Consider the following 107,233-nt stretch of genomic DNA (forward strand, 5'->3'; position numbering starts at 1 on the left):
GATTTTAATTACATGTAAATACATGAAAAATATTTAGATGGCTGGTTAATAAAAAGGAATCTCATACACACACACATAGTATACAACAATTTCCTTTAGTTTAAACCATAAAAGCAGAGTTTTGTTTTGCATAGTCTGAGGGTTTTTAACCAGCAGTTGGCTTGTAGGGCCTTGGTCTTTCGAGTATGTGTCCACTATTCAGAGCCCCAGGTATCTTTCTCATGTATCTCTTTGTTTACAATCTTCATTTTTACTTTCTTATAAGCAGAGTGAGAACTGATAGATATCTAGAGATTTGAATACTTTAACCCCAATCTTTTACAATCATCATACCCACAATTAATTTGACGGAGACTCTTCAGTGTTTCACCTTCATTCATTCACAGCATTTAACTTAGTTTTCATTGTAGCAATTTTCGTTTTGCCTTAAATACTCTTTTTATTAATTTAATGTTCAGTTGATTAGTATTTAAATTCCATAAGGACAGTTGTAATATGTATAATCAGGTTTGGGAACAAATATGATGGATTCTCTTGGGGTCCATGACTCACCTGGTGGGAGCAGAAGTGTGCAGGTGTTGTGAGCATTCGTTGTGCTGTGGCATCCTTTTGCTTGCTGTGCACCTCACCAGGAATGACAGGTATCTGTTACCGCATGAGTCAGCTAAATGGAGGTTGGTTAAGAAACTTTCCACTGTAACGTCACAGTGTATTTGGAGGGGGTCAATTATCCGATAAATGACAAGATTTCCTTACTTTGAACATCTGGAAACCCCTAGGAAAGTACAGTGTCTGGAAAGAGCATGGAGAAACCAAGATCTAGCCCCAACCTGCCTATAAGTATTCCATAGTACTATTTAAAAGCCAGATAGAACACCAGCTTTTACTCTATTCTCAATATGATCTTACTCTTTACATCTATCTAAGACACAGATCTCACATACAGGGTCATGAAAACACATACATACACTTATGGATCTGAAATTTTATCAGAGTCAGCCTGATAAATACACATTAATAAAAATATTAGCAGAAGGGAGTGTTTCATTTATTTAATTTTGTAAATATGAAAAACAACAAACAATATCCTCAGAGAAAGAGAAAATTCTTTGTATGTACATAGTAAGGTATTTAATAAATACATGATGAATCATGTACAGGCTGAAATATTTCTGCCAGTTCATATTAAATCTGTTCATTCTACAGACTTGTGGTTGCTAAGGGGGAAGGGAAGGGCATGGGATAGACTTGGGATCTGGGGTTAATAGATGCAAACTTACTGCCTTTGGAATGGATAAGCAATGTGATCTTGCTGTATAGCACTGGGGACTATATCTAGTCACTTATGATGGAGGATAATGTGAGAAAAAGAATGTATATATGTATGTATGACTGGGTCTCTTTGCTGTAGTGTAGAAAACTGAGAGAACACTGTAAACCAGCTATAATGGAAAAAATAAAAATCATTTAAAAATAAATCTGTTCATTCTAATATCAGTGGTTTTTATGTACAATGAGGAAACGCACCAATATTAAACTGGATCCTCCAAATGAATGTGATGTAGGAACTGAACTGTGACTTAGGCAATTGCCAGAAGCACTATGTGGAAGCAGTGATCTGTAAAGCACAGGCATAAAGGTTACCAAAGCTATCATGGCATAGATGAAATCACTGCAACATTTGTATCTGAGAGAGGATAGAAATGAGGAGCTTGGAAATTTTAGTGTACAAGCAACTTTTGAAGAGACCCAAGTCTCCTTTATGTAGTTAAAGTAATCAAATTAAGGTAATTCAACATTACTGCCTTTATGCAGTAATATAAAGCAGGATCCAACAGCACCAAAAACAGAGCTAGAATATTAACCAATGCTTAAAATGCAAAAACTACAGTAGTAATCTCATGGGTTAAATTCTGTTCAAAGAAGACTTTGTATTAACATATGGCAGTGGAAAAACACCTTTTTCAGTCAAGCATGTCCTTTGATTATTTTTCTCTCAAAAAAAATCAGTCCCTCAGTGTATAGATAGATGCATAATGACAAGGCGAATATTTACATGAACGATTAAGGGGAAAATGACACAAAGCACCAAAAACTAGGCACAAGACCAGCATTTAAGTTTTATCCATGGTGGTGTGATGCCTGGAGGAGGTCAGAGAACTGTGGCAAGTTGATAGTGTTTTATTTGTTACTCCTCTCACTTGGTCCAGTTTTCAACACTGTACGAATAAAGAGGCAAAGTAAAATGTTTTGCAGAAATCCAATTCCACTTTGCTACTCTGGCGGAACTTCAAAACTGGAGCAATTTTTAAAGGCTGAAGGCGTCTACTTAACTCTCTCATTTACAGGTATCTTGTATGTGTGCAAATTTCAAGGTTTTCTGATCTAAACAGGAAAGAGAAAAGTCGATCCTTTCCAATGTAGCATTTGGTGGGTGTGGCAATCCGGGAAGACCTGGGAAATAACTACTGTTTGCTTTGGATGATATATTTGGCTACTATTAAAAGTGTATAATTATAGGCTAAATGTAGACTTTAAATTTTAACAGATTTATCTAAAGTTTCAAAATTTGTACCATTGGATGTAACTATCTCAAACTATCTTATGGCAGTCATTGTAGCAGTATTCAAAACACTGAGCTAATATGAAATCTGAACCCATTTAAAAAAATCCCTCGAATATCACCATCCTCCTCAGTTAACACTTACACCCAGGAAGGGGGCTCTTACTTTATCTATTTCCAAGAAGTCAAAGCAATGATTTTGTAGACAGTTTAGACTTCTGCCTAAATACATAAATACAGACAAGACAGCGCTCTCCTTTCGGTTCCTGAAGAACGTCCCTCTCTTTCCCCGCCTCCCTTAATTCCACCTTCACAAAATAAATCTAGGGACTCGGGTCCCCGGGTTGTGGCACTTTTCCCATCATAGACAAACCTGCTGGAGGAAAAAACGCGACGCAGAAGCCCGAAGCTCGAAAATCATTAACATGTAAATGGTGCCTTTTCCATTCCAAAGCACCTTATCTCCAGACGCCCCGGGGGACTGGAAGGGTTCGGAACGCCAAGTTAGGCAGCTCCGGCACTGCAGGGGTGGGGGCGGAGGGAACCCGGACGGTGGCCAGACCCTGCCGGGAAGAGAGACGTGCAGCTAGAGGCATAGGATTCGGGGAGGGCCAGAACCTGGCGGAGGACAATTATCGAGCACTTCCTGGTTCCTTCCCCAAACGTGTTTTAAGTGGTCCAATGTATATGTATCGCTGCCTTTCCCAAAGACAGTCGAGGAAAATCAAGATCTATAGAGATTCCCCTTGCTCCCTCTCGCCGCTCTCTGCCTCTCTCTAGCCCCGGGCAGGGGTAGGGCATAAGAAGGGTTTACTAAATCGGTGATTTCAGGTTATGAACAAGCTATTCCAGGAAACTTTTGTTTTATTCTTAGCACGAGTTGGGGGGAGGGAGGCAAAACATGAGGAAAGCTTAAAAAAAAAAAAAAGATTTTTCTGGTCCGCGGCACCACGTCTACTGAACGTTGGCTTTCTTTCACTTTGCAGTGGCCGACTGCCCTGGGTGCCACCTGCGCGAAGGGGGGCGGGGGTGGGGTTGGTACGCGCCGGAGTTCTCCAACTCCCACTGTAACGGACAGTGCGAATGACAGATTGCAAAGCCTCCTGCATGCTTCCCCTGCAACGCACCACACAACGAAGTTCGAACTGCAACATTCGATGGGCGAGCACGGGCCGAGACTGCTGCAGAGAGGAAACGGCGTTCCGCCGCCGAGGCTCCTCCTCTCTCCGGTGCAGCCCGGGACTACCTGGAGGCGCAGCGGGTGAGGCGCGCAAACCACAGCGCGCCCCCGACGCAGCCACCTCCAAGCCCACCTCGCTAGCCCGCGCGCGGAGCGCACAGTCAGCGCCCTCCACCTGCACCCCGTCGTCCCACCCGCCGCGCCAAACCCCGCGCGCCCGCCTGTGGGTGCAGGCCAGGCGCCCGAAGGGCCGTGCTCACGCAGTTGGCGCAGGCTGCCCTACGCTGGAGGCGCAGCGCCAACCGGTCCGCCCGCCCCCTGCACTCTCCCCGCCCCCTCCCTCCCTCGCAGGGGCCGAGCGAATGTAGCCCGCGAGAGAAAATGGCGGCGGCGGCGGGGAATCGCGCCTCGTCCTCGGGATTCCCGGGCGCCGGGGCGGCGAGCCCCGAAGCGGGCGGCGGCGGAGGGGCCCTCAAGGCCGGCAGCGCGCCCGCGGCAGCCGCGGGGCTGCTGCGGGAGGCGGGCAGCGGGGGCCGCGAGCGGGCAGACTGGAGGCGGCGGCAACTGCGCAAAGTGCGGAGTGTGGAGCTGGACCAGCTGCCGGAGCCGCCGCTTTTCCTCGCCGCCTCTCCGCCGTCCTCCTCCACTTCCCCGTCGCCAGAGCCGGCGGACGCTCCTGCGAGTGGGAGTAGTTTCCAGCCTGTGGCGGTACCACCGCCCCACGGAGCCGGGAGCCGAGGCGGCGCCCATCCTGCAGAGCCGGCGGCCGCCCCAGACAGCGGCGCCCCGAGCACCGCGGGGGCCGAGCCCGGGGAGAAGCGGATGCCCGCCGCAGAGCCACCTTCTACTGCGGCCCCTGTCGGGTGAGCTGCGGGGCCGGGAGCGTGGCGGGGACTAGGGAGGCGGTCGGTCGAGGGCAATGAATGAACCCTGGGCACCGCGAACGGCGCCGCGGGGCTCCGAGCAGCTCGGCTGCGCGCCGCTCGCCGGGACCCGAGCCCTCGGGCACCCACTTTGACCCCTACAGCATCGGGTGGCGTCTCAGACCTGGCCTGGGGGACCGGTTGGGGGCCCGGGGCGGGGACCTGCCGGAGAGTTTGTTATTGTTTGCAGACATGTGACAGTCGTGCGAGCCCTGCTGCGGGGACCGCTTGAGATAAGGTGCGGGGGGCCCAGGATGGCTTTGTGGGGCTCCCGGAATAGGGACTCTCAGAGGAGCCCCGGCGCGGGACCCTGGCGCTGTCCTCCCGGCGGGCAGCAGTACGGCGGCGGCGACCCGGGACCGGAGTCCACGGGGCGGGGGGAGCGCTGCGGGTGAGGCCCGAGCCCAAGGGCGGGTGGTGGTCAAAAAAGGGGCGGCGTAGATGGGGAGCCTTGCCTGAGGCCGGGAAGGGGGGGCAGAGGGCGGCGGAGAAAGCGGCGGGCGTCACCGCAGCCGTGACAGGCGGAGCCCCTGCTCAGGTACCGGGACCGGGCGGGGACGAAGGCGGCGCGCCCGGAGCGCGGCCGCAGAGACTCCGTGGTGGACGGCTCTGTAACGCCTGTCAAAGCGGTGCAGACCTACCGGCTGCAAACTCGCGGGGGCTTGCGGTCTTTTAGGACGTGAAGTTTTCAAATTTAGTCCCCCAAGGGGCTCCTTAGTGTCTTTGGGAATGCGGACTGCACTGCTAAGACTTAAGTGACTTCTGTTTGGAGTTTGAATTCGGCCTTTGAAGTTTGCATTTGGCGGAGGGGTGTAAGAGCCAGAACCGGATGTGTCAGCCATTCAGTTTCAAAGCGGTGGTGACTGCTCCCCGCAGCCTCTCCGGCGTGGTTGGAGACCACGGCGCGGGTGCGGTGCTTCCTGCTCCGTGCAGCTGCGCAGGTCGCCCGCCGGCTGCCGGATTCCAGTGGACGCAGTGCGGTGGGCTCCTGCTCTGATAGTCCTGTACCTGTGCCGTTTATGGATTATGGTATGTGTAAGGTAATTCAGACCAAGGGCTCCTGGCCTGACCCTTTTGTGGCAACTGGGAATTTTTATATTTAAAGAAATTCTTTTAAGTGTGACAGCCATAATCCTTGGTTCTTGTTGTTGTTGTTATTTTAAATCTGCATAGTTTATGCAGAGCACAGGCTTATGGGGTATTTTGAGATGCTGGAAATGTTTTCATGATAGTCACTCGTTGCCTTACAGAGTTTCCTGACCTTTATTCCGAGTATTTTAAAGACTGCCTTATGTTTGTTTCGCTTGTGAAACGAATTTGACAGTAGAAATCGTTGGTTTGGGTTAATTGTCTAATGTGATTGACAGTTTTGGGGGCAAGTTGATTATTTGTTTAAAACCACAGTTCGTTGATTACTTGGAAGTTGCCCCTTTCCCTCTCCTCTACCCCTCTCCGCTCGCGCGCACCACACACACACACACCCCCCACCCCCACCCCCCCACACCCTTAAAATGTGGTCAGCACTGTGCCAGGGCAGTATTGAGAGGAAAGGAGATTTGTGACTGTAATAGTTTTCTCTGGGCACTTGTACATGTAACTTAGTGTTAGAAGAATTAGATTCCTCCACAGTTTATGAGCTCCTATACATTGGATTAAAACTTGACTAGAGCAATTCTTTGTTGGCGATTGTTACTACAAATTGGTTCCAGAAAAAATTATTAAGACTCAAAGTTGAGAAATTAATTTTGTCTATTCTCATGAGGCCAGTTTTTTTGGAGGTGGTAAATAATTTAGCAAGTGTTAGCATTCTAGTCATCTTAATGAGCTTTGAATATAGGAAAAGAGGAACCACTGTAAAATTAATGTATACATGTTGTATAGTGGAGGCAGATAGAATTATAAGACTGAGTAATCCATGCTTGATTTTTGCATTTTTATAGCCTAGGTTTTCACCCCCTTTTTAAGGGTGGATTATAATTGAATACTATATGAAATAATGGGCTAATCAGGAAAGCCAGTTTTTTTTTAAATGTATTTCATTAGCCAGAATGCTGTTCCTTCATCCCAAATATAATATCTAAACATTTCATTTATTGGAAGATGTCGATTCCCTCTCTTTTTCAAATAATGATTTTTTTTCCAATTTCTTTGTCAATGGAATTGAAATTCATTTGAATCTATTGGTATACACACTTTGGTTATAAGCAGCTGAATGTCACACTTTACTTTTTTGACAATAGTTACATTCATACTTTCGGGAGAAAAATCTAATACTGAGTTTTTTTGAAATATTTTTATGTTTCAGTGGTATGGATCTGGAGACCCCTTCTGTTTAAAGATCTGTTGCATTTTTAAAAGAAAATTCTGTTTTAAAATTTTATAATTTCCTTCAGTTTTGGTCTTTGAATGTAGACATTGAAATTGTAGAAAATGCATTTTTGTAGTATAAGGCATATAAATATTACCCATTAAAAATAGAAGATCTTAGGGCCATCCCTCTTTCTTTAGAGTAATAACTGAAATCAGTGAAAGTTTTTTGCCTGTAAGTGGCGCCCAAGGGTTTTGGGATTTTTCCTTATATTACAGAATTAGGGGCTTTTTCTTCCTATATGCTGCCTTTGAAGAGAAATTACAGCGTTACTCTCCATTGAACAGGCTGTTGTGAGTTTGGTAGATATAATTACTCTATCCTATTTTTGTAACTTAAGAAAACCTAACTATCAATTTGCTGGCCCATGAAAGAACAAGATATGCTGTACTTGTTAATGTTAGTTTTTGTTTAAACTAAAGCTATTTCACTAGCTGCTTTTATATCCTCATACAGTCCTTAGCTTTTACCTCCTTTTAGAAGCTGCTAGACTAAAAATATAATTTAGTGACTTTTTACTAAAGGAGGTATAGGAATGTTATACCCAAAATAAGTTTTTGAGTTGGTAAGTTTATAAAATAGTAGAGATAGTTGCATAAGTTAGTCTTATATAAATTTGTAAGTTTTGTAGTTCTGAATTGTCTTCAAGTTCTATTTTAAATCAGGTAGGAAAATTAATGCATTCTTCAAAGATTAACCTTATTAAATATAATTCTGAAAGAGAAATATCAGAGCTAGAATTGTTGCCAACTTTTGTTTTCTTTTCATATCTGATTTTGGCAAGAGTGACTGGTTAACCAACATTCCTTAATGTATTATTTCCAATACACTATAATAACTCCATTTTGTTAGATACAAAAAAACAGGAAGTAGCTCTGTTCATTGATATTCTTTCACATCTCCTATAGCTCCTCAAGCATATGTTGCATGTTTTAGAAATGGTCACTGAGTTATTGCCATGAAGATTTCAAAATATAGAATGAAAGGAGTGTTCTTTGCTTTCAGCAAGAATAAAAGAACCAGCTACAGCTTGCCTAGGCTGTCTGCTGATCAGCCCTTGACAGTTGCTGTGAGCATTCCAGAAGAAATGATGGGGTGGCAAGGCAGTTAATGGGGAATGGATTCCCCTGAGGAAAAATATAGGGCATTCAGAAGTGCTCTGAGTTAGAAGGCACAACTTTTGCATTTTGTACCACATTTTCTTGGCTTGAGGGCCGTTTCTCTGTGAAAAAGGCAATAGAAGAACGTGGCATGGAAAAGTAATAGTCTCCAGAGACTGCTTAAACGCTGCAGTGTATTGCATTTCTAACCTTGAAATGCCTTGATAGATCAGATATATCAAGTATATTCCTTAGACTTGGTTGTTTTCCTCAGTCTTGGCCTTTTTTAATAGTCTAAGTCAAAAATTAGAGCTACTTTTAAATGTGAATGGGTAAAAGACTAAAGTTAGGAAATGTGCAGTATTAGGAATCAACCCAAGTTGTTATTAAGAAATGATCTAAGAACATTTTTAAACATGGAAGAAATAATCAGGAACAGAATGAAAGTAAATAGTTCATTGCAAAGCAATGAGATGAGCCAGATGTTCTTATTGCAAGAATACAAGCTGTGGCTAAAACATGTTCATTAAGCGTATAGATAGGTTTAGATACCTTTTATATAGTCACCTTTCTTGCCTTCTGTGTATCAGGCAAGTTATTTATATAATCTCATTCATTCATCATCACTGCAGCCTTCCAGTGCATTGTAGTATCTGTTTTCAAGAGGTGGAAACTCATGTGCAATTCTAAAGCCCCATGATCACACAACTAGAAGACAGGCTAGGATTCGAACCCAAGTTAGGTCACTCCATAGTCCATTTCTTTCCACTACTCTCTACTGCCTTCATTTTCTTTTTCAAATTAATAATAAGATTAATAATTTGGGAGGAAGTTGTTCTGCAAGAGTCAGTAAGATTGATAAGTCTCTATCCGGTGCCATTCCCAATACATTTGTCTCCGGGTGTGTGTATAATGTATAGCTTTCTGTAACCTGGCCTTTACATGTTATACAAGTATCTGTGCTTAGATCACCTGGTCATGTTAGGCAAGGAAAATAAATGATTTATAGTTAGATCATCTCATTATGTTAGGCAAGGAGAATAAATGATTAGTGTTGAATGTTTCTTAGGTTTCTTGATTTGTGCTGTTTTCATCATAAGTGGAAGGAAATAAGTTGAAGTAATATCACACATTCATCTTAATCTCACACATGGAAAAAAAAAAAAAAAAAAACCTGTTCCAGTATAGCTGGACCTATCCCTTTGTTACTGTTTTAGATTTCATTCATCCAACATTTATGAACCTCTGCAAGGTGAAGGTCTGGGTGGTGGAGAAAAATGTCATTGTACAGCCTCTGTTTCTCTTGACAGATTATAGTATGAACATGTTTCACAATACCATATTAAGTGTCATAAGAGAGATGGGAACGGAGAAGGGCACCCAGATTAAAAATTAGTGCTCTGAACCTCACCCACAGTATTTCACACTGTGCTCCTGCAGTGAAATCAGTAATACATCCCTAACTTTCTGAGGAATTAATTGACCTTCCAGGTTAGTAGTTAAGGGTGGTGGCTTTGTCCTGCTTTCTGCTTGTACATTTGCTCCGCTAGTTTTTGCTCTTTCCCTTTGGGCGCTTTCCCTTTTCTTAGGACATATATTGCTATAGCTTTTCCATTTCCACAGGAATGGAAAAAGGAATTTAGATATAGATTAGTTTCAGACTGTTTCTGCCTGTGCTCTTAAGAGGAATATATATGGAGCTACAAGTTCAAATGTGCGTGTTTTGTTTTGTTTTGTTTTTTCTTTCTTAAAAGAGGAAAGTAGGGAGTTCTCTGGTGACTCTGTGGGTAAAGGATCTGGCGTTGTCACTGCTTTGGCTTGGGTCTCAGCTCTGGCGTGGATTGGATCCCTGGCCTGGGAACTTCCACATGCCATGGACGTGGCAAAAAAAAAAGGAAGGAAGGAAAGAAAAAGGAAAGAAGGAAAGAAAGAAAATTAAAATGGCGTATGGAAGCAGGAAACTCAGTATCTGTCAATGCTGGCTTTAAAATTAAGTTTTTATTGTTAGTAACAGCAATGGTGCTAGTTAAGAAACCAACATTGGGAAATGTAAAATATGCTGTAGGGTATAAGATAAGATTTCTTTGTCTTCGTTTACTCTGTGGCATATCGTGGTTGGTTTAGGTATGTTTGGTGTGGGAAAGAGTTCTGCACTGTTAGTGATTGAGTCCTTTGAAATACTAGTCTGGTTAGTTAGATTTAATAGATTGAGATATTGTAGAGTGCCAAAAACTATTAAGTTCTTAAGAACCATCAAGCGTGTATTTCTGAAAGAACAGTCTGTCACCTGGGAATTAATAATGAGGCCATCAGACCTCTTGAAGACTGGAGGAAGTGCCTGGAGCTTACACAGTGCTGTAGTTAGTATGTTAACTAAGTTTATCACATGTAAGCATGATAATGAGGCGTGTGTATGGAGTGAGGAAAGGGTAGATTCTGGGCAGTGGGTCAAGGTTGTACTCTCGACAGAAGACATGATCATTACCTTTCTTTATTGCCTAAATAATCATTTAACTGATAGAGCATCAAACAATCTCCGAACTGATCTTAGAGCGTTCTGAATATGAATTAGCAATTGCTGACAGACAAGCAACTCTGTTTTAAGTCTTTATGTCGTTGCTCAGCACCTGGACTATTTTCTGGCACCATGAATTTTCTGGTGCACAGGAGTGTTAGGATGAATTGATTTTCCCAAAGTGATTATTTTAAAATAACTGTAACACTAACTCATGACTTACTGTGATGTGATTTTAATCATGATCTAGCTTAAGGCAAGTTTTGAAGGCAGGAACTATTTTTTATGAGCTTTTGTGCATTGCTTGGCATTTTATAGCAGTAGTTGGTATTTAGCAAGCAGTAGTTAATAATATCAACCAATTTTAGGTTACAAGAACGTAGCAATAATTAGTTTGCTAACTAACTCTATTACAAAGCCGTGTATAAATTGTCAAATATTGAGAAAATTGAGTTTCTGGTATTTGAGTGTCTAGTTATTTGGGCTGATGGGTATGCCCTCCTGATTTTCTTCTTAACCCCAACCACCCTTCCTTGAGGCTCTTTAATATCCTCTTGACCATTAGTATTAGAACATCCTCAGGTCTAGGCCTTCTGCCATTCCCTCTTATCCACCTCCACCTGAGTCTCATTAATACATTTAGATCAATTATTGGCCCTTCACAAGTGGTTGCAGAGTTTACTTTCCTAGCCATGACCTCTCCTATACATCCGTACTCGGATATCTAAAACCAAATTTAGGATTTTCCCTACACCTTGTCCTATAAATACCCTCCCTGCTCATGAAATAGCAGAACCAGAACCCAGGAGTTATCTTTGACAACTCCTAGACTTCCGTTCATCATCAGATGCTGGTGATTTGATCTGGTATCATATCCCTGACCCATGCTTCAGTGATCTTGTTTGGACTAACATAGTAGCCTCCTGACTCACTCCCTTTCTCCCTTCCAGTCTATTCTTCATGTTATGTGGCGAGAGCGATCATTTTAAAATGTAAATCTGATAATTAAAATTTTCATTCAGAAAAGTAAATTGAATTTTTAAACTTTCAAATGATTTCCATTTGGATAAAAACTTCAGAATCTGCAACATGCCCCACGAGTTCATGCCTGGTTTGCCCCTGCCTGCCTCCCCAGGCCCATCTCATCACACTCATTCTTGTTCTCTGCAGGATTCCCTCAGCCTCAGCACACCATCTCTTGTCATAGGGCCTTTGCATGCACTCTATGCTTCCTCTGTTGGAAGTGCTTTCCCCAGTCCTGTGCCAACTCCTCAGTGTTCGGATCTTAGCTCACTGATGCTTCCTCAGGGGAGCCTTCCTTCCTTGATCTCCCAGACTGGCTTTGTAGCAGGGTGATCCTACTGCCAGTGTTGTCATTCCACATGTGTTCTCTCATCTGGTGAATGGCTGTCTTCCCTATAAGACTGTAAGACCTAAGTGGGCAGAGCCTTGGCTGGGAGGGACCCAACATCTAGCAAAATGCCTGGCATAGAGTAGACACTTGGTAAATATTTGTTGAATGAATGGATGAGGGTAATAGTGACAAGGCAAGTTCAACTTAATGGATCATCTCTTCTTCCCCTTTGGTCAGATGTAGAAGCTAGCTGAGAAGGGGTTAAAATGGCAAAGCCTAGATGATTGGTGTTTCCAAATTGTCAGCTTGTGATAGATTCATTGAGAAGCATCTGGACCATTAGACACATCAAGTACTTCAGGTGAAGTAGGGTAGGATAGCTTGATGTGGTACAAGGGAAATAGCTATACTGCATGATAACACATTGTTGGAAAAAGTGTTTTCTATGTGTGTGTAGTTCTTACTAGGGAGTTGAGGGGGTGTGTGTGTATATGTATGAATAAACCTACACATGGTGTTGTGCATTAATATAATCATTCCTTTTTCCAAGTTCTCATAATGTTATCTAAACTTAGGATATGATTTTTAGGATCTTTGTCCCAGTAACCCTACTTCATTCAAAATGTATTAATTCGTTATTGATAATCATTCAGTTTGGGATAAATAGTTCACATTTGCATTAAAGAAGAGGTTTGCTAGACAAGTACTCCATGAGTTTTCAGGAGCCAAGAACCCACGTAACAGAAAACGTTTTAAAGTTTACTGACGGTAATTAACCCTGGCCGCCTCTCTTATCTAGAACATGGTTTAGCACTAAGAAGTAAGGGGAAAATGCTCTGAGCTGCCAGAGGACCTGTAACAAAATCTGCACTTTGAAGTTCTTTGATTTTACACTTAGAATAGTTCCAAGGGCATTTGCTCGGGATTTGCTGACATTTATGTAAATTATTATTCCTGCAGTCTTGTCCATTTGGTGCCCTTAACATGCAGCAATTAAAAGCAGCCAATTAGAAGAGCCAGCACTGTCAGCAAGAGTCAGGTTCCCTGAAGGCAGTGTATGGGCGGAGACCTGGCAGAGGAGGAGAGATAAGGGAGGAGAAAGGGAGAGAGGAGACATTGGAACATTGCAGTTGGGGGCCACCTGGTGTTGGAACGTTAAGTTCCACATATGTGGGTAGGCCCTGAGATTATAAATTTATTAAATCACAGCACTTTCAAACATTCCTTTTTGGGCATCGGTTTCCTTATTTGTAAAATGAGAATGATCAAGATGATATGATTGTTTTTGTTTTTATCATGATGACAACTGTGTCTTGTTATTATAAGGGGTCTCCTTATTACAAGGTTGTCTTGTTTCCATCTATTCAAGGAACTAAGTTAGAAAGGTTGTAGTAAGAGTTCCCATTGTGGCTCAGTGGTTAACGAATCCGACTAGGGACCATGAGTTTTCAGGTTCGATCACTGGCCTTGCTCAGTGGGTTAAGGATCCGGCATTGCCGTGAGCTATGGTGTGGGTCACAGACTCGGCTCAGATCCCCCGTGGCTGTGGCCATGGCGAAGGCTGGCAGGTACGGCTCTGATTACACCCCTAGCCTGGGAACCTCCATATGCCGAGAGAGCGGCCCTAGAAAAGGCAGAAACACACACACACACACACACACACCAAAGAAATCTTGTGATACATTAAGGAAGATTTCCATCTATAATAGTCATAGAAAGTATTTTGATACTCAAAGCGGTAAACATCTAAATTATCTGGAAGAGGTGGTCCTGTAGCCTTGATCATGCTGAATAAATGAAGTGTTCTTCAGAATTACATAAAATTGGATGCTGCTCATTACAGATGTCTTGTGGTTGACTGTGTGGGAAAACCTTTTTGCTTTATTTGTTGGCCTGAGTCATTTTATACCCTGTAATTTAAAAAAAAATGCTTAAGAGTTAAACACTACCAACAATGTATATGTACTGCCCTTTCTCCTAGCTAGACTGTGAGGAGTCAGGCAGTAGGTGCCAGCCTTGCAACACTGCCCAAGTTATTTAATTATTGCAAGGTTTTTCGTTTAATAAGATGGCTACTTGCAAAAAGATTCTTGATGTTTACTTGCTCTAAGATGTGAAGTGTTTTGAGACAGACATTTCACTTTTCTTTTTTCTCTTTGAACATAATTGTCTGCACCTGTTATTTATTGCCTTGATTTCTATTGGTATTCTTAAATTCTTCCTGGGTAATAAACTATTTTTATTGAGCCTTGGATTTTAAAAAAGACGTGACCTATTAATGTAGATATTAATATTCATGGAAAAGTTTTAGTGCCTTAACCTAAAGTTATTTTATCATTTAACAAAAAGGACGCTACTGTGTAGACTGCTATACTGTTTGCTTTTGTCCTGAATAGTATTTTGTTATCTTAATGATGAATGTAGGGCCAATGTTTTTTTAATCGTAAAAAGTAATTTTTAATCACTTCTACAAACAACGAGATCATTTGATCTTGCAACAAAACTAAGTCAGCAGGCCAGCCACAAATTCAGCAGTGTTTATGTATTTCAAAAAAAAAAAAAAAAAAAAACAAAGACTGCACGCCCTCAGAACATGGGTAAGAAAATGAAAACAGCTGAGCTTCTTTCAGTTGTAGAAATAATAGGTAGACCCCCTTCCTTCAGCAAACTATATTCTTTAAAAAAAAAAAAAAAACAACAACAATATGATAAGGGTTCTCCAGTTAAATAGCTCTTTCTAATCTACACTTTTATTCTTAAAATATTCTGCAGGCAATTTTGTTTTCTTCTTTATTTGTATTCCCTGCTTATAGCATTGCTGGTTCATAGTTTTCATCACAATATTTTATCATTGAATTCCCATTTAATACAAAGCCACATGACTGCTGAAAAGGTCTACAATAATTTAAGTGTCCCTAAGCACACCATTTCTCTGACTACATGCATTTTTTTATTCCCTAACTTTTTTTTTTAATTGTTATTTCCCCAATACAGTTGTTTTTTTCTACTGTACAGCATGGTGACCCAGTTACACATACATGTACACATTCTATTTTCTCACATTATCATGCTCCATCATAAGTGACTAGACATAGTTCCCAGTGTAGAGCCATCATTTTCATGACTGCATACTATTCCATCATTTGGCTATATCGACCAGTTTCCTATTTTTAGACATTTATATTGTTTCATATTTGCTGTTATTAAGCTGCAGTGGCTATCACTGTATGCATTTGATTTTGTAAAGTAAATATTTAGAAATGAAATTACTGAGTCAGAGTGTGCATACATATAGCCAAATCGTGTAAAACGCTGTGCCTGTTTACGCTTATCTCACAGTATGTAAGAGTGCCCATTGCCCCACATTCTTACTGACAGATATTTTTGCTAATGTAGTGGATGATAGTTTCTTACTTTAATTTGCATTTCTTTGCTTTTTAACATTATAGTAAACTTGTATTTATTAACAATGTCCTGCTTCCTTTTGTGTATTTCCTTTCACATATGAGACAGTTGTTTATTTTTTCTTATTGATTTTTAAGCATCCATTGTATATTAGGATATTCTATTTATTGGAATTGTTTTCCTCTACTTCAAGTGTGTTATAGCTTTTGAATTTTGATTATAGAATTTTTCCATAAAGAAACGTTAAACATTCCTCAAAATTTCAGTTCTTTCATTATTTCATGTTTAGATCTTACAGAACGGCCTTCTAGAGAGGCAGTGCTGTGTAATGGTTAGGAGTTGAGATGCCTGAGTTCTAGCCAGAGTTTCACCACTATCAAGTAGTGTACCTGGGAAGTTGTGTTACTTCTTTGTGCTTCAGTTTCCTCTACTGTAAAATGAAGATACTGCTTCAGAGTTGTTATGAGGACAAAGTAGTTGTATAGTTCTTAATACAGTGCTTGGTGCGTGGTGCATGGTGAACACTATAATTGATGTTATTATTACCTATTTTGCAAGCTTACCTATTTTTTTCTAATACGGTTTTTATAGGTTTTTTTAAAAAATTTTAATTTCTGATCTATCTGAAGTTGAAGACATAGGGCCCTTAGTTTATTACAAATAATTGGCTAGGTGTCCCAGCACTGTTTACTGATTAAAAGTATCCCCTTATCACATCCTAAATTTTCAATTATTTTGAGGTTTCCAAATACATTTATTTTCTTTATTTCAGATTTTATTCTTGCACCAAGGGCCTATACTCCTAAATAACCACATTTCAAGCTTTGTACAAAGATCCTGAAAGAATGTCATTGACAAGAGAGAAAAGGATATATCAGAAGACTGTTAGCTGTATCTTTGCTGAATCGTTCTTATTGTATTTTGGTGCCTAAAATGTCTTGGCTTCAATGTGGAACCCTACCTCCAACTACCTCTGGGAGCATTTCTCCAGGCGGTACAGCTCTGCCAGGCACTGCAGCTGGCATGTGTTCATATTGAACCCCTGACCTCCCCAACCTCTCCATCCTCCCCTTCAGATCTCCTGGTCCTTCAGGGTGCCATTGGTAAGCCGACCAGCATTTCCCTCATTGCTGTGCTCTTACTCCTCTGGCTTTCTCACTCTGCCTTGAAATCCACTCCTACGGCTGCTAACCCAGGGTAGGGCCTCTGTCACCTCGTCACAATTCTTGGAAAGCTTCTTCCTAACCAGCCTCTGGCTTTTGGATGTGTCCCGCTCAGTCTTTTCTCCATTTCCAGTTAGAGTGAGGTTTCTACAGTGTGAGTCAATCTTGACACTTCTATCCATGAAACCTTTTCTTCATTCTCAGAATAAATCTAGACTCCTTAATGTAGTTCAGAAGCTCCTGGTATAATTGGCTCTGCTCCCCTCTCAGCTCCCCATTTGTTCCATAACACCCTGCTCCAGTCATTCAGTGCCATGGTCACATTTTTTTGTTTTTCCATCTTGCCCTCCTTTTCTCTCAGTGTGCTAAATGTTGTTTCTTCTCTCTGAAATACTCATTTTGTCTCTGCTGTGAGATTCTTTTAATGTTTTTATTTCCTTTGCAATAAAGAATTATTGGTATTTTACTAAATATAAGTGTGACTATTTGCAGAAGTCAGTACTATATTGCGAATTCTGCTGAACTCTTCTTTTTGGTTTTTTCCTCTGTCATTGCGTATGCAGTATGTCTTAGTGAACAAGTGTTTATGAAAACTTCTTTTTAAATTATACATTAATGTAAAGTGAATCATATTTTCCTATTACTTTGTGTTAAAATTTCAGAGTTACATTCTCAGGAAAATATTTTCATGCCTAAGCAGTGTACAGTTGGCCCTCATACCTGCTGTTGCAGAACTTGTGGTACTGAGAGCCAACTGTTACCCAGTTTTATAGTGTAAGGGCTGGAGCATCTGCAGATTTGGTGTCCGCAGGGGTCTCTGAAACCAGTGTCTCGTGACTACCCAAGGATGACTCTATTGCTGCCATGCAGAATAATCCAAGACTGTCTCAAGTCAGAGAATAAACATGCTCAAACGTTTTAAGCACAGATCTTGATTGTGGCCTGGGTACATCCATCACAGGGTTTACATCAGCTGCCTGACCTCTACCAGCAAGGTGCTGGGGAGCTGATGGGTTGTAGGAAAATAAGCAATGTTTTCAGAGGTGGTCATTCCACATTTTTTTGTCTGGTCTATGTGTGTGCTCTTTCTAGAAAAACCAAAGTGCAGAGTAGTCAACATGCCAGGGTGAATGCCCATTGTCAGTGCTGTCATCACGCCCGACACGAGTAGGGTCATGTCTTCAAGAACACTCTTGGAATGACTGCTGTGAGCCAGGTACAGAGGTGCTGGGGACCCAGCAGCAGGGAAGCCCATGAAGGAGTTTAAGAAGCTAACAGACTACCTGATGATAAGGGTGGTGCTGGCCTCAGTCAGCTGAGAATGGGAGACCATAGGGAGAGTTTTCTGGGAAATGGAAGGTCCACCAAGTCCTGAAGAACACGGAGGAGTTAAACAGGGGAAATGGACTTGGAGGGAGGTTTTGTGGCCTGAGGGTGGGGGCAGGGATCTGTGGGGGATACCCACAGGCCTGGAAGTCCACCGTAGGGTTGTGTGCTGATCTGGAGGACTGTGAGTGTAGTCCAGGTAGCTCTGTGTGGGTGGAGAGCAGGGCGCAGACTGGATGCAGCAGCCAAGCTAGGAATGAGAGTCCTGACCCTGGCCAGAAAACCATGCAGAAGTCTCTGGCTCCCTATTGCTCCCACTGCGCAGTCCTTAGATTGCTATGCTTGGGACAAAATAAAGGGCCTTTGTAGTTTAACAGGTAGCTACAGTGCTCTAGGAAGTGGGTCAGGAGGCCCAAAGGAGGAGTTATATCAGAGCTGGTCCAAGACAGTCTGAGGCCACAGTCTGGAAGCTGTGGCTCTTTGCATTACAAACAGCTGTAGTTTCAGAGGCTCACACATTGGGAAATGTTCTCAGGCAATTGAATTCCATCCACCGTGGTCCTAAATGTGGTTTTGGAACTGCACAATTACATTTCAGAGGAGCACAGGGTAGTGGTGAGAAAGCTAGACCTGAGGAGTCAGACCCTCTTAGTCACTTACTATCACTGCCCGCTGAGGAAGTCATTTAACTTCTCTGAACCTCAGATTTCTCATCTTGAAAATGAGGTGATTGGTGGTGATTAGACAAGATAATGAAGCGTGATTTCTTAACCCAGAAAAGCACCCAGTAGAAATGAACTATTATTGCAAGTAGCAGTGAAGATTCACTTCTTAAACCTTTGACTGTACAAATGAGGGTGAAGTAAAGAGACTCATGGTTACCTTACTAGTTACCTGAGCAGTGGCAGTTTGTATAGATTATACATCATCTTGAGAGCAGTGTATCTTTATTATTTTGAAGTTATTTATGAGAATAATGAAAAATACAGTTTTCAAAATTATGTGATGTGAGAGAAAGCATGTCATCAGTAGGATGTAAATCAGGGTTCTTACTGCTTTTTGAGAACCTAAGGCTGGTCTCCTGGGTCTCTCTGTGAAAAGAAGAGGCTGGCTTACATAGTCTTTTGTTTCCCTTCAAGCTCTAGCAATTAAATCCCCAAAATTTACTTTAAGCCTATAACTATGCTGAGAGAACAGTATTTTGAAAATGGAGAAAATAAATTAGTGCAAGATTGTTGGCATGCTTGGATTTAGCTAAGCTTAAGAGAGTAGTTTTGGAAATAACTCTAATTTTTGGTATCTTTACTGCTGTTAAAAGCTGTCTTTTTTCCCTTCAACTTTATATTAGGAAGGAACATTCCCTAGGGATAACTTCTAATAAGCAAAGCAATCCTTTGACTTTTTCCTATGTTTATAAAGACTCTTTTTACAAACATACATATGTATACTAGTTTTTTTTTTTTAATAAAACTTTTAAAAATGCATTGCTCAGAGTTCCCTTCATGGCTCAGCGGTTAACGAACCCAACTAGGATCCATGAGGGTGCAGATTTGATCCCTAGCCTTGCTCAGTGGGTTAAGGATCTGGTGTTGCCGTGAGCTGTGGTATAGGTTGCAGATGCAGCTTGGATCTGGCATTGCTGCAGTTGTAAAGTGGGCCAGCAGCTGTAGTGCTGATTTGACCCCCAGCATGGGCACTGTCATATGACACAGGTACAGCACTAAAAAGCAAAAAAAAAAAATTTTTTTCCTAATTTTGAAAATTTATATTTCCATTTTGGAGGTTCTTTTCTCATAATTTATATAGATTTGGCAATTACTGGGAAGTATGAATTTCACTAGGAATTTTTTTCTTTGTAATCTAGTATTTTGGGGTTCAAGTTCTAGAAATTGTGGAATAGAATTTTACTGGTATAATCATTGTGGTTACATCATTTTGAAGCATGTTTACACTAACTTCTCTTGCTCGTTACTATTCTTCACATATAGAACCAAAGCTGCTCATAATTCATTGCTGAGCACACGGACATCCAATAGTAATTACTGTTTGTCTTAGATTCCTGGTAGTGAAGAATTCATGACCTTTCCTGCCTCCGTCAGAACCTGCGCAGCTCCCTAGTTCTGATTGTTGTGATCGGTTATTCCAGTATTTGGGAGCACTTACTGCATACTGCCAGCACCTGATTTCCAGACGAGGCTGTGATGAGAAATAGCGCAAAGTCCTTTTGAGTCTTGGTTGCCTTAACATCGTTCTTCCAACCTGTTGTGCCTCTTCCAGCCCGTTGTGGCTGGCTTTCGGTTTTGTCATCAATAAATAAGGCAGCTAGACATCATTTGCACAATGCAAGCTGAAATCATCCTACAGTTTTATAGATGGATAGTAGAACATTCCCTCCACTGCAAGAAGTTCAGAATTATGTTGTATAATACAATGCTTTATTCTTATTGAAGTTTCACCAAAATATTGAATATATTTTAATTCTTATTGAAGTTTCACCAAAATATTGAATATATTTTAATTACTAAAAATAGTAGAAATTTCTTTTTGAAGTAGAGAATATGGTTGGCCATGCCCTGAGCCAAGATGAAATTTTTTCTGAATTCTGTCTCTTTTACTTATCCCCCCATCCTCCAGCACTACACATGCCGCCTCCCCCCATCTCCAACACACACGTCTTGCTAAAGTACTCTTTTCACCATGCTGACAAGTTGTACTGGGACTTGCCATTACACGGTCTTCAGTAAGCAACTTACACTGAATTCTGTGCTATAGCAAGGTTGCTTTAGTACCAGTGTACTCACCTTTTCCCTGTATTTCTCTGTTCTTTATTAAAAATCAGTCTCATTTTATAAATTATTTATTGAACATTGATGGGGTTTGCTTTTGTGTCGAATCTGCTTTACCCTTTAGGTTACCTATACCATACTTTTACTCCTAAGCTGACTTCTTGTCCTCATCCTTTTGGGTTACCCCTGCCCCGGTGTATCATTTCGTGTGAATGTAGAGCACATGGGCTGCATTTTATTTTATTTTTGTCTTTTTGCTATTTCTTTGGGCTGCTCCAGTGGCACATGGAGGTTCCCAGGCTAGGGGTCCAATCGGAGCTGTAGCCACTGACCTACACCAGAGCCACAGCAACTCGGGATCCGAGCCGCGTCTGCAACCTACACCACAGCTCATGGCAACGCCGGATCGTCAACCCACTGAGCAAGGGCAGGGACCGAACCCGCAACCTCATGGTTCCTAGTCGGATTCGTTAACCACTGCGCCACGTCGGGAATTCCCGGGCTGCATTGTATATTGCCAAAGCCAGACAGGTTTAAAATCTGGCACAAAAGTTAGCCCAAAGACATAGAAAATTGCATGCTATCAATTACTGATTTTTTTTTTTTAGATACCTAATCTAGGATTAATTTTTTTCAGTATACCATGGAGATTGCCTACCTTAAAAACATTGATTATACACTCTTAAGTTTTTTTTTTTTTTTTTTTTTTAGGGCCACACCCATGGCATATGAAGGTTCCCAGGCTAGGGGTCTAATTGGAGCTGTTGCTGCTGGCCTATGCCAGAGCCACAGCAATGCCAGATCAGAGCCACGTCTGAGACCTACACCACAGCTCACGGCAACGCCGGATCCTTAACCCACTGAGCGAGGCCAGGGATTGAACCTGCAACCTCATGGATACTAGTCTGTTTCGTTTCCGCTGAGCCATGACAGGAACTCCTATGCTTAAGTTTTGTAAAAAGTTTCTCCCTAGGGAATAATATATTTAAAACATTGATTCATTCTTTACCATATGCCTAGGCAGCCACCCATGTCAAATCTTTTTAAATACAATATTTTTTCTTCTTTCCATAAACCATTCTGGTGCTGGTGGCCAGAATCAATCTCTAGGTAGCTGCAACCTAAACAGTCTTCCTCCAAGACACTTAGATTCTGAGAGAGGAGGATGGACCATAAAAGACCTAGGCCTAAATTATTTTTAACCCCTGATTTGTGACAATGTTTTTCCTAGTTGTTCATTTTATAGTTGAGGTTTAATCCCACTAACTACCAGGTGGGCCTTTAGACTGTCATTTCAGAACATTGGTAGCATGTTAACGTCTAGACTTACTAAATGATATTTAGAATCATTGATCATTTGTTTCTCTTAGAACTTTAAATATTTTTTAAAAAATGCTTTTGAACACTCTGGTCTGTTTCACAGTATCTATGATTGCTTATATAGGACTAATAAAAAAATTAGAAACAATTCCATGAGAATTCTTTGACCTCTCAAGAGTCAAGTAGGGCTACTTGAAGATGAGATGATGCAGATAATACTTTAAAAACCAAAATTAGGAGTTCATGCTGTCATGCAATGGGATCAGTGGCATCTTGGGAGCGTTGGGATGCAGGATCGATCCCCAGCGGAGCACAGCAGGTTAAGGCTCCTGTGTTTCCACAGCTGCAGCTTAGGTCACAGCTTCAGCTCGGAGCTGATTCCTGGCCTGGGAATTCCATATGCTGTGGGGCGGCCAAAAGAAAAAAATAAAATAAAAACCAAAATTATTCTGATACAAAACTTTAGTTTTCTTTACTGTTTTAGTTAAAATGAAAAGCCTACTCAAATTACAGTTGAAATTCAAGAGTTCCAAACGGACACATCTGATTCCTTCGTTCCCCATTTCAACTATTGGATAAGAAATGGCCAGGTATCTTTAGTTGAAAGGTATTTAATCTGCTCTTCCAACCTCTTACTATAGTAGAGTAGGTGTTAGCACAGGCTCAAGCCCTTCAGGCCCGTCCTAGTATAGTTATACCACCTCTGCAGGACACTGATGTCACTTATATGTGGAATCTAAAATATGACACAAATCAACATACCTACGATACAAAAACAGGCTTAGACGTAGAGAGCAGACTTGTGGTTGCTGGGGCAGAAGGGATGTAGGGATTGGGATTTGGGGGTTAATAGATGCAACCTATTATACACAGGATGGATAAATAACAAGCTCCTACTGTATAGCACAAGGAACTATAGTCAGTATCCTGTGATAAACCATGATGGAAAAGAATGTGAAAAAGAAAATATGTATGTATGTATAACTGAGTCACTTTGCTGTACAGCAGAAATTAATACAACATTGTAAAATCAACTATATGTCAATAAATTTTTTTTTGAAGTCCAGTGGTGGAGCCTTAACCCTTCACAGAGTGCCTATAGACTGTCTTATCCTCGTCCACAGGACATAGGCATCATTTTCGTTTTAAAGCTGCTGGGAATACCTCAGAAAAGTTAGGGGGCCTCCCCAGCCAAGTGAAATAGTAAGAGGCAGAGTGGAATCTGCTGACCCTCCGCTCTCTATACACACACACACTCCCTCCTCTGGGGCTTCTCCTAGGCTCACACCCCGTGTCCTAGGACATGCTCTGAGGTATTTGCCTTGGGTACTTCATGCATTTAAAATTTTATTTCTTTACAACTAAACGTAGCTTCTAGAGCTCTTTATAAATGGGTCATGAACAAAAATAGCTAGTTTTCATTTCCAGTGGTTGTAAATTAAAGCTCAGTTTAGACTTCAGCATTTTTTTATTGGTGTGTTTTGATTGTCAGTTGTGCTGTTAACTACTTTGAGTAAAGATACTAATTTCTAAGGCCACCATCCAATATAGAGTTATGCCTAAATGAACTTCATTTATGCTCTCATTGATGTTTGTTCTCCACCAGTAATAGAAGTGAAGGAATACCTGCCTCTTTAGTATGGGATCTTTATTTTGTCTTCAGCAGGCATCTTCTATAATTAAAAGAGCTTAGTGTCTTTGAGAGAATTCATTAATCTCCCTGACCCTCTGCCTCCCCAACAAACAAAGGAGATTATCTTTAACTATAGAAAGGTCATTCAGGTAAAACTGAAATCTCCCTTAAGACATGGTAAATATCTTTGCCCTTAACTGTCTCTAATATTCCATTACTTTGTTTTCTTAAGTAGTAATAGAAATGTGTTTGCTGTCCCAGAAATCTTACATATGTGCTGCTTATAGAAACTTACACTATGATCCCAAACTCAGTATTTTTTACCAACATACCATGTGTATATACTACTCTGCTAGGAACTGAGTACCCCAGAGCTGGGGAGGTAACAGTATAATTGAGTTCTTGTGTTCTCTAGGTCGTTATTGATTACTCAAAGCTAGTTTCTTGAGAAGCTCTTGGAGAAAACTAAGTAGTTGTAGGCTCTACCTGGATTTGACAGTATTCATGTTTACACTGGATATGAAACAACTTCATGAATGTTGGCTATTGACTTTCCTTTTGGGGTGCAAATGATGTAGGCAATGAAGAAAAACAGATGAAAGAAAAGCTGTTGTGGAGCTCCTGTTGTGGCTCAGTGGTAATGAACCCAGCTAGTATCCATGAGGACGTAGGTTTGATCCCTGGCCTCACTCACTGGATTAAGGATCTGCTGTTGCCATGAGCTGTAGTGTAGTTTGCAGATGCAGGTCGCATCCTGCGTTGCTATGGCTCTGGCGAGGCGGCAGCTTTAAGAAAGCCCTCTTAATAAAAATGTGTGTTGACATCCCCTCTAGAAAATCAAGACTGAAATCGAGTGATTCATTGTCAGACCCCCAAAAATGATTTTATTATGTGTATTGTATTTATATATAGCGTTTAAGAATACAACTTGTGGAAAGTAAAATATGTTGAATTTTATTTTATTACACTGATAGTAACTCCACCTCTGGGATTGAAGTTTGATGGCTTCTCACAGTGTTTCCCTCTAATGATACCTTTGTTCAGTTCAGTCTTGGATTGCTCAGAATCTCTCACAATTGCTAAAGGTTGAGGAATGAATGGGGACTTCCTGTGGGCAATGTTAATTCCTTGATAGGTAGGCCCAGACCCATAGCTATATCTTTGAAAGGATAATGGGGAATTCTAGCTCAGATTCCCCCCTCCGAGGAGTGCCAGGATTTCCTGGAAGGGAGCAGAGAAGAACCTGCAGGGCAGCTGATCTGCGAGAGCAGAGGAGAGGATTTTATCCAAGAAGAAAATAAGTAGTCAGCAGTAGCAGTGCCACTGGGTGGGATGCAGGGGTGGCAGCAACTGTGTCAGGATCAGTGGTTTAGTGGAATAATGGGTGTTGGAGCCACAGAGCTTCCTTAAGGGATGAGGAAGGGCAGTGAGGAAGCACAGGCTTCCCTTGAGAAGCTGAAGGAGGACAGAGGGGGAGATAGGCAGAAAAGCCTAAGGATTTGCAAAGACAGGGAAACATTTTGGGGTTGGTTTGGTAGGGTTTTGTTTTAAAGAAAGAAGAGGGGAGATTTGCTTATAGGCTAAAAAGATGGAGCAAAGAGAGGAGATTTGTTGTTAAAGTAGCGGGTGTGCTTTTCTGGAACACTGGTGTTTCTCAAGGGGGCTTGGAGGGCGCTTGACTGCAAAGTGAATAGGAAGCCAGTCCGTAATTAAAAGTTTGCCAAAGTTATAAAATAGGTTGGTAGGAGTTTTCTCTGGGTTTAAATTGTTATTGCTCATGGTGTAACAAAACATTCACCCACCCAACGAATTCATTAAGAATTGGCTACATGCAAGGCACTAGGAATACAGCAGTGATGAAACAGACAAAAATCCATGCTCTTGTAGAGATTATGTTCTCACAAAAAACATGGTCATAAGTGTTTTTAGAGCTGATTTCATGGTTTCTACTTGCATGGGTTTTTTTTTTTTGTTTTTTGTTTTTTCAAGTTTTGTGGATGACATGAACACTAAAGTGACCTTCCTGGCCTCAAGTGTTCAGAGGACTGCTGTCTGTCCAAGCCGTCCAGGTGGCTTTTGCATCTCTCTACCATCTTCCTAATTGTTGCATGTAGTTACTACATAGAAATACTGTCTAGGTCCCATTTTAACTTGGGCAGCATGTGTACCTGACTGGTAGCCAGTCAGATTCTGATGTCAACACCAAAGGTGTGTGTGGGAAGTGATCCAAGAGTACTTCCTTGGTAATAATAAAATGTCAAAGTTTTAAAATGATTTCTTGGAAGTTCTCATCATAGCTCAGTGGTTACCGAACCCAAGTAGTATCCATGAAGACACAGGTTCGATCCCTGATCTTGCTCAGAGGGTTAAGGCTCTGGCATTGCCATGAGCTGTGGTGAAGGTCGCAGACGAGGCTCAGATCCCATGTTGCTGTGCCTGTGGTGTAGGCTGGCAGCTGTAGCTCCGATTCGACCCCTAGCCTGGGAACCTCCGTATGCCACGCGTGTGGCCCTAAAAAAGAATTTTTTTTAATTAAAAAAAATAAATAAATAAAATAAAACTACTTTTTAGAAAAGTAATTTAGGACATATTTTGAAATATCTCTGAAAATTTGTTTATTATCTTGCATAACTCAGACTTTCTTGGATGGAAAGTGGTAGACATATGGCTAATAATTGGCACTTACGCAGTTTATCTTTGCTTGTGGTAGAGGGTGACTTATTATTTATATGTAACTAGTCGATGTGCCATTGATAAATTATGTACCCTAAACAATCTTCCGAAGTTTTGTTATATATTATATGTGTGAACATCAGGTTGTAAAAAAAGATGGATATATATGTTTATATATAATTGAATCACTTTGCCGTGAACTTGAATCTAAAACACGTTGTAAAGCAACTATGCTCCAATTTAAAAAATTAAAAAGATAAAAATAAAGATTTTTAAAATTTTTTTTAAAAATTGTGGTGGGAAAGTTGTCGAGAACAGCTCCTTTAGCTTAGTGGTGACCATCCACGCAGCAAACATCCAAGTGAAGAGAAAGGATCCAGGCATGTGCTCTGTAGCCTCCCATCTTGGAATGCTTACTCGGAACACTAAACAGCGCTGATTCAGGTCCCTATGCCTTAATTCATTTGAAGTTTATGTTTCAGTCATATCTGTGTTTTTAACACACAACTATCATTGCACCCCTCTCCCAAATCTTGGAATAAAATTGACACTCTATAAGTAGATGCTCTATTTTTTCATGCTTATGCTGTGGTTGCAAATGCATTCTGCCAGCTGCATCACCCCAAACGAGGAGACTCCAGCTTTGAGGAGTCTGGATTTAGAGTTCTCCTGCTGTCCCTTCCCTGGGACACCCCATTCATTGACCCCCTCAGCCAGTTCCCTTCCTTCCATTCAGGTTGCTTCTTAATAGGATATAGTCTTATGGTTTCTGCCTCTTCCATCCCAGGCAAAAAATCTCATGGGGTCTTCTTTGAGACTTTTTCTTGCAACTGCTAACTACAGGAAAATCACTAGCCATTAACAAAAGAGAGACATAAGTTCCAAAGTTATGAGAATGTTTTTTCCACTGAAATATATGTGTCTAGGCTCATGGTTTTTGGCTTCTTTTACTGGCCATCTCTTAATGTTTTTACTGGGGATGAAATATGGCACTCTTGCTACAAGTGGTATTCCCAGCTCTTCTGCAGTGCCCTTAAAACTAGTGGTGGGGACTTGGTTTACACAGAGACCTCAGTGAAGTTGATTTACATCTCAGAGGTCTTTCTGGCCTGGAGACTCATACTGGAAAGGTGTTGCTTCCTCACAGCCTGCTGTAGACAGGGTCTTGCCCTCAAGTAAAACACATCCTGAGCAGAAAGATCCGTCTGTTCCTTTGTTCAGCACATATTTATTCATTATCTGCCATATGCCAAGCTTTATGCTAGGGCAGGGAACATACAATTAAGACTCATTTCTGCCCTCAAGGATCTCACAGTCAAATGTTGGCAACAGATAAATAAGAAGCCATTATAACAGAGTGCTGTTTGCTGAGTTGGGACAGAAGAAGGACCCCACCCCCAGCTGCTCCTGCCACACACACACTGAGTTAGAGGGGCTTTGTCCTGTGAGGGAGGCTGAAGGAAACTTCTGGGATAGGTTTTCCAAGGAAAGGGAAACTTAGAACTTGAGTGATTAGGTGGAACTACATGGTATTGAGACCAAGAGATCTATCTAAGGAAAACTAGACAAATTTTATTTTTTGCTTCTTCTGTATACTAAACTCACATTTTATTAATTGCCAGCTTTGTTTCTGTTTTTCAGTTGAAAGTTTGAGATTGAGCCAGAATGCTAATGCATTTAGTCAGTTATTTGGTTAAAAAGAATTTCACATGCATGCTTATTTAAAGTTACTGAAAAAAAAAGAAGAGTTGCTGTCATGTTTTAAAACAAAACTAAAACAATAATACAATTTATATATTGCAAGTTAGTTCTTTGCCACATTTGCATTCAGATTATGCTTTTATAGTTGAATTCATTAGGATTAGAAAAATGTTAGGGTGAAACTGTCTTTTGAAGCATTATCATGCTAAATTATAAGTCACAACCTGCCAGTTTAAAATAAATGCAATTATTTGGTTCTTCTAAATTGTAGCTTTTGCTACAGTGGAAAAAAAAAATGGCATATTTATGAACACCTACAGATTCCACTGAAATGAGAACACATTATTTAGATAGACTGAAGGTAATGATTCAGGCTATATTTGGGACAGGCTATCAGAATTAATGTGCCTTCTCTTCTTTCAAGTGATTAGTGAGCAGATGACATCTTTGATGGTAATAGTTGCCTAAGTTACATTTTTAAGGAAAGAGTGCCACCTACTGAATGAAGTCTTTTTTTTTCTTCCTTCCCATTCTATTCCTAGAATGTTCTGTCACTTTGTATCACTTTCTCCAACTGTGTGCTATAGTTAATTCCCATTGGTAATTTATGCCAGACAGTGGAGTTAGAGTCACACCTGATCCCATCTCCAGTAGATAGGCTAGGGTGGCTAGTATTCTTAGAGGGACTTTGTGTCTCCAAAGACAGTCATGGAAGCAAAACCTAAACATAAGCATGAATCAGCGCTTTGCAAGTTTCAAAACCTTCCCCTGGAAGTTCCCTTGTGGTGCAGCAGGTTCAGGATCCAGTGCTGTCACTGTAGCCCCTTGGGTCGCTGCCATGGCCCAGGTCTGATCCATGGCCTGGGGAACTTCCACATGCGTGGGTGCAGCCAAAACAAAACAAAACAAAACACCTCCTCATTTTTTAAATGTATTCACTGGCTGAGGTTTTTGTTTGTTTTGTCTTGAGATGAGTATATGGACATTCAGTGAATAGGAATGGTGAGCAAATGGTTGGAAAGAAATTTTTCTAACAAATAATTAAAGGGAATTAAGGAACATATGACACTGGTCAAAAGCTACTGGGGAGACCTCAGTCTCCTAGAGGATATTAGTACAGAGATTGTTTGATCACAACTTGGCCATAGGTCACTTGAGGAGATTCCTGAGGTCAAGCTGCAAATCCAAATACCTACTTCAGAGTAAACCCTGTGGTACCTTTTGGTAGACTTTATTTGGGAATTTTCACATGGCTGCTATTTGTAGTTTATTAGCACATTTGTGGCTTAATACATTGATAGGCATCGATTGTCTCTAGCTTTTTCCCTTGCTCATAGGACTGTGTAAGTAGAGAGTGATTTTTTTTTTTTTAAAGGAGGTGAACTGTATGCTAAAGTGATTTACATTTGCTGTTGTAGACAGATGAGAAAGGATTCTCACATTTTAAAACTGGAAGTCACTGGATTATAGATGTACAAAGAATATTTTATGCAAAGAGACTATTGGGAGGTACTCTGCAGATTTAGTAATTAGAGTTTGTGGATCCCGTTGAGCTTTGTATTTTTGACATTATGTTTCTCTTGTGGGACTGTAGCTTTTACGTAGAAGCATTAATAAAAAAATAATAATGTTCATTCTGGATGGCCCTGAAATACCATCTTGTGGTCTGATCTTAGTTGGTAAATTCTTAAACTCTAGAAAGGTTACAGCTGGTTAATGACTAGTTACGACTGGGCTCTGAATCTCCAGACTCCCTAATCCTATTATCTTTCTTTGGTTCCATAAAGCCTCCCACAAGTATTTATTCAGTAGCACTTTTTTTTTTTTTTTTTTTTTTTGGCCACACCTGCGGCATGTGGAAGTTTGTGGGCCAGGAATGGAACCTGCACAACAGCAGCAGCCCAAGCAGCTGTGGTGACAGCACTAGATCCCTAACCCGCTGTGACAAGAGAACTCCCAGCACATGTTTATTTTTAAGGAAATATTTCAACCATACAGAAAAACACAGAGGGAAAATATTAGAGAATAGTCTAGTGAACAGCATAAAACCTTTGCATGTGTTTAACAAATGTTAATATTTTACCATAGTTGCTGCAGTTGGGTGTGTGTGCACTTTAAACAAATGAATATTAAAGGCATAGTTGGAGCCACCTCTTTCTTCTTACCTCTGTCTTTGCACCCCAGAGTCAATGAGTAGCCTTGATGAGCAGCCAGTCTTCACATTCCAGATGTCTCTAGTCAACATTGTTACCTCCTTGAAACTAGAAACAGTAGTTGTATTTTGCTATTTTCATCTGTTTTTTCAACTAACATGATGTTAAAAGAAAGTATGAAGAACATAGACTAAAAGGAGCAGAGACCTGGTTTTGAAACTCAGAATTCCCACTCGCTATGGGTCCTTAGGCAGGTTCCTTAATCTTTCTGCAAGAGTTTCTTTGCCTGCCCAACAGAGACAGTGTGTCTTACCTTGTAGGCTTTTGTGAAACTTGGAACTACTTGTATGGATGGCACCTAGCGTAGTACCCAGTACAGAGGAGGCTTCATAAAGAGTAGCAGCAGCAGGAGTTCTCATTGTGGCTCAGCAGAAACGAATCTGACTAGCATTCTTGAGGACACAGGCTTGATCCCTGGCCCCAACTCCATGGGTATAGTAAAGACTACTGAATAGTACACTTTAAATGGGTGAATTGTATGGTCTGTGAATTATATCCCAATAAAGTTGTTTCCTATACCACCACTAGAATACTTTTCTTGTGAAAGACAAAAAAAAAAAAAAAAAAAAAAAAACTTGAGAACTAATTTACACTGTAGAAAAGCTGCCAAAGGTTAAGAATTTACAGATAAATTTACCATAAAATGCTGAATAAGAAAACGTGACCTGGGAGTAAAAGATACATCCTATTTGGAGTTCTGCTGTGGCTCGGTGGTAATGAACCTGACTAGTATCCATGAGGACACGGGTTCGATCCCTGGCCTTGCTCAGTGGATTAAGGAACCGGCATTGCTATAGGCTTCGGTGTAGGTTGTAGACGAGGCTCAGAACCCCTGTTGCTCTGGCTGTGGTGTAGGCTGGTGGCTATAGCTCCAGTTCGACCACTAGCCTGGGAACTGTCATATGCTATGGGGGCAGCCCTAAAAAGACAAAAACAAAACAAAAAAGAGTAGCAGCAGCAGCATAAATACTGATAGTAGTAGTTGCAGTAGTTATGTTTATTTTGTGCTTCCCATATACTTGGCACTGTTTTAGTGCTTCATCCACCATGTTCGTTCATTTTAAAACTATGAGATGACCTTGCTGTTCAGTGGGAAAATTAAAAAATAAATAAATAAAATAAATAAATAAATAAAACTATGAGATGAGAACTATATGCAAAGGGCTTAAAACAGTGAAAGACACATAGACTATGTACACCATAAATACTGGCTATTATCTGCATTTTACACAGGAAGAAATTAGGGGGGTGAACTTCCTTGTAAGGATTTTACCTATAAACTTATTTTAATCCTAATAGCAACTCTGTTTGGTAGGAATTATTATCCCTTTTACAGTGAGGAAGTTGAGATACAGAGAGGTTAAATAACTTGGGCAAAGCCATATAGCTAGTAGGTGTCAGACCTTGGATTTGAACCCAAGCCTTCTAGCTGTAGAACTCATGCCATTGTTCACTGCTGTATGTCTTGTGATGATGTTCGTGGTATGGCTTCTTTATCTATCCTCTCCTAGAAGCATAGCTTTCAGGTTATGTCATCTCTGTTGAATAAGAAGCCCTTTTGATTTTGTCGTGTATACAACTGAGACTTTACTGGTTTTGGTGGCTATTAGCCAGTAAGTGTCCCTAATAGACCCTCCCCCCATACTTTCTAAGTTCCCCCATGTGGGCCTGGTATGTGCCAGTGAATGAATTTGGTCAGTTCCTTGTAGCCATCTCTGTGCAGCACTGGTTCCTCACCCATCACCCTCACTTCCTTCAGCCACATTGGTCTCACTGCCTCTGCTGTGCACTGCTTCTGCCCTGACCTACTTCCCACCAGTCATTGCCAGGAGCACTGTCATCCGTGCTGAGAACACACGAGTGCTCCCACTGTGCCAGAGCTCCATGGGTTTGCAGTGAAGGGAGGACCATGCACCAGGTTCCTTTTTTAGTTCATATTCTCGGGCTTTCCTCTAGGCATAGAGAGATTTGTAGAGAAAATGACTTGTCAGGGGTTTTTTTGGTTTTCGTTTATGAGTCTTTTTTTTTTTTTTTTTTTTCCCACTGATGTCTTTGTGTTTATCCCAGACCAAAGTCCTTGGCAGAGAGTGAGTGGACTAGGCAGGAGCAAATCTTAGTGACACTCTCTGGCCTCTGTTGTGGTTAGATTGGACCACGTTTGAATGTCTCACACCCACTTCTCTTAGGATGAATTCGTACCAGGTGAATTTACCCATCTCTAGCTGGCTGTCAGGTTATCTTTTTCCCTCATATTTTGATTCTTGGAGCTTTAGTTGCACTGAACACAGTTCCTGAATTTTATGATAGCTTAAGAAGTCTTAAATAGTAAGACATTAAAATAGCTGATGTTCATCTTCTCTGGATTTTTCTTTTCAGATCTCTTGTCTAATTTGAGTCAGAAAGTTCTATAGAGATGATCCAGTACAGACTGCTTACGGTATCTTCTAAGAACCACTACTCTATTAAAGGTGTTTTGCTAAAAAAGGACTTCTGTGCCAAATAAGCGTGAGGAGTGCTGCATACCTTCTGGTTTAACACCCCCCCCCACCCCCAGCCCCTGCAAAGTATGCTGCACACAGGTCTTTGAATAAGCTTGTTATAACTTTGGTGTTTCCTGAACAGCAGAATCATAAACTGTTTAGTATTCTATAGAATGTTGTTTTCATCAAAGCTGGTCAAGAAAATTTTTCAGCCTTCATCTGCTCTTTGCTTATCAGTTCTGTTCGTTCCTTTAAAATTATTTAGGCATCATCTTCTCTGTAGATCTTTCTAGGACTTCCCTAAATGAAATTAAGGAGGGAAATCCACTCCATACTTGCAACCCTTTATGATATATCAAAATACTTTTATTATAGCAGAACTGGCATCTGTTTTCGCTGTTCTGCTAGACTCAGTGCCTAGAGAAACAGAGATCTTGTTTTATCTTTTCTTTATCCCACTTTGTATTTATATCTGTTGCCTAGCCCCGAGCTTACACATACTAGGCATGCCAGCAGTCAGTCATTGAACACAGTGGTTTTCTAGCATTAAAAGCATGGAGAAGAAAAGCTAAGTTTGTCAGGAAGTCATTCTTCCTCATTATGAGCATCCCAGTTAACATGACTTTCCACCAGCTAGAAGGAAGTACTATAGAAATAGTACTAGCTGTTCTACTGGGTTTGCAAGAAATCATTTTCCTAGCAAAGTCTGTAAGAGGGCTTTGTGCTCTTAATTCAGCCCTATATGCCTTCTTCTCCATTCATCTGGGAATATTAAAAACAATCCCAGGGATTTTATTAACATAGAAGGTACTCAGAATGTTACATTTTAAACTTTAAACCACTTTCTTAAACTAGGGGAGGGAAAATATATAGTTAACAGACCACTTTCCTGTTATGAGCTTTGTTCATTTAATCTTTTGGAATACTGAGACTGAGCTGCCACATTTCTTTCAAAATAATTCACTTGGTAAAAATGTAGTCACACACCCATTGGAAAGGTTTCAGAGAAAAACATACATCAGAACCCCCACAACATTGACTTGGGATCTTGATGAAAGCGAAGGTGGTGAAGGAGCAGACATCTTTTCCCCCTGGAATACCTGCTCTGTATCATGAATTATGTATCACTGTGTATCTTAATTATGTATCATTATGCCCTTAGAAGTACCAGAACAGGACACATTGCTTTGCTGAAAACTGACCCACAGCAGTAGTGTAGGGAGTTCCAGTCTACCTCTAATGCAGCATAAAAGGTCACGTACATCTCTGCATCAGTTTTCTTTTACACATGGCCAACCCTGCATTTGTCAAGTAGCAGGAGAGGGGAATTCTTAAAAGGAAATACACATTTAGCCAAATACTGTAAAAAATAAGCATCCTTTTCCTTGCTTACTTATCTATATTCAACAATTAAGGAAGAGGATGCGCATACGTCCCATTTTTTTCAAAAGTTTCTAAAGGTTCTTCGTCAATTATCAAGGACACAACAAAGGAAGGAATAAACAGTGGATTTTTTAGCACTGAATATCAAAACACTACAAGCCTACAAGATTAAAAGTATTTGAAGCTTTCATGGTTTTTTATTGGAAAGGAACAAATAAGAAGTGGGAACCCTGTTGCTCCTAAACTCCACCTGTAAACCCTGGCTCTCAAAAAGTAGTTTAATAGATTTTCTGAGTTCATGAGTGAGAAGAAAAGAATAATGTAAATCTCACCCTGTGAGATGGGTGGAAGAATAGTAGTATTTGGAAATTTTGTTGTAGAAGTGATTACTTTGATGAGTAAGAAAAGTGATTTTGAAAAATATTTCAGTTAAGTAGTAAATGTCTCAGTGACAGCTAGTAACTTTTCAGTCCATTTTGTTTTGTCTGTCATTGATAACAGAACTGTATTCAGTTTTTCTGTCACTAAGATTTTCATGTGTTTTCTGAGATGATGAATCTTACAAAATCACCAAACTCTTTTCTGTCCAATTCTATTTTTTACAACTTTCACTTATCTACATAAATGTTACCATCCAATTTTAGTTGATAATTTCTGACAAGTCAGTGAATTTCATTGAACCTGAGTCTTAAGACAGTATAGAAGTGACAACATTTGTTGGTTTCACTTTAGTCTGATTTGTTTTATTTTGTGCCCATATATTGAGAGGTGTCACCTTGAGACACCCTCACTTTCTCTGGTTTTTCTCCTCAGCTGCTTTAAATAATAATAATAATAATAATAATAGTTTCTGATTTCAAATTGCTAATCTTCCAGGATTTTCCTTCCTTACTAATCTAACCTGATTACTAACTTGATTCATACTTTATTTTTCTTTAAAATTCTTAGCAATTTTAATAGGTCATTGCATATTCTTGATTGTCTCTGCATAGCTACTCTACCACCCTGAATTTTGCTCTATATTTGAGCTGTCTGAATTATCTTTTCCTCCTGGTGAGTTTTAACTTCTTTGGCAGTTTGACATTTTCTTGAGTGGTCAGTTACACAGTTGTCGGTACATATGATTGTTACCTTATGTATCCCCAAGCTTGATAAAGTATACATAATTAGTTTTATACTTACATCATCTGTTAGTACATTTAAAAGGAAGAATGGTTCTTTTGTTAAAATCAATTTTATAATATAAGATATGCATTTCAGATATTTTTAAGCCATTCTTATTTATTTTTATTATTTTTATTTTTTAGGTTTTTATTTTTTCTATTATAGTTGATTTACATTATTCTGTCAGTTTCTGCTGCACAGAAATATATATATATATATATATATATACATTCTTGTTCTCACATTATCCTCTATCATGTTCCATCACAAGTGACTAGATAATAGTTCCCTGTGCTATACAGCAGCATCTCATTGCTTATCCACTCCAAATGCAGTAGTTTGCATCTACTAACCCCAATCTCCCAGTCCATCCCACTTCCTCCCCCTCCCTCTTGGCAACCACAGGTCTGTTCTCCAAGTCCATGAATTTGTTTCTTTTCTGTAGAAAGGTTCATTTGTGCCATATATTAGATTCCTGATATAAGTGATATCATATGGTATTTGTCTTTCTCTTTCTGACTTACTGCGCTTAATATGAGAGTCTCTGGTTCCATCCATGTTGCTGAAAATGGCATTATTTTGTTCTTCCTTATGGCTGAGTAATATTCCATTGTGTGTATATACCGTATCTTCTTAATCCATTCACTTCTCAGTAGACATTTATGTTGTTTCCATGTCCTGGCTATTGTGAATAGTGCTGCAGTGAACATAGGGGTGCATGTGTCTTTTTCAATGAAAGTTTTGTCTGGATATATGCCCAGGAGTGGGATTGCTAGGTAATATGGTAGTTCTATGTTTAGTTTTCTGAGATACCTCCATGCTGTTTTCCATAGTGGTTGTATTAATTTATATTCCCACCAATAGTGCAGAAGGGTTACCTTTTCTCCACACCCTCTCCAGCATTTGTTATTTGTTGACTTGTTAATGATGGCCATTCTGACTGGTGTGACGTGGTACTTCATAGTAGTTTTGATTTACATTTCTCCAATAATTAGTGATGTTGAGCGTTTTTCATGTGCCTGTTGGCCATCTATTTCTGTGGAGAAATGTCTATACAGATCTGTTGCCCATTTTCAGTTGGGTTGTTGGTTCTTTTGTTGTTGAGTTGTATAAGTTGTTTGTATATTTTAGAGATTAAGCCCTTGTCAGTTGCATCGTTTGAAACAATTTTCTCGTATTCTGTAGGTTGTCTTTGTGTGTGTGTGTGTGTGTGTGTGTGTGTGTGTGTGGTTTCCTTTACTGTGCAAAAGCTTTTAAATTTGATTAGGTCCCATTTGTTTATTTATTTATTTATTTTTTTGTCTTTTTGTCTTTTTTTGTTGTTGTTGTTGCTGTCTCTTGGACCGCTTCCGCAGCATATGGAGGTTCCCAGGCTAGGGGTTGAATCGGAGCTGTAGCCACCGCCCTACGCCAGAGCCACAGCAACGCGTGATCCGAGCCGCGTCTGCAACCTACACCACAGCTCACGGCAACGCCGGATCGTTAACCCACTGAGCAAGGGCAGGGACCGAACCCGCGACTTCATGGTTCCTAGTCGGATTCGTTAACCACTGCGCCACGACGGGAACTCCCCATTTGTTTATTTTTGTTTTTATTTCTGTTGCCAGGAAGACTGACCTAAGAAGACTTTTGTACGGTTGATGTCAGAGAATGTTTTGCCTATGTTCTCTTCTAGGAGTTTGATGGGGTCTTGTCTTATGTTTAAGTCTTTAAGCCATTTTGAGTTTATTTTTGTGCATAGTTTGAGAGTGTGTTCTAGTTTCATTGATTTACAGCTGTGTGGTTTTCCCAGCACCACTTGCTCAAAACAGTGTCTTTTTCCCATTTTATGTTGGTTCTTTTTTATTTTTTTAAACCAGATTTGGATAGAAGGTCTTGGTTCCATGATTAAGTGATGTCATCAGTAATGCATATTAAACTGATTTGTTTGTGTTATATTAATAACTTGAATGTAGTAACTTTTTAATGGTGTAAGTGGTCCAGTTTCATTCCTTTTTTGAAAAAAATTTTATTATCGCCTGTTTTTCTTTTTTTTTTTTTTTAGGGCTGCACTTGCGGCATATGGAGGTTCCCAAGGTAGGGGTTGAATCAGAGCTATATCCACTGGTCTACACCACAGCCACAGCAACACCAGATCTAAGCCATGTCTACGACCTATATACCGCAGTTCACAGCAATGCAGAATCCTTAACCCACTGATCAAGGCCAAGGATTGAACCTGTGTCCTCTTGGATGCTAGTCAGATTCATTTCCACTGAGCCACAGTGGAAACTCCTGATTTTCATTGTTATGTTAATTTCTGCTGTACAGCAAAGTGACCCAGTCATACATCTATACACACTCTCTTTCTCATATTATCTTTCATCATGTTCCATCACAAGTGATCGGACATAGTTCTCTGTGCTATACAGAAGGACCTCATTGTTTGTTTACTACGTGTAACATTTTGTATTAACCCAGAACTCCCAGTCCCTCCCACATCCTCCCTCTCCCCTTTATCAACACAAGTTCATGTGTGTGAGTCTGTTTGTTCTGCAGATAGGTTCATCTGTGCCATATTTAGATTGCACATGTAAGTGGTATCACATGGTATCTGTCTTTATGACTTACTTCACTTAGTATGCACATCTCTAGTTCCATCCATGTTGATGCAAAGGGCATTATTTTGTTCTTTTTTATGGCTGAGTAGTATTCCATTGTGTATATATACCACATCTTCTTAATCCATTCATCTCTCAGTGGGCATTTAGGTTGTTTCCATGTCTTGGCTATTGTGAATAGTGCTGCAGTGAACATAAGGGTGTATGTATCTTTTTCAGCGAAAGTTTTGTCTGGATATATGCCCAGGAGTGGGATTGCTGTGTCATATAGTAGTTCCATATTTAGTTTTCTGAGGAATCTCCATACTGTTTTCCATAGCGGTTGTACCAGTTTACATTCCCGCCAGCAGTGCAGAGGGTTCCCTTTTCTCTACACCCTCTCCAGCATTTGTTATTTGTAGGCTTATATATTAACTTTTAATGGAATCTGCTAGGTGTATTTCTGAGAAACATGGATGTACCAAGGAAACTTCTTAACCAGGTTTTTGTACTGCTGCTTTATATTCTTTCTGGGACTAGGCAGGTGTTAAGAGGTGATTTAGAAGATAATTTTGCATTGTATCTTTTTCTTTGTTTATCTGGGTTCTCATCACAAGAAACACATCCCCTTGAGTTTCATAATATTTACTTATATATTGGTGTGTCTATCTGTAAGTATAGTCTTCCTGTTTTACCTTAAATATATCAATAACTTTGGAGGCTGTTCATCCAAATGTTTTTATGTTAATTTTACAACATTTACTTTTCTTGCAAGGCAGTTTTATGAAATTCATATTTGAATATTCCTATGAATGTATGTGATCAAGAAAGGTGCCTTTTAATCATTAAGTAGCCTTGAGTATAATTAAAAATGTGGAGTTCCTGTTGCGGCTCAGCAGAAACGAATTTGACTAGGATCCATGATGACACAGGTTCATCCCTGGCCTCACTCAGTGGGTTAAGGATCCAGCGTTGCTGTGAGCTGTGGTGTAAGTTGCAGACACGGCTCGGATCTGGAATTGCTGTGGCTGCTGCTTAGGCCGGCGGTGACAGCTCCAATTCGACCTCTAGCCTGGGAACCTCCATACGCCACGGATGCAGCCCTAAAAAGACCAGAAAAAAAAATTAAACAAAAATGTGATTCATAAAAGAAAACAACCTACAATCTTTTTTCTTTTTTCACCTAATATATCCTCTGTCAATCATAATAGTGTCCTAATTGGTAGTTATCAATATTTTAGGTACATTTAAAAATATTTTAATAGTGCTTGAATTTTTAGCACGCTGAATTATAACTACCAGAAATAATTTACTTACCAATCCTGTAGAATTTATTCAGTATTCTGTGGAGAATCAGTTGCTTTAAAGATATTCATGCATTTCTATCATGCAAATAATAGATACCTACATACAGTATAGAACAACTACACAGTTAAAATACAGTTTTTTTAAAAAATTCATTTGTTTTCTTTAAAAGGAGACTTTGAAGCATAAAGTTTACTCTATAGACTAGGTCAAAGGTAATTGATTGCAAAAAAAGAAAAAGAAAAAAAAAACTTCCACACCTTTAAGAATGGTCTGATACTGTCTAGTAGCTTTCTGTGTTTTCTAAATTCCTGGTTACTATATTTGTTCCGTGATTATTAAATCAAACTTCTACAGATTACTAATTTAGAAGTAGAAAAACCTTTTGAATATTCTTCCTGTTCTCTTTGAAATTGTTTATATGTCCCAGAGGCACTCGTTTGTGCTGTGTTTGTCCTTTGCATGCGCTAGATACAGCATCTGCAGTGTTATTTTCCAGGTCTTTGTTGAATAGGAGTGATAAGCAGCTACACTGACTCCAAGTCATCAGTTGCTTATCAAGCCCATGGCATCTGTTGCTTTGGGTGCTTTGCGACTGCAGGACACGCCAAGGAAAAGGCCCTGCCTCTGTTGACTTGTACTTTCCTTGTCTAGGTTGGCCCAGGTCAGCTAGTGAGTGAGTATTTGCAGTATGATTACCCACTAAGGATAAAAAAGGATTATTTAATCCTTCTTGCTTAGAAGAGGGACAAGGCCAACAATTGCCAATGACAGTATGTCTCTGAAGAAATTATCGTTAAGGGGAAATGGAATTGTTCCGCTATTGAAATACAGATTGTTTTGGCCTCAGATCTAGGTCAACAAATTTTAAACACTTGTAAATACTAATTTTTCTCTTGCCCTGGAACTCATTCATATCCGAGTTTAAATACTGTATTTTTCACATATAGCCTTTATTACCTCGGACACGTAACTCCCGTGCTTTTCTTGTTATCTACCAGTGAGATAGTCCCCTTCTCATGAGAACTGGCTGAGATGACCCGTGAGGAGCGGTTAGCACGGTGCCCTGTCCATGGTAAGGGATTGTTAGCCTTGGTGCTTCACCCAACTCTCCTCATCCTTACTGAAGCAATCCCTTCTCTTCACCTTAAAGAGGGCAACTTAAAAGGGTCCCACAATGGTCTAGTTTTGTTTTGGGAGATAGTCCCTCCCTTGCTCTCTCTCCTCTCAGAAACAAAACTTATGGGTTTTAGTATGTGAATTCCTGCTGCTAGAGAACGTTCCAGGTCAACCTCAGTTGGGTGGCTCTGAATTGTGCCTGTCCCAAATAATTTAGGGTTCTTTGAGATTACTTGGACACTGAGAGGATTAAGATTCTCTTTATATAAAGTTATCCATAATCTAAACTGTTCTGGAAATCTTTATGTATACTAAGGTTAAACCCCATTAATTTCCAGAAAGGTTTCATATGATCATTATAGTCTTTGTTACACCTATTATACTAAAGTGCTTTACTAATGAATAGAATTAATGTGCTTCTTCAATTCTTATAATGAAAATCACCATTTAAAAAACTTCTTTGAACTTCTTTGACTCCTTGTCAAATAGATACCAACATAGATATCTGATGTTGACTTGTAAAAACAAAATCAGTTTTGACAGTGACCTCCTGCCATGTCAATGAAGAGCACAGGCTTCAGAATCAGATCCACTGGGGTCTGAAGCCGGTTCTGCTACTTACAAACTGTGTGACCCTGAACATGAAACCCAACCTCTCCAAGCCTCTTGTGGTAACAACCTGATAGGGTTGTTGGGAGGGTGAAGTAAATTAATACTCGTAAAGCACCTAACGCCTTTCCTGACATTCACTTTTTCTGTTATGACATAAGTCTGGCAGTTATTTCTCTGACCACTAGTTGTTGACTAACAATGTTTTCATACTAATACCTTAAAGAAATTATAGTAAACTTGGTAGGATTCTATTTTTCAGTGTTTATCAAATGTCCTCTGTGCGCCAGGGAGTGTGCTGAGTTAATTGTTTTATCAGGCTCTTTGGGGTTGCAGGGAAAATAGACTCATTAGTGATTATTTCAGTGCAAAGTAAAGGACCCATGAAGTTTCTCCACTGCAGAGCGTATACGGGGCCCCTGGAGAACATGGTGATTCACCATCCAGGGGGGTATAAAAGTAGCTCCAAATGGCTAACAGCTTAACAGTTATAGATTTAACTCTTTATCAATTCTTCCCTTCTCCCCATCTCTACCATATCTTCCTTCTAATTTCTCTCTCTTCTCCCTAATATCTGTCTCATTGCTCCTAGTTACTACTTTGCTCCTTTTCTCTATTTTGGTGCCATTCTTCCTGCAGTGACACTCTCTGTGCATTGTGCATTCAAACTTCCATAGAGAGAAGATCTGGTTAAGATGTACAGCATCATCCAGTGTTGAAGGTCTTTGGATCAGGACACATTCTTGCATCAGCCAACTGTGGACTGCAGGATGGGTTCAAATGTATAAAGCCTGGTGCCCCAAGCATCAGGCACCACCCTCTGATGGGTGGTACAGGGTGCCTTTTGTGCCATTCAGCTCATGTGGTACTGACAGAAGAGTGAATAAGATGTGATAACTTGTTCCAGAAGAGCTCCCAGTGTGGTGAGGGAAGCAGATACTTAAACAAATACTTGCATTTATGCTGTAGGATAATTAATATTAGCATATTGGGAGGAGATGGTGGTAGGAAATTCTTTACTAAAGGCCTATGAGATGGCAAAAGGCATATTCCTGCCAGGAAATAAATCATCTGCAAAGACAGAGAGGTATGCTATATCTCGGTGTGCTTAAGGAAAGAGTATTTTAGTGCTGTGAGAAGAGGGCAATAGCTGGCTTTTAAGGGGCTCTGGGAAGAAAGTCCAGTATATCATACCAATGAGGTTAGTCAGAGTATTAGAAAAGAACTAGGGAAAAATCATCTCCTAGAAAACAAGGGAGGAGATATCTACAAGAGTGATAGTCCACTCAATGCGGCTGGTACCACAGTGGGCCACATAAAGGAGGACTAAGTGGTTTCATTGAGAAGGGGGCCATTGAAGCATCTCATTTTTTTAGCAGGTAAATTCTAAAGATCTAGGAAAAGACTAAACTAGAAATCTAACCTTTGGCGGGAAAAGGTTCTTTGAAGCTCTAGGTCAGTCACAAATTCATTCTGAGGAATGTTTAGAAACCAAAAAAAGCAAGAAATCTATCTTCTAAATCAACAGGAAAGGAGGATAAAGCTTAATCGGTAACAATATTTAAGTTTCTCATAATTATCTGGATAAAGTTTTATTTTTTAAGTCTTCAAAGTAGTTTCTTAAAATACTTATGTTTGTTTTGCTAAAAAGTCAAAAATATACAGGCTATTATTTTAGTTAAAACAACAAGTATGATTCTAGGTAATAGGGCAAAAATAACTCTCCTAAACCCTCATGTTTAACCAAAATGAATTAGAGGCCTTCTCATCTCATGGTGATTTTGCAAATATCTGTTTAGATTAGTTTGTATTTTTTTAAAAAGTTTCCTGCTATAGCTATGATATTAATTGGATAAGATTACAAGTCAGTGCTATCTATATACATGCATACACATATCTGGTAAAAATAAAGGCCCTGTATATGTCTGACCTTTGAAGCCTATATGTTAAGATTATAATGAAACAATAATAGTATGTAAGTAACTAGTTTTCCTTCCCAGTTTGGTTTCTCCTTCAGAGATAAATGAAACTAAGTAGATATAATTTTTTCCTTGCAAGTAGAATAGGATTTACTGTGTATTTCATTGAATCTAAGATAAATTATACCATTATTTTGTATACCATGAGGAAAGGAAATTTTAAAAAACTGCCAGTTAAATTACAGCATTTGATTGTAAGAGGCATTCAGATTTCAAAGATATGGAAATGTGAAAAAATACATATTTTAGAATTAATAATGTATAATTATTTATGAAGGCATTAGAAAAACACTTAGGTTTATATTTGCAGATCAGTTTAGGAACAACAAAAGTTCTTCTGAATAACATCTAAATTGCCGACTCGGTCTTAATTAAATACAGAACTATAAAAAAATGAAATAACATGAGTAATGATTAAATTTTAAAACTAGGACAGTCCTTAGGGCTGCCAAAGATGTTAATAAATGATCATTCATTTAATATTTGTTTTAATACCTATTGTGAGTCAGACATTGTTAGATGTTGGATTTATAGCCATGGATAAAAACAGTGGTCTATGCTCTCATGGAGTTTACAGTTTGGATGTGTGGTTGGAGTTTGCAAATTGCAATGAGTACATTAACGGAAAAGTACAGAGCTGTGAAAGAAAGGAGCTAGGGATTCCTAATAGAGATGGGAAATGTCTGTAAAGAGTTGAAGAGAAGCTAAAGAATGGGTAGAAATTATTGAGGTGAGACAGGTAAGAAGCAGCCTATGCGGAAGGCGTAAGTAGGAAAGATATTGGAGTTAGGCAGTAAAAGAAACCTAAGGGTTGGGGGCTGTGGGGGCGGGGGGGGGGGAGTGTTCTGGGTGATGTCAGTTGATGTCAATTTGTCAATAAGACCAAATGGTGCAGGGCCTCATAGGCCATAACATTTTTGATTTTAGTCTCAGCCCAGAGGGAAACCACCAGAGGGTTTAAATTAGGGAAGTGACCTTGGCTGTTCTGTGAAGCCTAGATTGGAATAAGGTTCAAAGTGAAGAAAACCCCCTTACAAGGCTGTTGCTGGTTCAGAACAGCTCAGTTGGCAGCTTGATCTGGGTGTTGTGAATGGAAGATATGTTTTCTTGAAGATAATCTGTCAGTATTACCAGAAGTCTTAATTTTTGTGTACATTTTGACTCAGCAATTCCAGTTTCAGGGCATTTATTCTAAAGAAATAATCTTAGACGTGTGCAAAAGTTGAGCTACAAGTATGTTCCTCCTCTGTTATTTATCAGGAGAAATTGGTTTGAAAGATTATAGTGTTTTCAAACAAGTGGAAAGGAAGGAGGCCTATCATGCCAACTTTAAGGAGGCTACATCTTGCAGGAAGACTTGTTTAGATGAGGAGAGCCCTCTGTATTTTTGAGTGGGTACAAGGGAAAAAGACACTGAAAATACAGAACAGAGAAGAGATACTCATTAAATGAATGTGGGGAAGGAGAGATCTCCAGGGGAAAGGGGATAAGCATCTTTGTCAGGGGGTGCAGGAGCTTCTGGTGTAAAAATGCATGCAACTCTACTGTGACTTAGGTTTTGAGAACTAGCCTGGGAACCTAGCCACATCTTGCAACATCGTTACTGGGGGGAAAGTGCTTTTCAAACCAGAGAGCTGTTAAGTGAATTTTTAGTATGCAATCAGCCCATAAATTTGGGTGCCTGTAAATCTGAGTTTCTCCCGGTAAGCACTGGCTGAGCAGGATGAGTTTTTGAGAAAACATTTCTCTCTCTACCTTCCGTAGCCCTTCCACCTCTTCCTCCCCTCACTTGCCCTCATTCATACCCCCTCTCCCTCCCTTTCTGCTCTCTCCCTTTCTTCCCCCTCTTCTTTCCTGTTCCCTTTCTTTTCCTTTCCCTTTCCTCCCTCTTCCTCTGATCCACCCCTAAAGTTGACACTTTATGATACATTCAGAGCAGGAAGAACAGCCCAACATTTCTGAGTAAGTAAGAAAATCAGCTTCCCTCCCTTCCTTCCTTCTCATATTACTTCTTTCCTGTGACAGTTTTTATTCCTGTGCAGTGGTGATATTCTCCTATATGGTCTTAATACCCATTTGCAAGTTTCAAATGTTGTATGTTCTTGGCATTCCTAAAAGCATCTAGGCCAGTCATGGCACAGAGGTATTTAACATGCTGGTTTCCACTCCCCTGACAGTATTGATGCTTCATAAAACCAGTTAACTGTTATTTTCCTTTCTAGAGCATATATTTAGTTGTAAGTGTATTTCTCTGCTGTTTTTCTGAAAATACTGCTGCTTTACAGTTAGGAATAGCTGAAAAATTCCTAGAGTTTGAATTTGACTTTTGATAAACTTGTAGTTATCATCTCTGGTATTTCCTTGAGTATTTCCTTTTCCTATCAGTATAAAAAATAACTGTTCTGTAGCTTTATACTATTTCCAAAATAGTTACCCAAGTTTAAAATATTGTCTTAATATTTTAAAATTGTTTCTTCTTCCAGAATGCAGTTCCTTTAAATTTCTTTATGAACCAGGTTTTAAAGTCCATGCCATATATTATATACACACATATATATATACATGTATATACACACACATATATACATATATATATAGTGTATTGCATATATCCATGTGTAGATAGGATTGTATTGTGAAATTAGTGGATGTTTTACCTATTAGGCTTAAGTCATCAGCTTGTAGATTATTTTATTCTGAGAACGCCACACTATATTATGGAATAAAGGTCAAAATGTTTGTGCTAAAAAAGAAAGTAATTTTTACTCTTTATATATGAAATACCCCAAGTGCTTTAGCATGTTCTGAGAGAACAACTTTAATCATTTAGGCTTTGAAAAAATATTGTGAGGTTATAGATGTAGTTAGGTTTCACCTAGTATATTTAATATTTCACTTATTTTAACAAAATTGAGCATATCCACCAGGTTTTATCTGTATTGTCTTAAATTATTAGAAACCTTGGGATAAATAGTAGCAAGATATTCTTGTAAATATTTGTCTATTAGAATGGTATCATTAGAAAAATGCAGTTTTCATGACTTTGCTAATGCAGTGCTTAGTGCCTTAGGGTGCACTTTATTAACTACCTAGACACAAAGGTTTGTGTGAATATTATTAGCAAGCCTGTACCTTCTAAAAAGAACCTTCCTTTTTAAAGGCATTATTAAACTCATGTTATCAGGCAGCATTCAACACTATCCTTGTTATAAATTCAACAACAAAATAGTATATGATTCACAATATTTTCTTATCTTTCTTACATCATGTGGGGTGCTTCGCAGTTATCTTTTTAGTTATATGTCCATTGAAGGTATGAAATAGAACCATATTCTGCTTGTCCTTGGAAATTATTTTTCATATATAAATCTCATTCTCTTTGTTTCTCCCTCCGTTTTAGTCGCGAGATGGAGAATAAAGAAACACTCAAGGGGTTGCACAAGATGGATGATCGCCCAGAAGAACGGATGATCAGGGAGAAACTGAAGGCAACCTGTATGCCAGCCTGGAAGCACGAATGGCTGGAAAGGCGAAACAGGAGAGGCCCTGTGGTGAGTGCTGTGGTTTCCTGCTATAAGGGAGACAGCATAGGAGGAAATAGAAAATTAAGCAGAAATAGATCCTCTTCTAAGCTGTTTTTTTCTTCTTAATTTTAAATGCAGTGGTTTTATTTGCCTTGGTATTCCAGACACTTGAACAAAACATAGCTAAAACTATGCTCATTTAAGTAACTGTTCTAGGAACTAAAACCCTTTGGGTGAGTGAGTGAGAGAATGCCTAAAGCAAGACTGCCCTCTAATGTCAGTATTTAAAATCCTTTTGTTAGAGATTTATATGGTACTTAAAACTTTAAAAAGAAAAGCAATTTTTCTAATTTTATTTTGATGTTTTATCTCTAAGATAGGATCTAAGGATCTTAATTCCCTATCTTCTAAAATTATGTATGACCATATATTAACTAGTTGGTAAAGCCTAATAAATGCAATCTGGGGAAAAATTTAGTCTTACATTTATGATTAAAGTAATAATCAGTAAAGGTTGATATATTATCTGTTGTATTGATATAATTTTGCACAATAAACTGAGTTCATTTCATAGTCTTATGTTCGAATTTACTTACTTTTAAATACTTTTAAGTAATAAAAATATTGGCATTTTTGTTTAGGTGGTAAAACCAATCCCTATTAAAGGAGATGGATCTGAAATTAATAACTTGGCAGCTGAGTCTCAAGGAGACGGCCAGGCGAGTGTTGCTTCCCCAGCTCCCAAAGGCCGACGCAGTCCTTCCCCTGGCAGCTCCCCATCTGGTCGCACAGTGAAATCAGAATCTCCAGGAGTAAGGAGAAAAAGAGTTTCCCCGGTACCTGTAAGTTAATGTTTCAACAAATATGCTAAGTTTCTATAATTTTTAAACTTGCTTAAAACAGAAAATATTGGCTAGCCATCTGATAGAGCAACAGTTCCCAAAGTATGGTCCACAGACCCTTGGTTCAGGGGGACCTGCCCTGAGATGCTTTTTGTGAATCCGTTAGGCCAAAACTCATTTGGGGATAAAACTGAGATGTTATTTGCCTCTTTCACTTCATTGACATTTACAGTGGTGGGTAAATCTGCTGGTGCTTTAATGTGCTTGAAGTAAAGCTATGATGGTAGAAATTGTATTGTTCACTTGGGTATTTGGCATTTACCTTAAGAAGTAAGTGAGTAAGTAAGACTCACTTCAAGGAAAACAATTGATTTTTTTTTTAGTGGTAAAATTTGAGGTTTCTAGCAAAAATTAGAATTTTGGAAAACTCATATCTCCCACTATAAGCTTGATAGCTTCCCAATACTTAGACTTTTCTAATAGGCCAGTGATATCATTGTGATTTTTTGTTGTTGTTGTTGTTCCCTGTATATTACACAATGAAATGTGTGAACTTTTGGAAGATCTGCATAACTTAGTGAACCAGAATTTTCCATATGACCAGTGCATGATGAAACAAAATCATTCTTGAGTAAATGATTCATTCAAAGTATGTAAAATCTACCATCTGAATTTTAATGTAACAGTAGGGAAAATTTGGGGAAAAAAAATAAACTATTATGGAGTTCCCATCGTGGCACAGCATAAACAAATCCATCTAGGAACCATGAGGTTGTAGGTTCGATCCACGGCCTTGCTCAGTGGGTTAAGGATCCGGTGTTGCCATGAGCTGTGGTGTAGGTCGCATACGCGGCTCGGATCCTGCATTGCTGTGGCTGTGGTGTAGACTGGCAGCTGTAGCTCTGATTGGACCCCTAGCCTGGGAACCTCCATATGCCGTGGGTGCAGCCCTCAAAAGACAAAAGACAAAAAAAAAAAAAAATTGTTTATGTTGGTTTCAGATTCCTCATTACGACCTCCTTTAAGAAACCACTCCGATGTAGTATCAAAAAAGAATATTCATTATTATTTGAAAAGGCTTACCTTTTCCAACTACGTATCTGTGTGAGGCCAGATTTTCTTCATGTACTCCAACCAAAACACTGTATCACAGAAGATGAATGCAAAAGCATGGATGAGAATCCAGCTATCTTCTATATTAAGCCAGACATCAAAGAGACTTGTAAAAAGAGGTGTAACTCTCTGATAGAGGGAAACTTCTACTGGCAGAAATGCAAGTTAAAACTTACTTCCTATCTCTGAAGAGCAAATGAATAAATGGAAAAATGATTGAGATACAGTGACCACAAAAGGGAGATTTGGTTTTCCTCAGATCTGAGGTAGTTAAAGCATATAAATGCTTCCACAAGTAAATTTCAAGTAAAAATTTTTAGAGTAAACCCCAAGATACTCAATAGTATTTATTTGCTTTATGTGGATACACCTTTAAATTAGCTATTTTTAAAAAACTCAAAGCAAGAACAATCATTTTTTGGCTCGTGAATCTATAAATTGGGCAGGGCTCAGCAGGAGTGGCTTTTGTCTGCTCTCCATAGCATCTGCAGAAGCCGGAATAGCCAAGACTGCTTCTTCATTTACACATCTGGTGTTTGAGCCGGGACAGTTGGGAACTGTTGGCATCTCTTCCTCATAGCCTGGCAGTTGGGTTACAACAGGTGTTTCAAGCTAGGAAAGCACATGGAACAGATTCTCTCTCACAGCCCTCAGAAGAAACCAACCCTACCAACACCTTGCTCTTCAAGCTTCTGGAACTATGAGACAATAAATTCCTGATAAGCAAAAAACAAAACAAAACAACAACAAAAAGTGATTCAAGAGGGTAAATCCCAACGTGGAAGAGCTTATCAAACCACCACTTGTATCAGGTTTACTAAAACCTTATTGTGCAAAGGAAGTTACTGAAGTAGAAGTCTACCACAAGTAAATACAGAATTGTGTCTCCCCTCCCCCTACACCCTCTTAGGTATATATGCTAGACAGAGTTATCCCCTCATTCTTTATAACAGCTACTAGGATTCATTATCTAGATAAATCATGGCGTATTTTATGAACTACATACTAAGAGACATTTATTCCTTATTAAAAACAGTGCTGCAAAAATATTTTTATGCTGTGTCATTTTGCACATCTGTGAGCATATTTATAGTCTGAATACTTAGCAACTCCAATAGCACATGCATATGTACTTGTTTTGGGTTTTGTTTTACTTTTTAGTAATGGCCTTTTTAGAAAACAATGGTTTTTATTTATTTTTTTACTGTCTTTTAATTTTTTTTAGGTTTTTATTTTTTCTATTATAGTTGATTTACAGTGTTCTGTCAATTTCTGCTGTACAGCAAAGTGACCGTCATTTTATATATATATATATTATATATATACACACATACATACACACATTCCTTTTCTCATGTTATCCTCCATCATGTTCCATCACAAGTATTCCATTTTTAATTGTAGAATAACATTCTATTGTATGGATATACATTTTTTGTTTATCTACTCATCACTTGATGGACATTTGGTTTCACTTCAGGGCTATTATGAATAATGCTATTGTGAACATTTCCGTACACATTTTTGTGTGGACATATTTATTTCCCCTGGGTTTATACCCAGGAGTGGTATTGCTGGATCATATATTTTCCAAAGCAGCTGCACCATTTTACCTTTCCATAAGCACTCAATAAAGCTGCTGATTGCTTTGTGTTCTTGCCAACTTTTTTTGTTATCTTTTCACTATTTAATTAGGGATCAAAAAGAACCAGAATTTCCACTGTGCATTGATGGGAAGACCAAATTCTAGGGGCATGAATTGGAGTGAGAGTCACATATATCACCCTTACCACAGGAGAGTTTTCATCCTCCTCCAGTGGTCTGTCTTCATCTGGGTAGAGTCACTTTGCTACTGGTTATGTACAAAAGGAATTCCATGACGCTGTAAATCACCAGTCACAAAAAGCATTTAGTAATGCCTTAAATAGAGGTCAGGAAATTGGATGCTCAGTTTTTATCACTAGAAACAAGTAATTTTGCCTGCTTATGAGGCAGATTTTCTATAGTTTTTATTTTGGTTGACATAATACTTTTCAAGGAAGTCAGATATTTAGCATTTGTAAAATCACTGCATCCGTTGTCTCTTTTGGCTAAAGATTTATTATTATAGTGTTGACAGATTTTAGCCGTTTACTCACGATGAGTATGTCAGACATAGGCATCTGCAAAATGCATTTTGTACCATGATACTATAAGTCGAGGCATTTTTTTCAGAATAGAAACTGCCACATGGCTGTCTGTATGACCTTTTTTGGGTAATTGTTTCTTATGGAGAAGTGAGCAATTTACCTACATTTTAAAATGTTGTGAAGTTTCAGAGCGGGAGAATCACACCACCTCGAAGAGCCCCTTCACCAGATGGCTTTTCACCATATAGCCCTGAGGAAACAAGCCGCCGAGTAAACAAAGTGATGCGGGCCAGGCTGTACTTACTGCAGCAAATAGGACCTAACTCCTTCCTGATTGGAGGAGACAGCCCAGACAACAAATACCGGGTGTTTATTGGGCCGCAGGTGGGATTTGTCACCATTTTATACTTTATTAGTATCTGGTATTAACTCAAATTTATACACTATAACATTCATAAATTTAGATCAATTATGTAATTATCTTTAATAAAGTGAGTTTAAAATATATTTTGGGAACTAATAAGCATTTTAATTTAATGTGTTTATAAAGGGTTTAACTATGATGTAATACACTTCAAATTTGGGCCAAAAAGAAGAGATTAATTCATGGATACAGCTATAGGCTTTTCTTGTGTATCCTTAATATCTTATTATATAATGAAGCAAATTAATAGAAAGTTCAGTATAATAAGCTTGGAGAAATTTTTTTAAGTGATCGACCTAGGAGTTCTAATAGAACTACAGATTTATTAAACCATAGTTGTTGTTGTTGTTGTTGTTGTTTTAACTCTTTAGAACTGCAGCTGTGGGCGTGGAACATTTTGTATTCATCTGCTATTTGTTATGCTCCGGGTGTTTCAGCTAGAACCTTCAGACCCGATGTTATGGAGAAAAACTTTAAAGAATTTTGAGGTAATTTTTAATAAATGCTTTAAAGTAAAACTGTCAACATATTTTTATGGTATATTCTTGAAATTTTCCCATGAGCTATAAATTTAAATAGACTGGTCATTTGAAGGTGTGAAAGTATGTAAGGATTACTTGATGTTTGTAAATTGTTATTATGTTCTCATAATCTTTTGACTAGTTTTTCCTTCTAAATTAAAAAAAAAAAAAAGTAAACATTGACCTGCTGTAAAAACACTGTCTTTAGGAGTTCCCTGGCTCAGTGGGCTAAGTATCTGGCATTGTTACTGCTGTGGCTAAGGTTGTTGCCGTGGTGTGGGTAGATCCCTGACCTGGGAACTTCTGCACACCATGAGTATGGGCAAAGAAAAAAAAGAAAAGAAAAGAAACCTGTCCTTAGTAAGCTATATGTATTCTCGATTTTGAAGTTCTTAAATTGGCTTTATGAAAAACGTAAAAGGCAAAGAATTTAACCTCTAGAACTCTTCATATTTATATTATGGCACAAATATCATTGTTACTGTCTTTTTTCAATGTTAGGTTGAGAGTTTGTTCCAGAAATATCACAGTAGGCGTAGCTCAAGGATCAAAGCTCCATCTCGTAACACCATCCAGAAGTTTGTTTCACGCATGTCAAATTCCCATACATTGTCATCATCTAGCACTTCTACATCTAGTTCAGAAAACAGGTTAGTACTTTTTAAGGAATTAAAAGCATTAATCCAGTGTTACTTTTTAATTTTAGGAATTATATATATATATAATATATACATATATATACTTGTTAAGTTGCTCTAAAATGATTTAAGTATTGAATTTGGGCTTTCAGGTTGAAATCAGGGGTAAAAAACAGTAAAAGTCATCAGAACATATATGTATGGACATTTTGTCCTGAAAACTACAGTGTTGAAAATGGCAACTTAAACATTAGAATATAATAAATGTTGCAAAAGAAAAATCAAGTGGTAAGTATAAAATAAAATAAATGGCACTGTTTATCAATCATTACTTGTGCCAGCTACCTAATATGTTGGCTCATTAGGTAGGTTTATCACATTTCTGTGTAATGAAGCTGAGGCATTATGTAAAGACTATGTCTATAATTCTTTTATAAGTAAATTATGTACAAGGCAAGGGGTTATTGAAAATCACTTTTCAAATAAAAGATTTTTTTAAAATTTCATGCACCTTTTTTCAAAGACACGCTCAGGGAATCCTCTTTACAGGCTGTTTCACCTGTGAAAATGTAAGAAGGCGCCTCTAAACAAAGACCAGTCAATTGTAATTAAGAGATACACTAGCTGTTACTCATAGTTATTAAAATCTGCAGTGCTTCTCAAACTCTTCCATTGCCTAGTTGCTGATAAGAATAAACTCATAACCCATAACTGAAAAAAATTAGAGCATTACAAAAATTCATTGGTTTTAATGGGAACATGAGGATCTTAAAAATTAAAAAAAAGTGCTCCTTCTCTTAGGAGGGCACCTTCTATGTGTTCCTAGGCACTTCAGTCTGAGAAGCACTGGTCTAAGTGATTAAGTCCCATTTTCATCGCATCAATCTTTTAAGTATTGTAACTACTTCATAATCATGAAGAATAGAAAGTGATGATATCAGGATAAGGATGTGATGACGTAAAGAATTGAAAGAGGTGTTTTCATCTATGGAAAAAGTAAATGTTTGAATTTTCTTATTTTTTTATTAAATAAATTGATTTAAGAATGAGAGTTTTAAGAGTTTTTTGGGACTCAACTGGCTACAGTGGTTCAGTGATAAGTGAAGCCAAAAGAAGTTATTTGAGCAAAGATAGAACCAGAACCTGAATATCCTGACTTCCAGTTCAGGGCTCTTTTACCTTGTATCTCTTCAAAATAGAATGAGCAAATTAACTTTATTTTTCAAGCTTCCTGACCCAAATTTATTCTAGAGCCTTTCTCCTTTTGAATGATATTTCTGTGGCTTTTTATTTTGGAAGAAAATAATAATGCTTAAAACCAGGTAGCCAAAGTTAAAATAGAAAGTTTCTCTCTCAAGGTGAAAAAAAATAACTGCTAAGTATGGGCTGGCCGTAATTTGGGGGTTTTATTGATTTATTTGAATTTGTTGTACCCAAGAGGGAAAACCACAGAAGCTGTAATCTTACTAAGATTATACTGTGTAGGTAAGTAGGTTAATGTTTCATGTAACCACAAATTTTTATATCTAAAATAATAAGATTAAAGTCAAAAAGAAAAAGGAAATTTATCTGGACATCTTATTGTACTGTATAATTGGGAAAAATTGAATATACTTACAAAAAGTAATTAACAAAACTTTACCAACAAAATTAAAACTGCAAACAGAAGTTTTACTGGGCAAAGGCCATGAAGAGAATTTTCACAAAAGAAGAATTTCAAGGGGCTATCAAATATATGAAAATTATTCAGGCAACCTAATAACTGAGGAAATACTTATTTAAAGATATATAGATAGATATAGATATAAGATTTATTTATAGAATTAGATACTTTGTAATGAAAATGAGACAATTTAATTCTTATAAGGATGTGCATTACTGTGTGTAAAGTAATGTGACTTTTTAAAACATTACTATTCATTGAGCCAATAAATGTACTTTTTTTTAAGAAAAAAATTTTAATCTGAGAAATGTACAAAACTTACATATATGGCTGTTCCTCACAGTACTATGGTGAAAAATTGGAAACAACTTAAAATATCCAGCAAATGAATGGTTGACGTTTATCCATATTATACATACATCATGCAGCCATTAAAATTATGCTTTTGAAGAATACTGAATAGCATGAAACAAAATGCAGATTATAATATTATGCATGAGCCAAATTTTTATATATGAAAGGTATAAATATATAAATACTGAAGTGAGTTAACAATTTTAATGGTGATTAATAGGTGGTGGTATTACCGGTGACATTTATATATATATATATATATATATATAATTTTTTTGCAAGCAAGCAAAGTCTTTATTACAGGAAAGCAAGTAGCTCCCAGGACAGCTGGAAGGGGAGAGAAGCGCCCCCCTCTCTATTGTCTTATAAGGGTTTTTATCCCTTAAAGATGGGGGGGTACCAACATGGGGTCCAGAAAGATGTGGTTTTCTCCCATTAGCCTTGCCCAATTACCTGTATCCGTCCTTGTCCAATAGGGGTCTTAGGGGTGGAAATGTTGTTCCTTTGCTCTTTTCTTCCCGTAGATTGAGTCACAGGGGGATTTGGATTATTGTCCATCTGGGCGTAGGTATACTGCCTATAGTAAACAAAGGCCTGTGGGGATGTTACTCCCTGGAGCCCTTAAGCCACAAATGTTAATCAATAGCCATATCAAAGAATGCCTCAAAACCCATGCTCCTACACTGACTAGACATTTGTATACTTTAAATACTTTGGGCTTTGAGGGCCGTCAGGTCTTGGTCACAGCTTTTCACTTTTGCCCATGTAGCTGAAGTAGCCATAGACAGTATGTGAATGAATTGGCATGGCTGTGTTCGAGTAAAATTTTATTCACAAAAGCTGATCAGAGACCAACTTGATCCTCCTTTACTTTGCTAATCCCTGCTCTCTACTCAGGTGAATTTACTTCTGAAAAAACTGCTTGAAAGAAATTCTGAGATGTCAAAAAAGTGGGCACAAAGATGTTTTTAATGGTTTCTTAAATGTGGAAACAACAAATGTGCTGCAATAACTGGATGCTTAAGAAGTTAGGATCTGTCTCATCAATGAAAAATGATGCCGCCATTTGAAGAAATTTAATGACAAGTAGAATTTTTATGATAATTCTGTTATATATTCAAAACAGAAATAGATCCACAGATATAGGAAACAAATTTATGGTTACCAAAGGGGAAAGGGAGAGGAGGGGTAAATCAGTAGTTTGGGATTAACACATACATACGACTATATATAAAACAGATAAACAACAAGCACCTACTGTTGCACAGGGAGCTACAATCAATATTTTATAATAACCTGTAAAAGAAAAGAATCTGAAAAAGAATACATACAACTGAATCACTTTGCTGTACAACTGAAACTAATTCAATGTTGTAAATCAACTATACTTCAATTTAAAATAATCTCTTAATATCATTGTACGTGTATGTAGATAAATGGTCTGAATAATGTTTATAAAATATGTACTTGGAAAAAAGATAGGCAGAAAATACCCCAGAAAGGAATTTTTTTCAGTTAGAGAACCATTTAATATGTTGCACTTGAATTTGAGTAAATCGTGGAACTTCATTTTTCATATATTTAACTCTTGAACAAGCTAGTTTTGGTGTCGTTACTTGAAAAATTAGTTGATCTTGGATCATCTTTGCCATTAATATTTTTATTACAGATTGTTGTAATAAATCATTTCTGCAGTGTTTCCATTAATTTTTTCATTAATATATGCATATTTTAACAGTTTTTCCCCACTCCTTGTAGCTCCCTAATTATGAGATAAATGGGACAGATAACTGGGAGGAAGAGAGACCAGTAAGCATACTTCACTGCAGGAGTCACGCATTGTGACGCTGAAGACATGCTTGTTCAGCTTTTAGGAAAGTTTTTTGGGGAACTGTTCTTTGCTGTCAATCACTCAGACCTGTTTTTCAGGAATTATAGCTTTAGATAGTAGCAGTGTAATATTGAGCCCAGGGGAAAACTGAGCTTAGTAGAGACTCTGGAATTTATAGGGGTAAGTAAGTATGGGATATTCTTCTCAAAGCCCAGTGATAAATCTGCTACAAACTGTTCTGTGATTTTGGGCAACTTATTTATAATAACTCAGAATCTTGTCTTTATGTTGTAATGGAAATACTGATTTTAAAAGCCACTCATCACATCCTGAAGGTTCAAACAAAAATTTGTAAATAGAAATAAAACCTTGCCCTTCATTCTGGGCTGCACACAAAATAACTTGTTAATAGTTTAATACATCTTTTAAAAATTAGGAGTTATCTTGTGGTGCAGCGGGTTAAGGATCTGTTATTGTCACTGCAGTGCCTTGGGTCACTGCTGTGGCACAGGTTGTCCCTGGCCCAGGAACTCCCACATGCTGCAGGTGCCCCCTCCCAAATTATAAAAAGCAAGGAATTTAAAAACTCTTCTCTGTACTCTGTGCTTATGCAGATTCACACACACACCAATACTACTCTCATCTTTCTTATTTTTAAATAAATATAAAACTATATATTTTAATCTGCAACTTTTTTTTTAAATTTAAAAAATGTTTTTACTTTATATATCAAGAAAATTTTCCTCAATACAAAAATATACACTACTTTCTTTTAGTAGCTGGCTACATAAGACTGAATGGATGAGACACAATATATTTTACCATTGCCATAATTAATGGACATTTAGTAACACTTTTGATTTTTTGTTTGCCTGTTAAATGCAAAAAATTTTCTTTTTTGTTTACACACAAAATACTTCTGTAAGACAGCATCCTAGAAAATAGGTTTTTTTTTAGGTCATGGGTATATACATTTAGTACTTGAAGAAATACTAGCAAATTCCTTTCCAAAAATTTCAGGTTTTTTATTCCTACCAGTAATATATATGAGAACCTGTTTTCCTGTGCCATTATCAACCTATTTAATTTGTGTGGGTCAGATTATCCTCCACCAACCCAGAAAAAAAGACAAATAAAATAAGATAGAGCTTTATTAATTTAACATGTATTTTGTACTTTTTCCAAATTTATTGGCTACTGGTATTTTTCATTTATCTTCTTTTCTCATTTTACTGTTAATATTTTTTTTACCAATTTTAAATCCACTTCGTATAATAGGAATAGTCAAATATATATAATTCAAATATACATAATAAAGTTATAATTTTGCCATAAATGGAATCATTCTAAAAAAGCTAGAATTCTGTCATGTTATCTGTTGTTTTTCACCATACAGCATACTATGGATATTTTTCTTTGTCATCATGCATGGATCTCTTTGATCCTTTTCAGAGACTTCATAGTGTCTTGGTGTACCATTTTTTTAAAACACTTTTTGATGTTCACTTGGTTGATTTTTTTTCCAATATGCCAAATAATACTGCAGTGAACATTCACACAAATATATCTTTATTATTTGTGTCCATTCCCTTATGATATATTCCTTGAAGGCTAGTTGAAAGGTTATATGCATTAAAAATGTGATATATTTGTTTCTAGGAAAGTTGGATCAGTTTATAAACCTACCAAAAGTGTCTGATATGGGTCTTAATACTTAAGGATGTGGAATAGATGAGCTCTGTGGTTCTTCCAATACTTGAAATCTTGAAACTGTTGGCATATAGTATGCTTGTACATAGTTAAACCTTATTAGCAGTTTGTTTATTCAAAAGGTCCAATAACAGAATTTTGGGGACACATATTTCTCTTAAGATTGTAGTTCATATATTGAATTATAGTCATAGCAAGAAAAGGTTAAACCATACCCACAACCTGTAAATTCATAATGGTGTGAATCTGATTCAGAATTACTGTGTATTAACAGGAGAAATACTTCTCTTATAACCTATACAAGAATTTTAAATTATTTTTCATAGTCCAAAGAAACCAAAATTGTTTTTAGCAATATGGCATTAATTCTCTTACATTCTTTTGTGGATAATGCTTTTGTTTCCTCTTCCTTATAGTATAAAAGATGAAGAGGAACAGATGTGTCCTATTTGCTTGTTGGGTATGCTTGATGAAGAAAGTCTTACAGTGTGTGAAGATGGCTGCAGGAACAAGCTGCACCACCACTGCATGTCAATCTGTATGTGGCTTTTTTTTCCCTATGCTTATTCAACACAGTTACTCTGTGAGCTAACTATGATTCAGGACTTGAACATAGCCTCTGGGGAGACTAGCGAGAGAAGGAAAGAAGTATATTTACGCTATATGTGAAGTTTTCAATGAACAGTAGTTCAGGATCTCTTAGGAGATGAACTATGTGAGCAAAGAAATGTTAGAAAGTGTGACACGTGTGGTAGTGGAAGTCACTCACAGAATTAGAGTTGTGATCTGGAAGGTGCACATTGGGGGAAGGAGGTGTAGGAAGGCCTGGACAGGCGTTCCAGAAAAGGTAACATCAAAGCAAGCTCTGGAATAGCATTACCAGTTTATCAAGTGGGCAGAATGTTTTGAAAGAGAGTCCATAAAATACATCTTATATAACTTAAAAAATAGCATTTGCAGAAATTACGAGCATTAGAATAACCTGCTATGTTTAGAATTTTTTGAGGTTCCTTCCATATAAATTCTAGATTAACCATTATGAACAATTATTACATAAATACTTAATGTTAAATATTTATATTTTTGTCAGTGTTTTTTTCCTTAATTTTTCAGGGGCAGAAGAATGTAGAAGAAATAGAGAACCTTTAATATGCCCCCTTTGTAGGTCTAAGTGGAGATCCCATGATTTTTACAGGTAAAAATTATGAATTAATGATTTGGGTATGTTTAATAAAAATGCTCTCAGAGTGTTATTTAAATCCGTTAATTTTTTTAGCAAGCTTTGTTAATTTTTCATTTAGCCATGAGTTGTCAAGCCCTGTGGATTCCCCTTCTTCCCTGCGAGCTGCACAGCAGCAAACCACACAGCAGCATCCCTTAGCTGGATCACAACGAAGGAATCAGGAGAGCAATTTTAACCTTACTCATTATGGAACTCAGCAGATCCCTCCTGCTTATAAAGATTTAGCTGAGCCATGGATTCAGGTAAGTAGTTCTTATTCTTCAGTTCTCCATGAAACATTTATAGACCAATTAATGTAGTTGTCTCCCCAGTTGTTTATAATTTAAGAAAGTACTTTTGCTTATCTCCATCATGACTCATTTCATTGAGAATTTTCATTTTACCTTTGGTGTTAATACTATGCCACTTACAGAGTTAAACTTCAAAAATTCTTTGTAGTCTTACCTCCCATCTCTAGAAACATCTTCCTGAACTGACAGACATAAACATTTACCCAAGGATAGAGGATCCATTTAATAGTAACTTGTCCCAGTGTTTAATCCCATTCCTTCCAAGAATTTCTGTCATTTTCTTATTTGCTTCCATTTAAAGTCAGTTTCTTCTTTCTGTATTTTTCATGGTATATGTTAGGTACTAAAAAATTGTTAAATGGATGAGTAAGAAAAAATATGTGGTATTTGCCTTGTATTAGTCATTTTTATTTGTAAGGACAGTTTCCATTCCTTTACTTTCTCTTCTGCTTAAATGCTTTTTCATCCTCAGTAAGTCAGAATTTCGGTTGGTTGGTTGGATTCTAATGATGTTTTTTGTTGTTGTCTGATTAGTCCATTTTTTTTTTTTAATGTAGAATCCAAAACCAGACAATATCTCCAGTAGATAAATAGTGAGGTAAAATATTTTCAATAATCTGGTAAATTCTGTTTAATAATTAAACTTGTAAACAGATACAATAATTTAAGCTTATATATCAGTAGGATTTATTTCCTTTTTCTTTTTGTGACCATTTATAGTCCTGCAGTTTTTGAATCCTCTTTTCTCAGCATTTTAACAACCTAATATGAATGTAGCAAAATTTGCAAACTTAATAAATATATCTCATTTATTTTTACCTAGTTCATTAATGGTTTTTAATGTAGGCCCTCACCTGCCCCTTCATGAATCCTCAAGAAAACTGTCCTGTTGATATTGAGCTATTGGATGCCCATTTTTTCAAAACAGTGGCCTAGTTTGTTTTGCTTAAGCTCTAGGTTGGACTAGGCTATATGCTCCTAATTTTTTAAATAAGAATATCATATTAGACATATGCATATAATAAATCCACTATATTTTAATTGATTTATTCTCCTTTATTATCACTTTAGTATCACATTATCAAAGAACACATAAAAATGTCATGATTTATTTTCCCCAAATTTCTGCTTATTCATCTCTAACATTTAGAAAGTTTTCATATGATGCGTTATCTTAGTTAACTGTACCTTTAGCTCTGGTCCATAATGTCAAGACAATGCACCTGTTCTTTTCTTTAAGGACTCTTTGGCTTTGCAGATATGATAATGATAGCTATAATGACATGCACTTTAATTATAAATATTTCATTATCCTTTGCTGATTTAAACACAGTATTTTTCTTTAGTCTTTTGATTTTCCACTGCATTTATTATATATGATATATATATTTATGTCCACACCTTTGGCATATGGAAGTTCCCATGCCAGGGACTAAATCCGAGCCACAGCTGTGACCTGCACTCAATCCTTTAACCCACTGTGCTGGGCCAGGGATTGAACCTGCACCTTACAGCAACCCAAGCTTCTACAGTTGGACTCTTAACCCACTGTGCCACAGCAGGAACTCATCATATTTTTTTCTAATTAATCAAATAAGAACCTTTGACTTAGCACTGTCATTGATAGGAGAAATACTCTGTATCTTGAACGTCAGCCCCAGTGCCTTTCTTGTCTTGGCTTTGTTTGTTTTTTGTTAATCTTGCTTCAGTTTTTTTCTCTGTAAAATACCTTAACACAAATACAGATTTAAGGTTCTTCACCGATTTATTTTGTTTTGTGGCAAGCGCAAGAGTACAGAAATGCATATAAATCCATCTAATTGCCTAATGGTGTCCACTCTTAATTTTACTTGAGCTAATATATGTTAAGGGCTTTTGATAATTACCAGTTAAACTTCAGTATAAAATTCCTCCTTATGGACATGTTTTTAAATTGTAGAGTGTGGTGAAGATTTAAGAAATGACCAATTTTCTTTTAGTAATCACAAATCATGCTTAATGCAAAACACTCTAGGTTCATTGCTTTTTCTTCACATTGACCATTTTGTTTGTTTGATTATAGGTATTTGGAATGGAACTCGTTGGCTGCTTATTTTCTAGAAACTGGAATGTAAGAGAGATGGCTCTCAGGCGTCTTTCCCACGATGTTAGTGGGGCTCTGCTATTGGCAAATGGGGAGAGCACTGGACATTCTGGGAGCAACGGTGGAAGCAGTCCGAGTGCTGGAGCCACTAGTGGGTCTTCCCAGACCAGTATCTCAGGAGATGTGGTGGAGGCGTGCTGCAACATTTTGTCAATGGTCTGTGCTGACCCTGTCTACAAAGTGTACGTTGCTGCTTTAGTAAGTAGCTTTATTCTATAACCATAGCATTATGGGTTTGTTTAGGGGGGTTTTGTGTGTGACAGTTTGCATTTATCATTTTTAAGATTCAGCAAAACTACTTTACCTGATTGAATTCTGGAAAATTCAAATTTAGTTTTTATCCATAGTCCCGGAAAATTCAGTTTTCTAATTAATCTGTTCATTTGGATGTCACTTTTCTTTATACTATTTACTTTTCTCCCCTAAAGTAGCTGTTCATATCTTTACATTTGCCTTACCTAATACATGACCAAATCAAAAATATTTTATGGGATAGCAAGGTAATCAAAGTTACTTTGATTTTTTTTTTAATTTGATATTAATAGACATGAAGAACAACTGATTTTCAATAAACATTGGTGTATGGAAATTCAGAAGCCTTTTCACAGAAGAGAGGATTCCATGACATAGATTACTGAGTTTTTCTGTTTTAATCTGTTAGAAGTTATCTTTCATGAGTAGGATGGAATGACAAGGCAGCTGTTGTTTGTAATTTTGGAGGCTAATTTGATTTTCTTCATTATGAGTGTGTGTATATATATACATACATATATATATATATATCTTTAGAAGAGGGTTTCTCAGCCTCTGTACTTACTGACATTGAGAAAGATAATTATTTCTTGTAAGCAGTACTGTCTCATGCATTGTAGGATGTTTAGCAGCATTCCCAGTCTCTACCCACTAGATATCCCCTCCCCTTAGTCATGACAGCCAGCATTGTTTCCAGGCATTGCTGACTGTACCTTGAGGGTCAAAACTGCCCCCCAGTTCAGAACAGCTGCTTTAGAATAATTCTTATCTAGTCTGTTTTTAAAACTCACTCATCTCTTTGCTTCCACTCGTAATCTTTTTCTAATCCATCCTATAATAACTATGAGAGATAGTTTAATGTGGTTGTGAACATTAGTTTGGAGTCAGAATTGAGTGACTTCATAATTTATCATCCCAGCTGGGATATTTGAATAATATGCTAATTAAACTGGGACTGGTCTAGGCAATTGGGATGTATGGTCAAGATCATAGACACCTTGATTCAAATTCCGGTTCTCCAGTTTGCTAGAAGTATAACTTTTAGGACTCTTAAACTTTAGCTTTCTCTCCTATAAAATAATGGAAGTATTTATCCTTTAGGTCTGAGATGAGACTGAGTAGAAACCTTTAACCATAACATCTAGTACACTGTAAGAACACTGACTATGGTAGCTGTCATTATTCCTTAAATGCCACTTTATTCTCCAGCCCAGAAACCTTTAGAGGTTTCTTTTTCTTTAGCAACATTTCCTAAAACATATTCTGTGAAGATTTGACTGAATTATATAAAGTCCCTGAAGGACTTCTATGTTCAGTTAAAATTGATGAGCACTGAATTACATGAGGTTAAATGGGTCTGTTCACTGAAAGCTTTCTAGGAACTTCCAGTGATTTCACATACATTGGGAATCTAATCATGGGGTAAGATTAATTATTTCCCAAATTGATCTTACCATGATCTGTTTTTCATGTAGCGTCTTAAGGGACCAGCATACCAGCACACTTTACAATAAAGACCAGGGTTCTTGGCTCAGCCTTTTACCTCTTTCATCTTAACTGTTTTTGAATGCAAACCTTGACTGCTCAGTATACTGTCTTACTATTTGGTTTATTATTATTGTTATTATTCCCAATGAGTGTGTGAGCTCATGGAGTACAGGGACTCTGTGAATGATGCTGTATTCTGATTCCTCTACACTTATTTAGTGTGATAGGCATGGTGGAGGCAGAAATGGTTCCGGTCCTTAGAGCTCTCCCTTCCCTTTCTCCCCTCCCTCTTGCCTTCTTTGTCTTCCTCCTTCTCCCTCACCATATATAATTTTTTCCTGAACCATTTGAAAATTATGTTCAGGCATCATGACGTTTCCCTTTGAATACTTTAGCTTTTGTCTCTTAAGAACAAATACATTCTTATGTATAACCACGGTGCAGTCAGCATACTCAGGAAACTCGGCATTAAAAACATTACTGTTATGTACATATTAAATGTTAAGTCCATATTCACATGTCCCCAATTGTCCCAACTGTGTCCTTTACAATTAACCTGCAGACCTTAATCAATTTCATCAGTTTTTCCATTAGTGTCTTTTTTCTCTTTTGGGATCCAGTCCAGGGTCTTACCTTGCGTTTAGTTGTCATGCCCCCTCAATCTCTTCCCTTCTGTGACAGTCCCTCAATCTTTTTCTTTTGTAGACTTTGACATATCTTTGAAGTATACTGGCCAGTTATTCTGAACAGTTTCCCTCAATTTGGGTTTATCTGATATTTTCTCATTATTAGATTATATATGCAACTTTTTTTTTTTTTTTTTTTGGTAAGAACACCAGAGGTGATGTGACCTTCTCAGTGAATTGTTATCAGGGGTACATCGTGTCAGTCTAATTATTGGTGATGCCATCCTTCATCACTTGATTAAGGTGATGTCGTGGGCGAGTTACTTTAAGACTGTACAGATATCCTGTTTCTATTCACAGATTTTATTAGCATTTGTCAGTGGATCATGCCCACAGCAATGATTACTATGGTGTTCTAATGGTGATCTATTTCCTGTGTTCCTTCAGTATTAATTAATTGGAATTCTTCCATAAAGAACAGCTGTCTCTTCTCCCCCATTCATATATTTATTCAGTTTTTTATTTCCATCACCATAGACTCATAAGTACTTATTTTATTCTATGAGTTATAATTCAGTATTATGACGTATTTTGTAGTTCACATTACTCTAGCTTTGGCCATTGGGAACTTTTTCAAGTTTGCTCCTTTTCTTTTTAAAATAACTTGCATTTTGAAATTAATTCAGACTTTCAAAAATAACGGAAATAGTTGAGAGTTCCTTTCTACCTTATCTATTTACTTATTCAATTTTTTATTTGTATTGGTTATCAACTCATAGAGTCTTATTTACAGGTAATAATCTATTCCTGTTGTTATTTTGTTTCTCTAGTTGTCTCAGATTAGGCCATTGTCTCTGATGCTTTTTAAATATAGTTAAACTAACCTTCTGTTTCCTCCCCCCACCAGAAAACGTTGAGAGCCATGTTAGTATATACTCCTTGCCATAGTTTGGCAGAAAGAATCAAGCTGCAGAGACTTCTCCGGCCAGTTGTAGACACCATCCTTGTCAAGTGTGCAGATGCCAATAGGTAAGGCCTTATCAGTGAGCTGCTTCAAACCCTCTTGTCTTAAAAACATAGCATGGAGCCTCACACCTAGTGAATATTTGATCCATACTTATTAAATGAAGCTTTAAATATTGCTTTCTAATATTAGATTTGAAATTAACATGTAATAGTTAAAGGTCTTAATGACTAGGAGGAAGAACTAATGGCAAGGAAAAACCATGCTAACACACTGCATGGACCTCCACATTATTGTGCTATGATTGGTTCTCTTTTATTTTTTATTTTTTTTTGGTCTTTTGTTGTTGTTGTTATTGTTGTTGTTGTTGCTATTTCTTGGGCCGCTCCTGCGGCATATGGAGGTTCCCAGGCTAGGGGTTGAATTGGAGCTGTAGCCACTGGCTTACGCCAGAGCCACAGCAACGCGGGATCCGAGCCGCGTCTGCAACCTACACCACAGCTCACGGCAACGCTGGATTGTTAACCCACTGAACAAGGGCAGGGACCGAACCCGCAACCTCATGGTTCCTAGTCGGATTCATTAACCACTGCGCCACAACGGGAACTCCAGTTCTCTTTTATTTTAAAGTAATATTCTTAAACTGAAGTCCAGTTGATAAGAACAATAGCTGATATGTATGTGTATATATATAAAGTGTAATCTCATTTTAGAGAGTTACATGGGATAGGAACCAATAAAATGATTATACATGCTTTGCATTATCAGGACTGAAAAAAAAAACAAACCCCAACTCGGTTCCATTATTTTGTGATGGAACTTTATTCTAATTATAGTTTATGTCAAATAACAACAGCAACAGAAATTCCAAATATCCTCACCCTATCCTTAGAGATCAGCAAGAAACAGGAATAGCCCTAATTGGAGAATTGGAGGTATAAAGATTTGAGGTAAAGAAATGAGGTATGGTGATAGAGAAAATGAGCACAAACTATGCTTTTATTAAACCACTGGTTCTCTCTGCCCTCACCCCCTGACACCTTTCCATAAAGTGGCAGGAAAAGGCCACTTTTCATACTTTTCATATAATAAGGCATAGCTACAGTAAACACTTGTAGCTGTTCTCATCTCTTCATGTCCCAGCAGATCTCAGGTGGTAAGAAGCACTGACTCTCCCTTGTTTTGCCTCTGACATTTCACTCTTGGAGCTCTCTCAGTCCAACTTTGTCTTCTTTCTTAAGCCACATGATGCAGTAGTAGAGGGTCTCAAAAATTAAGCACTTAACTTTCTTTGACTTTTCTCATCTCATGAAGTCTATCTTTTGCCTCCATTGTTTTCTCTACACAAGCCTACAGATTGTAAGTATTAGAGGTTTTATTACTGCTTACAGAGAATACTATAAATATCTGAAAAAATTTAACAAGTAATTTGCAAAATGCATAGGGAAATCATTTTGCTTCTTTTTTTTTTTTTTTTTTTCAGTCTTTTTGCTATTTCTTGGGCCGCTCCTGCGGCATATGGAGGTTCCCAGGCTAGGGGTCTAATCGGAGCTGTGGCCGCCAGCCTACGCCAGAGCCACAGCAACGCAGGATCCGAGCCGCGTCTGCAACCTACACCACAGCTCACGGCAATGCCGGATCGTTAACCCACTGAGCAAGGGCAGGGACCGAACCCGCAACCTCATGGTTCCTAGTTAGATTCGTTAACCACTGCGCCATGACGGGAACTCCTCATTTTGCTTCTTAATGTTACAATAATTTTTTTTTCTGAGAACTATTAAAGTAAAAGCATAAATGTTTTCATGGCATTTGTTTCGTTGTCTACTTTCTGAAATTCTAAAGTTAGTTGTTTACCTGGTCACTTGAATGGTTGAACATTATAAGAAATATGGTAGAGACCTAAGATATTTAAAAGTGACTATGGTTGTATGAAGAGAAAGTAAAGGTTTTGGATTTAATTCAAGAGTTCTTAGTGAAAATTCAGAAATCAAAATGTTGAGGTTTTCTTTCTTATTTTAAGATAAGATAATAAAAATAAGCCTTTTATCTGGTTTGATATTTAATACTTGCTATTTAAGAGCCAGTAGTGAAGATTCAATGCCAAACATAGAGGATAAGGTAAAATTTATAAAATTAGACCTAATAATAATATCATTTATAGTGACATCATTAATGCAATTTTAGTGGCTGGAAAGCAGACACTCCTGAAAACATTTTTTCCCAGCTTTTCCCAAAGCATTATTACATTACTACTCCCCTTTTAGTATATGTTTATCCAAGTCTGATGATGCTTCCTTTCATTTGTAGTCGCACAAGTCAGCTGTCTATATCAACGCTATTGGAATTGTGCAAAGGCCAAGCAGGAGAGTTGGCAGTTGGCAGAGAAATACTTAAAGCTGGTAATAACTTTGTACTTAATATTAACATAGCATGTTTTATCATTTTCCTTAGCAGTTAATCTCATAATCTCCAGGAGGACAGTTGTATGATTTTGAAGTAATTTTGTAAATTGACTCAGCTAATACTAGAAATAGGAATTAATCTAAAAGAGAAATTCTTAAAATTAATACAATTCAGAGTATTTATTGACCTTATACCATTTGATCATGTTTTGTTTTTAGATATTAATATCACTGTTTTTCAGTTATTTTCACTTTCCTTTTTTTAGGATCCATTGGCATCGGCGGTGTTGATTATGTCTTAAATTGTATTCTTGGAAACCAAACTGAATCAAACAACTGGCAAGAACTTCTGGGCCGCCTTTGTCTCATAGATAGACTGCTGTTGGAATTTCCTGCTGAATTTTACCCTCATATTGTTAGTACTGATGTTTCACAAGCTGAGCCTGTTGAAGTCAGGTAATTTTTCTTCTGAAAATACATTACTTCTCCTCTTCTTACCCCATCCCCCCAAAAAATCCCACCCCCCAAAAAGGACGTTTCTCCTTCTAAAAAAGACTCAGAAATTACAAAGCATGTATAGGTTACTAATACCTTAATATTTGATTGACGTGTGCTATAAATTAGTACCATCTTTTTTATCTGTATATATTTTACAGTAATTTTGACTTACTTTGTAATTGAATGTGTTTTTTCTTTCAGGTATAAGAAGCTGCTGTCCCTCTTAACCTTTGCTCTGCAGTCCATTGATAATTCCCACTCAATGGTTGGTAAACTCTCCCGAAGGATATATTTGAGTTCTGCAAGAATGGTTACTGCAGTACCCCATGTATTTTCAAAACTGTTAGAAATGCTGAATGTTTCCAGTTCCACTCATTTTACCAGGATGCGTCGTCGTTTGATGGCTATTGCAGATGAGGTGGAAATTGCTGAGGCCATCCAGCTGGGCATAGACGAGACTTTGGATGGTCGACATGACAGCTTTTTGCAGGCACCTGTGCCTAACAACTATCCAGAAGCCACAGAGAACAGTTCCCTTGAGCGCACAGACCATTTAGAGAAAACTGGAAAAGGATTGTGTGCTACAAAATTGAGTGCCAGTTCAGAGGACATTTCTGACCGACTGGCCAGCATTTCAGTAGGACTTCCTAGTTCAGCAACAATGGAGCAACCAAAGCCAATGGTTCAAACAAAAGGCAGACCCCACAGTCAGTGTTTGAACTCCTCTCCTTTATCTCATCATTCCCAGTTAATGTTCCCAGCCTTGTCAACTCCTACTTCCTCTGTCCCATCTGTACCAGCTGGCACCGTAACAGATGTCTCTAAGCATAGACCTCAGGGATTTGTTCCCTGCAAAATACCTTCTGCATCTCCTCAAACACAGCGCAAGTTTTCTCTACAGTTCCAGAGAAACTGTTCTGAAAACAAAGACTCAGATAAACTCTCCCCAATCTTTACTCAGTCAAGACCCCTGCCCTCCAGTAATATACACAGGCCAAAGCCATCTCGACCTGCTCCAAGTAATACAAGTAAACAGGGAGATGCCTCAAAAAATAGCATGACACTTGATTTGAACAGTAGTTCCAAATGTGATGACAGCTTTGGCAGTAGCAGCAATGGTAGTAATGCTGTTATACCCAGCGATGAGACAGTGTTCACCCCAGTAGAGGAGAAATGCAGATTAGATGTCAATACAGAGCTCAACTCCAGTATTGAGGACCTTCTTGAAGCATCTATGCCTTCAAGTGACACAACAGTAACTTTTAAGTCAGAAGTTGCTGTGCTCTCTCCTGAGAAGGATGAAAATGATGATACCTATAAAGATGATGTAAATCATAATCAAAAGTGCAAAGAAAAGATGGAAGCTGAAGAAGAAGAAGCTTTAGCAATTGCCATGGCAATGTCAGCGTCTCAGGATGCCCTCCCCATAGTTCCTCAGTTACAGGTTGAAAATGGAGAAGATATCATCATTATTCAACAGGATGTAAGTATATTGTGTCTTTAAGAGTTTAGAGAATTTCCTTGGGCCATGCTAAAATAAATCTAATTCAGAAATACAGCTTTTAACATGAGTGAACTGTTAGAAGCAAGTTTTTCACATAGAATTGACTCTACAACATTTATATCATTATTTGAACCAAAATATCTGTTGCCTATTTCAGAGGCACTTCTGGTTGATTCTGCAGTGGTGATCACTTATGCATTTGACATTGATCACCAGCATTGTCCATTCAGAGGTCAGGTTTATAGGTGATTTGGGAAGCTAGACTGAGCAAGAGTAATATTTAATATTTTTCCAGGCCATTTTCACAAACTCTGATTCTTTTAACTTAACAGTAAATACATTGCTTTCATTTAATATGTAGACACCAGAGACTCTACCAGGACATACCAAAGCAAAACAGCCTTATAGAGAAGACACCGAATGGCTGAAAGGTCAGCAAATAGGCCTTGGAGCATTTTCTTCTTGTTACCAAGCTCAAGATGTGGGAACTGGAACTTTAATGGCCGTTAAACAGGTAAATGTGTAATGAGCATGTAAATGATTAAAATTATAAAAATGAAACAAATCAAAAAATAAAGGGTATATCCCGTGTGTATATATTTTTTAGTCTTTTGAAGTTTTCAGAAACCTAAATTTCAGAGTAGATGTTGCCAAAGCAACAAAAGCATCATGAGTTCTATTTGGAAGTTGAACCATCATTATCGTAAGCTGTAATACCAAGATGGGCCTTATAATGGCTTTGTTTTTGTGTGTGTGCTTTTTAAGTATGATTTTATACTCATTTAAGCAAAATTATTGGGGTAACATCATCTTGGGCTTTCTGTTGTTTTATAAGGAGCATACCTTTCAAGATGTGACAGTAATAAAGTTTTCATTTTTAAGTTGTGTGGATTCTTCTCCCAGGATGGGGCTTTTCTCATTTTTTAGTCTGTTTTCAGACAGTTTTGAAGGATTGGCTGTGTCCTTTTTTTTTTTTTTTTTTTTTAATCATTTCCTGATATTCTATTGCTACTGCTTCTTAAGTTAGATTCTTATTATCTAAAAGATTTTGATAATAAAGTCATTGGGTTTTTTGGGGAGGTTGTTTGTTTGTTTTGGCTGTGCCCACAGCATGCAGAAGTTCCCAGGCCAGGGACTGAACCTGCATCACAGCAGGGACCTGAGCCACACCAGGGATATAGCCAGATCCTTTAACTTCTAGGCCACCAGGGAACTCCTGCCTTAGTTTTTTATAAAGTATCTGACATTTCATCCATGAGCAGAAATGCCATCTACTATTAATATATAAGCTAACTTGGGTTTGTCCATTTTAGATCAGGTTGTTAGTGAAAATTATAAACAAAGAATTCAAAACTTTATAATTGAAACAGGTGACATATGTCAGAAATACATCTTCTGAGCAAGAAGAAGTAGTAGAAGCATTAAGAGAAGAGATAAGAATGATGAGCCATCTGAATCATCCAAACATCATTAGGATGTTAGGAGCCACATGTGAGAAGAGCAATTATAATCTCTTCATTGAGTGGATGGCAGGTAAGTTCATGTTTTAAAAAAATTATAGATAGTAGTACATAGATTTAACTTTTTTGCTTGATATTAAATTTAGGAAAAACAGTTTAATGAACACTTACTTTTATTAAATATTTAGATTTCTACAAGCAGATTGCCCCAGCATAGTAGTATAGACTGTAAATATTTTGTCTTTCATTTAAATATAAATATTCATTACCTCTGACTTTTAAACTGATTTTTCAGTGTTTCTTTTAAAATGATTGTGTACCACCGTTTTCTAGGAATAATTTTTTTAAACTAGCTATGATACCATCAATATTTTTCCAGGTGGCCCATCATTAATTGGACAGATTTAGGAGATGTTTTAACATGACAGTATAAAAATAAAGATACACCTGGAAATTAAAATTTAAATTAATCTAAAATTAAGAAACAAGTTGAAAACATGAGGTTGAACTTTGTCATCTACTTAAACAGACTATTATTGTGTAGTATACATATAATGAATGAATGAATACATATATGCTTGGTTTTTCTTGGATTTTTTTGAGGAATGTATTTCTATTTAAAAATAGGATACATATATGAATACATATATGCTTGGTTTTTCTTGGATTTTTTTGTTTGAGGAGTGTATTTCTATTTAAAAATCATTTCTTTAGTACATTTTCTCATGTTGGTTGTAGACAGGTTGATGGTTGCATATAGCTTTACACCATAAACTTTTTTTTTTTTTTTTGTCTTTTTGCCATTTCTTGGGCCGCTCCCATGGCATATGGAGGTTCCCAGGCTAGGGGTCGAATCGGAGCTGTAGCTGCTGGCCTACGTCAGAGCCACAGCAACACGGGATCCAAGCTGCGTCTGCAACCCTACACCACAGCTCACGGCAACACTGAGCAAGGCCAGGGATCGAATCTGCAACCTCATGGTTCCCAGTCTCGTTAACCACTGCGCCACGACGGAAACTCCAACACTATAAACATTTTTAGATAAGACTCACTGAGTTTGTGACTCAGACCAGAGCTGCTAAATAGTAGGATATGAAGCCTAACTCTGGGTCTTCTGGCTCCTCCTGTTCTTTTTACCTTCTGTTAAATAACATGTTACCACTGTTTACCTAAGTCATTAAGAAAGGCATTTTTGTTTACCTTGGTCAAAAAGAGAGGTGAATTGTACATGAAAAATACTTCCATCCAAACTCGTTAACTTTTAAAGCTTTCTGATATCTTGACCTTCCAGAAGAGCAGTTCATGAAAGTTCTATGAAAATATCTCCTAATTGATAAATTTTGAGATTACTGGAATGTGTTAGTTTTTAAATCAGTTTCACTTCTGATGTAAATTATAAATTTAGCACTTCAGATGTGAATGTGAGCTCATGCAGTGCAAGCTTATGTAACCAAAGTGTAATAGACAATTTGAATTCTGGCTTAAGTTTACGATTAATTATTATTATTACCCATTTGTCTTTAGGGGGATCTGTGGCTCATTTGCTTAGTAAATATGGAGCCTTCAAGGAATCAGTAGTTATTAACTACACTGAACAGTTACTTCGTGGCCTTTCGTATCTCCATGAAAACCAGATTATTCACAGAGATGTCAAAGGTAAGAATTCTTTTATCTGCATATTATCAGTAAGTAGAAAATAGATGTAATTTTAAAACTTAGTCCTTTGTTGTATTTTGGGGTTTTTTTCTCTTTTTTTTTGGATGCAAACTGTTATATTTGGAATGGATGGGCAGTGGGGCCCTACTTTGTACAGCACAGGGAAATGTGTGTGATTGGGTCACTTTGCTGTACAACAGAACTTGAAGAAACTTAGACCTTTGTTGACAGTTTCTAACTTGAGATCAACTGTGGGATTGTTTCTTCTGAGTAACTCAAACCACGAGAACTATTAGAAGTGAAAGGAACTTTCAAGGTCATGTATTCTGCCTTCCTTGGAGAGGTTATGACTTTTCCAGTCTCACTGCTAACTGATGGCAGACCAAGAACAGAATCCAGGTCTCTGATTCCTTGTCTTGGTCTCATGATGTATTGCCTCCCCAGAAGTTCCTGTTCCTGGTTTTATTTAAAATAATTGGCTATAAGGAAAAGGAATCTGAAAAAAGAGTATGTATGTATGTGTATGTGTGTATCTATTGAGTAACTTTGGTTTTCTTATTTTTTTTTAGATGTGCACAATTTTTTTAAGATTTTTCTTTTTTCTGTTATAGTTGATTTACAATGTTCTGTCAGTTTCTGCTATACAGCAGTGACCCATTCACATATATACGCACACACACACTACCTACATTCTTTTTTTCACACTGTCCTCCGTCATGTCAACTTTGGTTTTCTGACATGAACGCCTTTAGGATTTGACATAACATAGTCAAATAATTTTATAACATTAATTTTTATTAAGCTATAATTATGAAATTGCAGTATAAAGTTTGAATTGGTCTAGTATGTTTCAATAGAACTTTGTCTTAAACCATAAACTCTACTAAAATTTGAACTTTGAGGATTTTTTTTTTTTTTTTCTTTCTTGGGGCCACACCTGTGGCATATGGAGGTTCCCAGGCTAGGGATACAATCGAAACTGTAGCTGCAGGCCTACACCATAGCCACAGCAAGAAAGGATCCGAGCCTCGTCTGTGACCTCCACCACAGCTCACAGTAACACCAGATCCTTAACCCATTGAGGGAGGCCAGGGACCGAACCCTCATCCTCATGGATGCTAGTTGGGTTTGCTAACCGCTGAGCTGGGAACTCCTGAGGAAATATTTTTTGTTAGGAATCACTATATTAAAGGTTTACCACTTTAAAGTTTTATTAAATCTGTGCCTTTGTTCCTTATGCCTTGATGCTTCATCAGATTTTTCCTCTGAGGTTTTGGATTCCCTTTATTTTACACTGCAGAGACCTGGGTGCCTGTAGGAGTACAGTGAATTGAGAAAGAGAGTAGATTCTCTGACATGTACTCTACTTCTTTCTTTTGTTGCTGTCCTATTTCATTAATAGTATTTTACTGAGTTTTTAATCTGTTTTTTGATTTTAACATATGAGGTCATTTGCGGTTTTTGTTGACAGGTGCCAATTTGCTAATTGACAGCACAGGTCAGAGACTGAGAATTGCTGATTTTGGAGCTGCAGCCAGGTTGGCATCAAAAGGAACTGGTGCGGGAGAGTTTCAAGGACAGTTGTTGGGGACGATTGCATTTATGGCACCTGAGGTGAGAAACAGCTTTGAGTGTGATGAAATATTTTGCAATTCTGTGTGACAGCATTATACCAAGTAATTCTGCAGTGTTATCCACTATGTGCTGACTAATTAGAAGTTTATGGCCCTAAAAACAAGGTTTTAATGATAGCCTTGATTTCAGACCATTAATCCCTGCCTTCCCATAGCCTTTAAGCAAATCTATTAAAACCTATTTCTAACAGAGAATTATTGGGTAATTTATAGTAGTTGTTTTGAACTCAACCCAAAGTACACATAATAGAAATTTTTTAAATTGTTCTCTATTACAAGAGGAGATGAGCACACAAAAGCAAATCTTAGTAGAAGCTTTAGAAGTAGTACCAGTTGTTTAAGCGTTGCTGCTTTGACCTTGGCCGCCTCTTCTGTTGTGTTTAGAACTCTTCATGTTCATACATAGTGATTATTGTCTTCTTGCCCTGTAGTTTGCTAAACGTACTGAGGTGGCTTTGAAATTCTATGATACAACCCTGCTTCAGGATCTCACAATTCTCCAAAATATTTTTGTTCCACATATGAGATAAAGTTTGTTAATGAAATAAATGAGACATCAGGTAGTCTATGGAATTGCTGTCTCAAGCACTGTTTTACTCTGAAGTAAAAAAACTAGAATCCATAACTACAGAATGGCTTTTTTTAATGAGTCATATTTCCAAATTAACCCTCGGCTTTATTTTAGGTCCTAAGAGGTCAGCAGTATGGTAGGAGCTGTGATGTATGGAGTGTTGGCTGTGCTATTATAGAAATGGCTTGTGCTAAACCACCTTGGAATGCAGAAAAACACTCCAATCATCTTGCTTTGATATTTAAGGTAATTGTGAGATAAATTACTTATTTTTGCTAAAATTGGCAAGGGGCAAATTTTCATGGGTTCTCCTTAACTATCAACCTAACGTGAAGGCATATCTTCCGTGAAATAAATACATGTTTATATCTCCAGGAATTTATGTGGTGTGGTGAATGTTGGCAGCATATACAGTCACTTCTCATTATTCATGGTAGTCAAGTCCCTGAATCTGCAAATACTGAACCACTGCTTCTGGATGAAATATGTATCTATATATGTATATATCAAACATTTGAATTAAAAAACTTGAAGCTCTTTACGTATTGCATGATCAAAAATTTTTTATTCTAATTTATTATGTCCTGTATTTTAAAAATTCACTCCTGGAGTTCCTGTCATGGCACAGCGGAAACTAATCCAATTAGGAACCATGAGGTTGCCGGTTTGGTCCCTGGCCTCGCTCAGTGGGTTAAGGATCCGGGGTTGCTGTGAGTTGCGGTGTAGGTCGCTGACACAGCTTGGATCCTGCATTGCTGTGGCTGTGGTGTAGGCTGGCAGTTGTAGCTCCAATTTGACCCCTAGCCTGGGAACCTCTGTATGCTGCAGGTGTAGCCCTAAAAAGCAAACAAAAAATAAATTAAAAAATTTCACACGTAAGTCAGAGGCCAAGTCTGTTCTACTTTGCTGACAACTCTCAAATCCATTCTCTCCATTTCTACCAGAGAATAGTGTAATGATTGAGATTTATTCTGCCCACCTTCTGTTTTCTTTTTTTTGTCTTTTTGTATTTTCTAGGGCCGCATCCACGGCACATGGAGGTTCCCAGGCTGGGGGTCTAATTCGTAGCCGCTGGCCTACACCACAGCCACAGCAATTCCAGATCCGAGCTGCGTCTGCGACGTACACCACAGCTCACAGCAACGCTGGATCCTTGACCCATTGAGCGAGGCCAGGGATCGAACCCGCAACCTCATGGTTCCTAGTCGGATTCGTTCACCACTGAGCCACAACAGGAACTCCTTGTTTTCTTATTGATAAAATGGATATAATAGTAGCACCTACTTCATTAATTATTTATATTATGAGGATAAACAGAATTACCTCTGGGCCTGAATAAAGCACTTGGCATACATAGTCACCTCTGTGCAGAGTGGCTAGTATTAGTCCTCTGAGCTGACCCCCAGCACCTCTCACCTGCCCTAACCTCCTTCTGTCCTCCCCATGCTGATATAACTTCCTCAGTCACCTGAAAAATATCAGTGCAGTTGTGTTTCTGATGTACTAAATTGACTGGCCAGGTGTAGTCTTACTTACTCTGAATAGCTCTCTGCGCTAAAATATATATATATATATTTTTTTCATATATATAAATGAAGCAAAGAGGGCAGACTCTTTTGGAGAGTGAATATGAGGAAAGCAGAATTGATCTGAATGAATACTTTACTTCTCTAATAATTCTGATGCACTTAGCCTTGTTCATTTACGACAATAAAGAGAATTTGTAGTACCATCTGATCAGGATGCGTTTGGTCAAAGTCTAAAATCCTAAAATTTGAAGGAAACCTCTCATCCATGGGTGAGTTTTTCCATAGACTCCTTGTTAGCAAAAGCCCGCCCACTTCTGTTTTAATTCCTCTAGGTACAGGATGCCTCAACAGAGGTTATGAAATATATGCCACATGTGATTCTTTATCAAAAGTTCCAGTTGTCGGGAGCTTTAACACGAGGGTTTTCTCTTACAGATTGCCAGTGCAACTACTGCTCCATCAATCCCGTCACATCTGTCTCCTGGTTTACGAGATGTGGCGCTTCGTTGTTTAGAACTTCAACCTCAGGACAGACCTCCGTCGAGAGAGCTACTGAAGCATCCAGTCTTCCGTACTACATGGTAGCCATTATACAAACAAACTATAATGGAGACAGGATGCTTAACAAGAGAAAAAACTTTTGTGGGGAACCACGTCGATAATCTACTGGCCTTTGTGCCACTGAACAGCTATGAATGAGAACAGTGGGGAACCCTTACCTAAGTATGTGATTGACAAATCATGATCTGTACCTAAGCTTAGTATGCAAAAGTCCACAATTTGTGCAGAAACTGTAAACCGTGCCTTTCAAAGAACTGGCCGTAGGTGAACAGGAAAGCAATGAAGTTTGCATGACTAATTAACAGAAGCATAATTTTTTTGGAGCACTTTTTCAGCAATATTAGCAGCTGAGGGGCTCAGGATCAATTTTAATGTTTCAATTATTCTTCCATTTCATATTGTGGTCACAAGCAAGGGGTTCTGCAGTTCTTTTTTTTTTTTTTTGGTCACTGGTTATAAAAATCATCTGCCTCTTTTAGGTCAGAATATGCTATAAGTAGCAGAAATAAATATATTTTTTAAAAGTTGATAACTTCTTTATGACCTACAGTTGACCTTTATTTTTTTAAATACCTGGGCAATTGTGGTTCATTGTGCATTTTACTGTTGGCCAATTCATTTCTTTTTTGGAAATTATGGTTCTATATTTTCATTTCACCTTCACTTTTGTTTAATATTCAGGGAAAGGTGATCTTTTCAAACCAGAAAAAAAAAATAGAACTAGATGTGAACTAGAGTTTATTAAATATCTTGCTATTGCAAGAGTTTTTTAAATACAGATTTAATTTTGTTTTTAAAATTGGAATATAATAAAATACTACCTTCATTGAGTCAGTCACTGCTCTTCTCATGCAGATTAAGTATAAATTAAGTGAAAGTCAATTATCCTGTGATGCAGCTCACAACCAAGATCAAGATTACCTTGAAATTTGAATTTTTTTAATGTATTGGTTTCTTTTGTAGGAAACTTCACACCATTTAATTCTTACTCTGTATGTAACAATCCATCATTCATCATCACAAGTGATAACAACATTAACTGCTGTTTTCCTTCTACCATGCATCAGCTCTTAACAGTAGACCTGGCAGATAGGTAATTAAAGAAAAATTAACTTACTCAACTACCGATGAATAATAGTGTTTTTAAACAGTAAATTTACTTTGAACTTGGAAAAATGTGTTCAGAAAGAAAAGTAAAATTGAATTTCATTTACATACTAATTCCTTGGATTTTGCACAATTATCTAATGGTTTTTGTCTGAGTTGAATTCAGATGCATGGACTCCTGAAGGAAAATGGCAGCTCTTTTACCTTTTTTCTGTGAGTCTTTTAAAACAAGTACTGACTAAGCATTTAATACAAGTTTGTGAGATGTTAAGTTTTAACTCTTCAGAAGCCAGTTGAATTGTTGCAGAGTTAAATAGAATTGGTTATTCTCAAAGACTCAGGATAAATAAATAAGCTATATAGAGTACATTTTAAATGTACAGCGCAAATTGGAAGTAAAATAAGTTACAAGATAAGTTTACAGGGATATTTTGCATATAATTTTTAAAAGGCAGTTTTTAATGAATGTGTTTCTTAGTGAAATTTTACATTCCTTTGGTTGGAAGATTGGCAATATTTGAAGAGTTAAAAATAGTACCGAAATGTGAAGTTTGGTAGCTTCTACATGTATTGTATTTTCTTCCTCTTTTTTTTTTTTTTTTTTTTTTTGACTACTTAGAATTTTCACAATTCTAATAAGATTGTTTCCAAGTTTCTCATGTGCAAGCTTTAAAAGATGCACTCTTGCCATTTTATGTACTGGAAGATCATTGGTCAGATTAATACTGTGTCTGACAAAAATGTAAACTGTATAAACTGAGGAACCTCAGCTAATCAGTATTACTTTGTAGATCACATGCCCACCACATTTCAAACTCAAACTGCCTCTAGATGTCAAAATCCATTGTTTGAGTTTGTTTGCAGTTCCCTCAGCTTGCTGGTAATTGTGGTGTTTTGTTTTGTTTTGTTTTGTTTTCAATGCAAATGTGATGTAATATTCTTATTTTCTTTGGATCAAAGCTGGACTGAAAATTGTAATGTGTAATTATTTTTGTGTTCTTAATGTTATTTGGTACTCAAGTTGTAAATAACGTCTACTGCTGTTTATTCCAATTTCTACTACCTCAGGTGTCCTATAGATTTTTCTTCTACCAAAGTTCACTTTCACAATGAAATTATATTTGCTGTGTGACTATGATTCCTAAGACTTCCAGGGCTTAAGGGCTAACTTCTATTAGCACCTTACTGTGTAAACAAATGTTACAAAAAAAATCTCTGGGTTAAGAAAATTTGGCTTAAATGTATCCTTTGTTATTTTAAATATATCAAGATATTTTAATTAAAATTTTTACCCCATTGAACCAATTTTATAGTATTTGTACCTATTTTGGTGTTTTGTCTTTATAGTAAATAAAAGTTTTTGAACAAAAGTTGTACTTTTTTTTAAGTATGGAATTCTTTCAAAATAAATAAGAGTCATAAGAACACTATAAAGCACTCCCATATATCATTCACACAAAAACCTCACTCAGGTCTTGCCAGCGGCTCAGTTATGTCCTTTACAGCAAAAGCATCCAAACCAAGACCAGGTTTGCTCCCAGTTAGGGTTTCTTTAGTGTCATTCAATCCAGAGCCATTCCTCTCAGTTCTTCCCTAACCTTCATGACTTTAATATTTTCAAGATTACAGGATATTGTTTTATAGAAGTCCCTTAATTTGCATTTGATGCTTCCTCATGATTTAATTCAGAGTATGCATTTGTGACAGGGATAGCTCCTAGATGATGCAGTGTTCTTTGCAGGGTCTCTCTTATATGAGGAGGCAGGCAAGGTTAAGGTACCCCATTGCTGGTGATACTAACTGTGATCATCTGAGTAGGCTCTGCCACTGGAAAGTTACTTTTTCCCTTTATAATTAACATCTACCTTTATATTAAATATTTTGTAGAGGTGATATTTTGACACTACATAAATACCTTGTGATTCATCCAACTTGAGCTTTCTTGCCTGAATTACTACTCTTATGGTTGCCAAATAGTGGTTTTCTGTTTCCTGCACACCTTCTATATTACATTAATGGGCATTCTGCTAGAAAGAAGAGCTTTCTCTTCTTTCATTTATTATTCATTTGTATCAAATGGGCTTGTAGATTCCTATCAGTGAGATAAAATCCATTACTGTCATCACATATTTGCTCAAATTGTCACATTTAGCCATTGGGAGCCTCTCAGAGCAGCTTCTCTATTGACTGACAAGCCACCATTTTCTCTGGACACTTCTCTACCCTCAGATCCATCGTATGTGTTTGTTTCAGCCCTGGGATCAGGCAATTTTCCAAAGAGCTCTGACTTTGATTGGTATTTAAAAGCTGGTGCTAAATATGTTCATTGCTCCTGAGTGTCACTGCTCCAGGCCCTCTTGGTAGACAGAGCTAGAAATATAGAAATATATATGTATATGTATATATTCATGTACACATACATATTTGAGGTCTTGCATATATATGCAAAATATATATATTCATAACCATACACACACACATAACACCATGAGTTCACAGCAGTCTGTTCTGAATCTACCACAACCCAGGTTCATTCAAGCATTCCCTCTTCCCATACTTGGAACTCCCTTCCTGGACAGCAAGAAACCTGGCTTCCATTTGCCTCAATATATTGACTTATTTGCCCAAGTTCCCCATCTACCTTTGTAATCCACCTTCCTGTTCCCCATCAGGCTGCCACCTCACTCAGCTGCCTTCTCTGCATGCATGTTCCAGTTTGCCTTGTGTGTATACACACACAAACACACATTTTAGGAAAGTTTTAGGTTCACAATAAAATTGAGCAGATGATTCACGGATTTCTCACATACCTCCTGGCCCCACATAATACACAACCTCCTCTACTATCAATATCGAAGGGCTTTTTGACAGTTTTTTTTTTTAATTAAAAATCTTAACTGAAAACTATACTTTTGAAACTCTACCTTATGTGGCTTGGCATGTTATATACTTGCATCTACTACTACTGTTCCCAGATGGCACAGATTAAATGTAATTGATTGTTCATACAACTCTTTATATCGCACACTAACATACTATACTATTTATACATACTATACTATACTATACATACTATTTTAAAAGCATAATAATGACCATTCTCTTGCATTAAACTATTGGGAATGGGAATAAAGATTTACTTACTAGCTACTATTTGTCAGGCATACTTTACAACACAGTGGTTATACTCCATTTCACAAGTGAGAAAATGCAATTTAAATCCTTCTGCAATCCAAGCTACACCAGGGAACTTGTTTGCTCTGCCACAGAGTCTTAGTCATAGATTGTACCTGCAGTTGTATGTTGGCATTTTCCACTTTCATCCTTCATATTTCTGTTCAGCAGTCATTTCTTACATGATAAAATTAAATCAGAAACTAGGTAATCCAACTCTATAGGATAAGAAATGTCACTGAATAACTGAGTTCAGAAGCCATTTTGTGTCTCTATATTTGTTTTAAACTTTCTGTATAACTCGATTTAAATGTACCTTTTAAATAGACAATGGATTTTTTTTCCTAAAGGGCACACTTCAGTCATTTCAGGAAAATATTAACTTTGAGAAAAGCTTTCTACTTCAAAGGAATTAATAAATTAATTCTACTGTTCCCTGATTCTATTTAAATGCTACTATGGGAGTTCTCACCATGGCTCAAGGGTAACAAACCTGACTAGCATCCATGAAGACACGGGTTTGATCCCTGGCCTCGCTCAGTGGGTTAAGGATCTGGTACTGCTGTGAGCTGTGGTGCAGGTTGCAGATGCAGCTTGGATCTGGCATTGCTGTGCTGTAGCGTAGGCTATAGCTCCCATTCGACCCCTAGCTGGGAAATTCCATATGCTGAAAATGCGGCCCTACAAAGAAAAAAAAAAATGATATTAATAGTTTTATAAAATGACCAAATCTGCAGGTTCTGGAATCTAGAAAAATACCAGGATATCATGCCTATATGGACATGCCAATAAATGCCTTCGTGAACTGATGTGGTAATTCACTTGTTAGAAAACAAAATGCATCACATACTGCAGTCATTGGGGAACACAATGACAAACAAATGTATGCAAACTGCTGTATTTCCATGTAATAACCATTTTTAAGTTTGTCATTTTCTGGTGTAAGCAAAAATCTCATGTTGAATTACGAGAGGAAAGGATGCATCTTTTAAAAACTAAGACTCTGGAGCAGAACAAGCACCTCCCTGGTAACCACAGAGCTTGAGTCATCACCTAGGTCGAATCTGGATCTGCCACTTGCCAGTCATGTAACCTGTTAGACTTTTTGAACCTCCATTTCTGAGTCTATAAAATGAAACTAATGGTGTTGTTGAGAAATAAAAGACCTGTGTAAATGCCTCAGAACAGTACCAGGCACACTGGTACAATACGTGTTTGCATAAATGAATGAGTGACCCAAAAGTTAAAGACTCCATGCCTGTGGGGCTAGAAGTGGCCTCAGCACAGCTTTTGGCTGACCTGAAAGTTCATGCCAAATTCATGACTAAAGGGGCCATGGCTGCCATACTGGAATGGGGCGGGGGGGGGGGGAAAGTCCAGTATTGCCAAAGCCTCTACATTTTGAAAGGAGGCTGGAGTCTGGGTTTTTACATGAAATTTCTTGAGGTTTATACACTGGAAACTAATTTTTAAATTTTATAAAGAACTGTAGGCTAAGCAAAACTCATATGCTTGATCTGGCCTGAGACTAGCTGTTTTTTGACCTCTGACCTGGGTCCAGACCTATAAAACAAAACAAACAAGCAAACAAAAAAGTAGAAAATTAGAGTGGAACCTCAGTTTTGGGTATCTGGATCCAGGACTTTTGTCTTCTAAGATAAGAGGGAAATTACAGATGCTAGAGAACTAACTTATGAAGAGAAAACTGATGTCTAATTTTATGCACTAATGTGAAATGCTTACCACTAAAGCCTAATTATCACATAGCAAACTATGCTATGTGATATGTAGCATTCAAAATATGTAGCATTCAAATATGCCATGACAGTGGTATAGCTAATTTGGTGAGCTTTATTTTGCAATAAATATTCTGCATGATCGGTAACTAAAGAACTTCATTCATGACTGAAGTCAGTCTCACCACTTTGGCCCTCAGTTCATGGCTGTGCCGAATCTGCCGAGATAAAAACTAGGCTAAGTTAATGATATAAGAGGCAAAGTTTTCAGGCCCCAAAGTTCCTTTTCCTACAATGCTGAAATTCCTATTAGAGTTTATTTTTGAGATAACTAAGTGCTATTTTCCCTTAAAGTCAATTTGCTTAATGAGATCTCACAATATCTATGTAGATATACCCAGGGAATGCGGGTTGTAACTAGGATGAAAGGGAAAGGCCGGCAAGGAGGAGAAATTCTGAGATGTGGGGATACATGGGGAAATCTTTGGCAGGGAGTAGCATAGCCATATTTGCATTTTATAAAGAGAACGAAATGGGGCAGTACAAGAGGCAGAGGGAAAGAAGACAACTGCAATATCTAGAAATTATGAGGGGAGAGAGATGTCAGCATCATGGCAGAATACAATGTCCCCACCAAAACTGAATCATGAAGAAACAGAAAAATATGAACAGACCAATAACAACTAAGGTGACTAAATCAGTAAACAAAAACCTCTCAACAACAACAAAAAAAAGCACAGGGCTAGATGATTTCACTGGAGAATTCCATCAAACATTTAAAGAATACCAATCCTTTTCAAACTCTTATAAAAACCTGAAGAGGAAGGAACACTCCCAAACTCATATTATGAGACCAGCATTACCCTGATACCAAAACCAGATAAGGACACTACAAAAAAAGAAAACCAGAGGTCACAGGTAGTCCAGGATGGTGGTGCAGGAAGATCCTGAGCTCACCTTCTCTCAGAGGCACACCAAATCTACAACTACATATGGAACATTTCCCTCTGGAAAAGACGTGAAAACTAGTTGAACAGCACCTTCATAACAAATCACAAAAGGGTTCCATTGAGACAGGAGAGAGACAGTCTCACCTAAACCCTACCTCAGTGCAGCTACTCACAAATTTGGAAGGGTGTCAAAAGTCCAGGGTGTCTCCCTGAGGTTTGTGCCCACAACAGGTCCCCCAATCCATGGGACCTATAGTGGAGAGATGAGCCCCCAAAACTTCTAGCTAGGAAAACCAACAGGGCTCATGTCCAGGGGACCAAAAGGGCTGTACAGAACTGAGATATTTCTTTTAAAGGACTGACACAGACTCACTCACCCCAGGTACCAGAGTAAAAACAGCAGTTTGAAAAGCACCTAGACTATATGTGAGAGAGATCCATGTGCTAATTATAACGCCTCTGCTGGAAGGGCAGAGGCCTGCTGGGGCTTCCCCCCAGGGCGGGAAGCACTGGGGGCACCATTTTTATGTTCTCCCTCTTCCTTGACAACACCAGTGAGCGCACCCCAGTTCTGCACTCTCCCGCTGCCCACTAAAGCCAGGAGATAGGCCCCACCCAGTGGCCTGCCACTGCCCCAATAAAGATGATGGGCACACCTCAGGTCTGCACTCTCCCACTGTCTCACCAAAGCTGGTGGGCATTCACAATACATGCAGGGGACGCTCCTTGATCATCTGGCTCTGGTAGCCAGGGGAGCTTGTATTCCTGGGTCCCATGGGACAGTTACACTTGCAGAGGCAGTCTTTAGTGGTCTACTATGCAAAGAGACCACAGGCTGAAACACAAACCCATTCTTTCTGTGAAAAAGGCCTATTTACTTATCCTGAATTTCAGCCCATGGGACAGACCTCAGGTTTACCAGACATCTAGAAGCTACGGAGTTGTTCGCAGGGAACATAGTCCAAGTCTTTGCACCCTCCCTCAGCCTGATCACAGCTCACTGGAATCTCCCAGAAAGAAGTTTATATGCTCGTCTATGGCTCCAATTTTTGTAACTGTTGCTCAGGGGCACGCCTCCAGATCACCTCATTCGGAGGCCAGCAGAGTTTACAATTAAGGTCCCACAGGACTGTATATATTTGCATACTTCAAAAGGTGCTACCTGAGTGTTTAGTTTCCATTCAACCTGAAACTAGGTGCTGACTGAGACTGTGATAGTCTTGGCACACCTCAAGAATTCAGACCTATCAAAAATGAAAAGACTGCTTACACAATCATAAAACTTTGAGAGACAACCAAGTCCCAGGGCAAGACTGAAAGATAAGGTTCAGGACTTATACAAGGCCACTCTTTCAAGTCTGGGAGAGGTAGCTGTTTTTCCTAAGGTATTAAAAAACAAACAAACAAACAAATACAGTCATGCCAAGGGAGAAATAGAAATATGTTCCAAAAGAACAAGATAAAACCTCAGAAAAACATCTTAATAAAAATGAAGACAAGTAATTTACCAGATAAAGACTTCAAAGTAATGGTCATAAAGATGCTCACTTAACTTTGGAGACTGCATGACTGTTAGCATAACTGAGGCCATATTAGGCCCTTACAGTTTCTCCTGTCCTTTCACTGACCCTACCCAAGACTGTACTATGCAAGGAATCACTTCTCTGTGGTCAAGGACTCTGTAGTTTGGAGATATTATTTAATAATCATTATGACCAGGAAGACTCTATGTTGACAGTCCTAGGACAGTGATAAAAACCTCTCCTGATGGCTCACAGACTTCTCCAAGGCAAGACAAAGCCAGGCTGGCACAGAGGAGGGCCCAAAATAAAAAGAGACTGAGGATGGGATTAAGATGGTGGAATAAAAGGACTGGAGCTCAACTTCTCTCCTAAAAACAACAAAATTCACAACTAAAGACTGAGCAATCTTCAGCCAAATGGACTAGAAACCTTCGAAAAGATATCCTACTCCAGAAGACAAAGAGGAGGCCCCATCAAGAGGTGGGAGGAGCGATTACATGATATAAGCAACCCCATACCTCCAGGGTGGGAGGCCCCACAGACTGGTAACTAACTGGTTCATAGAGACTCACCTGCAGGAGTGAGAGATCTGAGCCCCACATCAAACTCCCACATGTGGGTATCTGGCACAGGGAGAAAGAGCCCCTGGAGCATCTGGCATTGAAGGCCAGTGGGGCTTGTGCACAGGAGCTCCACAGGACTGGGGAAAACAGACACCCCATTCTTAAAAGGCACACAGAGACTGGGTCCCAGGGCAAAGCAAAGTCTCCACAGGAATCTGGGTCAAACCTGACTGCAGTTCTTGGAGGACATCCTGGGAAAACAGGGGTGAATGTGGCTTGTTATGGGGGAAGGACATTGGAAACAATGCTCTCGGGAATATTCAGCAGTGCGCCTTTCTCTGGGGGTGGCCGATTTGGGAAGATATGGCCCCACCCATCAGCGCTGACAAGCTCCAGGGCAAACAACAATACAGGTGGGATCACAGACCTGCCCCTCAGTAAACAGGCTGCCTAAAGGCCCCCCAGGCACACAGCTGCCTCTAATTCCATCCAGAGACTAAGCCCCCACCCACCAGAGGGATAGGAATCAGCTCCACCTACCAGTGGGTAGGCATCAGTCCCTCCCATCCGGAAGCCTACAGCAAGCCCCTGCACCAACTTCAGCCACAAGGGGGGCAGACACCAGAACTAAGAGAGCCTACAACTCTATTATCTATAAAAAGATCACCACACCAAAAACCTATAAAAATGAAAAGACAGAACTATAAGTCAGATGAGGGAGAAAGGAAAAACCCCAGAAAATCAGCTAAGTGATCAGGAGATTCTCAGCCTCCAGGAAAAAGACTTTAGATTGTTGATGCTGAAGATGATGCAAGACATTGGAAATAAACTGCAGGCAAAGACGAATAACTTACAGGAAACACTGACCAAAGAGATACAAGATATAAAACTTAAACAAGAAGACATGCAAAATATAATAACTGAAATAAAAAATTCACTAAAGCAGCTAACAGCAGAATACAGGAGGCAGAAGAACAAATAAGCGAGGTGGAGGACACATTAGTGGAAATTATGGGTGTGGAACAGAAAAGAGAAAAAAAGATTAAAAACAAATGAAGAGAGTCTCAGAGAACTCTGGGACAACATTAAACACACCAACATCCATATTATAGGGGTGCCAGAAGGAGAAGTGAGAGAGAAGGGGACAGAAAAAATATTCCAAGAGATAATAGCCTAAAACGTCCCTAACATGGGAAAGGAATCACTCACTCAAATCCAGGAAGAACAATGAGTACCATATAAAATAAAGCCAAGGAGGAATACACTGAGACACATATTAATCAAACTAACCAAAATTAAAGACAGAGAAAATCTTGAAAGCAGCTAGGGAAAAGAAACAAATAACATACAAGGGACTCCTGATAAGGTTATTGGCAGATGTTTCAGCAGAAACTCTGCAGGCCAGAAGGGAGTGCCATGATATACTTAACATGATGAAAGGAAAAAACTTCCAACCAAGATTACTCTACCCAGCAAGGCTCTCATTCAGATTTGAAGGAGAAATACCTTCACAGATAAGCAAAAGCTGAGAGAATTCAGTAACACTAAACCAGCCTTACAACAAATACTAAAGGAACTTCTCTAGGCAGAAAAGAAAAGACAGCAACAGGAAACAAAGATAGCACAAATGACAAGGCTCACCAGTAAAGGTATATATAAGGTAAAGATACAAAATCACCCATGCACAATTATGCCACCAAAATCAGAAATCATGAGAAGAGGTGGGTACAAATGCAGGACACTGGACATGCATTTGCAATTAAGAGACCAACAACTTGAAACAATCTCATATATATAGACTCTTATATCAAAATTTCAGAATGACTGAAAACCAAAAATCTACAATTGATACATAAACAAATAAAGTCAACTCAAATACAAAACTAAAGATAGTCATCAAACCAGAAAAGGAGAGAACAAGGGAAGAAAAAAGAGCAACAGAAACAAATCCAAAGCAATTAATAAAATGGCAATAAGAACATACATATCCATAATTACCTTAAATGTTAATGGACTAAACACCCCAACCAAAAGACATAGACTGGCTGAATGGACACAAAACAACATCCATATATATGCTGTCTTCAAGAGACCCACTTCACATCTAGGGACATATACAAATTGAAAGTGAGAGGATGGAAGAAAATATTCCATGAAAACAGGAATCAAAAGAAAGCTGGAGGAGCAATAATCATAACAGACAAAATAGACTTTAAAATGAAGAATATTTTAAGGGACAAAGAAAGTCACTACATAATGATCAAAGGATCAATCCAAGAAGAAGATATAACAATTTTAAATATCTACGCACCCAACATACATTCGCCACAATATATAAGGCAACTGTTAACAACCTTAAAAGGACAAATCAACAATAACACAATTATAGTGGGGGACATGAACACCCCAGTTACAGCAATGGACAGATCATCCAGACAGAAAACCAATAAGGAAACACAGGCCCTGAATGATACATTAAACCAGATGGACTTAATAGATATTTATAGGACATTCCATCCAAAAGCAACAGAATACACATTCTTCTCAAGTGCACATGGAACACTATCTAAGATTGATCACATCCTGGGCTACAAGTCCAACCTCGGTAACTTTAAGAAAGTTGAAATCACATGCATCTTTTGCGACCAGAACGCTAAACAACTGGAAATCAATAAGAAAAAAACTGCAAAAAACACAAACACGTGGAGACTCAACAACATGCTACTGAACAACCAATAGATCACTGAAGAAATCAAAGAGGAAATTAAAAAATACCCAGCAGCAAATGACAATGAGGACACGACACTCCAAAACCTATAGGATGCAGCAAAAGCTGTTCTAAGAGAAAAGTTTATAGCAATACAAGCCCACCTCAGGAAACACGAAAAAGCTCAAATCAACAAGCTAACTTTACACCTAAAGCAGTTTGAGAGAGAACAGACAAGGCCTAAAGTTAGTAGAAGGAAATAAATCATAAAGATCAGAGCAGAAATCAGTGAAATAGAAACAAAGAAAACCAGAGAAAAGATCAACGAAATGAAAAGCTGGTTCTTTGAAAAGATCAACAAAATTGATAAGCCCCTAGCCAGACTTATCAAGCAAAAAAGAGGGCTCAAATCAATAAAATGAGAAATGAAAAGGGAGAAGTAACAACAGACAACACAGAAATACAAAGGATCATAAGAGACTACTATATGCAACTATATGCCAATAAAATGGAAAACCTAGAAGAAATGGACAATTTCTTAGAAAAGTACAATCTTCCAAGACTAAACCAAGATGAAATAGAAAAGATGAATGGACCCATCACAAGAACTGAAATTGAAACTGTGATTAAAAAACTTCCAACAAACCAAAGTCCAGGACCAGATGGCTTCCCAGGTGAATTCTATCAAACATTTAGAGAAGAGCTAACACCTATCCTTCTGAAACTATTTCAAAAAATTGCAGAGGAAGGGATACTCTCAAACTCATTCTATGAGGCCACCATCAGCCTGGTACCAAAACCAGACAAAGGTACCACAAAAAAAGATAACTACGGGCCATTTCACTGATGAACATAGATGCAAAAATCCTCCACAAAATACTAGCAAACCTCATCCAACAATACATTAAAAGGATTGTACACCATGATCAAGTGGGATTTATCCCAGGGATGCAAGGGTTCTTCAATATCTGCAAATCCTTCAGTGTGATACACCACATTAACAAACTGAAGAATAAATACCATACGATCCTCTCAATAGATGTGGTAAAAGCCTTTGACAAAATTCAACACCCATTTCTGATAAAAACCTTTCAGAAAGTGGGCATAGCAGGAACCTACCTCAACATGATAAAGGCCCTATATGACAAACCCACAGTGAACATCATTCTCAATGGTGAAAAGATGAGAGAATTCCCACTGAGATCAGAAACGAGACAAGGATGTCCGCTCTTGCCACTACTCTTCAACATAGTTCTGGAAGTCCTAGCCATAGCAATCAGAGAAGTAAAAGAAATAAAAGGAATCCAAATTGGAAAGGAAGAAGTAAAACTATCACTATTTGCTGATGACATGATACTATACCTAGAGGATCCTAAAGACTCTACCACAAAACTGTTAGAGCTCATCCACGAATTTAGCAGAGTTGCAGGATACAAAATCAATACACAGAAACTGACTGCATTTCTATACACTAACAATGAAAGAGCAGAAAGAGAAATTAGGGAAGCAATCCCATTTACCATCACATCCAAAACAATAAAATACCTAGGAGTAAATACCTACCTAAAGAGACAAAAGACCTATACTCTGAAAACTAGAAGACACTGATGAAAGAAATCAAAGATGACACAAACAGATGGAAAGATATACCATGCTCTGTCATTTTGATAATATTGACTGATTGGAAGAGTCAATATTATCAAAATGACTATACTACCTAAGGCAATCTACAGATTCAATGCAACCCCTATCAAATTACCAGGGACATTTTTCACAGAACTCGAACAAAATAATTTAAAGTTTTTTTGGAAGCACAAAAGACCCAGAATAGCCAAAGACATCTTGAAAAAGAAAAATGGAGCTGGAGGAATCAGGCTCCCTGATTTCAGACTATACTACAAAGCAATAATCATCAAAAACAAAGTATAGATCAGTGCAACAGAATAGAAAGACAGACATATAGATCAGTGGAACATGATAGAAAGCCCAGAATTAAACCCACACACCTACAGCCAATTAATCTATGACAAAAGAGGCAAAATATATAATGGAGAAAGGACATCTTGTTCAATAAGAGCTGCTGGGAAAACTGGACAGCCACGTGGAAAAGAATGAAATTAGAACACTCCCTAACACCATACACAAAAATAAACCCAAAATGGATTAAAGACCTAGATATAAGACCAGATGCTATAAAACTCTTAGAGGAAAACATAGGGCAAACACTCTGACATAAATGACAGCAACATCTTCTCAGATCAACCTCTTAGAGTAATGACAGTAAAAACCAAAATAAACAAATGGGACCTAATTAAACTTCAAAGTTTCTGCACAGCAAAGGAAACACTGAACAAAACGAAAAGACAACCCATAGAATGGGAGAAAATCTTTGCAAATGAATCAACTGACAAGGGATTCATCTCCAACATTTACAAACACCTTCTGCAGCTCCATACCAAAAAAACAAACAACCCCATCCAAAAATGGGCAGAAGATCTAAACAGACAGTTCTCCAAAGAAGACATACAGGTGGCCAAAAAACACACGAAAAGATGTTCGGCATCACTCATTATTAGAGAAATGCAAATCAAAACCACTATGAGGTACTCCCTTACACCAGCCAGAATGGCCATCATAAAAAGTCTACAAACAATAAGTGCTGGACAGAGTGTAGAGAAAAGGGAACCCTATTACACTGTTGGTGGGAATGTAAACTGGTGCAACCACTTGGGAAACAGTATGGAGATTCTTCAGAAAATTAAACATAGAGCTACCATTTGATCCAGCAATCCCACTCCTGGGCATCTCTCCAGAGAAAACCATGACTCAGTAAGATACATGTACTCCAATGTGCATTGCATCACTATTTGCAGTAGCCAAGACATGGAAACAACCTAAATGTCCATCAACAGAGGAGTGGATCAAGAAGATGTCGTACCTATACACAATGGAATATTACTCAGCCATTAAAAGGAACGAAATACCAGCATTTTTAGCAACATGGATGGATCTAGAAATTATCATGCTAAACAAAGTCAGTCATACAATGAGACACCAACACCAGATGCTTTCACAGACATGGGAATCTGATAAAGGGAGAGAATGAACTTCTTTGCAGAACAGATACTGACTCACAGACTTTGAAAAACTTATGGTTTCCTAAGGAGACAGTTTGGGGGGTGGGGGGATGCACCGGGGTTGTGGCATGGAAATCCTATAAAATTGGATTGTGATGATCATTGTACAACTAAAAATGTAATAAATTCATTGAGTAATAAAAAAAATTAAGGAAAAGAAAATAAAAAAACCTCTCCCGATGTATTCCCAGCAGGCACAAGACTAGTTACCCATTCATAAATCTTAAGAATGCACATCCTGTTTCTAAGCACCTACCCCCATTCCCTAGACTAACTACAAAACTGTCCCAATGACCCCTCAGTGGTGCAAAGTGCAGTTTCAAATGCTTCCAGATCCTTGCCCACCTGATCCAGATCTCACCCTATGAGAAAGTCACCCATAGTCAACTGATTCACTGATTACATGGAGCTGCCTACCTTGTGTTTCAGTCTCAAGATGCCTTCTCAGTTCAGTGAGCACTTTTTTTTTTTTTTTTTTTTTTTTTTTTTTATCTTTTTGCCATTTCTTGGGCCGCTCCCGCGGCATATGGAGGTTCCCGGGCTAGGGGTCGAATCGGAGCTGTAGCTGCCAGCCTATGCCAGAGCCACAGCAACACAGGATCTGAGCCGCGTCTGCGACCTACACCACAGCTCACGGCAACGCCGGAACCTTGACCCACTGAGCAAGGGCAGGGATCGAACCCTCAACCTAATGGTTCCTAGTCGGATTCGTTAACCACTGTGCCACGATGGGAACTCCGTGAGCACTTTTCATTTCTTCCTCCAAGAGTGACAAATATAGATAAATACAATGAGAATTTCAACAAAGATATATAAAATATAAGAAAGTATCCCACATAACTCACAAAGCTAAAGAATGCAACAACTGAACTGAAAACTACACTAGAGGGATTCAACAGGAGACTAGATGAAGCAAGAGAAAGGATTAATGATCTAGGATCCAGGGTGGTAGAACTCACCTAAACAGAGAAAAAAGAATTTTCCAAAAGTGAAGATAGTTTAAGGGACCTATGGGACAACATCAAGTGGAATAGCACTCACATTACAGGGATCCTAGAAGGAGAAGAAATGAAGAAAACTGGCAGAAAACTTATATGAAGTATTATGGACCAAACACTTCCCTAACCTGGAGAAGGAAACAGACATCTAGATCCAGGAAGCCTAAAGAGTTCCAAATAAGATGAACCTTCTCCCACAAATTCATACCGAGACACATTACAATTAAAATGTCAAAAGTGACAGAATTTTCAAAGTGGCAAAAGAAAAACAACTTTTTACATATTAAAAAAAAAATAAGACTATAAGCATATTTTTCAGCAGAAAATTTTCAGGCCAGAAGTGAGTTGTTTGATACATTCAAAGTGATAAAAGGAAAAAATTTCTAACCAAGAATACTCTACCCATCCTGGTTATCATTTGGAAACATCTGAAAGCATAAATCTCACTGGTAAAGGTAAATATAGTAAAGGTAGTGGATTAATCATCACTTATAAAACTAATATGAAGGTTAACAGACAAAAGTAATGAGAATGCAAAAATCAGTTAAGGGTAAATAAAAAGTGTAATGTGATGTCAAAAAGTAGAATGTGAAGAGAAAAAATGCATACTTTAAAATGCGTTCAAACTTAAAAGTTGCTATTAACTCAAAATAGACTGTTATATACATAGACTGTTATGAGACCCCGATAGTAATCACAAAGCAAAAACTATCACAGATAAACAAAAGATAATTTAAAGAAAGTTAAGCATAACACTAAAAAAGTCATATAACCACAAGGAAGAGAGCAAGAGAAGAAGAAAAGAAAAGAGAGAAACTGCTGAAGAGTCAGAAGACAATTAAAAACAGCAATAAGTACATATTTATCAATAATCTCTTTAAAAGTAAATGGACTAAATTCTCTCATGAAAAGACAGAGTGGATTATAAAAAAAAAAAAAAAAAAAAAAAAAGCCTCACCTATATGCTGAGATCCTGTTGTGGATTAGCAGGTTAAGAACCCAACTAGTATCCATGAGGATGCAGGTCCAATCCCTGGCCTTGCTCTGTGGGTTAAGGATGTGGCATTGCTGTGAGCTGCAGTGTAGGTTGCAGACACGGCTTGAATCTGGTGTTGCTGTGGCTGTGGTGTAAGCTGGCAGCTGCAGCTCTGATTGAACCCCTAATCCAGAACTTCCATATGCTGCAGATATGGTCAAGAAAAGAAAAGAAAGAAGGAAGGAAGGAAGGAAGGAAGGAAGGAAGGAAGGAAAGAAAGAAAGAAAGAAAGAAGGAAGGAAGGAAGGAAGGAAGAAGAAAGAAAGAAAGAAAAAGATTTTCAAAATAAAAAATTGGGAAAATATTTATATTTTATTTGTTTTGGTTTCATTTCTTCTTGCATTTCTTTCTTTCTTTCTTTCTTTCTTTCTTTCTTTCTTTCTTTCTTTCTTTCTTTCTTTCTTTCCTTCCTTCCTTCCTTCCTTCCTTCCTTCCTTTCCTTCATCACTCCCCCTCTCTTTCTTTCTGCAGCTGATTTCCTGTATTTCAGAGGCAATTCATGCTATACTAACTGACCACAAGTGCAAGATTTAGGAAATTATACAACATCCAGAAGAGGGCAGCAGAGTAAAACTTTTCTTTAAAGGATGATCGTGTGTTGACTGCCAAATATCTGAAAATCAGATTTTACATCTCCTCTTTCTCAGGAATAAAGTGGTTATCTGAGTATTCCTCTTAGAAAATTGAAAAATCTCAAGGCAATTTACTGATGATTCCATTGTTTCTGATCAAAAACCTAGATTCAGTGTTGATCTATTATCTAATGGACACTACTATTCCCCTATCCTCTTCTGACAAGAGTTAGCAGTTACAGAAGGCTCTGTCAAGACACCTGATGCTTTCTTTCCTAGTCTCCTGTTCTCAAGACCAATCTGCCCTTAATTGGCCATCCATACAGGGCACCCACCCACCCAACCACCCACCATCCATCTCCATCCTGCCAACCACTATTCCTCTGGATTTCTTAAAATATTCCTACATGCTGGTGTTCTACATAAGAACCTTCAAAAACTCCCTACTGCCTATCTAAGATTTTCTAATAGTCTGACCTTACTCTGCCTAAAATTACATTTCCTACTGTTACTAATGCAAATGTTACAGATCCTTATGTTCTTGCTCCCTGAACCAATAGTATTCATTCCCATCTCTGCACTTTTGCTCATGCCAATGATTCTCAAACTTTTTGGTCTCATACTTTGGTTTGAGAATCTGAGAACCAATGGCACAGAATCTTCTAGTTGATATATTCAAACTTGCTACAACCAACTGTGTACTAATACACAACTCTCTGGGGTATCATTCCTAATATTTGTATATTAATTATAATTATCTTCCACTAGATGGCAGTAAAGTTACCAAAGGAATAGGTGAGTTTTGCTAATTCACAAACTGAGACCATTTTTATTTCTTCTTTTTATGCTGTCTGTTAGATCCTAAAACACAAAGTAACTTCAAAATACTTTGTATCTAATTTTATCAATATGCAATATACTACTGTAATTCACAGAATTGGCATTAACTTAATATCCAAAGTTAATGAAATGCCTTGTCACGAACTTTCTCAAAATTACACAATACATATGCACACTATTGTATGTGGAATGGATGGTCAACAGGGACCTGTGATATAGCACAGGGAACTCTACTCAATGATAACCCACATGGTTATGTGTGTATGTAAAACTTAATCATTTTGCTGTACAGAAATTAACACATTATAAATCAACTGTACGTCAATAAAACTTTTAAAAATGAAAAAAAAAAAAACATACAGAGTTACACAGAGTAAAGGACACATAAAGACAGAAGGAAAAGACAGTCATCTACAAGCCAAGGAAAGAGGCCTCAGAAGAAACCAACCCAGCTGACACTTTGATCTTGGACTTTTAGCCTCCGAAATTGTGAGAAAATAAATTTTTGTTTAAGCCAAAGAAAAAATTGTGTATAACAATATGTGGCTCTAACACTTGACTCTCATTTTTGTCTTCAGATCCCATTACACCTTTAAAAATTACTGAGAATCTCTAAGGAGCTTTTGTTTATGTGGGTTATATCTACTGATATTCACTGTACAATATTAAAGTGGGTATATTTTAAATATTTACTTATTCATTAAAAATGAAAATTAAAAGTCTATTACTTATTAATATGGATAACATATCTTTACAAAAATAGCTAAATCTCCCTCAGATAGTAAAAATGGTCACATTTTCAATATTTTTGCAAATTGATTTTATTTTTGGCTTAATAAATACAGGAAGATTCTCATATCTGCTTCTGCATTTAATCTGTCTTATCACATATCATGTAACCCCTAGAATACTCCACTGTACTCTTGGGGAAGAATGGGAATAAATAAAGACAACATCTAGGTACTATTATAAAAATAGTTTTGACCTAGCAAATCTCTAAAAAGGCCATAGGGACCCCCAGTGTCCTCTACCCTTTGAGAACTGCTGGTTTATGCTCTCCCTTCCAGTCCACCTCTCTTCTACCTATTTCTCTTTGAAGTACTTCTTAAGCCCAGTAACTCATACTTAAATTCTATGGTAATTATATGTTTTTCCAACCAGACTATAATCTTTTGAAGCTGTACCTAGGCACATAGTTATCAGTGAATAAATATTTTCCAGTTATATTACTCACATCAGATGATGTAGCTATTCAAATAGCCTCCAAATACCCACCAACTTTCAACTCTCCTTCTAGCAGAGAACTGTAAAATCATGATTCATGCAAAGTAAGTCTGTCCTCTGGCTTATAGTTTGAAAAACACTTCCTTCTTGGACAAAGTGAAAGCTCTAAGTTACTTACTGACTCTGCCCATTAAAAAATATTAAGAGGATAAATACTGCCAGGATTTCATAAAATGTCTGGAATATCTGCTAGTCTGTCAACATAAACCCAGTCTCTTCATCACTTTCCACAGAGAGAAAACCTTAACTCCCTCGGAGGGAAGAGAACCCCTCCTTGCTTGCTCAGAAGCAGATAAATATGCTGCTAGAGAGAGGGATCAAGATGGTGGAGGAGTAAGACACGTCACGCTCACCTTCTCCCACAAATGCATTCAAAAAACAAAATAAAACAAAACAAAAAAACTATCTACGTGTAGAACCATTCTCACAGAACATCTACTGAGCACTGGCAGAAGAACTTAAACCTCTGAAAAGTCCAAGAAACCCTCCACATAACTGGGTAGAACAAAAGGAAAAAAAGAGAGAGAGAAGGAACCAAGACAGGACTAGCACACCCTGGGAAGCCACCTAACTGACGGGAAGATCAGACAGGATGGAAGGAACTCAAAGTCTTGGAGAAAAGCACAGCAGTTGGACTGAGGGTGAAGCAGAATGAGAGCAGCACAGACCATCAGTACCACCGCCCCCAGAAACCACAGCTGAGACACTGTGGTTTCTCAGTGTTGGCACTGAGACTCAGACTCCAGAGGTCAGTTACAGGGAGAGGACTGGGGTTGGCTGTAGGGAGCAATGCACCATGGGCTGGGGAGAGGAGCGCCACAGTGGATGGAACCCGGGAGGAGATCTGGGCCCAGAGGAGAAGCAAGGCGCCACTGTTGGGGAGGGTGAGAGGAGGAGGATGGACCACTATAGGAATATCATTCCCTGCGTATGGCTTGGACTCTCAGAGGGCGGGGTGCCTCTGGCACAGTCTATGGATGGCGAGGTACCACTTGAGTGGGCTACAGGTGATGGGTCACCTCTTGCGCAGGCTATGGATGGCCAGGCACCTCTTGCTTGGGCTAAGGGCAGCAGTGGGCTAAACACAACGTGGCACCTCTTGCATGGTCTACAAGCAGCAGGGGGCAAACCACCGCAGTCATCTCAGACAGGATAGGTGGGCATGGCCTGCTACCACTAGGGGTCTGTGAACTGGCACTTCCTGCAGCCCCAGTCACCTCAGAGGTAGGCACATATGAGGGCACTACAACAACTACCCATTGTTGCTCTCACTCCCCTGGGAATGCACATGCCCTGCTGATGCCATCGCCAAAGGCTCTGGGTGCCACCTAAAGAACAACGTCACTTTCCAGGGCCCTAAAACTAGAAGCAGTCTGCTCCAACCTCCTGTAGCAACCAGGCAATGGCTACTAGCCCTGCCCACTGCCTCCATCTCCCTGGAAGCATGCACAGCACCCTAAAAATAAACAGTAAGCTCTCACAAAATACCTAGGGGCACTTGAGCATATAAATAGCCCTCTAGGACTACAGTAGTTGGTTTCCCTAAACTCACAGAATAAGAAAAATATAAGCAAAATGAAGAAGCTCAGGAACCACTCCCAGTTAAAAGAACAGGAGAGTTCTCCTGAAGCAACAAACAATGAAACAGACCTCTGCAATCTAACAGACACCAAGTTCAAAAAGGAGATATCAAAATACTGAAGGAATTAAGGGCAAATATGAAAGAGTTAAGAGTGGATATAAACAGTAATGCAGATTACTTTAGAAAGGAACTATAACATATAAGGAGGAGCCAAGAAACATTAGAAAATTCATTTTCAGAGAAGCAAACTGAGTTAAAGTCACTGAAGAGCAGAATGAATAATACAGAGGAAAAAAATAAGGACTTGGAAGATAGAATAATGGAAATCACACAATCAGGACAGGAGACAGAAACTCAAATGGAAAAAAACATGAAAGCAATAGAGACCTATAGGATAATGTAAAGTGAGTAATGTGTGCACAATAAGGATTCCAGAAGGAGAAGAAAAAGAAACAGGGATTGAAAATATATTTGAAGAAATCATGGCTGAAAACTTCAAATCTGAAGAAAACAGATATCAAGATACAGGAGGCACAGAGGCCTTAAATCCGTGAACCCAAACAGGCCCACACCAAGACATATTATAATAAAAATGGCAAAACTTAGAGGATTCTAAAGACAGCAAGAGAAAAAAAAAAATTATAAGGGAACCTCCATAAGACTATCAGCTGATTTCTCTATAGAAACACTATGGGCCAGAAGAGCATGGCAAGATAGAGTCAAAATTCTAAAAGGGAAAAATATGCAGCCTACAATACTCTACCCAGTAAGAATATCATTTAAAATAGAAGGCGAATTAAAGAATTTCTCCCCAAACCAAAAACTAAAGGAGTACATCAATACTAAACCCACTGTAAAAGAAATACTGAAAGGGCCCCTCTAAATAAAAAAAGAAGTAAGAAATAGGATGGAGGAAATCACAGTTGGAAAGCAATCACTTAAATAAGCCAGTATACAGATCTAAAAGAAAAAAACAAAATAAAACAAAACTTACTGTAAAAGTGACAATAAACAAAAGGAATAGCAAAAGGACAAACAGGAAGATGTTAAAAAAGGACTTCAAAATCATAAAATGTGGCTAAGGAAAGTAAAATCTAGACACTTTTTTTTTAAGAATGTATTTGAGTCTATATAATTATCAGGCTAAAGCAAGCAGATACAGGAAGGGGTTAACATACTTAAAAAACAGGGCAACCACAAATCAAAACCAAATTTTACATTCACAAAAACTAAAAAGAAGAGGGCACAAGCATAAAATAAAAGGAAATCATCCAACCAAAAAAAGAAGGAACAAAGGAGAAACATAGATTCAACTGGAAAACAAGGTTTAAAATAGCAATGAATACATATTTATCAATAATTACCTTAAATGTCAATGGACCAGATTCTCTAATCAAAAGACAAAGAGTGGCAGATTGGGTTAAAAAGCAAGAGCTACAATATGCTGCCTACAAGAGACTTACCTGAGCGCAAAGGACATAAAATGTAAAGTGAGGGGATGGAAAAAGATATTTCATTCGAACGGAAATGACAGGAAAGCAGGAGTTGTGATACTCATGTCAGACTTTAAAATGAAGGCCAGAAAGAAAGACAAAGAAGAACACTATTTAATGATAAAAGGATCCATTCAAGAAGAGGATATTACACTCATCAATATTTATGCCTCTAATATAGGGCACCCAAATACATACAACAAATACTAACGGACTTAAAGGAGAAATTGATGGGAATACAGTATTAGTAGGAGACTGTCCACTCACATCAATGGACAGATCCTCTAGACAGAAAATCAGTGAAGCAACAGAGAACCTAAATGACACAATAGAAAAGTTAAACTTAATTGACATTTTTAGGACATTGCATCAAAAAAATCAGAACACATTATTTTTAAGTCCACATGGAAAATTCTCAAGGACTGACCACGTACTGGGCCACAAAAAAATAACCTCAACAAATTTAAGGCTATAGAAATTATTTCAAGTATCTTCTCTGACCATAGTGGCATGAAAACAGAAATCAACTACAGGAAAAGAAATGATAAAAAACTGACTACATGGAGACTAAACAACATGCTACTAAAAACACCAATGGGTCACCAAGGAAATCCAAATGGAACTTACATACCTCAAGACAAATGAAAAAAAAAAAAAAAAAAAGGCGTTCCCGTGGCGCAGTGGTAACGAATCTGACTAGACCATGAGGTTGCAGGTTCGTTGCCTGCTCAGTGGTTAACGATCTGGGTTGCGTGAGCTGGGTAGGTGCAGACGCGCTTAGATCCGCGTTGCTGGCTCTGGCATAGTGGTGGCTACGGTTCGATTAGACCCTAGCCTGGAACTCCATATGCCGGAGGCCAAGAAATAGCAAAAAAAAAAAAAAAAAAAAAAAGACAAATGATAATGAAAACACAACCATTTGAAATCTATGAGATGCCACAAAAGCAGTTCTTATTGGAAAGTTCATAGCAATACAGGCCTTCCTCAGAAATGAAGAAAAATCTCAAATCAACAACTTAACCCACCACCTAAAAGAATTAGAAAGAACAAACAAAACCTAAAGTCAGCAGAAGGAAAGAAATCAAAGATGAGAGAGGAAATCAATAAAATAGAGATTCAAAAAATGATAGAAAAAAATCAATAAAACCAAGAGCTGGTTCTTCGAAAGGTAAACAAAATTAATGAACCTCTGTCCACACTCACCAAAGAGGAGGAGAGAAAAACTCAAGTAAACAAAATAAGAAATGAAAAAGGAGAAGTCTCAAAAGATAATGCAGAATACAAAAAACTATAAGAGAACTCCATGAACAATCACATGCCAACAAATTTTAAAACTAGAAGAAATGGACAGCTTTCTAGAGACATACAGCTCGCCAAAACTGAATCAAGAAGAAAGAGATCAGTTGAATAGACCCATCCCTACAAGTGAAATTGAATATGTAATAAAAACACTCCCTACAAATAGAAGTCTAGAATCAGATGGCTTCACAGGTGAATTTCCACCAAACATACAAAGAAGAACTTAAACCCATCCTTCTTAAACTTTTCCAAAAGGTTGAAGAAGAAGGAACACTCCCAAAGACATTCTATGAGGCCACCATCACCCTAACACCAAAACCAAAAATACTATCAAAAAAGAAAATTATAGGCCAATATCTTTGATGAGTATAGATGCAAAAACTCTCAACGAAATTTTAGCCAACCTAATCCAACAACATATAAAAAAGATCATACACCACAACCAACCAGGATTCATCCCAAGTTCACAAGGATGGTTCAACACACGCAAAACAATCAACATCATACACCACATTAACTAAGGAAAAGTCAAAAACCACAAGGTCATCTCAATAGATGCAGAAAAAGCATTTGACAAAGACCAACATCCATTCATGATAAAAACTCTTACCAAAGTGGGTATAGAGGGAACATACCTTAACATAATAAAAGGCATTTATGACAAACCCACAGCCAATATAATACTCAATGGAGAGAAGCTGAAAGCCTTCCCACTAAAATCTGGAACAAGACAAGGATGCCCACTCTCACCACTTTTATTCAATATAGTACTGGAAGTCCTAGCCACAGCAATCAGACAAACATAAGAAATAAAAAGCATCCAAATTGGAAGAGAAGAAGTAAAATTGTGACTCTACACAGATGACATGACACTACATATAGAAATTCCTAAGGACTCCACACAAATACCTGAACTGATCAACAAATTTAGCAAAGTAGCAGGATATAAGATTAACATTCAGAAATCAGTGGCATTTCTGTATCTATGATGAAATATTTTATTTTATTTATTTATTTATTTTTGCTTTTTAGGGCCGCTCCTGCAGCATATAGTAGCTGCCGGCCTACACCACAGCCACAGCAATGCCAGGTCGGAGCCATGTCTGCGACTTAACACCACAGGTCATGGCAACACTGGATCCTTAACTCACTGAGTGCAACCAGAGATCAAACCCACAATCTCATGGTTCCTAGTTGGATTCATTTCCACTGTGCCATGATGGGAACTCCAATGAAATATTTTAAAAGGAATATAAAAATACAATACCTTTTAAAATCACACCCTCCAAAAATTAAATAGCTAGGAATAAACCTGACCAAGGAGGTGAAAGATTTACATGTTGAGAACTATAAAACATTAATCAAGGAAATTAAAGAGGATCCAAAGAAATGGAAAGATATTCCATGCTTCCGGATTGGAAGAATTAATAGTATTAAAATGGCATACTATCCAAAGCAATCTATAGATTCAATGAAATCTCTATTAAATTACCCATGACTTTTTTCATAGAACTAGAACAATCCAAAAATTTATATGGATTATAAAAGACTCAGAATTGCCAAAGCAATCCTGATGGGAAGGTGGGGGAGCAAGAGGCATAACTCTCCCAGACTTGAGACAATAAAGCTACCGTAATCAAGACAGTGTGGTAGTGGAACAAAAACAGGCATTCAGACCAATGGAACAGAATAGAAAACCCTGAAATAAAACACCTATGTAATTAATCTTCAACAAAGGAGGCAAAAATATAAAACAGTAAACAGTCTCTTCAAGCAAATGGTTCTGGGAAAACTGGACAGTGCATGTAAATGAATGAAACTAGAACACACCCTCACACCATGCACAAAAATAAACTCAAAATGGCTTAAAGACTTAAATGTAAAACAAGACACCATTAAACTTCTACAAGAGAACATAGGCAAAACATTCTCTGACATCAACCATACAAATGTTTCTTAGGTTAGTCTCCCAAGGCAACAGAAACAAAAGCAAAAATAAACCAATGGGACCTAATCAAACTGATAAGCTTTTGCACAGCAAAGTAAACTGTAAAAAAAAAAAAAAAAAAAAAAACAACCTACAGAATGGGAGAAAATAGCTTCAAATGATGCAACTGACAAGGGCTTAATCTCTAAAATATACAAAAAACTCATACAACTCAACAACAAAAAAACAAACAATCCCACTAAAAATGGGCTGAAGATCTGAATAGACATTTCTCCTAATAAGATATACAGATGGCCAACAGGCATATGAAAAAATGCTCAACATGACTAATTATCAAAGAAATGCAAATCAAAACTACAGTGAGGTACCAACTCACACCGGTCAGAATGGCTATCATTCAAAAGTCAACAAATAACAAATGCTGGAGAAGGTGTGGAGAAAAGGGATGCCTCCTTCACTGTTGGTGGGAATGTACATTGGTACAACCACTATGGAAAACAGTATGGAGGTACCTCAGGAAACAAAACATAGAACTACCATATGTTCCAGCAATCCCACTCCTAGGCATATACCTGACAAAACTACATTCAAAGAGATACATGATGTGCCCTTATATTCATAGCAGCACTATTACAATAGCCAAGACATAGAAACAACCTAAATGACCACTGACAGATGAATGGATTAAGAAGATGTGGTATGTATACACAATGGAATACTATTCAGACATAAAAAAGAACAAAATAATGCCATCTGCAGCAACATGGATGGAATTAGAGACTCTCATACTAAGTGAAGTAAGTCAGAAAGAGAAAGACAAATATCATATGATATCACATATCTGGAATCTAATATATGGCACAAATGAACCTATCTACAGAACACAAACAAACTCATGGACTTGGAGAATGGACTTGTGGTTGCCAAGGGGAGAGGTCATGATTGGGATGGACAAGGAGTTTGGGATTAGTAGATGCAAACTACTGAATTAGGAGTTGATAAGCAATGAGATCCTGCTGTATAGCACAAGGAACTATACCTAGCCACTAGTGATGGAACATGATGAAGGATAATGTGAGAAAAAATATATATATATATATATATATAGTTGGATCACTTTTTTGTATAGCAGAAATTGACAGAACATTGTAAATCAAGTATAATAAATTTTTAAATAAAATAAATATGCTGCTAAATGAAGGCATGCCAATTTATCGCAGACTATATGAAAAGGGTCCCTTAATCAATGAATTTAAGGTAAATTTTCCTGAGAATGGCTTTCCCTCTTTTCATAAACTCTCTTTGCTGGAAAAGCTCCTACCGAGAGAACGGAAGTAGAAGAAACTGTTGAAATGGACAAGGAAGAACTAATGGAGTTTGATTCAAATGAGGAAAGACAGTGGAGAAGTATATGAGGATGATGAACATCATCCTTGGGGTGGTGTTCAATGTCCAACCTCCTAATGCAATCAGTGAACAACACCTACTGCTGGCATTTTATCTATAGTACAATTTGAGTGATGAATTATAATCATAATATGCTATTTGCTAGTGTTTTAGTATTCAACTATAGCAGTATTTTAAAAATTAAATTAAGAATAAACTCAAGTATGAAGGCTCAAAAAAAGATTCAATTCAAAAAAATTCATACCTTAAACATTTGGTGGGTTCACTCTAAATAGTTCAGTCATTCCCTTCTTTAATTCTCTACAAGGTTGGCTTTCCAATTTGGGGCTGTTTACATCATATCTTCTCATCTCAAACCTCCAAAATTCCCCCATAACTATGTTCAGTTGAAGATCTTGCCTCATGGGTCTGAGAAACTAGAAGCCCTCAATTTCTTCAACCAAACCCATTAATATACCTTCTGCTGAGTCCACATTCTCTGCCTTCCCTCTTGCTACAGATGAAGATGCATTCCTGCTGTCAGAGGACCACCTCCCCCATTTAATGCTCTGAATCACCTCCTACCTCCTCAAGGACTTTATTATAGAAATTATTCATATATCTATATCGATTTATTTCTGTTAGAGCATTCTCATCAGTACACAAATACGCTACAGAATCATTCATCTTATAAAATTTCTCTCTACCTTTGGTCATATTTCTCCACATCTCTTTCAATAAAACTTCCTCACCTCACGTTTTCTCCTCAATACACTCAAACTTTTCACCAAGATTGCTTTTGATCCAGTCATCCTGGGCCCCCCATCTTTCAAAATTCATGGTCAGTGCACAGGCTATGTTCTTTGCTATCCTCTTCCTCATCCAGTTCTCTGACAGAAGACTACAATTTTTTTTTTTTTCTTTTTAGGGCCACATCCTCAGCCTATGGAAGTTGCCAGGCTAGGCGTTGAATTGGAGCTACAGCTGCTGGCCTACACCAAAGCCACAGCAACATGGGATCCAAGCTATGTCTGTGACCTACACCACAGTTCATGGAAATGCCAGATCCTTAACCCACTGAGCAAGGCCAGGGATTAAACCCGTGTCCTCATGGATCCTAGCTGGATTCAATACCACTGAGCCATGATGGGAACTCCAAGTAGACTTAATTTTATCTCCAGCTATGGCTTCACTTCAAAGCTCCATGTGTGTATATTCCATTAGTTATTTGACATTTCCCACAGGTGTTTCAAAACTTCACCCTCCCGCATCCAGTCCATTACCAAGTCCTGTCAGCTCCTCCAAAATATAATCCTAATCCATCCACCCTCTCCATCTCCACAGCTACCACTCTAGTCCAAGCTATCATTATCTCTATATTAGCCTCCTAATTAACATTCCTTGTGTGGTGACTGTCCGCCTATTCATAAAGTACTCAAAATGATCTTTTTAAAAACAAGAATTAAATCATAGTACTTCTCTGCTTACAACCTCCCAGTAACTTCCCACTATACTAAGAATCCCAAATCCTCACCCTAACCTGCAAGACCCTGCATGATATGGCCTCTTCGCTGATGTCATCTTTCCCTTCTCCTTTACCACCATGTTCCAGCCACATAGCCCCCTCTTCCTTACTTGAACACATCAAGCTCCTCCCTATCTCAGAGCCTTTGCATTTCTTATCCAGAGACCATTCCCATAGGTATTTGGTGCCTTCTTGTCATTATGTCTTGTCATTAGGTCTCAGTCATATATGCCACTATCCTATCCAATGTTGCTACCACTATTCCCACCCCAAGTGACCCTTATAAAGAAAGTAAAGTCCCAAGAGGAAACAGATCACACACACACACACACACACACACAGAGTTATTCATCCCCATCTCTTCTCAGCACCCTAGCTCATTTTTCTTCAGGGCACTACTCAGTGTCTGATATTATTTATATGTTTAGTATCTGTCTCCCACACTAGAGTATGGGATGTAGTAGGTACTCAATAAATTATCTGTTGAAATCTCATTTTGAAATCTGAAAGTTACAATCCATATAGAGACACAAGCACTATCTGTAAAGTATAAGATGTTAATACTTTAAAATTTATCTTTCCTACGTGGCATTTTTGTGATTAACAGCATAAATGGGCTTTAAATGGAAAAATATAGCATACATAACTTCAGCTGGGTAGAGTATTTCAAGAAACTAGAAGCAATAAGAAGCAGAGGTAAAGAATCAGAGATAAAAGGGCAAATTTTGGACAGAAGCACATCTTCATGTCTACCAGTGCTACCTTTTACTTGTTATATATGACATATTAGAAAAGTGTCTGCCAGTTTGTTGTTTCTCACTTATCTGAATTTAAAACTTTACATAAATCATTAAAGACACAGATGATCTAAAGGACACTACCAACCACTATGACCTAATTGATATTTATATAACTTTAACCCCACCAACTACAGAATACACACCTTTTCAACTGTATATGCTATGTATATTCACCAAGACACAGCATATCCTAAGCATAAAACAAGTCAATAAATTTAAAAGAACTAATCATACATGCTCTCTAACCACAAATGCATTAAAAACTAATTACAATAGCAGTTCCCGTCATAGCACAGCAGAAATGAATCCAACTAGGAACCAAGAGTTTGAGGGTTCGATCCCTGCCCTCTCTCATTGGGTTAAGGATCCAGTGTTGCCATGAGCTGTGGTGTAGGTTGCAGACACAGCTCAGATCTAATGTTGCTGTAGCTATGGTGTAGGCTGGCACCTATAGCTCCAATAAGACCCCTCTCTGGTCTGGGAACCTCCATATGCTGCAAGTGCGGCCCTGAAAAGACAACAAAAAAAAAAAAAAAAAAAAGAAAGAACTAATTACAATAAGTTATCTGGGCAAATCCCAAATATGTGGAAATTAAAAACTCACTTCTAAATAATCCATAGATCAAAAAAGAAATCACAAGGGAAAATGTAAAAATATTTTGTACTGAATGCTAATGAAAATACAATATATTGAAATTCCCAGGATTTGGCTAAATAATGCTTTGAAGGAAATTTTAACTTTAGATGCTTATATTAGAAAAGAAGAAAGGTCTAAAATCAGTGATGTAAGGTTGTACTTTTAGAAGCTAAGAAAATAAGGGCAAAATAAACCCAAAATAAGTAGGACATATAAAGTAATAGAGAAATCAACAAAATAAAAATAGACAAACAACAGAGAAAATAAAGTCAAAAGCTCTTTCTTTGACAAGATCCACAAACTTCCAGTTACAATGATGAAAGAAATGAGAAAATACAAATCACCAAAATCAGGAAAGAATTATCACTATAAATCATACAGACATTAAATGACAGTAAGATTATATTTATGAACAACTTTATGCTACCAAATTTGACAATTTAGATGAAGTGAACAATATAACTTTCCATGAAAAATATAATTTACCAAACTTGAAAAGATGAAACAGAAATTTTGAATAGATCT

General features: G+C 38.1%; 1 protein-coding gene across 3 annotated transcripts; it reads left to right on the forward strand.

Moving 5' to 3' along the window:
• MAP3K1 (mitogen-activated protein kinase kinase kinase 1) lies at positions 4,096-78,892 on the forward strand. Of its 3 annotated transcripts, none has more exons than XM_003133973.5 (20): positions 4,096-4,606; positions 46,242-46,392; positions 47,007-47,207; positions 50,633-50,833; positions 51,245-51,361; positions 51,896-52,044; positions 58,007-58,128; positions 58,704-58,785; positions 58,892-59,075; positions 61,186-61,464; positions 64,540-64,661; positions 66,904-66,995; positions 67,265-67,454; positions 67,698-68,979; positions 69,362-69,514; positions 70,371-70,533; positions 71,985-72,116; positions 73,588-73,730; positions 74,436-74,567; positions 76,286-78,892. In XM_003133973.5, exons 1-20 carry the CDS (start codon positions 4,125-4,127, stop codon positions 76,433-76,435), a joined length of 4,527 nt encoding a protein of 1,508 aa, XP_003134021.1. In that variant the 5' UTR covers positions 4,096-4,124; the 3' UTR covers positions 76,436-78,892. The 3 variants fall into 3 exon arrangements, with proteins under 3 accessions (XP_003134021.1, XP_013840246.1, XP_013840247.1); XM_013984793.2 differs by lacking the exon at positions 4,096-4,606 and adding an exon at positions 5,174-5,695 and having other exon boundaries at positions 76,286-78,882; XM_013984792.2 differs by lacking the exon at positions 50,633-50,833 and having other exon boundaries at positions 76,286-78,882.

Source organism: Sus scrofa, chromosome 16 (assembly GCF_000003025.6).
Source record: "Sus scrofa isolate TJ Tabasco breed Duroc chromosome 16, Sscrofa11.1, whole genome shotgun sequence".
NCBI classification, from domain to species: Eukaryota; Metazoa; Chordata; class Mammalia; order Artiodactyla; family Suidae; genus Sus; species Sus scrofa.

What these genes read in the sequence shown, in the direction of transcription:
- MAP3K1 (XM_003133973.5), top strand. Translation starts at nt 4,125, where the DNA reads ATGGCGGCGGCGGCGGGGAATCGCGCCTCGTCCTCGGGATTCCCGGGC. An exon ending in GAAACAGGAGAGGCCCTGTG is followed by an intron (nt 46,393 to 47,006) that starts GTGAGTGCTGTG and finishes ATTTTTGTTTAG; the next exon opens with GTGGTAAAACCAATCCCTAT. An exon ending in TATTCACAGAGATGTCAAAG is followed by an intron (nt 72,117 to 73,587) that starts GTAAGAATTCTT and finishes TTTTGTTGACAG; the next exon opens with GTGCCAATTTGCTAATTGAC.